At 45.8% G+C, this 144,179-nt stretch overlaps 2 protein-coding genes and 1 long non-coding RNA gene across 12 annotated transcripts; all 3 read right to left on the reverse strand.

Moving 5' to 3' along the window:
- Window positions 1–411: 411 nt before the first annotated feature.
- PIK3CB (phosphatidylinositol-4,5-bisphosphate 3-kinase catalytic subunit beta) lies at window positions 412–88,646 on the reverse strand. 10 transcript variants are annotated; one of them, XM_086844799.1, is made up of 24 exons: window positions 88,577–88,642; window positions 50,367–50,482; window positions 36,715–36,897; window positions 35,472–35,697; window positions 32,606–32,829; window positions 29,756–29,938; window positions 29,366–29,536; window positions 28,826–28,903; window positions 26,075–26,326; window positions 25,653–25,749; window positions 24,721–24,851; window positions 21,789–21,842; window positions 20,918–21,106; window positions 16,251–16,372; window positions 15,220–15,363; window positions 14,139–14,238; window positions 11,833–12,011; window positions 11,092–11,201; window positions 10,709–10,787; window positions 5,129–5,296; window positions 4,567–4,690; window positions 3,420–3,565; window positions 2,505–2,637; window positions 412–2,043 (listed from the first exon to the last, which is right to left on the reverse strand). In XM_086844799.1, the coding sequence occupies exons 3-24, from the start codon at window positions 36,865–36,867 to the stop codon at window positions 1,906–1,908; spliced, it is 3,201 nt and encodes a 1,066-aa protein (XP_086700925.1). In that variant the 5' UTR covers window positions 36,868–36,897; window positions 50,367–50,482; window positions 88,577–88,642; the 3' UTR covers window positions 412–1,905. The 10 variants fall into 10 exon arrangements, with proteins under 10 accessions (XP_086700925.1, XP_086700927.1, XP_086700922.1 ...); XM_086844801.1 differs by lacking the exon at window positions 88,577–88,642 and adding an exon at window positions 69,378–69,493; XM_086844796.1 differs by lacking the exon at window positions 88,577–88,642 and adding an exon at window positions 68,883–69,114.
- Window positions 88,647–89,854: 1,208 nt separating this feature from the next.
- LOC111943594 (uncharacterized) lies at window positions 89,855–95,809 on the reverse strand. The gene is made up of 3 exons (XR_002870969.2): window positions 95,488–95,809; window positions 94,050–94,132; window positions 89,855–93,146 (listed from the first exon to the last, which is right to left on the reverse strand). It is a non-coding gene; the product is annotated as an uncharacterized LOC111943594 (long non-coding RNA).
- Window positions 95,810–119,347: 23,538 nt separating this feature from the next.
- Window positions 119,348–122,033, reverse strand: FOXL2 (forkhead box L2). The gene has a single exon (XM_086843360.1). It carries the CDS (start codon window positions 121,588–121,590, stop codon window positions 120,670–120,672), a length of 921 nt encoding a protein of 306 aa, XP_086699486.1. The 5' UTR covers window positions 121,591–122,033; the 3' UTR covers window positions 119,348–120,669.
- Window positions 122,034–144,179: the final 22,146 nt, after the last annotated feature.

A 144,179-nucleotide genomic window follows, 5' to 3' on the forward strand; every position in this document is an offset into this window, starting at 1 on the left:
AAAAACAGAGCATTGACAGGAGCGGTTCCTTATGTGAATTACCTGTGAATTACCTAAGGATGAGATTGCTTTTGTCAGAGCCGTCACCTGCAGCAGAGTTTATTTTGAACTTGCCTGCCATCTGCTATAGAAATAATAATCAAAATAAAAAAAGGACATGGCACACTTTAAATGCTAAGGTATTGTATACAAAAAAAAACAAACCCCAAACCTAAACTCAACAAGAGCAACCCACATACCACTTGTTACCTGTAGAATATTCTAGAAGCAGAAGCCTTTTCAGACAGAAAAGCCCACAGGGTGAGGACAAGAAAATCAACACCCTACACAGAGCACCAACCTGACTCCAGGTAAGTTCCTGACCTCTAAAATAAACAAGGAAACCCCAAACCAACAAAAATAAAACTCTCAACAAAGTAAAACCAACTTTAATTAAATTCCTACATCATCCAACATTTCTATGCAGAACAAGTGTTTAGTCAAAAAGTAAATATATATGTTTAATTCTCTTTCAAATGTCCACAAGAATTAAGAGTTACCAGTGTTCCTCAGAGAACAAGCAGTAGTTAAACCTCTCTTTGCTGATGTTCAGGAACAGTTTGTCACATCTTTTAACCAGCAGTTCCCTATTGCACTTAACAAATTTGCTCTCCATTTAAGCACCTAAAAGCCTGGTACCTCACTAAATAAATTAAAACAAATCCAGTTTCTTCAGCAACCATCTTCAACATATATATCTTGGTAAAGCAACATTACTGCAAGCTTTTAATAAATACAGAGAGATCAGTGACTGCATTGGTGTTCTGTGGAATGACCTTTTCCCATAAACTCTTGCTTCTCCAACCAGCTGGGGTTTTTGGTATGTATGCTCTAAAAAAATCACTTTGTGTAGTATATTTAATGAAAACATCCCTTACACAGGTCAGTGCACTTTGCAGGGAAGGACTGATCTGAGACAGCAACTTCAGTGTAAGGCTGGAAGGAGCTTCTTGCAGGAACCAAACCAAATTGTGCCTCTCTGGGAGCTGAAGGCAAAGCCCCAGAGGCTGAGTGGGAGACTGTAATCAGTGAGGGAGTCTCAGGCACGTTTGGAATTGGCCTAACCTTCCTCATTCTGAAGGGTTTCTTTTGTGTGCCAAGTCAGAGGAACAAAATTGTGCAACCTGAACATCTGGATGCTGCATCACATCTGTAGGAGGTCTCCCCCACCCTTCCTTGGGCAGCAGCACAGACATGAAGCAGCTCCCTGCAGTACAGTGATACCATGGCTGCTATTTACAGTAAAATTAATGCATCTGTGCCAGCAGGGCAGAGGTCATAAGAAAAATATACACAATATGCTCATCTTTTAGCCAGATTAGGATATATATATATATAAAAAAAATTTACTCTTCAAGTCCTAACTTTAAACAAAGAACAGTTCTGTCAGAGGTCTTCAAACCTCCTGAGGATATGTTAGAGTACATTACCCTAATGTATAAAAACAAATATTTACACCTCCATAAAGTACCAAAGAATTTTTAAAAATGCCTAGTAGCTCTCAGCGTGCAAAGTCAGCAGGAACTGATTATCCAGGATGTTCACTAACTGTAGAGACAGTCTTGGAATCAAGCATTCAGAAGCAGAGTGCAAAAGACATGGGAGTTATCTCAGTCCGTTTGTTTTCACTGTGGCGTGACAGTGTTTCTTGTTTTGGATCAGTTCATAGAATCACAGAATGTGCTGAGTTGGAAGGAACCCATCAGGATCAGAGTCCAACTGCTGGCCCTGTGTGGGGCTCCCCCAGAACCACCCTGTGCCTGAGAGCGTTGTCCCAGCGCTTCCTGAAGTTTTGTTGGTCCGTATGAAACTCTTTACAAACACTGATCAAGGTAACCTTCAGCTTAGTGCAAATGCCACAATCTCCTAGGACCTGTAATCTTTTCTGACAGTGTGAGCCATCCAGTTCACTTTAGTAGTCCAACTTTCCCGCAGAGCTTCATCAAACTTTTGCTTGAACTGTTTTAGTGCTTCTTCCTCACTCTTCCCTAGGGCAAGGGAGTCCTGAAGCAACAGAGAAACAAGGACTGTTAGGAACTTTAAAAAGCACAGTTAAAGCCTCCTTCGCCTTTCAACACAAGTCACGGTGTGTTTTGCTCTCCTTTGATGCTTTTTTGCTTAGTATCATTGAGCAATACATCAGTTGGGTTAAATCATGCATCTTCCTGGCTTTAAAAGATAAAACTGGAAGAGAATGAAGCAAATCATTTTCACCTTTCCAGGTCTATGCTTGTGCATGAGCCAGGATGCAAAACACCCCTGAGGTGACTCCATTTAAGATGCACAGATCCTGAACTCATCCTTTGAGTGCCAAGACTGACTACAGACCTTGCTCTATAGAGCTTTGAGGATTGTGGGGAAATCTTGACAGAAACGGAAAACAACTAAAATGTATTAATCTTGGAATCAAAAATTCACATCCTGGAAAATTGCTGAGTCCTGCTGAGCTGTAGCTCCTACTTTACCTTGAGATACTGGATGTCCTTGACAGAGGTGAGCTCTGGCAGCCCTGCAGTCAGCATCAGTGCAAAGAGGGTAATAAATAGGTTGCCGTGCTTGCGCAGGATCAGGTAGGCTTCCTCACAGTACTGCCGGAACCTGCGGGAGCCGGGCAGTGCAGGGAGCACAACAGGGACAGTTACACACATGGAAATGGCTGCAACCACAATCTGTTACCTGCTCTGACAAATGCACACTGTGGAACGCTGCACAGAGGGCAGGAGCCTGCAGAACCCCCAGGGTGCTCTCACAAACACAGCCCATGTCTCCCCAGTGAGCCCTCAGTATGAAACACCACCAGCTGCTCTTCAGAAAGAACAAAAGTGCCAGAGGTCACAGTCCCACCTCCCTGAGAATTTGTCAGGTAAAATGCCCTGATGATCCTATAGGGTGAGCTACAGTGGAAAAGCCAAAGCTCTGTTGCAGCCCCTCTAATCTCTGTCATTTCTAGTTCCTTCCATGGTCAAAACTGAACCAGCTGCCAGGGCTGGCAGATCACGAGCACCTGGCTCCTCATGGCCAAGCATCCAAGCAAGGCCAGCGTGGGGCAGCACAATGAACATGCCCTGATGAACAGGAGGGAACCTGATCCTAAGGGCAGTCCTGATCTTGCTTGAACAAGAGAGCCCAGAGCTGCTGCAGGCAGAGCTGAACCTGGCAGAACCTGCCACCTCCTGCTGTGGGAGATAGAAGCAACTGCAGAGCTGCAGCTTCTAGTTCTGAAGTAATCTGTGACATCCCAGCTCAGGGAGAGCAGCAGACAGCCCTGTAAATGTGTGATGGCACACTTCCACACAAGTGCAAATGAACAAACCAACCCCAGGTATGTTGTGGTATGCTGGAAATTATCTCAATTACAAATAGATCAAAGTAACACTCACCGGCCAAATTTTTCAGTGTTCCCTGTTTTTCCTTGTTGAATAACATGAATGAAATCATAGGTGAGTATGAAAGGTACCCGTTCCCTTTTAATTCCAAACTTGGACTTAAAGTTTCCAAGAATATGCCCAAAATCTATGTGAAACAGCTAAAAAAAACAACAAAAAAACAAGTGAAAAATAATTTCTCCAGCAAGAAGTGTCACTTTTCTAATATCTCTACAGGATGATGATATCAAGAACAGTTAACTCCTAATATGACTCTTCAAAACTCTTTGGGAGTATTTGGTTCTAAAACACTTCAAGATTTAAAATAACAACCATGCACTTCTGAATGACCACTGCAGCAAAAGATTCACTCAGGTTTAAGGTGCTGCTGCCATAAGACATCTTGGTGGCAGTACCAGACAAAAATGAGCCCAAGGATGAGCCCACAAGGCTCAACATCATCACATCCAAGGCCTTCCCACACAAGGACAGAGGCAGAGGTAGCAGAGCTGGGTTAATCTGAAGGACCCTGTGGTAGTTCCCCATGTTAGAATCAAGGGTAAGGGCACTCCAGATTTCTTCCAGGAGTTACAACCTTAAGGGAATACTGCAAATGTCTGTAAAACTCTCAATTTTATAACCCTTGCTTGTTTTCTAGGCAGAATAAGTTCAATTTAATCAGACAAGTTACATTACAGAGTAACAATTAAGAAAACACATGTCTAGGAGCTCCCCCAGGTTCTGAGTGCACAGCATTGTGCACAGTTCCACTCTGAGCATTTCTGCAGGGCTGAGCTGCACAGACTCACTCCAGAGCCACACTGCTCCAAAATGGAATTAATGGATTTTTAAGGATGGTCTTTTGCAAGATACCCTAAGACCACTTTTATTCAGTGAATCTGAACCATTAAAAGGCCTCCTGGATGTTCTGTAGAAGCTCTGCAGAACAGCCTCTGTCCATACAGAACTGCTGATGGACCAGGATTTGCTCTTTGCATCACATTTCCTTTCCTTGAAGCTCTCTCTCAGTGAACCACAGACATCAGTTCTAACCATGTGTGGCTTTCCTTTCACCAAGGCACTAAAGACATTACAAGTTCTCAAGAGAACTCTTGCATAGCAAAGACACCAAAGGCATTCTGCCTACAGAAGGGATTTTTACCTGCCCATTTTTCCTGACCATGATATTGTCGCTGTGTCTGTCACCAATTCCCAGCACATATGTAGCTACACAGTAGCCAGCACAGGACAGAGTAAATTCTTCAATGGCTCGATCCAAGTCCTCTCTGCAACCACAGAGAAAGTTGTATTAGTGCATTAGTATTGGTATATTAGTATTGGAATTCATACCTTGGCCTCAAAAAAGATTTTTGCTTGTTTAAACCAGAAGTCCATCAGGATGTTGTAAAACCAGAAATACTTGAGAAACAAAACCTGCAAAGGTAGCTATGGAGAACAAGCAATATGGAAGGCAACATCAAGGCATGAGACACATGTAGTATTCTTGGGTTTGCTTGTGCTGCCAAATTGAATGTAACTTACTCAACAGCACGCAGCCAAAACGCTGCAAACACCAGGCCCAAGGGTACCATGAATCTCAGGCAGAATTTGACATGCTAGAAAAACAATTAGCAAGAAACTACACCTTCCTCAACACTGAAAGAGACATTTCAGAGGAATTTTGTAGCTTATACTGTAGCTGAGAGAATAACTGTAGAAATTACCCTAAATTGTATTCCTTCAGCCAGTTCAAGAGCGCATCCTTGTTGAAGGCAGCAGCTGCAGCAACGTTGCTGCTGTTTAACTGAATGTCAGCAATGGTTTCTGAACTAGAAACAGCCTCAATGAGGCCAGAGTGATCTCCAGTTGCTAAACAGCCATAGGGCAATATCCTGCAACGAAACACACAATCATGTCAGAACCTCAAACAGCAAAATGTTTCTCTACTGTGTACTCAATTTTTGGAGATATGGCTGAATACTCACTTGAACAGTAACATCTCAAAGGTTAACACACAGGAATTTTTTCTAAAGGTGAAAAACCAGCAATACATTTAAAACATCCATTTTTCCTATTCTGTACATAGATGTAAAAGAGAGACATTTTTAAAAGCCTAACTTTTCCTTTTTACTAGAACCCAATTTCTTGTAATTTCCCAGGACAAGCCACAGAGGGAGCCCTGTGCCTGCATTTGTGAATTCCTGCCTGCACAGACCCTGACCCACTCCAGTTCATTCCCCATAAATTATTGCTGGAAATGCAAAAGAAGATCTTATCCTTTTCCACCTTCTTCTTACTTCAAAGGAAAATGCTAGAAATCCTTCTAAATATTAACATAAAGAATGTTTTCCAGCTCTTACTAAACTGAAAGTTTAGTAAGTATTCCAATGGAACACAGGAATACATCTCTTAATTGGCTTGGTGTCTCAGAACACAGCTGTGCATTCACACACCAGTGAAAATACCTCTTACCATGTCACTGCATTGCAGTGAGACACAGTTAAAGATGGAAATCAAACAGGGATGTGTACAAATAAGTAAGTGTATTCTTTTCCAGTACATTTCCTCCCTCCAGATACTTCAAAAGCTGATCAGAATGGCAATGCCCCGTGAGATGGGAGCTCAGCATGTGCAATGGAAACTTACAGCAAACTTTTCAAAGGCAATGCATCACAAATTGAGGTGTCTGCTCTTATGCCAGGCAGCTCAGGCCAAGAATATTATCTCAGTTGTGGTCATGGTAAGAGAATGGATACCAACAAAAATCTACACTGCAGCACACAAGGTTCACATCAGCACTCACTGACTTACAGAGCTGTATAAAACAATTGCAGGACATTAAAATGGATGTGTGTGCCTTCAGACATACATACATACATACACATATAAAGGAGGAATACTGCTGGTGTAATCTTTAGTATTTATATATAAAACTATATATAAATATATATATATGTACATTTTAATGTAAGATATTAAGTTTAATATATTAAGTTTAATATAAGATATTAAGTTTGATTGCTAGAAACCGTAACCACATCTCTTAACTGACACAGCCTATTATGCCAAGCCATGGAAGAAATAAAATTCCTTACAAAATTACAGACAACTTTTTTGCCTGACAGCTATCAGGGAACTGAGCAGTTTCTCCACCAAAAGGATAACACAACTGAAGTGGTGCAAGGAGTGATGCCTTGGGATGGATCCCCAGAGCAGGGGCTGGACAGAGTTAAGAGAATAAAGTGGGTGTTTATTGAAGGCCTTCAACAGGCACACCTTGGGCAGTCAGAAACCTCCCAGAGCCTGCACCCAAGCTGGAAGATGGTCACAAGTTTCTCAGACAATTACAAGTTTGGTCCATTTCCATCTCAGGGGTTGATGCTCCAATTCCAGCTTCAGCTAATGAAGTCATTTACCCCCAGTTTGCTCCCCCAATTCACTTTTGTTTATTCTTTCAGGGCCTGAGGCTGTGGGGTGTCCTTGGCTCTCAGGCCTGGAAGGGTTGTTCTGCCTGACCAAAGTGTGAAGAGAGCTCACCAACACTCTGTGTGGAGCTCAGAGTTATGCACTAATGCACTACAGGATCTGAAAAACAGAAAAGCTAAAATCCTAAGGCAGCAGAAGCAGTAACAATATAGGCCGGGGTTCTTCCCTACTGGCAACAAAGTGCACTGAAAACCAATTCAACAGGGTATTTCAAGAGCACTCAACTTCAAAACAGCAGCAGAAATGCAGGATCACAACGTTCCTCCCGTTTCTGTGCTGAGCCCTGCCCAGCTCCAGCCCTCTCCAGGAGCAGAGGGTGGCTGGGGTTGCCCCTGGGCACAGGGAAGCTCTGCCCATGCTTATCACCACCCCACAAATGGGAGCCAAAGCTGGCCAGGTTAAAGTGCACGCTGGCCTCCTTCCACGGCGCTGCAGCCCAGCCTGCTCACGGCCGAGCCGGGCACACAGCCAACATCTTCCTCTTCAAAAGCAAGCAATGATGAAAGCCTCCAGCCCCTGGAGGGCTCTGTGCTTACAACTGCAGGAAAAAACATCCTTGTCAGAGAGACAGTTTGACAGGAGTCAAGTTAGGGACAAATCCTCTGGGCCCTTTCCATCTCATCCTGGTCTTTCTGACTTCAGCATCTGTCAGCAGGATATGCTCCCTGCTTTTTAAAGCCTGCAAAAGCCATGGACAGATCAATATTGAAATCCTGGGTAGAACAGAAAATTCTCTTCATTCCTTTAAAACTGTTCTTTATTTCAAGTGTTTAAATCACCAAAGCAGTGCCCTTCCAAACACAAAAAATACGGTGATTTATCAACACATTCTCTGTAACTTCAGGTCCAATAGTTTAAAAATGTTGACATGTTTATGAGTTGTACCAAATACATTTTTCAGTATCTGTGTGAACTCTGATTTCACTCATACACAGCCATTAACCTCAGATCTCACAGACATAAGGGAGATGAAAATGAAAACCTACTATAGACAGTCACTGAAATAAAAAAGTGTTTTGGAGAATGTCCTGCATCTGGTCAAAAAGTAACCAAATATTAAATACTTTCATGACAATTTACCACAGCAAAAGTGACCTGGCATAGATCAAACTCCTCAAATTCACGATTTTCTGTTGCTGTTATTTTACTCATTTCTCCATTAACACAACTTTGATGCTATAACAGAGGCAAAGCAGCCCAAACACTTTCTGACACAAGGATTTTCCTGAGAGGTGCAGCACCACAGACCCCACAGCATTCTTGGGAATACAGATGTTGTGCTCCTCTGCTGTGATGTGTATTTGTAATAGGCCACCTATTTCCTGCTCAGTGCTCAAGTACAAGTTTGTCTTCAAAATTAAGGTGTGGGGATTAACTAAAAAATACACTTTTTGCTTTGTTCATTTCTCTCTGCTACTTGGATGATGTTTGAGGTGAACTGACCCGAGGCAGACTCCTCTAAGTGTCAGTGTTTGTCTGGGTGCTGGTCCTGTTCTGGGGAGCAGATCCATCCTACACCCCAGGAGAACTCAGGAGGAAGGACCTACAGGAGCACATGGTGCCATCCTCCTGCACACAGGTGTCCCCTCTGCTACACCCCTGCCCTGTTTGTCACCCACAAAACAAATTAGTTGGCAATTAAACAAACAAAAGATTTCTCCTCCTTCAGCTCCCAAAAATCAATCTCTATTTGGTGTTCCTCTCTAGAGCTGAGAAATCCCACTGGGAATATCGTGCTTGCTTTAGACACAGACTGAGCTAAGGTTTCATTTTCAATCACTGCTAGAGAACTGAGTGTGGATTGCAGCTCAATTAGAAGGCAACTGATCCTGTCCCCAGCTCAGTGGTGCGTTGGCTGCATTTGATCCATGCCTCATGGAAGATGGACAATCTGCTCATGGCAAAATATGACAGATGTGGGAGGAGAGGCAGCAGCAAGAGCTGCTCTGACACTGCTGGCACGAGTGACAAGCCCTGCTTTCACTTGGATGGAGTTACCAGACTCTCTGCAGTGGAAAAAAGTTGAAAAGTGCAAAATCCACTGTGCATCCACAAATGGAAATAATTTAAGGGAAACTAAGGATGATACAGGGCAAGAAGCAAAGACTGCACTCATTGGTATGGGCACACGACAGTATTTTTCAGGAAAGCAGCCCTTTAGTACTACTTTTTCAGCTGAGACTATGCCTCTCCCCCAGGCAAAAACTAACCACTGAGTCCTGACTCATGAACATGGCAAAGAACTCACTCCACCATTGCTGGCTCACAGATTCTGGAGCTGTCTCTTCTTGAGAGATGCAGGCTATGAACACTGAGATGCCAAAGTCTCACCCTCGTGGCTGTGCCCTCATGCTCTGGGTGTTCAGAGTGCTATTTTGTCCAATTCTGCCCCCAAGGAAGGTCATTTCAGAGCCTTCTCCTGGCAAGTGCCTGATTGATCTCTTTTGACAGACACTAAACTGTAACCCTGCCTCAATTGCAGGATTTTATTTCATAATGGCAACTATGACAGAATGAATGGAAGGAAGATGCTCCCAGTTAAGCAAACAAATTGCAGAGGCCAAATATAGAACTTCAATTCTCACGAGGAACTTCCCCTTTCTACTTTTTTTTCTTTGCAGAGTTTTAAGAAAAATCTTGGACATCAGAGCTACTTTTTGGTTTTCCTTTGTTGCTTTTAAAAAAAATGCCTTAGTCAGGAAAAGCATATTTGATGACTCTAATCACTATTCCTGTTTGCTAGGCACAGTGTGTGGCCCAGGCTGGAACCACAAACAACTTATGGGAAGGCAGCTACTGAGGAATGCCTCAGCTGGGATTCCACAGCTGCCAGAGGCTGTCCTTGCCCCCAAATGCTGGATCAGCCTCCTCACAGTCAATTTATAATGACATAAATGGCCTAAGGTTTCCTCAAGTCAGTGTTCAACTTCACACACACTCAACAATCTCATTACAAATGTACCTTTTCCAGAAACAATTTGTAATTCACATTCCCACCTTTCCTTAAGCATTCTAACTGACAAGTTGATACTTTTACTCACCTGTGCTGATATTACGTGTCTTATGAGGCTCCCACTACTATACTTGAACCATAAAAAAATTTGCAAAGAACTCCAAGAATCTAAATGAAGTATTTCAGGCAATACTTAAATAGTAATACTTCTAGATTTGTGAACAACACTTAAACATGGAGAATTACAGCTCTTGCACAAGCATTCAAAATTTAGATTATGGCTAAAACCAGTTTCTAATAATGTGACACCCAGTACTTCCTTTAGGATTACTTTCCTAAACTGAAACTTGAATTTGTGAATTATATTACCTAAAACTGGTTCATAAATTTGGGTGGAAATGTTTCCCATATACTAGAGGTTTGTGTGATAACACTGAGCAATGACTGACACTGTTGCTCTTAGGAACACTCCAGTATTGGTTCAAAGAAGTCATGTTTACCTTATCAAGCATATGAAAATAAGAAAGCTGCTTTGCAAGAGACTTTGGAAGATGCAAAGGTATTTCTGGTTGGAAAAACACATTCTGGCATCCAAACAGTGTTTTACCAACAAGAGAAAGTGACTTCAGAGTTGCAGGTGTTCCCAGTGCTGGTGTGAGCAGCAATGAGAGCTCTGCTCACAGCTGGAAGGAGAGGAGGTAACGCTTCCCACAGCCTGCTCGCCCTGGCCGTGACAGCTGAAACCTCTGGGCACCCAGACAGATGTGTAGAAAGGGGACAGTGGGGAAGGTGCTAAAAACAGGAAAACTTTATTTCTAAAAGCAGACTCTCCATCCAAACAAACCAGCCCTGGGGAGATCCTTACCGGAGATCCAGGCCAGCCTCTTTCCACAGAATGTCCATCAAGCGCAGAATCTGGAGCGTCAACATGTCCTGCCGGAGATCTGCAATGAAAGGTGACACCACTGCTTCCATTCCTCACACACTTCCTCTAGCTTCCAAGGCCTTCAGAAAAAGGGATCTAAAAATACTCACCCAGCCTAAGGGTTAAAGTGGTATTAATCATAATTACATTGTCCTGACTGGCAGTGTCTGTGCTTTAAAACTCAGTCAGAAGATGCTTAATTTGTTTACTGATGTCAGAGAAACCCATGTTTATATTATGACAAAACAGAATAATACAGCTCAAGTACAAACATGCCAATGAAGAAAGAAAAGGAAAAACTGAAAGTTTCTAGCATTGCTTACCATCACCATTCTTAAAGATGATCCCTACAAGATCTCCTCCAAACATTTTATTGTTGTACACTATCCAGAGAGGCTTCATTTTAGAATCCATGTATCTACACTTCTCAACACTAGAAAAAAACATGCCAGAAGTTTTAGTCAAATAGGAATAATTCACCTGAAAAGATCTAAACATGGTTCAGAACATAAGAGAATATTTAGACTTCCAGTCTGGAAGTATTTAAATGTTCTCTCTGCTTTCTGCTGCTATGCCACGAGCATTCACCAAGCTATGAACAGATTTGTTACATGTGGAATGTATTTGATACAGACTGGTGAAATTATCTCTACTGCTTAAATCAATCACCCTCATCTTCAGAGAAAATTGTTTTCTTTATATCCTTTCCCATCAATTTTTAGACAATTTCAAGTGCTGTGAAAAGTTTCAGCAGTCTTTGTGCTTACTGCTAAAAACAGAAGCCAGGAATGCAGTCGAATTTACTTTTAGGCTTACATTTAAATATGTTTAGCCATGGTAATGCATTGACCAAGACAGTTTCATAGTGGATCACAAAAATCATATAATTTAACTGCTATCTTAACCTCAGAAGATGCCCAGCAGAGCCCCTGTCACTATAGGAGAAGTTCCCTGTGGCACTACATGCTGAATAATGCAGCCAGAGGAAGTTCAGACACCAATGTACTCCTGCTTTACTGATTCCACGCAAAGTTCCAGTGAAATTATGCTCATTCTTTACTTACTGCAGCTCTGAGAGTATAACAGAAGGGTTCAGAGGAGACTGGAGGTCAGAAAGTGCTTCTCTGTAAGCATTTTGTTTCAAACACGTATGCATTGCATCTTTGCCTTTTGCTTTGCTTTGCTTCATGGCATTCAGCTTAATTAGACTATTTAAAGTCTTCATTTTATTGAGGGCTTCCACCTGAAAGAGATATTTTATCATTAAGAGTTATTGCTCTGATTTGAGATAAAACAACGTGAAATCACATTTCATGACAAAACCAAGTATAAAATAATTCTACAACTTTTTAAAAATGGAAATTTTGGATGGAATTAAGTCACTCATGTTTCAGAAATATAATTTTCATGATCAACAGAGACACCAATGAGATGAAAGCTCCTAAACTTTAAGTCACTTTTAAAAGCATGACTTAGCATTTCCAAAAAAACTGAACGAGGCATTTTAACGGATGACACATTAACACAGATCCCTTCTTCAAAGTACAATTTTTAGTTCCCTATTTCAGCAAAGCACATAACATAGGTGCCCCTAGGCATACTGAAGGAACAGAAATACTGATTATTTCATACTCTAACAAACTGAGACATTACTGGAGATGAGCTGTGGATGTAGATACTTCAAAGAGCCAAGTCTTAGATGTGTGCCATTAAAAACCTGCTGAAGTCAGGCAGAACACAAAAGCTTTAATTGGCTAAGGTGTTTGAAACCATAGAATCTCAATTAAGCAAAGTTTTTACCTTAGAAATCTGTAAAAAGTCAAGGCAATTATTTGCAATAATACAAGTGGGTTTAACTCCTTTCCCCGCTTCTGTTTTGCAGTTTTTTACTGTTACAAAATCTCCAAGGAAACTGGTGATATAAATGTCTAACACTGACAGAGAAAAGCCCTTTGACAAACCTAGATAGCACATAGAGCAAATTCAACTTCTACATCTAAACAACTTTTACACCAAATAGTTCTTGTAACAATCAGCTGTGTTTGCAGCAGTGAGGTGCTGAGCAGTACACATGCTCTAGCAAACAGCAGCAACGTAACAATTATGAAAGCTCTTTTCTATACAAGGAAGCTTCAGCCTGACTTACAAGGTGCTGAGTCAAAACTCATCCCTCCCACAGCCTGAACCCTGCCAGGCAGGATGCTGTGGAAATTGTATGGAGTTTGATTATAAAACTGGGCAGTGGAGAGCTGCCAGGTCAGCCATCTGTCAAAACCAAAAGTGCTCTGCTTTTCCACTATTCTAGGAGCTGTACAAACATCAGTGACAAGAGAACAAAATGGAACCTGTGTTGTACAAACAGGAACTTTTTGAAGTATTTCTACTTTGAATTTCTTCCGTGTTTGCACAGTTGGGAATTTTTTTGCCCCTTCTTTGATTTTACTGACATTTGCTTCCTGTAAAGTGCACAAAAACTTCACTGACCTTACGTCTATTGCTTAAAGCATTTCACCACCTACTCTTTTCATGGTTTTGACAATGCTAACGAGCACACATGGAAGAAATGGTCTTTTCTACGTCCTGTGAGCTGCAGCAATAAAGAGCACAACAGACCATCCTTGTTCCATGTGTTCCCAAAACACAGTTTCAATGCAGACAAACACTACCATCAGTTACTCATCCACTGAGTGACTGGCCTGATAAAATAAAATACTTTAACTCCAAAGAGAGACCATTTTTCAAATATTTTTAAGATCACAATCTAAATTAACTCAATAAAACTGCATTAGAGACTTCAAACGTGATTCAAACGTGAGTGTCTCTTAATGATCTGCTGATTCAATTATTAGTGCTTTCAAAAGCAAACCTCTCATGTTTATTAGGGTATTTAAAAGCAAACATATCTCTCCTTTGTTCTTTCTCTGTGTATATGTGTACATGACAGACCTATATTAACATGACTATTTGAATGATTTGCACCTTTTAACGAAAGCCAAAGCTGCAGGAAGTAGTCCTGGAGTAATCCAGGTAAAATTCCAAACAAGCTACTGTTACAGGGAGAAAAACTTGAAATGTACAAAGCCCTTCTTCAGTTAATCCAGAGAGTCTCTGTTGTGTCCAGAATACACAGACAGTGATGAAGGTGTCTCACAGGTCTTAGAGCACTGCAAAACCAGCTCCCTGAGGCCCCACAGCCCTGGCTGCCTTCTGTGCCATGGAGGCTGCCCCATCACTCAGCCCTTTTAATTCCCTTTGTCACTCACACCGCCTACCTTTGTCAAAGCAGGCAATACCCCCTCAGGAGCAGTGGAATAAGGATGGGAGTTCCAGGCTTGGATAGGTCAGGATGACAGCAAAGGGAAGCCCCTACCTGTTTAGCCAGCACCTTCATATGAGCCACGCTCCCCCTGCAATAAGCCTCCAGAATCAAACCAAACTGCACCGACACGGCGGGGATGTGAACCTCTGACCTGCAGGGGGAAAAGCTGCTCATCACATCACAGATTTACACAACTGCATCTCTCCAGCCATTCAAAAACACAAACCAAACACAGACATCCCCAAAACAAACACTAAAACACCTCATAGTCACATCAAACACTAAAACACCTCATGGTCATGTAGGTGAAACAAAAAGCCAGATTTCTTAGAAAATGCTAGAACCCCTCTGTGCTGGAGACAATGAGGACAGGCCAGTTTGGATGCAGGACCCTTGTTTCAAGGCCCAGGACTGCTCTGGGGGCAGCAATGTTCATGCCAAGAGGTGGTGACTGCACACCTGCTTCAGGGCCTTTTATTCAGAGCAGCACTGAGAAGTCACTGAAGGGCTGACTTTAAATCTCACATTCTCCAACCTTTGTAAGGGAAAAGCCCAATTTGCCTGAAGGAGAACACTTTGAAACCACTGAACTTTGTATCAGAGCCAATTGTTCTCCAAAACATTTTCATGTAACTTGCTCCTTTTAGCTAGAAATACTAAAATTAATTGTGTTCCAAAAGACAGAATCAACCTATCCAGCCTATTCCAGTCCATTCTGCCAAGGCTTCTGCCATTCATGAAACTGCTCATCAAAAGTAGCAAGAACATACAGAACAGCTTTTATTTTCTGTTAGACTGGCAACAATAATAATTTTTCCCAACTGTGAGGTATAAATATTGTGCTTTTACTGCACCCACAGCCAAAACAAACACATGGGGTATTTACAAACCTAACTCATCAGGTAGTCAGAGCTGAATGCATTTTGGAATACTTTCATGCAAGGGTAGATTACAGACCACTCTAATTTATTTTTAATGGGAAGTCTGATTTATAGATGCCAGAGATAAAGAAACAAAGAGGAGTTGTGGGGCACTATGATAATGGCTCATTTAGAAGAATCCCCAAGAAATCATATTTGAAAGTCCAATTAGGCTCACCAGTTTCAGAAAGATGAAAAGGAAAATCTCCTACCTCAGGTGCCAGAACAACATCTGTCCTATTCTCCTGTTTCCAAGTGCTCTTTCCAAGAGAAACCTGGAGAGTGCACAATCCAGAAAAGGCTCATACTTCAGGACTTGCACAAGCTGGAGAAGATACTGAGAGAGCTCTTCATCACTAGAGTGAGGTACATAAAAGCAGTTAGTAAGACAGTAGCTAGATTAGTGATACTCCAGAAATTCAGGTGCATATGACAAACCCAACAGTGACAGGATTTGGTTCAATAATAAGAGTGTCTACCAATTTTTCCATCACACAGAGAAGGACAACACACAACTCAGTGCAACTTCCAGATGGAAATAATTCCAGATGCATTCTTGGGATAGCCCAACAGCCAAATTCCTTGTTTGGATTTGAAAGAAGTCAAAATAATTTATTTTTTTTACACTGGAAGTCTATCCTTGACCATTAAAAATTAATCACTAAACTATTCACCACAGAGAATTCAGAATTCAAGGACAGGAAATGTGCAGTAATGATAACGTTACACAAGTCCTGCCCTAGGTTACAGTGGAGAGCAAATGAAATGCAATAAGGGAAGAACTGCAGAGAAGAAAGGCTCCTGTGGATCAAAACCAAATCAGTAATTCATTATTTTTTACATGCTGCAGCTCACATTCCTATTAAATGGTACAGCCAGAGTGGAGGTGGCTGGGTGCCAGGTGTTACAGTATTTGACTCCAAGAATATTTCTCCCTTTGTTATTAAAAGGTTTCTCAGAGTTTCTTGCTCTCCTTTGCCCAAGAATGGGATGAACACCCAGTCCTCTCTGGGATAAAGGTGCACAGGTGCTCTCCTTGCAACATGGAAAGCAATCATCATTTCCTGCAAGGTGTCAGAATAAGGTGCTTTTATTTAGCTGCCAGTGAACCTATCCAGAAATCAGACTGCTTTATTTGGCCACCTATTCATGGCAGGCAGCGTGTTCAGCTCCTTCCTCTTGGGGATTTTTTGTCCTGTGAGCAAACAGAATGAAGTTTGGCACCCCAGAAACCCTCACCTACCTCATCTGCCTCAAACACCCCACTGCATATTCCCTGACGTACTGGTCAGGATAATTGAAATCCAGCAGCTCCAAAGCCTCCCTGGGCAGCAGCTTGGGCCAGATCTGCAGGAGGGCCTGAAGCTGTTCCAAAAAAAAGGTGACAGGTAAGGACACAGGTGGGTCTCACTGCTCATAAAGAAAAGAAAGAATTTGGGCTAACTGGGCCCACTTCTAATTAAGTTTCTCACACTTCAAAATGATGCAGATTACTTTTAGTCTGAAAAACCTGTTTCTCTACATGCAGACACAATGCACAGTAAACAAAAATTAGGGAACACCAGGTATGTATGGCTTGAAAAGAGACATTCAATAAAAATAAGATGTTTTTAAAGTGCTGTCATAAACATATAACCTATATGTTTATGACATAAAAAAAAGATTTTTGTTGAGAGCAAGCTTTCTTTACCAAAAATATTTGTCCACCTCCACTGATGGAGCCTTTGTGAACATTCACTGTGAATAGTAATGAGCTTAAATTTTAAAAAAACAAAAAGGTCAGGTTAGATAGTAAAACAATGTGCTGGAAAAAAAATTACAGAATACAATGATGCATAACTTTGGACTACCAAAAAGAACAACATTTAGAGGTCTCACAAAATAAACTGATTTTATTGCATTGTTATGAAGCTCACAGCTAGCTGCTGAGAGCAATATGAGTTGTATCACTGAAACAGTGCATTATAAATACAAATAAACTCTTTAATGAACTTAATATAAATGCATATTAGTATAAATGCAGTATCAACATTTAGTATCAACAGCACAAGTTGTTTCTTTCTGTAGGAACAAGTCGTGATAATAATACCCTTCCCTACAAATTAGGTAACACAGGTTATTTCATCTTTCAATAGCAACTTATAAATTCTGAATAAGATCTTGTTTTTCTCCTGATTTCATAATGACTTTACAGCAGTGAAAAATCTTTATTTCTACTCTGTCACACATCAACTCCTGCTTCCAGCAGCAGTATGACAAACATGAGTTCAAATTCTCAGCCCACATTTACCAGGCAAGTTCATAACACCATTTATACACCTTGGGGGCAGATTCTGAATTGGGTCATCATTTTTGTGAAATCCAGAAGGCAAGAAATGGGTATGGATCACGGTTCAAAGCCAGGGCTGTGCTGCAGCTCCAGAAGTGGAGGAAAGGATCAGCCAAACCGCTTCCATGGGCACATGCACAATTCATAGTGACATAAAGTAAAACTACAGGTGTTTTAAATATAGATGTCACATTCCCACAGAAAAATACACTCAAAAATACACTCCAAAATCTACTGACACAACAAGTGTCAACGATGCCAGTCCTGATGTCAAGGACTGCAGCCACCAACACTTCCATAGCAGAAATGCTGGGACTGAAACTGTGCAGGAAATACTGACCCTCGACACATATTTAATGCACAAGGCAGACACTGAAAATGTGAACAGCAGCTCTGCTTGTCAGACAGCCAGAGACTCCAGAACTATCAGAATTTCTACACAATCTACTGTAAATCAGGTGCAGAACCAGCAAAAAACAGAGACATTTTGTTAATACTGAATGATTGAAATGGAGAGCCTGAAATATTCTGAAAAGATGAGCTCAAGTGGTCCCACATGCCTCATATATCAGGCAGTGAAAGTCATGGCCCACAGTGTGTACATTAACTGAAGATGATGTGAAAATGCAGAGCTCCTCCCTTTGCTGAAATCATTGCACAGGGGGTTGCAATGAGAATGAACAATGTGTGTTTCAGAGAAAACTCAAATTTGGCCTTGGTGTATCAATATTTTCTTCTATAAAGAAATAACCACAATTTCTTCCCTAACAAGATTATATGAGACAATACAATTATGAATTGAGAGGCCAGTATTTTTATTCCAGTTATTTCAAGTATTTCAGCTGTCCTTTCTCTACTTTCAGTAATGACGGTGTCACTTCACAAAGAGCAAGTGGATTTTTTAAATTTCTTATATTTTTTTTTGTTTGCATGTTTGAATTCTGCTTTGAGATGAAATACTGTCTGTGCTTTCTCCTAACAAGTTCTGCCATCTTGCAGGTGGTTATGGCAGCAGTAAGGGCAATTCCTTCTGTGCAACCATTCTACTAAAATCCTGCAAATCCAACAAGGGCTTGGTAAATACAGGCAAATAATTTAGGAAAGCTGCTTGAATCCACTGGACATAACTACATGGACCACTGAACTAACAGATTAAAGACAGTCTACAATCAAATATGAGAGACCATTTCTGAAAGAGCCTTACTGTTTTTAAGCTGCATTAATAAAACAGGAATATAGTTATTAAGTCCAAGCAGCTGGTGCTTGATTGCTTTTTCTTATGAACAGCTGGTGTTTGCTTCTTTGGGTTTTGTTGTTTCATGTTTGGGGTTTTTTAAACCTCTTGCTTGAGGTGTCAACACTTTTACTGAAATACATCTAAAAATGGGCATCAAAACAACTTTTTGGTACGACAGTGTGCCCACTGTAGCAGGCAACAACAGCTAGTACAGCAAATATTTAATTTTAATGGGAAATAAATTATGAATCCTGATAATTTTGGAATTCCTGAAATTCAGGAGGCTGTCTTTCCTTACCTGAACAGGTAAATCAGGACTACTGATAGGTGTATGTGCTACAGAAATATTCAGCATGTTTAAAGTAAGATCTCATTTTTCAGAGAGACCCTCCACACTGGCAAAACCAATATTATGATATAAACTGCACTTTTGTCTCTAGATAATCAAACATAAATACTATATTTCTTCCAGAAAGTACACAGTAACAAGGTATCATATTTTCAGCCATTTGTTTAAATAAAAAGGTTTATGTATATATAATACTTAATGTTTACAAATGTAAAGGACTTTGAGCTGTCAGATAATATCCATCCTCCAAATAACTTTCCAAAACTGCCAGCAAGGGCCATATTTCAAAGCCCCAGCACTCAGAATGCCTTTTCCTTCACATATTTTAAGAAGCAAACAAGTGCCTGCTTTTATTTCTACAGTTTTGATTTCTAGATAGCTTTTAATAATGAACAATAAATTCAGAAGTAATGGAACTTTACTAGTAAGTAAAAGGAACTTTACTAGTAGTAAGGAACAGCATTCTTGCACATGAAAGAACACAAGTGAGCAAGGAACGTGTAGGTGTTCCATTTTGTTAGTGTAGTGTTCATGGCACAGACAAGGAGCTGGGATGAAATTCCATTTATTTTTAGAAGTCCACAGAACATATACACCTAGCTGGTAGGAAGGATGCAGCAGAAAATGAACTCTCTGCTGGAGCAAACTCAGGATCTGGCTGACTGGATAATCACAAAAATCACATCATGGATAGACAGAAGATGGATTTTCATGGGGTGGCTGCCTTCTCCTCCAAGAACATGTAGCTTGTAAGAGGTAAAGGCCAGAATACTAAGGCAAAATAGAATTTTATACCATCAGTCATAACCCTTCACAGCAAATGCTTTTTAGCTCTAAGTTCATAAAAAAATCAAAAAAACTAGTTGAAAATTTTAAAAATGAGACTCAGAGAAAGACATAAATATTATCTCAGTGTAGTGGCCTGCAAGAAGCTGAGCATCATTTGTATCAGAATTCTGTCAGGAAGACCAGAACAATGCATGGCTCCACCCCTTGCAGCGAGTGCTGTGCTTGGTAACTTTGGCCAGTCTTTTTAGTTTGGCCCAAACTTCTCTGTACACAATCTAAAACATTTCAACACCAATCCAGAAACCTGTTACTTTATCACTTTTAAAATCAGCCTATCAAGCCGTGATGGTCTTACTACAAGCTCATATAATTATTCCTGTAATAAAGTTCAATCTATTCCCAAAAAGCATCCCAAGAGTTGGATTCTATTTGGGTAAACACAGCAGCAAAAGGCACCAACTCCTTTACAGTGTAGTGAAGTAACCCTGCACATCTGTACAGCAAACAAATGAAACTATTTTACTGAAAATGCACCTTGTATCACAGCACCAGCCTCATGTCCTTACAAGTTAATTTGAAGAGGCTCTATTTGGTCAGAGAGACAGGATGTGAATGATTTGTTTTGTACATCGGTTGAGTCTCACATCTCTTTGAAAAAACAGTGAGGTTTGATTACCCAGTCTGAGATGTGGATTTTATAATATTTGAGTAGCTTAACAATTTGCACAAGAAGTTTTATTTCAGATCTTCATTTCCAGAATTGTTTTTTGCTGTGAGGGTGGCCAAGCAGTGGGCTTTGCTGCCCAGAGCCTGTGGAATCCCCACTGGTGGAGATTCTCCCACCCCAGCTGGACACAGACTAGTTCAGGCTAACCATCTTGGAGCACTGGGCTGCACTGGGTGACTGTGAAATTCTTGCTTTTAACATCAAATTTGAGCACGAGGTTTTAACATTAGGCTCTATAAATATCCACTGTGTTTTTCTCATAATTTAGAGGACCCTCGAAATGAATTTTGGTTTTGGTTTATGGGGGCTTTTTTGAGAGAGTAAGTTCTTCTTTACATGTCCAGGCTGCAGAAGTCAGACACTGAACTCCAGCTTGCACAACAGCACCATTTCAAACTGGCTCCATTTGGGAAAGAAATCCTGTTTATTGATGGTTTAACTGAAGCTTTTCCCCCCATCATTGTTGTGTTTTCCCTTACCTGAGCAACATCTTCAAGTTTGTTCCACTTTAAAGAGAGCAGCAGTTTTGGCAACGATTGTGGGAAATTTTCACGACAGTCATATCGCAAAGTCCAAATGAGATCCATTTCATTTTCACAAAGCTGAGATAAAGGATCTCTTTCCATTATATCTTTTAGCACAACATAAAACTTCTTACCACCTCGACCCTAGAAAAGGAGAGATGTAGAATGTGATAAAAATTCAGTAAGATTCTGGTATGGTAGCTCAAATACCAGCAATCCTATAGCAGAAAGAACATCAGATAAAAACTCATGAAACACAGGGAAATGGCCACTGTGCCTTTCTTTCAGCTTCCTTACTGCAGGCACTGTAAGTAACAGATTCTAAATCCAGTGTGCAGAACTTTCTGAAACAATAACTCAGCTTTGGAGTTAAGGACACTAGATGGCAATATTTCTGTTTTCCAACTCCAACACGGAGCACTCTCATTTAGGACGAATATAGTCTCTTCTTCTACTTTTCAAATGATCAAATTTAGATACATGAATAACTATTTCTTTTCATTAGAAACAAAAAAAAACAACAAACTTTTGCAACAATCAAAAGAAAACAAAGTTGCCAAGTAGAGAGACACTTATTTTGGTCTTTTAATCCTAAATTGTTTTCCAGCTCTAACATAAATTTTAACTCACAGTCCAAAGTATATGAGAAAAAGCAGTTATATATCTGAGTTTTAAAGCAGTTCATCAAAGTGAATTATGTCAGAAAAGAGAGCCACTAGAATTTCTATTTGAGCAGTTGACTCATTTATTTCTAGATCGATGCAGAAGATAAGAACTGAAAAAACCCAGAAAATTAATTTTAAAATAGTCTTTAGATGATGCTCACCGCCATTGCAGCATTGTCACTGTTTCTTGCAATCTCAGCTGCCTTTTCAAGTATCTGCAAGAAGTTGGTTTTAAATACATTAGATTTAACCCCAGATCTGACTGCATTGCTAGAACAAGCACTACAGAAATGAAGCAGATAAGGAAATGTTGCTGTCTTTTAGGCAGTTTTGTATCTCCAGCAGTATAACATGGATTTGTGTGCAGTGTCCCTTTTCTCATCTGCACTGGGGAGATCAGGAACAGCAGTGCTCATGATGATCTCAATTATTTCCTTTTTCACCACTCCTGAGCTAAATTAAACAACCTTACTGATGACATCTTGCTTTCTGTTTCTGCGTTTCCTCCTATTTTTCAGCTCAACAAACTAACTCCTCAAATCTGAGTTATCCTTTGCTTTCTTACCTCTACTGGTGCAGTTTCCAAGGGCACTCTTTTCATGCCCATGGAACCATATGCTTCTAGCCCTCAATCCCAGTAAGAATCCACAAGCCCAGTCCTTTCACCATGCTCTCAGACTGCCCATATGATCCCAATCAGTACATCCAGGTACTTCTCTTGATCTTGGATCTCCCCTCCTATTTTGTTTTGGTTTTGTTTTTTTTTTTAATTTCCTTTTGAACATTTTATTTGGTTTTTGAAGTTCAACCCATAATGGAGAATTAAGTCTAGAAGTAAATGCAGTTATTCAAAGTGCATTCTGCACTTTACTGCAACCAAGCCAGGTGTTACAATGAAGAACTGGCCCAGTATGTCTATCCACAGCTGCTTTGAGGAACAAATCATAAAATAAAATCTCAATAAAGAGAAAAGTCTAAGGAACTCCAGCATCTCCTTGCTCTGAGAGCTCTGCCTCTCCTATGACCCAGGAATACAACAGCATCCCCAGGTCCAGCAAGACTTGTGTTGTTTTCACTCAGACAACACGAGAAACAACAAAAGATTGCAATAATCAGAGTATAAATACCCAGCAGCTAAAATCCTTAGAAAGGCATCCTAACCTGTTTTATTTCTTTTCTCTGTATGAAACTCTCATTAATATCATGGATTACATCTGCTACTTGGCTACAAAGCTTATTTACATACTCTGTGTGAAAACATGCATAAACAAAACCACAGTGTCCTAATTCTATGCTTGATTCTTGCCTCCCAGTGCTTTGCAGAGTTACTCTGTTTGCAAACAAACTTTCAAAGTCTTTGCAAGTCCGGCTTTGTTTGAGTGAACCCTGAGCCCCACAGTGTGCCTGCAGCACTGGCCATGGACCAGCCCCACACATGGCTCCTGTCTCAGACAAGTTTCTTATCCCTGGTCCAGGCACTTTTGCTCCCTCAGCATCAAACAGCTCCTCACTGTGCAAGCAGGTTGATGATATGATGGAAAAGATTGATCTATTTTTGCACATTATGTTTCCCCTAACAAAAATCTGGCATCTCATTTGTTGTTTTCTTGGCAGAAACAAGCAACAACACTGGGAAAATGAGAAGCAGCCATAGAGCAAGCAAGTCTCAGCTGGAGCATTGTGAGAGACAGATCCTCAGCTGATGTAATTCCAGCAGCTGCAACGTCACTCCTCATTCAACAGAACCTGCACCAAGAGAATCTTTAGGAGATTGAGTTGAATGTAGCTGAAAGCTACAAGGGATGAAGACCATTACACCTTAATGTCACTACACTTTGTCTAAGCCAATCAAATCTACTGGCTGCATTCAGCCCAGGGTTTTAACTTCCTGAGAACATGGTATTGCAGGGACAAAGAACAGAAACATCAGAGCCAGAACAAATATGTGATTACTAAAGATAAACACTTTTACTTAGCCCCTCTGTAATATGTATGTCATTTTTTTTCTTTAGAATTAAATACATGTAAGTGCAATGAGCAAAAAATTTAAAGCATTATAAATAAGGCAATACCAAAATTGGATAAAATATGTCCACTATGAAGTGTTAACTGGTCAGACACAAATAAGGCAGCAATTGGTCAGTTCTGGTTTAGCTCTTACTGCATTTCCAATGCTGTCTGAATAAAAGAAAAAGTACTGTGTTGACAAAGAGGGGGAAACACTATCAACCCAAACTGAAACAAAAGAAACCCTATCTTGTTACTTGATTTCATTTTTATGAACCTTAAATCTCAAGTCTGCCTTTGAACAAGATGATAAAACTTGGCAATTTCAGTCTTTTTGTCCATACCACTCAAAGGTGTAAAATCCTCCAAAAAAAAAAAAAAAAAAAAAAAGAAGCAATTTCTCTGGGTTGTTATTGACTTTCCCCAAACCAAAATTCAGATTAATGTGTATATGGGTTAAGCCTGACTTTTATAATGAATTACTAGCAGTCTGTTTTAAGACTTATTTCATTACTTGTTTCCAGGTCTTAGCTTTTTTAGCTAGTTTCTGAACAACTTTTCATCTATCCTTCACACTACAGGAATAGCCACACATATTCCAAATATTCTTATCTTCATCTGTAGAAAACTGCAGGGCCACTTCAGTGGATTCAGTCCCAGAGCAGACCTTCAGAAATCCCTTTGCACACAGTATTAAGAGTCCATTTATCCTTTAAAGGACTTGAGTTCATAGGGCAGTGTCCCAAAGAGTGGGTAACACACATTTGTACCAAGAAAGGACAAATCTTTATAGATCACAGGCAAGCACAGTTTGAAGGTTTCCAGAACAGAAGATAAATTTAGCTTTTTGTAAGATCATATTTCAGGAAAGTGATTTGCTTTTGACCTTCAAAAGACCATGTACAGACCACTTTTAAAAGTGCACATCTTCAAAATAGATGCTGAAGTTAAGCACATACCAAACTGCAGTATGGTGACTAAAAGGCAGGGAAAGGGGAATTCACTGGAAAGGGCAGAGTTGAAAGGAAAGAAGGAACAGCTGTTTCCACATAAGCATTCATGACTGCTCTTTAGGTCATCCCTTACCTTATCAAAGGGAGGGTAATTAATAGGCTGTTTTGAATATTCCTGAAATCTAATGTGCAAAGCTGTTGCATTCTCAGTGTAAGGGTTGGTCTGGACGGTTCCCATGGGATTCAACATTTCTTCAAGTTCGTCTGAAACACAAACAGAACAGTTAATATTACAGGCCAGGCATGCAGTAAGAAGTCATTTCCTTGTAAAATGGACAGAGCACGTTTTGCTGCACAACTCTTTCAGTGCAATGCTCTGTATTTCCAGCATAAACCACCTCCTGCATTCCCAAATGTTGGTTTATCACCCCATGAGAAACTGATTTCCTTAAATAAACATAATAGTCAGTGAAGCTGAGCTCTCCCTACACTGAAACAAATCCTAAGACATCTAAAGCTTCTGCAAAGCAGGAGACACCCTCTGGATCAAACAGAGCAGAGCTTCAGGCCAGCCAGGCTGGGACAGCATTCCTCAGGATGGGATCAAGAGTGACACAGAGGCTCCAGGCACTCTCACTGATTGATCTCAGTATCAGGGAGAAGACAAAATTCTACTTCACAGTTTTTGCTGATGCACATAATATCACTTGCATTATAACTGATCTATTTAATTTGGGGTGCATGGCACAGGAACCAAATGAAGCTTAAACTGCACCTCAAAAGCAAGTAACATCAGATATAAACATGCATTTATTTCATGTGGTTTTCCTTCCATAGCAAATGAAACTTTTAGAACACTAGCTCCAAGCAGGCTCTTGCTCTTCCTGTTTCCTGCTAAACAATACTTTCCTGAAAGAGATTAAAATGCTGTATATTTATCCACATAAAAATTACAAGTAATAAAGAGATTATTACAAGAGAACTGAACATGCATACAGTAAATCTTCTGCTATTGGATTCCACACTCTGCCACACAAAGTCCAAATCTGAAAAGCTGAGGTTTACCAGGAAATGATGACCAGCTGTGCAGTACCAGTTCTCCAATCCTCAAGTGTCCTTTATAATCAAACACCATGGTATTTACCCAGGCTACAGGATAATGCTGCCAAAGGAAAGAATTGTCACATGGAAATGAAGATGCCAGCAAATGCTACTACACAGAAAACACTGCAATATACATACAATTGAGAGGGTGACTTGGTTTTTTTTTTTCAAATGGTGATATCTTTCAGAAAAGTAATTAAACACTGAGAAGTATCAAAAGTTTTCATACCAAGATGTGCAATTCTTAATATATATGCTGTTTTAAATACCTTTTCTTTTAATTTTGCATTCTTGAGCACTAAAATGAGGACAAGGAAAGACTTCTGGATGCTCATTTTGATATAATTAGAAGGTCAATCAAGAAAAACAAATAAAATAATTACCACTTTTCCTGCTTTCCTAATGGTTTGGTATTTGGAAGGATTCATTGCCTTGGTAGACTTTTTAGTTTTCATCTTATCCATGACAGCATAAACAGCAAAGCAGAGCCTTGCCATCCTTGGCAGATCACAGACATTGATTTCAAACTCCAGCACTTCATTCCAAATGTGGTCACTTCTCCCAGATATTTCTGTGCTTACAATTGTTTTACAAAGGAGCTCTGTGCCATGGAAAAGACCAGCCCTAACATGAACCTGCCATAAAGAAATGAGAGATTTTAAGCTTGTCACAGAACCTACAGAATTCTGCATAGAATAATATACATATGAATTTCATCAAACAAACAACTAAGCAGAATGAAGAAGTTAAGACTAATTTTCTGAATACAAATTAAAATCTCCAAGCAGAAACAATTTGTGCTTCTAAGTGAGAAAGGTTTGGGTTTGTTTTTTTTTAGCTTAAGAAAAAACTCATTTTTTATTTAAACTATTTCCAAACAGTTTAGAGGGAACACTGCTGACCCTAACAGTAGGAGTCACCTGTAATAATAATAATGACAATGTATGTGATTTCCAGTTTTTTTTTGTCTTTAGTACCCAGAAACCAACAAAACCAGGTAGCTTGAACAATGAAAATAAGGATCAGGAAAGGAGAAGGACAACTAGAGAAAGAAGCTGAAGTTATAGCACTGAAATTAAATTCAGTTTCAGGTCAATGCTAAGATGCTTTCCTGTTCTTTCTTCATCTTTTTGTTTCATTTCTACATTTCTGTTCAATAACATATATACACAGAAAACTGCACAGTGAAATGAGCCAACTTCTTTTCAAGTGGCCTTCCAAAATACCAATGTGAAAAAGAGACACAGAGCAAGAAAAACCCATAAATGTAATCTTTTGGTCAACACCAAAAAAAAATTCTCAATGTTAAATGTGTGAAAGTGCTCTGATGATTCTCCTGAATCAACATTCTCCCTACATTCCCTTTGAACTATCATTTTATTGCTGAGCACTGCAAGGGAAAGAGAGAGATACTAAATTTGATAGTGGTTTTGAGTCAAAAAAGAATTCACCTCTTTGATTCTATGGCTTCTGATCCTGTTAATGTAAGGGACTGGATCCTGTCATGCCCCTTTTACAAATTAAATTACTGATGGGGTGACCAAAGAGCAAGACAAAAGAAGAGCAATTTCCAATGCCACGTGTTTGGAAAATGGGGTGTTGGACTGCTGGGTGAGGTCACTTGTGCCCCAGGTGGATGTCCCCAGCCCAGCTCACACTGCAGCAGTGCTACCCAGCTGACAGATGTTTTGTTCCCCGCTACAAACTCTGCATTTGTGAACCTTGGTGGTGGTTTCAGCAGAAATGGATGAATATTGGCTTATCCACGGCACAGTGGGGCTAAAGGAACAATGGCAGTGAATTAAACAGCCTTAGAATAGGACTGGAAAACAAATACATTCTCAATAGTGACAATTTTGTAACACTGTAGACAGACATGGCAGGGAAACATGCACAGGTTTGCAGGGTCATTGCATTCATTCTCATTCTGGGTTACCCACTGAACTTTTAATTTTCCGAGACTAAAAAAAAACATTCAAAACAAAGATTTAGATGTTGCCCACAGATACCAATACAAAAGAACTGCACATTTTTCCTGTTTCTTCTCAAGCTGAGAGAATATTTTGATTAGTTTTCCCCTAAAAGCATACTGAAATTAACCAAAAGTCACTTTTCTAAGCATGAAAAAAACACCTTAGAAACTCCTGATAGCTACGTTGCTTGCACAATCCAATGGCTCTTTTATCTTTTGTTTTAAAAACGTAAGGGTTTACTGAATAGAGTTAAGAAGATATTGGAATTAGCTAAATAATGATTTAGACAAAGAAGAGGGAAACAGCTGGTTTTGCAGCCATCCATTTCCACAATCACACTATCTCAGGTATTAAAAGGTAACCATGGCTCATTTATCTGTAATGTAAAACTTCTTTTTGGTGTTGACCAAAATGTAGGTCAACATTGTAAATTGCTAATTTACAAGGAGGCTGTAACAACAATTTTGAATGAAAAAAATGCACCAAGTATTCTGACTAAAGCATGAGAACAGCAAATATCAATGGTTAACCACAGGAGTGGCTACACAATTTACTGATTTCTAAACCAAATAAAGGAGTTTAATGCTGTTCTACCTCACAGGCAAGTGTTTTGCAAGGCATTGAGGTAGCTGTGCAATAAATTCCCATGTGTTAACAACCTGTGGTCTATACAGCAGTCAGTAACCCAGTCATGTATATTTTTACAGGAAATGATACTCCAGCTTTCTTTCTTTGTGTTCCTTATGTGTAGAAAATAAAAGACATATTGTATAAGAAGCACACAGTCCAAGTTTAGACATACAGAATATATTCAGGACTACAAAAATACCACTTTAAAGTCTTTAACATTTAATTTACTCGTGTCAGGTGTTTATGACAATCTATTTTAAATGAGTTCATTTCACACCACTATCAGCACTTTAGAGAAACCATGTTTTAAAAAAATCAAATACCAATGAACACTTATGCCATACTGCCACAATGATTGGCACATATCCAACTTCAGGCAATAAAAGAATATTTTAGCAATAAAGCCAGATTTTGACTAATGATATTGGGAATAAATAAAAATGAAATCTGTATGATTCTGAGTTCACTTAGCATTGAAAATCATTAAAATGATGAACAGGATGTCGTCTGATACCAGACACAATTACTTACTTTGGCATTTTCTTCTGTGTTTAGTTTATTACCCTTTAATAGAATAATCTTGAATGGGTTAGAAATATCCCACACACTCTGAGAAGAGAAACAAAGATACAAGTTCATTCTTCACCACTGTAACACTGAGACCTACTTTGTAAGCTAAGCATTTTAAGCAAAAAATATCAAATACAAACCAAAAAAATGCAGTGAAAAATATAAATTTAAAATCTTCAAAGATAAATTGGTTATCACAGCTACAAGAGTAGACAAAGTAAAAACTCAGCTGGAAGAGAGCTGGGGATGAGAACATATGTCGTGTACTACATCCTGACAATTCAAAATTGATCGTTCATTCTGAATAACTCCAGAGTGTGTAATAGAGCAAAGACCTGTCCAAATTTCTGTTTCTGTTTAAATCTCCCAAGCAACAGGAGGCTCTGAGTTGACCCAGGTGGGCTACACTGGGACACAGCAGTGACAGCACAAGTCCCAGGCACTGTGATTTATGTCCCCCAAGTTCCCTTTTGGTATCAGACGTTCTCCCTATGAACTCACAGTTGTTGCTCTTGTTTTTTTTGGTGGCAGAGGAAGAGGGAGATTGGAGGATTTTCGGTTTATGGCAGCTTCTATGGCAATCATCTCCTGCTCACACATCTTCTTTATGGTGCAGCACTCCACCAGTGTCAGCTGGGGAAGGGTCCTGCTCATCACACAGTTGCGGATATACTGAAAGTCCAGGGAAAACAGCTGTTAGCAGCCAGCAGAATAGTTCTACAGCAACCTCCAAACCAAAGAAACAAAGAATTCATCACATGTGTTTTACAACTGCAGAGGGCTGCAGACACCAGGAGGGAGATGCTGCTGTTCAGTAGTGGGATGGGAGGAAACACCTTTGGCCAAGGCAGCAGAGAAATGTTACATCAAGTTCCAAAAAATTCTGTGTACCTGGAACTGAATTAATGGGTGATCACCAAAGACATATTCCAGCCTTCCACTAACTTGCAGCACATAATCAGCAGGATCAACTTCCTCATCCTCTTTTCCATGGATAGTCAAACGTTTTCGGATTGCCAGTTCATTCAGCTTGATGGGATTCATGTTAGGAGACACCTGGAAACTAAATACATCCTAACAAAACACAAACAGAAATACTGAAGGTCGAAGTTGTCATAGGCAAACACACAAGGCTAAGATTTTAGCACACATAATAAAACAGGTAGAAATAATAACCCTTAAATCCAGACTGTTTTAACATTTAAAGCCTGATTATTATGACAATCAAAATAACAGACACCCTAAAAGCTGCTAGATGTTCATTCCAAAACTTTTTATATTATCAGAAGAACTTTTTAAAACATAGGCCTTTATTTGATTTAGCAGTGATTTAAACACTTCTAGAGCAATGTATTGTTGGAATGCTGAATGAGGGAGACAATAAATTACAATGCATTTCAAAGTATTTAGCAGTACTAGATGTGTTAATTTTTCATATTTCTGGCCAGTAGCAAGTTATCCTTTTTCTAAGTATCACTGAACTCACAAGCAAAAGCTTCAAGTAAGAAAGAAGAAGAAACAGTGAATGTGATTTATGTAGAAAACCATCACCACATTGGGAAGAAAGCAGAAAAGAGGAGTAGCAGCCAATACGTGCAGGACTCTGAACACAACGTGGAAAGACTGCATTTTTAAAGAATGTTTTTAATTAAAACCCTTTGAGGCTATTGACCTATTTCCAAAGGATCTCTAATTTTGATGTGCTCTAAAAATATTGAGGTAAGAAGTTACTCTCTTATGTAAATTAAAAAGAAGGTTTAAATTAATTTCAAGTTCCTACAGTACAAGATCTTCTGTGAAATCTTTTATCTCCATCTATCACATTATGATTTATACAGGTTTATTTGCAAAGGTTGATTCAGGAGATCCTGGGGTCTTGTTGTTTTATTTTTTTCAAGGTTTTTTTGGTTTGTTGTTTTTTTTTATTTACATGCCCAGTTCTGAAGATGTGAGCACCCTAAACTCAGATATTGACAAATGTGAAGTGTTGTCTGCTTAGAGTCTTTTGACTTGTGCTTTATTTATACAGACTGGTAAGAAGCCAAGCTGCCCAAATGGAACAAGCAAACTCCACACACTCACACTAAATTAATTCTGTGTTTTCTCAGTTTCTGCCTGGCTCACAACAGCTTCCCCCTTTCAGAAAGCTGCCACAGTGTGAAGGCTTTAATCTCCTGCCATAACTGCTAGTGATAGACAGGGAATAACACCTTTTCTTCCCAGGAAGCTGGTGCTCTCTGACAGCCTTGCTCCCCACATGACCTTAACAGACATGTCACAGAGATGGGGAGCAGTGTCTCCTGATCCAGAGACAACCACAGAGCCCTTACAGCTCACCCACACCTTCCAGACAAAAAGTACTTCAATATTTTCCTTCTCTCAATCTTGCAGCTGCAAGAGTTGACAGAACAGTCCCCACACCTTCCTCTTTAATTCTCCTGGGATGACTCCAGTGCTCAGTGCAAGTAATAAAGTCTGGAACAGAGTTTACTGCTCTAAAAAGCAGCTCAGATTTGAACTGTTAATAGCTCTGAAGGTCAGAGCTGGCAGCAGAAGCATTTGAAACATTTGAAATGTCAGCAGCCTATGCTATTATAGTGGCAGGCAAATACATTCTGCACCAGCAAGAACTTTTGCACTGCTTTTGTCCTGTCAGCATATGCATATAGATGTAGTATTTAATCAAGGGCTGAAGATAATCTCACTCCTGCACAACTACAGGCTCTCTGTTAAGCTGAAGAGGACTGGAAAAGGTTTTGTCATAAAACACTTTTGCATCCAACATCAGCTTGGGTTACTGCTGACCAAATTTAGCTTTTACCTCTACATTTAATGTTTCCAGGGGCAGATGTGTGTACCATTTTAAACCTTTTAAGTTTAAAAAGATAGTGCTAGAAGTAGTTCAGCTTTGCAACTAAAATCATCTGAATCATTAGAAAATCAGCCTCTTGCACCTAAGTCAAAATGGACATCAAATCTAGCCTGATGTATTTACACACCTGTAAGTTTTTATGGTTTCCAATGCTGATCATTCATGGTTACCAAAAAGAGCAGAGTGCAAAAAAGGGTAATGGATATAGTGGACTCAGGCAGAGTCATAGCAACATCATAAAAATTCACGATAAAACATTCCAGGTTTTCCTGGTAGAAAATGAAGGGGGATTTATTTTAAAGGTTTTGCTAGCCTTAACAAATAGCTAACTCTAAGTCTCAGTGTTTTGGTTTTCTATGTGCACTTCTAGTAAAAGGAATACCGATTCTTCTTTTTTTAAAAAAAATTATTTCTCAATCTAGTTAGCAGATCAACCCCAAAGATATTCAGTGAGTCACACACAGAGACAAGTGTGTTGAATATGGTGCCTCCCAATTACCAGCAATCTCTGATGAACTGAGTTTAAAACTTAATGTAAGTGAAGCAACACAGGAACAGTTGGCCAAAAAAACTCCTGACAACTTTGAATCACATTTCACATTTAAACAAACGTGTAGTAATATAGAAGATACAGGTTGTACATTTTATCTTTAGAAGCTGAACTGTAATTAGACTTTAGAAGTTCAATTAACCATAGGGTCACATTCTCACTTTCTTTCAAGAATCAAGGATCCTGGTGAAAGACTTTGCATTTTGAAGTAAACACTATAATGTAAGTGTTCTATTTCATTTATATGCATAAGCAATCCATTCTAATTCAGACCTGGATCAAGAACAGCTCATGAAACATGATGAACAACCATTCCTACCTGGCAGTTGTCAAAATGAACAGCCACTACAAGGTTCCCACTGTAGAGTTTATCTTGGAAGCTCTCTGGGATAACAGGCTCCTGCTCTGGTGGGTAAGTGTGCTTCAACCAGTCCATCCAGGAGAGACCCACAAGAGACTGAATCTTTTCTTCACTGATTCTCCTCATTTTAGCTCGGAAGTCATTCACTTCAGGATCTTGTAAGGCATCGAACTCATGGAGACCTGAAAGAATTCAAGGAAGCAAAAGGATACACACAGCTGTACAAATGCTGCCCATCCCATTTAAACTTCTATCAGCTTTAAGTTAAGGTGACACAGGTGGTTTCCTTCAGATATCCCATCCAAAATGGGTGCTCAGAGTTGAGCTGGATTCTACACTGTCCTGGACATCAGTGGACTTCCAAAGCTACTTGCACAACTCCCATGTAACCTGGCATGAGTGTTTATTTTAAACACCATGAACCACGTTCATGGGTTCATGATGTTTAACCATGAATTTTAGGCACTATGAACTGGAAAATCCAACCTTACCCTGAGTTCAAGATAGTTTGGAAAGTTTTAAGTCTCTCCTCACAAGAGAAAATATAAAAAAGCACAGTAAATGCAGAGCAGAACTGCTTGCAAGCTATGGGGTGTTTCTAATCACTAGAAAAATGACATCATCCTTTTTAATTTTGTTTAAAAGTGAAAAAAGAAAATCTTCTACTCAAGTCAAAATGACATGACTGAAATTTCTACCAATCCAAGACCAGTAAAGTTCCTTTTCTAAGACATGTAACTGAAGAATACACAGGGCAAGTCCTGTCTGACCAACTTGGTGGCTTTCTGTGATTGAATGACATCAGTGGACAAGGGGATGGCTGTGGATGTCACCTAGGTGAATTTCTGTAAGGCCTTGGACATGGGCCCCATAAAGGCCTTGTCTAAATTGGAAAGAGATGTGTTTGGTGGACTGCTGAGTGGGTGTGAAATTGGTTGGGCAGTCACATCCAGAGGGTCACGGTCAACATCTCAGAGTCCCAGTGGACACGAGTGACAAGCAGTGTCCCTCAGGGTGTGCTAGGACCAGTGCTCTTAAATAGCTTCTCTAATGACATTGACAGAGGGATTGAGGGCACCCTCAACAGAGCTGGAGATGGCACCAAGCTGGGCAGCGTGGTGACATACCTGAAGGACGGGATGACAGCCAGAGGAACCTGGACAAGCACAAGTAGTGGGCACATGGGAATCCCACTGAGGTTCAACAAGACCAAATGCACCTGGCTCATGGCAACCCCCGGTATCAACAGGGGCTGGGGGATCAGCCCTGCCCAGGAGGATTTGGGGGTGCTGGTGGATGAACTGGACATGACCTGGCCATGAGCACTCGGAGCCCAGAAAGCCAAACATGTCCTAGGCTGCATCACAAGCACTGAGGGCAGGTGGGCAGGGGAGGGGATTCTGCCCCTCTCTTCTGCTCTGCTGAGAGCCCATCTGCAGTGCTGCACTCAGCTCTGGGGCCCCCAGCATAGCGGGGACAGGGACCTCCTGGAGAGAATCCAGAGGAGGCCACAAAGAGGCTCAGAGGGCTGGAGCACCTCTGCAACAGAGATGGGCTGAGAGAGTCTGTAGAAAAGCAAGCTCTGGGGAGTTTTTAAATTAAAAGAGGGTAGGTTTAGATTAGATTTAAAGAAGAAATTTTTTACAAGGAGGGTGGTGAGGCACTGGTACCAGGTGCCCAGAGAGGTGGTGGATGCCCCATCCTGGACACAGTCAAGGTCAGTCACAGGGCCCTGAACAATCTGGTTCAGTTTAATGTATCCCTGCCCACAGCAGGGGGGTGGAATGAGAGGACCTTTAAAAGGTTCCTTTCAACCCAAACCAGCCCATGTTCCTATGATACAATGGAAAGCTGTGATTTTTGGTACTTCAGGACATGTAGGGCCTTCAAGTGTCTTTATCTTCACTCATGAACTTTGAAGGACATTGTCCAAATCACACAAAGTACCAAGCACATTTTGAGTAAAAAGCACTAAGTTTAGAAGCTCAGACAGGAACACATTTTTTTCCCTGCTAAGGTACAGAATAGGGGCTGCATAAGGCAGGGTCTCACACAGCTCTGATATTCAAATATTCAATCACAGAATGTGAATCTCTCCAAATCCATCAGGATCTGTCTGAATGGTTAAACTGACCAACTGTTCCCATTGTCAGCTCTAACAAATAGGCAGACAGTGTACTGCTGAAATCTAAACAAAACCTGCAGTCTTTATAAGAGACCTAACAATGGCTCATTGTTTTAAAACAAGAGGTATGACCTCATATGACCCTGTCAATCTTGATTGTATAACCAAGCAGAGTAGATTTAAAAGCTGAAAATTCTGAAATAACATTAAGAATAAGTTACTGTGAAACCTTTAAAAATAGCTTCTCATTGTTTGTTGAAAATCGGTGTCACAATTGAGAGGAAAACCAAGAATCATTGTTAACCAACCCAGACACCACGTATAATAAAATCATAATTTCTAATTCCTTCTGAGTATCCAATTTGCTGGTTATTTATTATAACACTGCTCAAGAATTATGCTGTTCTTCACTTAGTAATAATAATATATATTTCCTCCTCATCTACAAAATAAAACTTGTTCCTGATTGGTATAGTAATAACACTGAAATGCAACACAGAAAGTAGCTTTAAACAACTTTTATGTGCTTCATTTTGAGTATTTAAATTCTTTCCAACTATATCAGTATTTGTTTGACAAAGGGAAATACTGAATTTTTAATATATATTTTTTAAAAATCCACTCCTACTTACCCAATTAAGACCCTCACACACAAAAAAGTTTAACCTCATTTTTAAAAAAAAAATTAAATTAAATTACCTTTGCCTATAAGGACACCTATTTTGGAATCCAACTTTTCTCCTGGATCACAGTTCCTTGTCACTAGTTTAAGGACAGGAAGAAAGGGTCTAACATCACAAAGTCTCCGTGTTTCATCCTCTAATTCTTCATGCACAGCAGTCTGATTCACACATGAGAACATGTAAGAGTCAATCTCCATGAGGAGATGAAAGAGAGGGTAGGAATGTGCCTGCTTCCATAACAGCTGCAATGAAAACAAAGAAATAAATGAAAAAAGAGACAAAACAGAAAACAGGGTCATATCTTAAGGCCCTGAAGGCAACATTCATTTCAATTTATGTTCCCAAAAAATAGAAACATGTTTGCTAACTTGTTTATTTTTTATCACTATATATCATTATATGTTTACTTTGTCTCACTTTTAGTCTCTATCTTGAGCGATTTCCAGGACAGACCTCCCTAGTTAGCATCAGTATTTCTTTCCTTTGGAAAACAGCTAAATATCAACAGTACGAGGTTATGGCAAGTCAAGTTTCCATGTCCCACAAGCAGCAAAAAAACCAGACACGGTTCAAAACCCTTACTGCTGTCACTTACACGTTTGTTTTTAAATTCTTTATCACTTGAAATCACTTATTGTATTAGAAGTAGGTTAGTCTGTGCTGTAATTCATTCATTGGCTAATTGCTCAGTGACTTTTCCCAATGTCCTCACATGGCCATTATCTGATCAAAGGTCAGTAAATTGCTTTTTAGTATCTGTGGTCACTTCCTTACATTCTCTCCTTCCTTTCACTTGGACATTCCCTCACGCTTTAAGTGATGCCCCAATTTGTACAAAACCTTTAATAAGTAGCAGACACAGTTTTTAAAGCAATTATCTTTGGTGCCAGTCAACAGAAGCAGGAGCCCAATTTGTGACTTCTGCACTAAAAATCTAATCAGAGAAACGTTAGATCAGCAAACAATGGATTACCAACATCTTAGAAAAAGCTTTGAAGTATCAATACAGTATAACATAGAGCTATTAGAATAATCTCTGCTGAAGCAAGAAGTCACTTTCCAAACCTTGCCATCTGCCCAAACCCAGTGCTAACCCCCCACCCACACACTTCTTTATCAATCAATCTGCTGGGCACGTGCCTTCAGTACCTCATTTCCTCATTCTCTGTCAAAAATCATGACTTGATTTGCCAGAGGGTACATCAAAATCAGAACCAGGCCTCATTCCAAACATCAGTTAACTGCCCATTTGGTGTTACCTGTTTAATCTGAGATATGGTGGCATCTCGAGGGACGTCCAGGTTGATGTAGATTCCAGTGGGCAACAGGAAGTCCACAGATATTGAGCCATCAGCACCAATCTGTGAATCCACTGCCCAGATGTCAAGGCTGTCTGTCACGGCAGGAGGCATTATGGAATCTCAATATCATAACCACATGGCCTTAGGGGAAAAAAAACCTTAAAATTCAGTATATTTAACCTTCTATAATTAGACACACATTTTAAAGTCTTTGGAAGGTTTACATAAGCCTGCTTTGTGCAGCTCAGCTTACAACTCTGAGGTCTCAAATGCCAGTATTGCAAATACATAAGCATAGTTTTACTCATTAATGTTATTTAACAAAATAAAAGTATTTGCCTGGCAAAGCATTATTGTTGAGATGTTTATATCATTAAAACTAAGTAATAAGAGAAAAATCTAATTAGAGGTTAGCTGAAACAAAGTTAGAAATTCATTTCAAGCTGTCTTTAAAACTTTACCTGTGTAAAACACAATCAAACTAAACTTCTTGGATGAGGCAATATTTCATATGAAACCTCATGATCAGTTTCACTGTTTTATTTTTTTGCAAATTTCCTGTTAGTTGTTCATGAATGCAGCCAGTGACATTCAACTTGAAAATCTGTATCAACAGCAGGAAAAATTTCTTCAACTCTACTAGAAAGTGCCATTTTCCTCTACAGACACTTATCTCAATTTCACCCTTAGAGAAGGATCACTGAACTCCACCAACTGTGGGAACTGCATCCACGGCAGGGCAGGAGGAAACCCTGCCCATGATCTCCCCCAGCTCATTCCTCTGCCTTCCTGACTGCCTGTCCTTTGTATTTCAGCACATTTTCATTTACTCCTAATGCTACCACCAGTTTTTCTGACCTTCCAAGTCTTCTTTTGTGATTACCACTCTCTAAAGCTGAGTTTTCTCTTCAGCCATGGCTCACTGAATGATTTACCCTTCTCCTCATCCAGGCAATGCTCCTCAGCTGTCAAAGGGATGGGGAGCATTGGAAAACACTATTATAAAGCACTTCAATAGACAAGTTACCCCTACATCTTTTGAATTTCTGTTGGACAGCACAAGATGTGGGAAATCACCCTTTGTAACAGAAGATGGCAGAATATTCAACTCCACTTGCAGCTTTCCAATATTTCAATTAGTCCTTCCCCACAATGGATAATAGAGGATGCCAGCAGTACAAAAACCCACTTGCCAGTTCAAAGCTGCCTCAGGTATTTGACAACACACTCCATCCCACCTCTAAGTGCCATGTAAATACACTGAATAACAGGACCCAAATCATTCCAACACCTTCCCATCTGGTCTTAGCAAAGCTGTGAGGACCAGCACAAGCTGCAAAACATCATGTAACCACACCAATGCATGGATCACTCCATATTTTGTTTGTACTAGATAGAAATAAAGCAGAGTTTTCATTAACGCCGAACAAAAGACCTCTAAATTTCAGGAAGTCTAAGTACATAAGGAAAACCATTTTTTTCTCAACAGAAGCAATAATTAGGGAGCTCCTACCATCATCATCAAAGAATAGTTTTACCACCATCATGTCCACATTTTCCTCCAAAAAAGTCCACTACACTGAGCAGATTGAATTAAAGCAAAAATAATTGGAGGTTGTGATGTGGTAAAAACAACAAATCAGATAAGAAGGTATTTTATATGAACTACTACAGTCTACAAATCCATCCATTCATCATTGGATGTGTGAAGTTAAGCATGGTATGTGAGCTCTGAGCTGTCTAAAGGAAAGAAATAAAATGTTACCCCATCATTACACCCAGCACAGACTACATTATTGGAATAACACAGCATCTGCCCAAAAAACACACCCAGACAAAATGTGAAATTCCTCATTACCAATCAGTGTATTTTCCACAAGTTACTATTTTAATGGGATACTATTTGTTTTCCTCCATTCAATTACTTGTACTCATAAAATGCTGGCTGCAATTCTGTTGTAACTGAAATTAACAATCAGCAAAAAATAATAGTAATATACTTTTTCATATTTGGATACACGTATTTGCAGTTATTTTCTGTGGTCATGAGGGTAAAATAAAGAGGTATTTCCATTACAAAGCGTTACTTGGACAGGTACAGCAGTAAGGAAATCTGTTTTATATAGTTATTTTGTATATTGTTCATCCCTGCTTTAATTCAGCGTATCTTTTTTATTTTCATGTTCTTTCAGATGTTTTTCACAGTTGCAGTTGTTGAAACCACTTCAATGCATTAACAAGAGTTTAAAATGTTCAAAGAAACAAGACTTAAAAATGCTGCTCCATATCCTGGAGCCCAAACACCACAACACAGTCCTTGTAAGATTTGTTTATCATTACAGATTTCCAGCACAGACACCAGAATCTTTTAAAATCCCATCTGCATTTTCAATTAAAAAGGGAAGAGAAGCCATGTTGCCAATCTGAGCATGCTGAGGAGTTATTCTTGCTCTCAGGCACTTAGTTAATATTTCCTTCCTCACGGAAGCGGGTCAGTGTGTTTTGCAGCCAGCACCCTGTTCCTGCCCCGAGATCTGACATCACAGGGGCCAAGAGAGAACCGGTTTTTATCCTGAGAAACACAAGATTGCCAACCCACAGCAGCTCTGGGGTTGAGTCACAGCCCCATCTGGGACATGTGTGGTGGCACTGGTAACTAACTAACAATATCACATCTAGGAACTGAAACAAAGGCAAAAAGCCATCTGGACTGGGGGCAACTGCACCAGAGACATTTTAAACAACTTCCAGCTAAAGGAAAAAAAAACCCAACAATTCAAATAATAATAAAAAGCTATTTCAGGCTGTTAACCTCATAGCTATTCCTGCTCACTGTCACAGTAACAACAACCTCACTTACAAAAGAAGGAAGTAATTAAACCAGCACTTAACCTTGGCTCCTCAAGTGTCTAATCAATGACTTTGAATTTCACAGGAGCAAAGCCCAATATAAAATATTTTCTAAAGCACAGGTAGTACTGACAGCATTCAAACCTTCCCATGTAAAGTGTAAATTTTCTCTAAGCTTTGGCCTGCAAATTTCAGATTCATATATGTGTGTGTGTGCCCACACACTCACTCTCCTAATCAATTTGTATTTTAATACAATGTATTTTAATGTATTTAATACAATAATTTTAAGAACAGCTTATACTAATGGAAAGAAATGGAAAACAGATGAGTAGAACACCTGCAGAAGAAGGAAATTATCACTCATCTTGGTATTTATTTATATAATGTACACAAGAAGAAGACCTGAAACAGGATTTCTCAGTTGGGTGTTGCTGTTGTGGTTTTTAAAGGACTTGCCATCTCTAGGCAGACAAAAGAATTTGCTCTGGTGCTAAACAGCCTCATTCCAGAAGCCAGGAGACCTTATAGCTTTCCCCTCACCTCCCAACCAAAGTGCATCTCATCATTTAACCAACAAGACAGCTTGGAAAGGAAAAAAAGGGAAAAAAACAAAGAAAAAAAATGTGCTACCAGAAGCAGGCTACTTCTTCACTGATTTCTAAAACAGTTTAAAGACAGACACAGTCAAAAGTAAGCTGCACATTATTTTTATGTGAATTGCAGCCCATTCATGTTTTCAAAACAGAACAAATCAAAACAGAACTAAAATAATATGTGTCCTGGGTTATGCAGAGCAGGTACAAGACTAGTTTGGGAAAAAAAATGTAGGCAACACTTCCATCAGGTGGTCTGCCACCAGCAGAACCACTGGAATATTGCACAGATCCAGTTAACAAAACACAGGTATTCAGAACATCCCCAGGAGTCCCACACTTATTCTTTAGACTAAAGGATCAGTATGATTTCAGAAGCTGTGCTTACACGTTAGGGCTGTGTTCTCTTCCTAAACCACCCACACATTTTCCTGAAGGCAGGCAAGACTATCCTGTGCCAAGCTCAAATCCATCGTGACTCCTTCAGGATATTGCTGAGAGCCCAGGAGCATCCAGCTGCAAAGGCTTCCCACCACTGCTGCCAGAGCTGGAGAAATCCATTGTGTCTGTGCTGGGCAGTTAACTTGAACATGTACAGGAATTAAACCCAGAGGGTGCAAATATCTGACATCAAACAGTGCAAGGGACGCCAAGGATAAGCATGGGAGGGAGTCTGTAAGGTTATCCTGAAATGAAGATCTGCCCAAAATCATGCTCACAGAGAGCCTGTCTGGAGCACTGCAAAAACTGAGACACGGAACAACAATGCAATGAACTCTCCTTTGAAAATAATTTATCATATCAGCAGAAGACTTAGACATCAAAAAGTACCAAATCCACTTGAATTGACATCAATACTCAACATTTATCTGTGCCAGGTAAGTTATTCTAAAACTTTTAGAAGAATGTAGCAATTATGAAAACTCACACTGTGCCATTAAATCCTTTACTTCTGAATTCACCACAAATCCTCTACCACTCATCCTTTGAGATCTGTTTTTCTGTTGTTAAAAGAACACCAGCATAAAATCCAGTGTAGCCTTCAATGTTTTATCTTGAACTGTAATCCAGAAGAATACTAATAAAACACAAGTAAAAGTAGCTGCAAAGAAGGTAGTAATCATAAACACACACACAATTCAGTGTCAGAGGAAAATTTTGATGTCCCATTATCTCTCATAGCATTTATTCTCCTGAGCACCTAGTCTTTGGAAAAGCCTTTAGAAGAGCTATCTTACATCTGAAATGATGTCACCCACCCCTGAAATGTGGTCAGTTCTCTCAGGATGAAATCAGCATGCTATCATCCCAAACAAAAAGTGATGGCAAAAAGTTGGAGGGGAGGATAATTACTATACTAAAAAGTAATTTTCCTTAAGAAGTAAGTTTCTTGTACACCATCTCTTCTAAACATAGGTGTGTTTTAAGGGCACATAAATATCTACAGCTCTTCAAGTTAAATATAAAGCTGGATTTACCTTTCACTAAGCCCATGAATATTTACATAAAGGACAAATATCAGAAGCTGATTTGTTTTAGATATGCAAAAACTAAGGGCCCTCTGCTTATCCAGACTTTTGCTTTATGTAATAAGTTTTTACAACTGTTGAGCACAACATCCAAGACAATCATCACTGTGATCAATACAGTTCTTCTCTTCTTGCTCTGTCATGTGGCAGCCAAGGGGCTAAAAAAACCCCAAAAGTCTTGCAGTAGTGAAAAGGGCCACCCCATCCGGACACACAAGAAGAGTGTTTAAACAGTATCTTACTGTCCAGAACAGAGGAGATGACAATCTGACCACAGTCATTTTCTATGAAACAGCAGCAGCACATCACGTAGTCTAAGCAGGAGAAACACTAAGCACTTGCACAATACAATCATTGTAATCGTTCCTCTAGCCACGTAAACATCTAGTACTATAAAAAGATGAGCAAGCTATAAATGAAATATTTGAGAAGAAACAAGGGAAAAGAACTTAGTAAAAAGATGGAAAAGGAGTCTGAAAATGCAGGAAGACTTATGTCCTGTGAAACTTAGAAAGCCTTTAGAAAAATGTTTCTTAAAAAAATTGAAAATGTCTGATTTTTTCTGAAGACACTAAAGATAAATATATGCATTAGATCAGGGTCTGTTCACAGCTCTGTAGAACTATTTCCTCTTTTATTTGTCAATCTGTACCAAATTCCCAGGAGCTGTTCTGCAGCCCAGGGCAGTGTCTGAGAGCTGCCCAGGACTGCACAGGCAGTAACAGGGGCACTTTGGGCACCACCTAGACCCTCTCCCCTCATCAGTCCCATTCCATGTTACTGCTCCTGTTCCCTCCCAACCCATCCCCTCATCACTCCCATTCCCTCTCCTCCTCAGCCCTATTCCATCCCCTCCCTGCATCCGTCCCGTTCCAGCCCCTCATGGTTCCGTTCTCTTCCCCTCACGGCTCCCGTTCCAGCCCCTCACGGCTCCCGTTCCAGCCCCTCACGGCTCCCGTTCCAGCCCCTCACGGCTCCCGTTCCAGCCCCTCACGGCTCCCGTTCTCTTCCCCTCATGGCTCCCGTTCTCTTCCCCTCATGGCTCCCGTTCCATCCCCTCATGGCTCCCGTTCCCTTCCCCTCACGGCTCCTGTTCCATCCCCTCATGGCTCCCGTTCTCTTCCCCTCATGGCTCCCCTTCCCTTCCCCTCACGGCTCCCCTTCCCTTCCCCTCACGGCTCCCCTTCCCTTCCCCTCATGGCTCCCGTTCTCTTCCCCTCATGGCTCCCGTTCTCTTCCCCTCATGGCTCCCCTTCCCTTCCCCTCATGGCTCCCCTTCCCTTCCCCTCACGGCTCCCGTTCCATTCTCCCCAGGATGAGGGCAGCTCTCTGAGGGCAGCGCTGTTCAGCTTTTCCCCTCCATGGCCGTTCCCTCCCATCCCCCCGCAGCCACACAGGGAAAGCACCAGGAACAAACACCTCCAGTTTTCCATGGGCCCGGGAGCAGCCTGGCCCCGGAAGCAGCAGCCGGTGAGGAGGAGGAGGATGAGGTGAGAACATGGCCCTCACCCTATGGAACAGGCACAGGGTGACACTGGGGTTAACGAGGAATCACAGAACCACTGGGCTGGAAGAGACCTTTAACATCATCCAGTCCAACCCAGCCCTAACACCTCAATAAACCCTGGCACCGAGTGCCACATCCAGTCTGTTTTTAACACCTCCAGGGATGGTGACTCCACCACCTCCCCAGGCAGATGATTCCAGTACTTGATCAGTCTTTCAGTAAAAAACCTTTTCCTAACATCCAACCCAAATTTCCCTCGGTGCAGTTTAAGGCTGTGTCCTCTCATTCTGACCGACCCTCACCTGAGCACAGCCACCTTTCAGGGAGCTCCAGAGAGTGAACTGCAGCCGAAGTCTGGGTTAATGTTAAAGGTTTAATGTTACAGGAGCAAGCACCACCTATTCCAACAGTGCATGAGCTACTAAGAGCTGTGTTTTCTGTTCACCCCTCCCCAGTCACACAGGATCAATAATGACCCTTTGAAAACCAGAAGCCCATGCACTGGTAACTCAAATGTGGACTGTGTGCCACTGCAGACCTGGAAACCCCTGCAGACCATGCCATGGGAATTCTCATTTAGCCCTAGAGAACCTACTTAAGGTTTGGTCTTCTACAGCTGCACAGGTGAATTTCCATCCAAACTGCTTCCAATTCTAAAAATAAAATACAATCAACTTGATGATAAATACAAGTGCCTAAATCAGCAAAGCAGAGATCCTTCCACTCCACGAATGTCATGGGTATCTATATACAATAGCAAAGATTTTAAGAATTCAAGACATCTACAAAGTAGACTGGAAAGTTATTTTTAAAGATCATGTGGTACTATAAATATTTCCCAGCAGTTTAGGTCAACTGCCACATGAGCTGGCCCTATGGAATGGAAAATTAAATGTCCATTTAGTCAGGGTTCCTCTAGAAATCAGAATAAAAATAACACCATTTACTTTTCTAAAAATATCTATGTATAGAAAACATGAAAGGCCGTTTTCAAAGGCCTCCTTCCCTCACAGTACTCCTTACTGGTACCAAAAGTGGTCGCTCAGCCATCAAGTCTAGATTCTCTCATTGTCCTCATGAAATACAGCTAATTTTCCACAAACAATGATAATTTCATTATGGCTTTTTATTCTAGATCCCTGATTATTTTGCGTGTTCATCTCTTGTAGCTTTATTCCTCTGGCATACCCACAGCATTATGCACCAAGTTTTAAAAATTGAACTCAGGATTTCAAACCTGCAATGAATGCAGTTTCTACTCAGATATTAAAAACAAATAAAAGTGGCCCAGTTTTCAAGAAATGCTGAGCACATGCATTTGCAATTGTCTACCACAGGACTCAGAGATATGAAAAAAATGCAGACATGTTAACTGGTTACAAATTAAAATTTAATTTAAGTAACTTCATTGTAACAGATGGTTAGGTTATATTAACTCTAGTCATCCCTTTTTATGAACATTATTCTACAATTCAATGAAAGTATAGTTTAAAAACTAGCTGTGAATGAGACTGTCTTCAGATTTTTTTTTTCCTGGAAAACAAGTCTACATGTAGAAAACAACACTACTGAAATGGTATTCCAGACTCAGAAGAACTTACAGACTTGGCTTGAACAATGAGGATAGAAGGAAAATCCTACTTCCTGTTACTTTATACTCAGGCAAATGCACACATCTGCTGCTCCCTCTGAAGAATAGCCATGATGAGCTGAACAAGTGAAAAAAACTCAAGTTTCAGGCTTCTGATAGACTTCTGACAATTCATAGGCAGCACGTTATTCATGATGAACACAAAACCAGCTTCTCCTAGCTAATTCACAGCCATCTTCTGCTCTACCTTAAAATCACTGCATAGATACATTAAAATATAAATAAAGACTTTCAGGCCATCCTTTTGAATTGTGCAAATAGAATGAGTTGCAGGAAGAAGAAAAACTCCTTTCACATTTCGATATTGCTGTGTCAAATTGTCTTTAGAAGTATCCAATCACTGGATCACACTGAAGCTGGGGACAGTATGAGAAAACATTCCCTTTCAGCTGGCTGGAACGCAGTTCTGCATGGTTGAGACGGAAGGAGTATAAAGGAATGTAAAAAAGCATTAGATTTTTAGATTTAGCAGCAGATTAGGAAAGCGCTGTCATATGAGTAACAGTTCATTTGATGCCTTGACCAACAAAGTCAGGGAGAGAAGAAGGAGAGAAGCTCAGAGCTAAAAAGCCCAGGTCAGTTATTCAGTACTCTATATCAACTGAGCTGTGAGAAAACATCTGCTAGAATCACCTTTAGAAGTATTTCTAAACAGCTCTCTTTGATATTTTGGAAAGTTTTCAATAGCAGCAGGCAGAGTGGGCCCTGACACGAGGGGCAATGCATTTGTGTAGCCTGATCCAGGACAGAAAGGTGAGACTGAAGATTGGGGGAAAGATTAGAGCTGGTGATTTCACAACCCAGGTAACTCCCTTTTGATCCTGCTGTAGATACCTCATGAACTAGAGAGAGAGCTGCCTTCTTCCCAGCCTGGAGATGAAACTCGAGATAATTTTATTAAGGAGGTAATATAAGAGCAGATCTTTATTTGAAGGCCTTCAGGGACATTTATGGAAAGATCATGTAAAAAATAATGTAAAGAAAAGATAAAAAGGCAAAAACCAAATAGCATCAGGAAGCCAGCATGAAACATCAGGGTATGTTGAGTTCCAAGAATAGACTAAACATTGCAATGATGGCACTGCTCACTTGGATATTTTAAACAAACTAAGCCAAGCTTAACAAAACAGGTGAATGGAGGGGGCACAATAGAAGGAGGAGGACTGAACAGTCAGACTGAATGGGAAAGGAGAAGGAGCTGAACCAGAACAAAGATGTCATTTGAAGCCAGATGAGTCAGGTGTTTCCATAAAGCTGCAGCAGTGCTTGTGCCAGCACAGTGAGGGTGCAGAGAGAAGCAGGAGTGGCACAGTGACAGTTCCTCGCAGCCTCAGGGCTGCCTGGCCACTTGACAGCTCTTAAAATCATTTCAAAAAAACCCAGGCAAAACTACAGCCTAAAGGCCTGGCTTTCTAACAGCCCAAGCTATTATTAGAACTACTATACAATGTCTCTGTCTGAATCTGAAAAGATGTATTCATGATCTGTGTTTTACTGATTTATTGTACTAAGTAAACTGTAGGGGCCTTGTCCTCCAATTGCTAAACAAGAATTCTACCTGGCTTCTTAACAGTCTGACAACAAAACTAGGAAATAATAAACCAGGATTAGATCTGCTCTCTGTAATTCCCTTGCCTGTTCTACCACTTAAGTAATTTTTTATTCCACTGTAAACACAAAGGAAACATTCCACTTACAAGACATTTAAATATATAAACAGTTAATATTTCCTCTCCTTTGGAATTGTACAAATGGACCTAGACCATCAAATCTCACTGGCAGCTGACTGTTAAGATCTCACATCTAGATAACATTCTACTATAAAAAAAGTTAGAAACTGGGGTTTTCCTATAAGTAGATACCTCTTCACACAGGGACTACAAGATTTACCTTTTAATTATTTCTACTACTCTGATCAAAACCTCTAGGAAAGCAGATTGCTGGAGACAGATTGCATGCATCTACAGAGGGAGGTGAAACAGTAAAATAATTAAAACCTGATGAATATCAATCAAGAGTGAAATTTTCACCTACAAGCAGGGCACACAGACCAAAACACACAAGCAGACTGTGTTTAAGCCTCATACAGAGATGCCATGGATCCTGCAAGGGAGAAAGATGCCCTTTAATGGAAAAAACCATAAATTTTACATATTTCATCAGGCCAGCCATTCTTCCTGGGGGTCTGTTTCTTACATAAGCTGGTATTGGGAAAGATGAAAGTTTGGCAAGAAAGTTTCACAGATACATATGTTGGCAGAAAGCTCTCTGAATGCAGAGCCTGAAAGTGGAATAGAGATAGAAGCAAGTTTTGATATAGAAGAATAACAGATTTCTAAAGTTCTAAAGTTCGACTTGCTGAGCCGATCATTACTGGACAACTAAGAAAGCAAAGGTTGAGCTGGAAGGAGGTTTCATGGCTAGAACAAAGGATATGTTAATCACACCCAAAAAAGGTGTTTATACCAAGCAGAAATGGGTCTTAGGAAAAGCAGAAGATGCCATAGGCAAACAAACATTCCTATGTAGCAAGTAGAAAAAAGGTCTAAGAATTTTCCACTGCAAGCAAACAGAAAAACAACTTTAAGCTTGAGCTGTAACATACTAACTCATGTGGTTGGATAGTAATGACCATAAGATGATAATGATAGTAGTTATGACAGGCTATAGGCAATAGTAAAGGTGATGCTGAATGGTTGTTATGCATTAAGATGCTCAGCAAAGAGAAATAGATAATGCATTGTACCCAGAACTAAAGGGGCTTCAGGCTTGCCTCTAAGCTGGAGCTGGCAGCTTTAGGTGAGGCTCTGTTACCCCAGCAATGCTGTAAAATCATCCAGACAATAAACAGCATTTGGAAGAGCCGCTTGATGTCCCACATCTCTCGTCTCAGCCTCTTACAATCTAGTCTGGATTCTTGCAGTTATTCTTCTTCCAACACCAGCTTCAATGCCCCCATCACACAGACTCAGAGGTGACTGCTCACAGCCACATGTTACATGGACAGAATTGGTCAAGGACTGACTAAGCACTGAAGGAAATCCAACAATTCAACTCTAATGTAAAGATTTACATGTATTTTATACACCTTTTTTATGAAACTTATTTATGAAGACAAGTTGAAATACAATGCCATTTGATAGAAAAACACAGTCCTAAAAACCCCTTTTGTCTCGAAGTTAAAGGTAACAGAGCCAAAAATAGCTCTGGCCATTCATCACACAGATCAAAAATATTTAAGATTATGTAATATTTAAGATTAAGAAATTCCAGACTATTTTGCCTAAAAAGGCCCTCTGGGAGTCAGCTTGTCCCAAGCTCAGCTCCAACACTGAAGTTAAAGCATGTTGCTAAGGAGTCTGCACACATAATTTTGCAGGTCTCCATGGATGGAGGCTCCACAGTCCCAGAAATGCAGCAACCCTTGGAGCCTTCACCATCCCTTCAGCAGTGCCTCACTGCTCCTGGGGTTACTTTTCCCCAGCTTTGAGATTCAGCATCTGCTTCTAAGACTTCACAAGAACTCCACCTGGCTTTTTAACTGTGGACAGAGATGCTGATTAGATTTTATTTTAATGCTCGTAGTACTTTAATTTAAAATTTCCAATTGCAAAATACCTTGTGATGCTGGAAAGGCACACAAGGACACACAAATGTCCATCTAAAAATAAACAGGTTGCAAAACATTTCCCCAAAAAGGAAAAATTGGAATTAATTTTAAATTGTAACAATGGAATTATCTGAGTTCCCTAAAGAAAAAGGTGGGGGGAGGGTAAAAACATAAGTTTACTGACTACTGAACACCTTGAGCAAGTTTTGTGTCTGGCATAAGCCTAAATACAAGGATTATAAACCACTAAAGCTGTCTCCAGTGGACATTCTTCATTTTATTTATTTGAGGAGCTCAGTTGCAACTTTACTGTTTATCTGTTTTAGTAACTTGATCACCAGGGTCAAGAATTAACTTGTCAAATTAAGCATGCAGGCAGAAAACAGGTTGGATTTTATTTGTACACTGTGTGTACACTGTGAACAGGTGCCTGTATTTCTCCTGTGTAACCTAATAAGGCAGAAAAAGACAAATAACTCCACGTAACACAGCTCCTGAAAACTTCCAGGGTGGGGGCAGAATTCAGAATCAGGTGCCACAAGAATGTTGCACTTGAGAATTTACCAGTTACTTGACATTTGGCCTAGATCAGGAACTGATGTAAATTCAAAAGTGCTGACTAAAAATTGTAACATTTCTTTCAAGTACTTAGAGAAAGGGAACTAGCACGCATCAACTTCTTTAAATCCACATTGAATTGAAAATTTTGTGGTAATTTTATGGCAGAAAATAATTTCATCTAAACATATTATTCTGCAGTTAAAAAAACCACTTTGCTAAAAATACCAAGTATGAAAAGCTTTTCATGTCTGATTAGGTTCCACAGACATTTTCCTACCCAAATTATTACACCCTCTACACATCCGTGTTTAAAGAAGAAGCTAAAAGGAGTCATTTCCTCTTGGTAATAAAGCAACATGCCAAAATACACTTCTTGCAAACTAAAGTGACTTCTCACCCCTTTCAGTTCTAATGGCCAGACCTTCTTAATTCCTAACCAGGCATTCAGGAGTATTTCCAGTGACTCCTGCAGAATTACATTCACACAATCACACAGCATGAGTAAAATGCATCAGACACAGGCAGTTTTTTCCCAGTTTCTAAGGAGAGTATGTTTAAACATTGACAAGCTGATGCAAAGTGGCAGAAAAATGGTTACGTTTCTCATCTCAAGCACATGAAGCATACAGAAATTAAGAATTACACTATATGAGGATTTAAATGTTCATTTATCTGGTAGCAAAAGGTGCAATCCACAGTCCCTGCATTAGGTAGAGAGGCTTCTTTTATCAGAAATGAGACACGCATGTGCCAGCCCAGAATTCACAGAAGCTGGAAGTGAACTACAAACAGTGAAGGAAAGATGTATCTGACATCCATAAACTGAAAACCTAAGCAAGTTTGATGAATGATGGAACTAGAACAGAGGACAAATAATAGTGACAACAGAAACAATAAAGTCACTCGGAAGAGCCGTGACTGGAGAGTTACAGACCCCAAAAAATGCGTATTTTCAAATTCCTTGGAAATACAGGCAGTGCTTTAACTGTTTCCAGCAAATAGGGGCTTATATGTGATCACATCTATACCAGACAACTCCCTGCTCAAAACCATAGCCAGTGTACACAGAGAAAAACCTGAAACCCGTCTCAATTTCACAAGATACATCTACTTCTAAGAGGGAAGAGGGTTCAGTGAGAATTCATGAGTCCATTACCAGCTGATCAACTGAAATGAGTGCAGAGTCACCCATTTATATTTTTAATATAATGTAACAAAGTTAACTACACTAAAAGCCTAATAACCATGCTGACTTTACAAGCAAAAGATAATAGAAAACAACCCCAAAAACCCCTGTAATACTTACTCCAATGAACCTTTCCTGTTTCAGCTTGACTGCGTAGCGAAGATATTTTTATTAAACATTTTCTTCCTATTACTCTTATTTTTTCAGAAGATTCCACGAGATGACCTCAATGTGATCTAAAAAAAGCCAAACACAAGGTAATGTAATCGATCAAATGAGAAAATCAACAATTTGTATTTGGCTCAAAAGCTGCACCATCTTTCTCTGCATAAATACCTAAATAATCACACTATTTTTTACTGCCTTCAAATACTACAGCACCACATTCTCATTACACAGTGTGATTAATCTAACAATTAAATGAATGTCAAATCCACAAACACCCTGCTACCAGAAAGCAAATAAAGGAAGCGGCAATTTGAATATGTCATTTGTTCTAATAAGTTTTATGATCATGAATTAGTAAAAAGCATTCTTAGCTGCTACAAATATTTTCAAATTATTCTGCACTCAATTTGGCTCAGAGCAGCAGATGTCCACTGCAGTTAAAGTCAAAAAAGAGGAAGACAGAGATGCCTTCATTATCTTAAGCAAATTTTCTCTTTTTCCTCTGGGCTGTAAGCTGATTTCAGTGGAGGTTTTCTGTTGGTTTTGGGGGATTTTGGTGGTTTGGGGGTTTTTTAAGAGTGCATCATCTGTAGTTCTACTATGGAGAAGCTGAGTTGATGACACAAGTGATCCCATATTCCTATTCATAGTTCAGTGAATGAAAGGTTCAGAAGGTCTCTGACCAGCAAACACCCTGCAGAGGTACAGGGCAAAACATCTCCACAGAGCCAAGACATCTTCCTCCTTAGCTCTACCCTGCAAATGGAGCTCCCAGGAAAGAGAAATAAACAAGAACTACTTCAATCCCCCAAGCACAAAGCAGGGCTGTTTGCACTGATGCTGCCTCCAGGTTTGTAGGCCAAGCCACACGACACAAGACACGTAACTACACCATAATCTTCCCAGAAACGATTATTTTTCTAAACCACACCAAGAAGGTCCCACTGTGCTCGTGAGAGCTCAACACAGTACAGTGACCAGGAGGGAGGCAGGGCTGTCACTGTCAGAGCAAAATTTCTCTGGGAATTACCATGCAGAGCCCTTTGAAGCAACTCACACTCTTCAGTGGCTTTGAGGGATAAATACTTATTTCCCCACCTGCTTAAGTCTGAAAAAAAAGTTACTGCTCCATGCACAAACTTTTGATGCATAAAGGTGTTGTCCCAAAATGGGTTTTCACATGGTGTGCAAGAAGCCAACCCACACACATCGAGTTATTTATTTACAGAGGCATGAGCTACTCCAGAAACTTTTCATAATTAATGACTAGGAGCCTTCAGCAGGGAACACACACAAGAAAAAGAAAAAAAGACTAGAGAAAAATGAAGACAGTATTATGTGATTTGGAAATTGCAAGGACAAAGCAACAGTGAGAATCTCACAGAAGCAAGGCTGAACTACCAGCCTGGAATTCATGTTTTACAGCCATGTCAGTATTTGTGCTCGTGAAATCAGAGAAATCCAAATCAAAAGCTACTGGCCAGCAGGCAGAATCCTAGGAGGGGGTGTGAAATACATCCTACTATAGCTAACAGGCATGACAACAGAACTTCCACGCAAGGAAAAAGTCCTGCATGACTTGTGGCCCCTCCAACAAGGGGCACAGTGTGTGACTGAACCATATTCTGTGGCAGGAGCAGGATACTCTTTGACTAGAAGTTGGATATCCCAAATTTTAGAGGTCAGTGGCTAATTAGACACATGATGACAAATCAGATGGTGCCCAGAAATTACCCAGGGTCTATAAATTGTACGGCTTAAACAAACCAGTGCATTGTGAATAGCTCCTGTCACAGTTCCTGCATTCACCCCAGTCTCTCGCTCCCCCACAGCTCCCTGCCCTGTTTCCCCTCTTTTCTCACAGCACTTTGAATCTCTGCAGCTCAGACATGACATTGACAACAGGCTGGTCCTCTACAACGAACTGTGAGGGATCAGCCAGCCCTCGAGACCTTAAACCATTTCTAAAGTACACAAATAAAGCACCCATCCAGTCTGTTTGCCATCCCTGCACACCCTCAGCAGCCCTGCCACCCAAATCCAGCTTTACACATCCTAAAACAGGCTGCAAGCAACAATAAAGTATTTGCTTCTGCATGGATTTTCATTACATCTAAAGCAGTATTTGAGGACAGCATAAGAAACAAACCCTTCATTAGAGGATGAGAGTGTGCAGCCTTATTCTTCCCACCAAGCAACCTTTCCCATTTTCAGAGCAGCAGAGCAGGGGTTAGGAGAGGTGGTGTCGATGGGCTGCAGATCACACCATGGGCAGCCAGGACACTTTCCACCTCCACACCACGAGTGGAGAACTTTCCAAAGCTGGTTACACCCAACAGACGTGGTACAAGCTCTGCTGGCCTTTTACAGACCATGAACAGCCACTGAGGACTCCAACCACGTAAGAAACACAACAGCATCATCTTTGGGAACTCCATAAAGATCAGAAAGACTGGAAGGAACTGTCTCACAGACTGGACTCTCTAGTGAGGACATCTCTTTTCCCCACTGCACATCTCTGGGGAACAGGGGAAAACTAGAACTGGCAGCTGGACATTACAAACAGAGTCTCTCTTCTGGGTCTCTTGGGTGTGAACTCAGCCAAAAACACACCACCAAACCACCCATGTGACATCTTCTGACAGAACCCACCAGGGACCCTACAGAAATCCTTTTCCATTCCAGCTTGCAACTTCTGTGTGAGAAATTGCATTTGGCAATTTACTTTAATTACACCCTCATTACACAGATACTGATTTTATGTAAATTGTAACTTGGTTTTTCTAAAATATTAACAATCTTATGAGGCAATTCAGCAATCGTAAAACTGTGTGGTGGCAATCAAAATGCCTGTGACAATACAGTAAAGCTTTCTACAGTTCTCCACCTATACTCCCTACATCCAAAGAAACGCTTATGAATATATGACCAAAAAAAATTATATCACAAGGAAAGAAAGCGGGGAGAGCTACAAGAAACTTTTGCCTATAACTCCTCTGTGGCATAATGTTCAAGATAAACAATTACAAGCCAGGGAAATAGGCCACTCACAAAGACAGAGAAAAGGAAAAACAGAAGAGAAAAAAAAGTAAAAATCATGAGCAATGCAAGATGCCAGCTAGAAATTACTGGGTTAATTGTGGCTCTATTGTTTTCTTCTCTAAAACAATTTCTAGGCCCATCAGATAGGCTGCTCTGTCAATACTTCCACAGTCCACAAAAAATCCATTTGCTGGAGGGAATGCTCCAGGTTTACTTAAGGATAAGGACCTATGAGTGGGTTGAATGACACAATATAGCAGTTTCTTGGGTGTCTTTCCTGTAATTAAACCTCTTACTCTGGAAGAAAGCACTGAGGCAGACATCAGGACAGCACCAGCAGATGTTTAGGACAGCAATACACAGCTGGGGCATTTTAAAGCTTTTGGTTTGGTCACCTCAAAGTTGTCTTGAGCATTTCTCATGCTCTCAGTAGTGCTGAAGATTGGACAAGTGAATATCAAACTGAATTAGCTGCTGTAGCAATGAAGAAACTCACCATTTCACCAAGTCAGAGACAAAAAAGTAAATATGAAGCATCAGTAAATACACCATATATCTCCAACTTTAAAAAATATTGAAATATATAAAGCAACCCAGTCTTTCTCAGTCTTAAGTTCCAGCAATAACAGACACAAAATTCTTAATGAATGTTCACTGCCGGTAATTAAGCCATCACAACTCAAGTCCAGGAACTAAAACAGTGAGCAAAAGAGAAGCTCACAGCAGTGCACATCTGCCTAAATGACTGCAACTTCCAGCTTTTACATGCTGCACACCCGAGTGCACGGGCTGAAAATACAGGTTAAAGCCTGGATCTGAAAGAAGCATTTCATATCTATTACCTGGTGTTGTGTGACAGCTGATCCAGACAGCAGAGTGCAGGGAGCACACTCTGCCTCGTGCTGGGAAACACAGCCTCTGCACAAGCACTGTCCTAACAGTGCAGTGCCCAGAGCCTCTTCAGCAGCACAAACCAGTTCTGACCTTCTAAAGGTGCCATTGATTTCTGCAGTAACATCAAGAGGCAGAATACCTTACTGACAATGGACAGCACACTGTTACACACAGGACAGCACTCTTCTTTGTGTTCTAATTTCCCAGCTGCTGGTGCTTGGTCAGAAAACAATATCCTTTTAAAAGCCTCAGACTTCTCTGAAATGTGAAACCCACCTATCTTGTACGAAAATCTTTAAACCAAAACTGAACAGGCAAACTGCGAGTTCCCATTGCACAAGAACAGCCACAGAAAAAGAAAAAAAAGGCAGAGACAGAAATTGCAGAACACCAAAGGAGCTCAAAACAGACATCTATGTCAGAACTGTAAGTTAGCTTACATCCTTTCTTATTCCTGAAGATGGGCAAAACAGAGACCACTTAAGCATTTTCCAGTATTATTCTTTAAGTTAAACAGATAATAGTTAAAAACACGATTTGAAGCCGGATTCAGTTATCTCATCATCAAGAACTCAATACCATAATTATGTTTATCCAGTGGGTGACTGAGGGCAGGAGCCCTGTGTCCCACACGATGAATCATGGTGTGAGGAGGCCTTGCTCACTCTTCCCGAGTGCTGCCCCACTGAGCCCTGGCTCACCTCTGTGAAATCCCCTTCTGTGCCCAACAGGCTTCCTTAAAACAAATTTATGCTCCTACAAGCACAGACTAATACGCTTTACAATGAATCATTTTTTACTTGGTTACACATGCTGCTGAGTTCCCTTTCAGTTTAGAGCTGCAAGACAATATCAAAAAGATCTTGCAAGTTTTCACCATGTCTTTATTTCAAACATAGTGATTTTTTAACAGGGTGTCAGTTACTGACATCTGAATTTTTCGGGGAGGGGGTAGGGTGTGTCCCTCCTTCACAGTGATGTGTCCTGCCTGATGATGCTCAAGGTTCAGTAACCCTCCTACTAATTGTACCTTAGAACTCAATCTGACTGGAGTTTTGAGGCAAATAATCTTTTTTCCTTACAATGAAGTCAAATCTAAGAGCAAAATTTATGTCAGCACTTACTGGCACTGGAAAATGAAAGACTTTTCCAGCACAGAACAGATAGTTCCAGATGGGAAGGAATCATCTGCACTATTTTGGATGAACAAACATAAAATAATTTATTTCTATTTTCCCAGAATGCTTCAATTGTTTTTTTCTGCTCTGTCACCTTCAAAAGAAACACCTCTGGGCAAAGCAGAAGGGAAACACATCACTGTTAAGGAAGCTTAACAAGAAGAGGCTCCTAGACAGCAAATTTTCCTCTCTCACTCTGCCAGGCAGGCAGTGATTCCCTGAGCTGAGGGCAGGGCTGAGATGGAGACTGGCAAAGTCTCTGCTAAGGGAGAGCCTGCAATGCCCTTGGCACTGGAGGCTGCCAGTGCTGATCACTTCTTCTGACAGGTGCAGAATAATAAAACATCCTAGCAGAGGCTCTGGGCTGGAGGATGCTGTCTGGACTCCACGGTTCAAAAAGCACAAAGCTCAAGGCTGCATTTGACCGTGTTACACACACAGCAGTTTCTATGATTTCAGATGACTCACAAACAAGTGCTCAGATTTGCTTTATATCGCTCCACAAACAGAGTGAAGTGGGCAAGGCTTTCCAGCTCTTTCCCAGCTGTGATCCAGCACAGGGCACAAGTGATCTTCTGAAGCTCAGGAGCTCCAGGGCTGGAGACACAGAACTGAAGGGTTCTGACTGAACAGGCTCAGCAGTGTGAGGATGGGACTCCTCCCAGGGCCTCACCTGCACCTCCACACCAGTGCTGCAGCTCCTGACCCCACTGCACTCCATGTGCCTGCCAGCAGGGAAGAGCTGCATGCCGTGCTCACAGAGAGCTCCTCTCCCCAAAAATCCTCACCTACACGTGAGGTGTGAGGCCCAAGGCTTGAGCTGAGCCAGCCTGACCCCTGACAGCAGCTTAGGCAGGTGCAGACAAACCCAGCACCCTGCACAAGCCCTTGTGACACCTACAGAGATGTTTGTAGGTGTCAATGAACCCCCAGCCAGCCTGTCTGCCATCCCTGCACACCCTCAGCAGCCCTGACACCCAAATCCAGCTTTCTACATCCCAAAATTTATAAAAAAATATTTGATTCTGCATGGATTTTAATTATATCTAAAGCAGTATTTGAGGACAGAAGTTTCAGGGGCAAGGGCAGGGGAATTAATTGCCAGCAGCACAGCAATTCCTGTACCTGTTCCTTTGGTCTTCTATCACAACACAATTACATCCCATACTTTTGTTTTTTAAGCTGTTCCTGAATCCATAGTTAATTACTGAGCAGAACACAAGGACTTGCTCTCAAACAAAATTACCCCCACACCATCATTTTTAATAAAGAAATCTTATATTAGTTTAATGAGACATTTTCAGCCATTCTAAAGTTTATGATGTCCTTTTTCATTATTTTTCCCTGATTACCTTTAACTCTAAAAGGCCCAAGGTGCATAAGGGCTGATGAAGCTTTTCCTCCCAATTCAGGAACACCTCAACATGGCCCTTATTGCTGATGCATTTTCAACTCACTAGCTTGTCATAGATATAAAATCACTGAAAAACCCCAGCTGGTTCCACCAAAAAGTTACTACATGAATAAATATTTACCTGCACTTTAATCAGAGAAGTAAAGCAGTGAGTCTTCATCCTGTTCCTGTGAAGACCCCATCATGGATTACTGAGTTACTTGAGATGTTATTAGCAGCACTACTTGTGATTTCTGTTTCTTGTGATCTGCACAGTCTATTTTCTTCACTGCTTTCATGTCCCCACGTTTCACTTCCCAATTACATTCCGTGAAATGCCTAATATGGTGAAACTATGCAAATTTATTTCAGTTTTAGTTCCAAAATTCTGCTTTTAGTTGTGCTCATATTTGAATCTATATAAATGAGAACACAGAGTTTAAAAGCAAGACTGAACAATTTTTCAGTAATTAATTATTATGAGCCATTTTTTGAAGGTACTGCCCACCCTGCTCCAGGTATCACTTGAAAGGCTTTGTTCTTTATGATTAAAATAAACTCCCAGGTGTGGATTGCAAGAACCAACACAGAAATGCCTAAAGTGCATTTTACAGACATGCTGCTGCAGTCCAGCTTGCTGTCTGATTCCAAATATTACCACATAATAAATAATAAGAGAATTCCATCCCTAATAACATGTATGCAGTAAATACTAATTGAAACTAGAAGTAATCACTAAGAATAGTTCCTGTGCTGAAAAAGTTAAAATACAAGCATCTAATAAATGCAGTTTACCTCCAGTTATGTCCAACACTCAAAAGCAAGTCTATTAAGCTCCTTTAGATAATAGAAGTGTACATTTTAATCTGCTCTTGTTCCCCACTCCCCTCCTCTTTCAGGTAGTAAGGTGTCATAGAAAAAATATTTAAAATATGAAGCATAATTTCAGCATGACAATTTAGAATTTATAATATATAAGTATAATTTATTATATATTATATCATGTGTTATCTATTATATTTATTATATAATTGCAATTTATAATTATATATTTATAATTATAATTTAAGAACTCCAAATCTGAACTAATCCCAGGCTAGAAGCAAGGGAGTGCTTGGTTTCAAAAACAAAAACAAAACAAAATCAAACAAACAATCGAAACCCTAAATGCACCAAAACCAACAACATACCACAAAAAAACTCCAACAAACAAACAAAAAAGACAATCCTCCTGTCATCAAACTAACAGATCTGAATTTGGATCCCAAAGTCAGATTTGAATATTGTTCACATATGTTACACCGCCTTTGGACATAGCACCTAAAATATAGAATATTTGATGTAAGAACCAACAGACCAACCCAAACCCTTCTGTTTCCCTCAGCTGCAGTGCTCAGCTCAGTAATTCAGACTACACAGCATTTTCTGCCTTCCTTCATTAATGAAAGCTTTCAGTCCATTCACCAGCTACCTGTTCCACCTCAGGCTTATTCCCAAGAGAAGCAAAAGCGTTTTGTGGTGTCAGGAGCCCTTCAGAGAGAAACCCCTTGCAGGTTCTGAGCAGGAGCAGAGCCTGAGCAGTGCTGGAGCTGACTCAGCCCAGGGAAACACACGTTCTCTGACACTGTCAGATGCAAGGTGTGCAGGGATGGAGGAGAGGCAGCAGCTCCATCATGGTCAATGTGTTTATCCTCCTGCTGCCACTCAGTGATGACACCAGTATTTACAGCACTTTCTGGCAACAGACATCCAAAACCCATCCTCTCCCTGAGAAATGAACATGAGCTCCTTCTTTTCACTGGAGGCTTCCTTTTAACAACTTCACTGCATTCTGCACCCCAGCCTGGTGCTTCACCTCCCAGCCACAGAAGCAGTAGGACACAAGGGATGCAAACCTGGGCACACAAAAGAGCAGCAGCACCTGTATTTAGGAAAGCAATTATTAAAATATGGCAAAATCAGACACCAAAAAAGTGACTCTTGCAACTGAAAGTAAAGGCTTTTCAGTTCTCACACAAACAATGATGGCTTGACCAAGACAGAAATTTCTCAACACCACACTTGACAGCAGAAGAGTGATTTTACAGGATAAATCTCACAAAATATTTACCTAAACTCCTTTCAAATTTTCTCCCATGATAAATGAGAAAGAAAACAAAGCCCCTCTCAAATTTTATTTTACTTCTCACCAACACATTGCAAGAAAAAAGTACATCACAAAAACCAGAAAGTTTAACAACAAATCATTTCATTTGCCACCACACCCCAATAAGCTAAGCTCTTCATCTTAACTAGGGCTGGTAATCACCAAAATGTAGATGCTTGAGCCAAAGATTTCAGGAATGCTGTTATTTCTGAAGAACCCTTCTTGTATAAGGATCTAACCACAGCCTCTTTTGCAAAAAATTGTCATTACATAGGTGGAAACCCTTTATTACTGCACAAATAAAGCTAAAAGCCACCCAAAGAGTCGTGTGCTACTAGCCAACAAGCCCCAGTCAAATCAATAATGAGGAAGCAACTTAGGGCATCAAGAGAATGGAAAACTTTCACAGAAATCGGTATATATTGTCTGGTTCTTTCAAGCTTTATCAGCTCAGCACACAGAGCCTGAGTCTCTCATTCTCCTGAGGTAATAACCCCAGGAATTCACCCCTAAGCAGTGATGTACCAGGATTTTAACAACTGGCAAGTAGTGATGGGAAGGGGAAAGGAGGCACCAAACGCTACAGGCCTCTATAAATCTTGCAGCTGCACACAATAAAAGTTGACAAGTTATCAAACTACAAATAAATCTGAAAATTCAGTCATGGTTTCTGAAATTTGCATAAAAAGAAAGTATCTTGAGGATACTAAAATGATGAGCTGCAGAGATAGACTAAGGCAAGAATTGCTCTGCCTTCTTATAAAATTTACCTAGAAGTTAACTGGAACAGAAATAACTCAGAGAAAACAGCTATAAATAGAAAGGGGTTAATCATTCAAATTTCTATTCCCATGACAAGAATACACTAAAGATTCTAACTTTTTAATCTTATGATAAGATGTTTTAAAAATACTTTAGCTGCTGTATTACAATATGCCTCTACCTATTTTTTATGAATAATTTCTCCTCTATTTTTTAAAATGCAATAAAGGAGATTTTCTTTTGATGAAAACATTTTCACCAACAGTCATCAAAGCAAGCCTGTGCATCAGCTGGAACAATTGTGGTCACTTAAATGGATCTTTTTTTTAATGGGGCCACTTAAAAATACATTTACCTTTTCTCCATCCTAATATAAAGCATGTAAAACTTATTTGTCATTGATTTCAACTACCAGAGCTGCTATGAAGAATTTTTCAATTAAGTGTTTGCATTTATCCTAAAGCAGCAGAGAAATTTAGAATCATTAAGGTTGGAAGAGGCCTGTAAGATGATCAAGTCCAACTGTTCTCCCAAGCCCATCACTAAGCATCACATCCATTATATTTGTTCAAGGACACAAACTCAAGTTTACCATGCAAAGACACCAAAGAAACAAACTGCCTCACCCTCCATGCACAGATAAAAACACACCAATGTCTCTGAACTCTGTGTGTCTGTGACACACTTGGAAATAGAATCTAATTATTACAAATCCCCAGCCAGTGCTTTGCTCACAGTATTTCTCACCCAAGTAAATTAATGTTGAAGCTTTTAAGTTAAACCAAATGGAGTATGGGAAATAAGACACAGAGAGAAGTTCTTTATTTTCAAAATGTAGAAACAGATAAGGATTTTGTCATTTGGTGGGGCCCAACAAGTTGATTATAAAGTGAGTTGTGGTACAGCATATTTGCAAAGGCAGAAATTAGGACAGCACCCAATAGATGCACTCAGCTTCAAAAGATACAGAGCTGCTGCAAATCTCCATTGATTACTCATTACAAGAAATTGTGAGCTAAAGACTTGATTGTGGTCTTAACACTACGTCCAGCTTTTTAAGTGACATCTTCACATTCTTGCCAAACTTGCTTTTATTGAAGACCTCTACTAAACAGCCTTTCCTTTTTATGCAGAACTTTTCTGCTCTTCCCTCTCAACTCTTCATGCAACAGATTTATTTATAGCACCCAGAGGAAACAGAAGTTCCCAGTTATCAAAACAGACTGCAGAATGCAAATAAACAATTGTTACGTATTTATGTTAGCTGGACTCTAATTCGTGCAGAATGACGCCAAGTATTAAAAAAAATGGTATCCTAACAGTTAAATCAACAATTCTGTAAGCAAAATGTTTCTGTTGGTATTATTACTCAGATAAAAAAAGAGTTTGGTCATTGTTCTGAGCTTACTAAGATTTTCAACATAGCTAGAGGTCACCTAATCCAAGTGTAAATGAACAATTTTATTAAAAAAATATTATCTCCCTCCATCAGTACCACTAGTAGCAGATGTAAAAGAGAACCTCTGAAGTGCTGGGGAAGTAAAACCAGCCAAGCATGAAGACTCTCAGTATTCTACACATCTGAAGAGTGACATCTCTATATTTAAACACATGGGAAATTTTGCACATGGCTTGTAAAAGTTCATAAACGTAATGAAATTATTTCAAGTTAGATATGCAATCAGATGCTGATTAACAGTATATTATAAAGTGGTTTTTTATTTTTAATAAAATATAGAAGGACTTTCGTCAAAAGCTTTGTATCTGGCTTACATGGGCACTAAAAAGAAGCAGAACAATATTAGATACCAAGCACAGATAATCAGTCCCTCCTTATTTTTATTATTAACAACGGAAAGAAAAGTCTCTTTTTTTGCTAGCAAGTTTTGTGCCAGAAATTAATGTACCATTTGCTGCTGACAGTCTGCCAGACTAATGATGTTTTTCTTCACTCCAGAGGGTTCAGAAACTACTACTCACTTTCCAGTCAGCATTCATCATAGATTCCTCCCATGGAAAGAAAAACAAGACAGCTCTTCTACAGACACACACAACCTCAGTCATTACTACAAGTAAATAATTTAAAACACTTCAGCAGAAGAACACAAGTGTTCTTCACCTCCTGCTATTGTGGCTCAATCCACAATTCCTCAATTTCACTTCTGGCAGAAGACAGAATAAAATCATAGAACTATTTAGGTTGGAAAAGACCCTTAACAGAAAGTTCAACCTTAAACCCAGTGCTGCCAAGCCCAGCCATGCCTTGAGTCCACATCTGCACATCTTTTAATACATCCAGGGTTGGTGAGTGCACCACTTCCCTGGGCAGCCCGTTTCAATGCTACATTACGCTTTTGGTGAAGAAATCTTTCCTAATATCCCAACCTAAACCTCCCCTGGTGCAGTTGAGGCAGTTTCCTCTCATCCTGCTACTTGGTGCTTGGGAAAAGGCTCCCTTCACCTGGCTGTAACCTCCCTTCATGTTGCTGTAAAGCTACACTGCTGCAAAATTGCAAAGTGAGCAGTGGCTGCCCCTGGATCCCTGGAAATGTCCCAGGCCAGGCTGGATGGGGCTTGGAACAACCTGGGAGAGTGGAAGGTGTCCCTGCCCACGGCTGGGAGTGCAGCTGGGTGATCTTTAACCTTCCCACACAAATCATCAGGATTCTACATCACAAATTTTATTTCCTACTGGGTCTGGACTTCTTGTTGGGGATTCAGTCTTGTCCATCTCCATTAATCAGAAATAGGACTAACACTCTACTGTGTCTGCTCCTATTCTGCAGCTGCCATTGCCTGTGCCCATAAGGACAGCACACACACACACATGCACTGTCTCTCTCTACACCAAACACTAACTCTTTTTTGTTCAGAGGATCCCTGCTTAGGACTTGAACAATCCTCCTTAAATATCTTATGTCTTGAACTGCATCCTTAGCAGGGCATACAGATAACCAAATAGTACATCCAGAAAGTCTTTCCCTATATCAGAAACAAAGTAAGATGCTCAGCACTAAAGGTCAGAAATACAAACACTCCAAGTCCATCTGATTTTCAAACCCCAATACACAATGTGCGTGGTGGTGTGAAAATCCCAAAGGCCTTCCCTTCCTCAGCAACACCTATTTATGTCAAAAGGGGAACTGGAAAAACAAAAAAAAACAAACCACAAAAAACCCCAAATGCAAAAAACGCCCCAACATTGGCAGAGAGTGAATAACATTGTCACGTACGATTAACACACTTAAATTCTTTGGGGGTTGGGAGGGAAATAATGGGGAATCTGGGGAGAAGGAGTAGTAAACTTAGTGCCAGACTGTACAAAGGGGAAAAAAAAGTAAAAACTGGGAATCTTGAAAGGTAGATGAAGTGGGAAAAAGTACAGACAAAAGGACAAAAGTACTCTCCAAAGCCAGAAAAGGAATCTGAGACTTGAATCCAGGCAGGAAGGGGATTCAGTGCCCAGTACAATTTTCAAATAGCATTTTATAGTAATAGTGCTTCTTTCTACCAGGTCAACTTTGTACTTAGCTTTTTGAGTTTCTGCTAGCAATACTAATCTTTGTTTACCTGGTTCTGCCCTATAGCTGTGTCTGTACCAATGGTTTGTACACACAGACTACAGACCAGCCTGCAGCCTTCTGGAGGACTAGAGAGCAGTGCTCACACCACTGGCTCAAAAACATCCTTCTGCAGGACTCAAAAGCAGGTTTTTTGGCTGTTATTTGTAGTGACACAAATGTAATCAGTTTTTAAAATCACACAGACGTTGTGAACATTCTATATTCATAAACATCAAATTGTTCACTGGAAATAAGAACACTTCTAAATGTTACCTTTGCTTATTAGAAAATAAAATGATGCAACAGTATCAAAATGCATCTCTCAAGCACTGCATTTACCAAAGATAAAAAAGGTACTGTTCAAGAGATAGCTCTCATAAGAACTTCAAGCACTAAAATATGTTAACAATTATTCTGTTTTCTAGAGATGTTATGGTTCTCCAAACCACCTACCTACTCTGATTTTTAAACTCCTTCTGGTACTCTGTAGCTGCATGCAAGCACAAATCTTCCACATTAAATCTATCACAAAGCCACTTGACAGCAGGACTCTGAGCCTCTTACAGTGTCAGGTTAATGGTACAGACCACCAGCTATTGCACACAACAGTTTCCACAGACAACTGGCCACTCTTCTGCTTATTCTTAAACTTTTTCATTGCCCTGATACCTTCTGTGCACACAAAGGACTTTCAGAAACGTCAAGAATTAGCAAACACCTCATGTGTTTGCTAAAAAACATGGCAGCACTGTACTATGTAACTAAAGGCACAACAATTTTTTACAAATTCTAATTAACAGACAACTTTCACCACAGAGTCTCACATGACTTCCACAAAACTCTTTATCTATCATGCCACACGAGCTCGTGCCCACATTCTGCCAGCTGATGCCAGCTCCAACCTTACATCTTCCAACTGATCTCTGAATTCTCTCACAGAGTGTTTTTTTTTTAAATCCAGTGGATATATGGTGCCTGGGGGCAAGGATAGGAAAGGAATGACCTGAAGTGAGAGCAAGCAGTGCAAGTCTCTACACTTCACTTAAAACTGTCCATCAGTTCCAAATCAATGCCTCTGCTTTCTGCTTTGCATACAAGAACTATGGGGGGGAAAGCCCCAGAAGAGCACAGTGAAAAGAAAATTAAAATCAACCTAAACCTTTAGTAGCCTCTAAAAGTGAACCCAAAGAAACAGAAATGAGAACACACTGATTACTTGTGTTTCATAAAAAGAAATCAGAAATAACAGTGCTGACACTGTTCCCTTACAAATAAATTTATGCAAAGACAAAATATAACATCACATACCAGCACAAAAATTAAACCCCCCAACACAGACTTTAGTCCAAATCATCACAGTTTCTGGAAAACAGGAACAAAAAATTGTATTTATACAGCCAGTAGTGAAGTACTAAAAGATTATTTATCAACCTAATAAGGGAAGTAAAACTGTTCAGCTTTACAGCAGCATATAAAGCTGAGCTACACAAGCATAAAACTAGACATCAATACCTCTGATGGAGTTCCCTTAAGATATTTTGATGGGGCTATTTTGATGAATTCACAAAGCTGTTCTAAAAAAATCTGAGTAACTACTTTTGCAAACAAAAGCAAGATATTCTAGAAACAGAAAAGCACCCTTTACAATTCAATTTCATAGCAAAAATTTAATGCAACACTACTTATGAAAAATGCACATGTTTAACAAGCTTGAAAAAAACAAAAATAAGCTGTGAGTAGCAAATATACATATTTTGTGTCAGGAGGAAGTTATAGTACTCCTAATTCTTATGCTCTTTTAAAAGTAAATAATAAACATACTTCTATGGACTTAGATGTAGCTCCAACGACACAAAATTACAAAATTACTCCTGAGTAATCCACAAGTTTAATTCAAGAGCACCTAAGGTAAGAAGTTGATACAACTGCTCTTCTCCCTTTTTAATGGCATGAAAAGGTTTGGCCAAAAGCCAAAGCAGGGAAGTAGCAAAGGTAGGAGAGGACAGCCCGGATGCTCTGTTTGTGTCAGAGCAGTTTCTGAAACTTTGTGCCCTGTAGCAGGCTGGAATTACACTTTGGCTGCCTAAAAAAAGCCAAAATCTAACCGAGTAACAATGCACACACACACAAATTATCAGTGGGGAAGTAGAACTGCCCCAATCCCACTTCTCAAAGGAAGCTGGTTTTGACACCTCGGTGTTACTCTTTGTTTCTTTAATCTTCTGAAGCCGGTATGTAAATTCAATTATGTTGGAACCTACATATCCACAAGCATTTGCACATGAGGGCCTCCTCTGCAGCTCCTAATGTATGTAAATAAAACCACATTCCTGAATTTCTTTCCACCAAAGGCTGAGATAAAAAGATTTACCCATGTAAATTTTATAGACTAACACAGACTGGTCGATGCTGCTTACAAAGTACCTGATATTTCAGGCATTATCCAGATCCATGTAACCTTCACCTTGAAGGCTCTCCAAATGGTGATTATTTAAAGGTTACCTGCTGTTAATTCTGGATTGTAAGTACACACATTACCAACCCGAAATAAAACTGCTTGCTAACTAAAATAAATTACAAAAAAAAAAAAAAGAAGTTAAATTTCTAACACAAGATTATCTTTGCCCCCAGACGTGATTTAATGATCAAAACAAAACACATGGAAACTTTCACACACGAGTGGCTGGAAGGACAGGCAGCACTGCCACAAAACAAATTGTTTCATGCACTCAAGAATTAGTACTAAATTTCTGGTCTCCACAATTTCAAATTCTCCTGCTTTGAGGCAAACAATTTGAGAGTGTAACACCGTGTGTGTCAGCCCAAGAGAATTGGTCTGAGAAAAACACACATTCACTACAAAACAAACAAACAAAAAAACCCCACCAAAACAAGCAAGCCAGCTTTTCTATGCAACTGTGTGAATGATGCTTATTTCAGATTTTTTTGTCCTGGACTGCTTCCACAGAAAGTGCCAGCTGGGAAAAGGGACAAACTTCCTACGTTAGTGCTCTGCTGCTCCCAAAAGTGGCAGGTCAGAAAGTCCAGCTAAACCAAAACAGCCCCGTGGCCTTTGGATAAACACAGCATCACATTTTACAGCCCAACAAGCCCTGCATTTATTTTCAGGTAAGCTAACTGATGGCAACCTTTGAAGAACCAAGGGCAACACTTCCACTTGTATCTTTAGATCTGTGAAAAAGCACTTAAACTGCTTGACCTGCGTGCCCTGGTCACTGAAACACAACAGCAGCTTCCTAGCTAAACAGCCAAAACAGCAGCCTGCATTTCCAAATAACAACATTCCTTCCTCTGCACCCTCCTCGCATATACAGCTTGGATTTTTACTGGATTTGGGGTTTAAGTTATTTGCAAAATAGAGCATATAACAGACATATGCAAACCTTAAAGGGAAAGAAGCAGTGGAACAGGAGATGTTCTCACTTCACTACATCACAAAAGTCAAAGAAAGATTTTGTTTTTTAAGAAGGCTTTCCTACACTAGAATTTGGAGTTCTGCCAAAAGTCCATAGACAATTGGAGAACCGGTGAATTCATGACATCAGATATTCTAAGGAAGTGAAACCTGGCTGAACGGAAGTGATTTTTACTCAAGAAAAATAGACACTTAAATAGACGAACAACAAAAATATTTTCAGACCACGTATAGAAGGGGTCTCTTTTATTTAAAGAAAAAAAAACCAGAAAAAAAAAATAAAAACAAACCCCACAAAACATTTAATCGATGTTAAAAACCCCACTGAGCACGTTTCCAAGGCAATACACATCAAAACATTCTTGATGTTACCAATATCCCTGATATTATTTCTAAAAATGCCAGTAAGCCAGTTACCAAAGACTTTTTGTTCAGGAATCCTTTCCTAAATCCCCACTCTCCTGAGAAGCATTGCTTGCTGCCCTGAAACTCCCAAAGCCTGGAAACCACCAGCAGCCTGCACTGAAGCTTCCAGATCAAAGTTTCCAGGTGACCTGGTCATTGATTCCCCAGCCACCTTCAGGCATTCCACTAAAGCTCACAACTCCTTGCCAAGCATAGGGGTGTTTAATATTCCTTTATATGCAATTTCCCTAAAAGTAAGCATGCTCTGAAGTTTTATTCCACCTTTCAGTCAATCTTTGAAGGGGTACAGCTGTGGAAGTCTCTATCGAATATTGCAAAACACAGGCCAATCAAATTTCTTTGACATCCTTCATGCATTCATCTCACTTCAAACCCTGAACTATAGTCCTGAAAACACAACATCATGCTGCGGGTTTCCAGGAACTTCAGGAACTTGCTGAGCCTGAATGAAGTTCAATATTAACCAAATAATGGCAGCACAGACTTAGTCAGTACCTAATATTTACAGTTATGGCTACACTTGTCAATTCCAAATGAGCAAAACTTGTCAGTGTATCCAGTGACAAGAAAAGACTATAAGCGCACAAAAACAAACAGCAAAACATACAAAAAACCCCTCCCTACACCCCAGTAAAAACTCAGCTTTCCGGGTTTTGGAAAGCGTCCAGCATGAGTCTAAGCACACATGTGCTGGAGCTAGACAAACCAGTAAGTCTGGCATGAAAGGTTTCCGTTTCTCTTTCAGGAACTCTTTGGGACTAATGAAGATTTATTTCCCCCTTGCACAGAAGCAGCCCGTCGTCTGTGGCAGCCTGGCTGTCTGCTCGGAGAGCACCCGATGACAGCAGTGCCAAAGCCATCGCTCCGTGCGCCGCCCTGCAAACACACTTCCCAAACACTGCTTTGCCATACAAATTCCTGCGGTTCCGAAGGAAAACAACTCTCAGAAACCTCAGCTGAAAACGACCGGGAGTATCGAGTAATAGAAACGCCACTTAAAATTCACAGAGCAATCACCCGCAGTTCTCAGCTGGGGGGAAAAAAAATAGGAAGCGAGCAGCAGGCAGAGCGCAAAGCTCGTCCGGGGACCGCCCGCCGGAGCAGGCAGGGACCGCGCAGGCTGTGCCGAGCCCGGGCCAGCACGGGAAGGAGCCGAGGCAGCGCCGCTCGCCCCGCTCTGCCGGCCCGCACCGGGCACTTGTTGCGGGGCCGCCGCCCCGAGCCCGGCCCTGCCCCGGGCCCCTTTGCGCTGCCCCGAGCCCGGCCCTGCCCCGGGCCCCTTTGCGCTGCCCCGAGCCCCTGTGCGCTGCCCCGAGCCCCTGTGCGCTGCCCCGAGCCCCTTTGCGCTGTCCCGAGCCCGGCCCTGCCCCGGGCCCTTTTCCGCTGCCCCACGGCCGCCGAAACCTCCCCCGCGCGGGCTTGAGCAACCGCGGTGTCGCAAGCGGAGCGCTGCCCCCTTCCTGCGCAGCTCGGCTCCCGGGCCGGACGGGCACCGCCAGCAGCGAGCCGGAGGCCGAGAGCAGCCCCGCCGCAGCCGCCCCGACACCGAGCGGGTTCCGCCGGCCCGTCCGGTCCCGCTCGGAGCGAGGGCACGGCCCAGCCCCTCATACCCAGCCCCTCACACCCACCTGCCCGGGCAGCGGCCCCGCCGTGTCCGCGCCGCCCCAGCCAGCGCGGCGGCGCCAGCGGGGAGCGCTCCCTCAGCCAGCCCCGGGCCCGGCGCTGCGCTCCGCCGGGGTTACCAAGGCGATGGCTTCGCCCTCGGGCCGCCGCCGCCAACCCGGGCCGGGCTTTCGCTATCCGAGCGCGGGGGGCGGCCAATGGCGCGGAGTGCCCGCCCCTGAGGGCGCTCCCTGCCCCGGCGGGCCGCGCCCCCGGCTCCTGAGGGCTGCCGGCTCTCCCCGGCCCCTGCTGAGAGCCCGCTGGAGCTCCGGAGCGCTCCCCCCGCTCCCTCGGGGGCTCGCTGGAAAGGCTCAGCCTAGAGCACCTTTCCCGATTGTAAAATCAGCAGGGAAGAAGAGCTCGTTTTAGCAGCTTCTTGACTCGCCAAGGAATTCCCTGATACATCCTCACTTCAGGACTCTTGGCGCTGAGCTGTCAAACAATCGTGCGGAAACTAGTACCTATAAAAGGGGCTTTTCTAAGGCTAGAAAGTAGCAATCCAAGGAAGGCAAGGCAGAATGTAACCGGTAGCGAAACAACTTTGCATGCAGCGGGCCCGTCCCCACCCACTGCAATCAGCAGCAACATTCCTGCCGCCCTTAATGAACACAGGGCGAGGCGGAGCACATCCTTGTCCGCAAAGAGCATGATCGTACTACATCCAAAGTAATGCATATTTTAACATCCCTATGTTAATAATCACGCTGTATCATTAAGCTCGTCTATTTTAGTCTGTTCATTTTTCCAGTTATTCCAGTTTTGCAAATGGATGGATGGATTTATTTCCTCAACTTCCCTTGCCGATTCTCAAGGCACTGAAAATCCATTACATTTGGATTAGAACGTATCTAGGAAATGCTTTGTTGTTTTTTCCAAACCACCCAACCAACCACAACACGGATTAACTGGAAATCTCTGGGAAGGACAATGATCTCCCTTATTACTTCAGCAAATGGGATTTTTGCACGAACGGTGATCATGCAATACTACCTCTAGGCAAATCTCAATGGAAGGGCAGACGTTAATGAGAAATCTTGCCTACCGTGTGTCATGTATCAATTAACAGTTCCCCTTCCTGCTTTTTTAACCAGTTCCATAAGTCTGCTCAGTGCCACAGGCATTGCTCCTGATCATGCTGCTGCTTCACACCACAGAATGTAATAATGTCACTTGACTGCCCTTCTTCCTGGGGGGAAAAAATAAAAAAGCCAGTAGAGTTCAAATGAAACTGGCTTATCAGGGAGATGTGCAACTCATACAAATGGATGGTGTAAAACGAAGTTTAGTTTGGCGTGTTGAAACACTTGTTTCTTCTGTTGAAAGTTTACATTGCAACTGAAATATATTTCTGAAGAAAGAAGGTATTAATGAAATTCAGTAGCGTAAAAAGTCCAAGATGTGCAGTTTTCCAAATCATTCTGATACTTTTGGTTTTGACATTAAATATTCCAGATAGTCTTGGCTTAGACACGGAAACCTTGGCTCAGTAGTTGGCCTCGCTGATGACAAATGGGTTTGTGACTGGAAAGGCTCGATAACGTTGTTTTAAAAAGAGCTATTTACTCTTACACCACACAGGTGCTTGTTCTACAGGATCCAGTGCAGTCTTTGCAAAGCATAAGCCAAGTACGATGTCAGTGGTTAACTGGACTGAGCAGAGGGCTACAATCCAGAGTCTTAAAAATCTGTTTACTGTACTGCCATCCTTTCAAGTGAATAATGATGCCTTGAAGTGTGTATCATACATAAATCCCCAGGCACTTTCAAGCTGTCTTGTATAGACAATTTCTGTGAATAGACTTCAAAAAAACCTGACCACACGGAGTTTTTCTCCAGGATTTTAATCCCTGATTTCAAATTTTCTTTCCATTTTTTTTTGATTTATGCCTCCAAATACAATCTCAGTATTTAGCAGGGGGAAATAAAGAGATTTCAATCGGTAGTTATTAACATATTTCAGATTATAGTTGATCAGCTTGCATGATATTCATGTCCTTGTCACACATGGAGTTGTTACAGACAGTGTGTCCAATGTGGATAAGGAACTTGCCTTGAAACATCTTAAAGAAACATTTTTATATCCTATGTGGCATGTAAAAAAAAACCACAAAAAAACAACCTACCAGACTTCAAATATCATTTTAATTTTCAATTTCCTTATCTTTAGATTCCTTTCCCACCCCCCTTCACAAAACAACAAATGTTCTATTATTCTGCCCCCCAGGCTATTGTTATATGTTTTCTCAGTACAACGAAAGGGGTTTGTCTAAAAAGGCTGGATCTGACTTATGTCTTTGCATGTGAAACAGCTGTGCACTTAGGGCACATTCCTGGTTGCTTCAAAATGCATCATTTTCAGTTTTTTGGGTTTACACTCTTTAAATCCTGTGTCACTGCAGTGATCAGAAGAAAGGAACTAAGTTTTCTCTGTATTTGCAAACATCACAGAACCATGAGACATTAGAAGAAGGCAAATGGAAATGCCATGTAAGGATGTTTGGCCTGAAGCAGAAAAAGCCATTCTGAAAAAAATTAAGTTATTAAATCTAAGGGACAATGATCCAGACCACAGTAAAATACTGGGCAGGAGATGCTTAGAAATAATTCATTAGAAAATTTAAACGGAGCAACTTGCTACTGTCCGGTACTGTGATACAATGGCAACATCTACAAACCAAATGAGCTCTGCTCAGTTAATGCACAGGAATGTTTCCTGGTGAATACAGAATGACACGAGAACCTCTCATCAGTAATTCTTTACTTTAAAAAAAATAAAAAGTGATATTCAAAACTGTGTGAGCAATAGCAGAGAGAATAATGGTCACTTTACACTGCATGGTCATCCCTTTGTCAGCTTGCTGCCGACTGCTGTCCAAATAAAAGGCTTTAGAACATCTTGTGTATGACAAATAACAAGTCACCCTCCTCAGCAGTCACTAGAGGAAAGCCAGTTTGCTTTATAAAATACAAAATATAGTTTATCTGTTAATAAAAGTTTCATCTCCTGTCTAAAGGCCCTCTATATAGACTAGAAAAAATATGTCCCCTGTTGCCTAAAGTAGTGGGTTATTACTGTTTGGAAGATAGAATCATTAGTCACTGAAATTTAAGAAGTGTTAATAAACAAGTGGATAATACTGGCTGTGACTATTTCAAACCGTGGGTTTAGCACAATAAATCCCAAGAATCAGGTTTAACTGTCAAAGTCTATATTTAACATCCTGTAGGAAAGCACTAAGGGATTCCTAATTCATGATTTCATGCCCTAGGTTAAAGTACTGCAGCACATATACATGATATGACAGAGGGGATGAGGTATGTGGGTAGCATGGTCTTGTACCAGTCTCAGCTGATAAATAAAAGTTGGCCTCCTTGACCTTCCCCATCCCTGCAGTTTTTAGACAGCCCAGTCTGTGAAATCCAAGCTGGCCACTGCCACCAGGGCCTCTCTGGTGCAGGGAGAAGTGCTGATGGCACAGTGAGGGATGTGGTGTGACGTGCCACCCCAGTGCTGGGAGCAGGACAGTCCCCAGAGGTGCCTTGGGCAGCACTTTGGTCCCTGAGCCTTGCTCCAGGCTGGGTGTCCATAAGAGCTCCCGTTTGTGTCTCAGGCTGGCTCTGGTGCAGGGGAGGCAGCAGCAAACAGCCCGAGTGATGTTCGGTACCAGACTGCAAATGCTCTCCTCGGACAGAACACATTTGGGTTTGGCTAATGAAGCAGCAGCCTGCAGAGGGAACGAGCAGCTTTTAGGAGTGCTTTGCTAAACAGATTGATTTAACATGAGCAGAATTCAGTAGAAAAGTTCTCAGAGAGCCTAGAGTGTACGTACAGGAGCCAGAGAGGTGAACCCCTCTGCCAGCTGCAGCAGCCCCTCAAATCCAGCTGCAGCGTCCCATCCTGGCACTTCACTGTTCTGTTCCCCACACTGAATTCCTTCACTGAGGCCTCTCATTTTAAAATTTTAAGCCTAACTTAACAGGGAGCCACCTGAAACACAGGGCCTCTTTCTCAACCTCCCTGCCCTGGCAGGCTGCTGTGCAGAATCAGCAGCACATCAGCTGCTGCAGCATCAGGGCAGACACAGCCCTGCCGTGAGCTGCTGGCCTCAGCTCTTTCCCCACTCAGACAAGCTGTGGGAGCTGCTGAGCTGCAGCAGACCCGAGCTGGAGGGAGGCCTGGCCCCCTAGGCTGTCCTTCTGGAGCACTGCTGATCCCACAGAGCTTCCCTGGGGCTCTGCAAACCTGGGCAGCTGCAGAGCCCCTCTGCACTGAGGCTGCAGCTGTGCTGGGAAGGGGGAGCTGAACCCCACCATGGAAACCCACAGCCAGAAGGCACACGGTCCTATTGCTTCCACAGCACAGGAACCCCGTGGGCAGGAGATCCTGAACAGGCATTTCTCAATTATGATCAGTTTATGCAAATTCTATTGTAATAAAGCAGCAAATTTTTAATTGCACTAATCTGTAGCCAAACTGACTGAAAATACTTCCTGTCACTAATTTCATAGCCAATGTATCTTTTCCTGTGTCTGTTCTGGTTTCTGAGTATGGTCACACTTTACAAGGCAGCTTTCTCATCAGGTATATGGACCTGCATCTGTATCAGCAAGTGAAGATAAAAAAACTACTCAGAATTAGGAAGAGTAAGGCCTTTACAAAAATCAGCAGCTTCCTGAAGGGTCTGACTGACCCTTTTCTCTATATAAAAATTCTCCCTTTATATACAAATAACTCTACGTAGTCTTTCATTTTTCCAGTTTCCTAACACAGATTTTGTTCCATCAATAGAAAACAAATTCTTTCATCCAAAAGGCCAGTGCCTACTAGAACAGGACTTCTGTCCACATGTAACCTCACATCCCACACAGACAAGTCTCCCACCACCTATCATTTCCTCTGCCTACTTTATGGGCCTGAACTCATAACCAATCTTAACATTTTATTAACATAACTGGATTGTTGGAAATGCCAGTTTTGAGGCAAGGCACTGAGTTCCCTTGTGTTATTTCTACCGACTTTTCTAATCAAATACAAAAATCCCATGACACATTTTGACAAAAAGTAGGGCACAGCCAGCTTATTTATTCTTTTACTAAAAATAGGCTTCAGTGTCCAGCAGGTTGTGATGTGTGAGACAGCACTTCAAGTGTAACAGCTGCTCTACCTGCCTCAATACATCTGTGTTACCAGCCTCTCTTTGCAATCTGCTAATCACCAAAACCAAACATCAGCTTTCACAAGGGGTTCCCTTTTGCTGAAATTCTTACTATCATTAGGCTAACCAACAACTGGAAAAGCAATAAAATATGTTCTCATCCTTACAAGAGGAATTTCTGACACCCTTCCAAGCACAGCACAGCATGTTTTACATCTCTTAGGTTAATGGCATATTACTATTCTCAGCCAGAGGCAAGGACTAGAAAGAGATTCATTACAGGAAATCTGTCTCTCTCTCTCAGCCTCTTTGCATATTTATTTTCTAGCTGGCCTTTTTGTTAAGGCAATTCTGATAACAGAGCAGATGTGACAACTGTGAAAACCAGTAATGATCAGGAGTATTATTGAGGCTGTCACACTTTTAAATGACTGTGGGTATGAAAGACTGTATTATTTCAGAATTTCACCTTGAGGAGACTTTCAACTGATGTTTTGTCAAGTTTTCTAAGAGGAGATCACTGCCCAGCCACAATGGTGTAAGTCATGGTTAGCAAGACTTTGTTTTGTCAGAACTGCCACAAGAGAGAAAACATCCCTCCAAGTACACTGATATAATTCTCTTTTGGATCAAAGACATTTACTGACCTGCAGTGCATCACCCCAAAACTTGGCCATGAGACTCTGCAAACCATGAAGGACTTGTCCAACCCAAATCTTTCTTTACCTCACACAAGTTACACGTGATGTGCAAACCAAAGAAAGAGATAAGAGCAAATGTGATATATTGCTGCATAAGACACAGGTACTTCATTAACATCTCTTTAGCCCATGGAAAACCAATAATTTAATTGCTTATCACCGCTATAAATACCTACATAGCAGGGAAAACTAAAAAAGTTGTTGTGAAATAGAAAAAATCCCTAAGCACTAGAAAAATGACAAATACTACATGGATCACGATTCCTCAAAAATACCAGTTCTAACTACAAATGGACTATTATTTTGAATATCTATCTAAAAATCTCAGATTCTAAATGCTTCCCTCTGGTGACTGTGTTGTAATTTTAATACTACTGCTGTGCTTCTATTTTTAAAAGGACTACCAAAAATACATATATATCCAGCAGATAGGCTTTCAAAAGGCATTTGCTGATGTCTTATTAATGATGTTTCAAGTCTAATACTAATTAATGTACAATTAAGTTCAATGTTTATTTTTCTGTAAAAATGTCCTACAGTAAATCAGTGCAGAGTCACAAGCACACACTGAAACTTGTAAGAAGCAAGAATGTTCAGTTCCTTGCTTCATTAGACAGAAATAATTTCATCTCACAGTTCTACTAAATTTCTGACAATCCAGAGCCATGAGTCCCATCCAAAGCAGCAAAAAGCAGCACTCTGACACATTTCAGAGCAGTGTTACTAAGAGGCACTGCACAACCAATGCAGGAGAGATTCCTGGAATACTCCTAAAATGCCAGTACATTTTTTGAAGCATTGCTCTGACAGCCTTTTGTTGCTAGATGATCCAGACATCCTCAATCAGGAAGACTCATGCTATTTCTAGGAATTAGGTTTTAGACAGTTTCTTTGACCTACAGACACATCATCATCATTTTTAGTCTGTAAGAGCTAAAATTACTAAGTCTGGCAAGATGCCATCACAAAAAAAAAATTAGAAATTGTTGCAGTGTAAGAATACATGTATATTATTATTATTATTATTATTATTATTATTATTATTATTATTATTCCTTTAAAAACTAGAAATGTAGCCTGCCTTACTATTTTGGAAACTCCAGGCTTTGTGCTGAATCACTTTTCCAAGGTTTCCAGGTATTGATTAACCAAATCAAAACCAGTGTTTCACCCACTCTGCCCGGCAGTCTATCACAACAAGTCGAGAGTTTCATTTATGTGACTCACACACCTTTAGATTAAACAACTATGCAAATGATGCCAAGTCTTTGTTTATCGCAGCTTTGTCAGCAAAACAAAATCTCCCAGCAGGTGAATCATGAAATTACTGCGTGGATGAGGGAAGCAGAGATGCCAGCTGAACTTCACATTTCCCAACCTATTTCTCCTTCCCCCGTCCTTCACTGTGTGACTGCAGCCCTGTTGGTGTGAGCAGAACTCTCCCTGCCTTTTCCTCAGCACAGCTCACTTGGCTGCAGATCAGAAAGTCCTTTAGGCACATCAGAATTGCAGCTTAAGTGTTTTGCTCAGGAGACTGCACTTGCTGCCTCCCTCTGTGAGGGAAACTGGGGTTTGTTTCCAGAATGAGAAGTGCATCCATTTCAATGGCTCCAGCGTTCAGAGTGATGCTCCCCTGCCTGGAGAGGGCTCAAGGGGGCTTTTCTTGCAATTCTGTTCCACTCTGGAGCAAGACTGACAGGGTGGCAGTGCTCAGGGAAGGAGCTGTTATCTGGACAAGGTTAGGTCGCCTTCACAAGAGAGCACATTCCAGCAGCTCACAAAAATGTGGCTCAAGAACACTTCTGTTCTATTCCTGGAATGTATCTCATTGCCAAAGAAGGTAGCTATGACCAGGAAAATATTCCATGGGGAGCAAACAAATTCTCCTGCCAAAGCCATTCCTCCCTGCTCCACCCCAGCCGATACTACACAAGCTGAATAATGCATGTCAAGGTATTAAGTAACATGTAAACACTTCCAGTAAATGTTTCTGCTGCAAGCCTTGCCTTAACTGGTATTGCTTCCCCCACTTTGATAATGGAAAAACGTCTTCCTCAGTTCTCCTGCACCTAAAGCCCATTATTAATGGGGCAATTCCCACCAAACACTGGCTGGTAATCTTCCTCTTGCCCCATCTCCAAGGCAGATTTTAAACCTCTTGAAAACTTGGCTGGTTCAGAAGTGGCCTTCTCTGAAAGCCTCTGAGCCCAGGCAGTGGGGAAAGCTGATGTCTCAGGAGTAATGCAGTTCTGGTAATCCTCTGACAAACAGATGACAAACTCCAGTGGAAGCAAGTTGGGGATTTTCTCTTCCCACCAAGGATGTTTTGTATCAGCCTTGTCTTCCCGTCGTGCATTGCCCAACGGTGTTCTCCACCCCAATTTTGAGAATATGTGTTTTCACATCTTTTCCCAAGGGGAGCTACAGTTCTTCTCAATTTGGTAGAGGAAATCTCCTTGGAATTTAGTGTCACTCTAGGCATGCCCACTGCTTGCACAGCATGTGCCTGTAATTCCTTCTGTTTTACTGTGTGGGACACTCCACAACAGGGCAAAGGCTGTTCTGAGCCAACTGACCAGAAGGGAACATGGTTAATCACATCACTAGGATGAAGGTAGGCTCTTGAATCACCTCCATGAGACTGAGAATCATTAGTCCCAAGGAAGAACTGCCCAAGGAAATTTCTGGGATTTTCCACTGGCATTTGTACTTTCATGAGGGCTTTCTGTAGGAGAGACTGACTTAGGGCTGAGTATCCAAGGAACTCCCAGGGAACAACACCAAATTCCACTCTGAAAAATGCCTGGGCAGTAAGTTTGAGCAGAACTGTTAAGTAAGAAGAAAACCTCATGCATTTTCTATAACTTTTTCCAAGTATAAATTATTTCATTTAATGTCTGTTAACTGCACAGGGCTGAGAGCTGTGGATTGAGTTGTATTGTTTCCTTTTCATAATTGCTTTCCTGGCAATTGAACTTTCAGCCCAGCTAAGGATGTGACACCAGCAGCACTAAACATTACCTAGATCCAAGGGTCTAAGTCACTGCCATTGGTAAGAAATATGCTCCTGTTTGGGCAATAAATGGAAAGCAGAAATACCAGTGAACAGCCTCTTCCAAGCCTTCTCTGCCCCCTGCTTACTGCAGCAGCCTTTTGTGCCTGTTTTCCCACATCTGGAAAAGAAGTAATGGGAATATCACAGCTGCCAGCAGCAAGGCCTCCCACCTCTGTCTGCCAGCTCCAACATCAGCACCAGTCACTGCTCAGGGGAACTGAAATAACACCCACCATGCCAAAATCAGCTCACAATTACATGACAAGTGTTGTGCACATCTCAGGAGCTGATATGGGCTTATTTGTCTGGGCTGACCAGGACAGGCACAAAGCAAAACCCAGAGGAGCCTGTCCTGCTGAGAAGATTGTTCAGGAGATGGTCAATGACCGCATTACGGCTCTCACAGAAATGCCAGTGCTCAGTAAGGAGAGTTCTGAAGAAGGGTTTCCAAATTCTGCTCCCTGCTGCTTTTAGTTCTCCCACAGAAGAACTATTGGAAAGACCAAACCATCCACAAATACCTTTGGAGGAAGCTTTGGCCAGCCACTGCTGCTTTCCTAAGAAAGGGTAACTTACTGTAGCCTTAACTCTTCTTTATGCTGGGAAATAACCTTTTTTGATGAAAGACTAAAAAAACTACTGTATTTCAGACTTCTAAATATGTTAGGGCTAAGTGGACACTCAGAAGGATCAGTGGTGTCTAGACTTCTCAAGACCTGAAGAGTTCACCTGAAAAGCTGTTTATTTTTCAGCCAGGGCACTGAGGGCACTAAAGCTCAGGTATAAACTCCTGGTTCAGAGAGGAATGTGATGACAGCAAAGGAAATGCATCTGCACTGTCCCTTTTCCCCTCCACCCACCCACCCACCCACCAACTGCAAAGCAGAGCTGTGCTGCCCAGCTCCTGCCTGGATCCCTCTCCACAGGCACAGGGGAAGAAGGACAGGGACAGGGGAGCCTCTCACAGCCTCCACAGCAGCAGCACGTGGGACAAAGCAGGACACACAGAGCCAGGAGGGGCTCCTTGGTGTGCACAGTGCACACAGTACAGGTGTATATAACCCACTCTTCCTGCAACTTCACAGCAGTTTGGCTTCCCAGCTCTCAACTCGTGCAAGGGATGTCAGACCTCAGCCTGTCACACACCCTAAGTTTGTGGTTATGAAGCAGTGTCTGGCAGCAGCAGCCTCCCAGCCCTCTCTGCAGATGCCCCAGACCCCAGCAGGGAGCTGGGAGCACACCCACCCAGCAGGAAGGCCAAGAGTGGATGGAATGACAGCCTGTACACATTTAGCATATGGAAATGTTTACATACCTGGCTGCACACAGGTCTGTATCCTTATTGCTGTGTGCTCACTCCCAGAGCTTGCAGCAGAGCACTCTGGCAAACCTGCTCCAGCTGCAGTGATGCATGCAGACCTCACTCACACTGCAGAGAGCTGCTGAAGCAGGGCTGTGATGGAAGGCCATTGCAGGAGAGCATCCCACACAAATCCTTTCTAGTGCCCCCACACAATGGACACCAACAATGAATCACTGAAACTGAAACTTCAAGTACATCCTTACCATGTCATTAAACTATATTTAGAATTCCTTTTGTCAAGTGCAATTTTCAGTTACGGTGACTCAGTGAGGACCAGACACGTGTTCCAAAACAGCAAAAAAAAGTATCAAGTATCAGCTCTCAAGCACCTTTTTTCTCAAGCACCATTAACAACAGAGCAAATACCTGGAACAGTCACAATACAGGAAAAGAAATCTCCACATCCCAGTGAAAAAAGTCCCAATTCATGAAATAGCACCTGTAAACTTCCAAACTATCCTGTGCTAATTTCTTCATATAATAGATGCAAAATAACCTCTTAAAACACTGTTGTTAAACATTAGTCTTTTCCTTTAATAATTTAACTTAGAGATGCTTATTTAACCTTTAAACCTTGACTCTTATGCTAAATATTCCTCTGAGAAATAGTCTGGATAAAATATTAGAGAGAGGCATACTTCATCTCTTTTAATGTTAGTCACATCTGAAACTACCATTATCACAGATCCATGTTAAAAAGAAATGCACACAGATGTGAAAAACAAGATCCTGTTACAGCAAGTCAGGTTTTCTATCAAAGAACATGCCATTACACTTTGAGGCTTAATCATTTTCAAACCTAAGAACTGATCATGCTCAGCTAAATTATCCATAAAATAAGCCTTGAAAAACATCATGATTTTGTTTTGCTGTTTCCTCTCCTTCCCCTACAACAGCTGGGGGAACAGTTGTGCAGTTCTATAGTGGCTTGGCCATATGAACTCTATTAAAAAACTGATTATTTCAAGTTGTTAAAGATCAGGTGATAACTTCCCTCAAAAGATGGAAAATGAGAGCAGACTCTAATTAGTATCTGATAGAAGTGGGGCTGTTGCACTGTGGAAATGCTGAATTAGAAAGATGATGCAGGGAGACTCAACAAGAGCAGCTTTATGTTTCTCCCTGCAGGGGCTGTCCCTTCCAGCGTGCAGAACGCTGCAGGAGTGGAACACTGAGGTTCCCACACCCTGCTCAGGTGTGCCTGGCAAGTGCTCCCCGTGTCCTGTGCTGCACATCTTGTCTGGGACAAAGAGGTTTGAAATAAATCCTTCTGGGCTGACTGACTCAGCCCAAGGTAAGGTAACTCTGACCTCTCCAACTCACCTACCTGCTGCTCCTGTGGCCCTGCCTGCAGACACCTCAGCTGGCCCAGCACTGCTCCTCCCTGCCTTTACCCCAAAATGGGCTCTGGCCCTGCATTTCAGGCTGATGGACCGTGTGCAGGTGACACAAAACAGCAAACAGCTGCTCTGCACATCAGGGATGGGCTCTGCCTTCAGCAGGGCTGGCACCCCGAACACAGCGGGGTCACCCTTGAGGCTGCTGAAGGCACAAGGCTGCGGTGAGTGACTGCATGGCAGCTTCACTGCCAGCTCTGAGTGGCTCTGCTTGCCCCACTCGGGTTCTCTGACTGACACTGAGTGTCTTGATTAGCAACCTGCCCTTTTAATGCCCAGAAAATCACTCTGTGTTTGGTACTCTGGGTCTGCAGTGGCTGATCCACATGCTCACACCTGTAACCTCACATGAGAAGTCCTGCTGAGTCCAATGCTCTTTCCAAGCCAGTCTGCCCCCTGCATATGTCAGCTTCTGTACATTTTGCCTTTTTCCAATCCATCCTACCTGTTTATGTTCTTTCCATCTAGTTAAATACGATTTTCCAAGGTTTCCAACTCATCTTTTTCCTTTTTCTTTTTTTTTTTTTCTATCTTATGTCCAGGTAATGATATTAAAGGGAAATTTATTTAAGAACTACCTTAGCTCCATTATTTTCCATATTTTTTCTCTCAACTGGCTGAGTGTGACCTTTGTAAAGGTATTTAGCACAAGCTTGTCATTTGTTAAATTATTTTTCCAATTTTTGTCAGCATGAATTTTGAAATCATTATCAGATTATTTTTGTTACATCAAATTAAAAAAAAAGTAGTTCTCTAGCTAAGCTGACATGTTTTAGTCTAATTCCTTAAAACTGCATGAGATGAAGTATGCAGTGGAAAAAACCAGCAAAAGTCTGGTTTGTGGCCAAAATTCCACCTTGACATAAAACAGAAGGGGGACAAAAATTAAATCTCTTGGCTAGTAGTTCCCAAGTACTTCTTAAGAATTGCTTTTTTTTTGTAGTCTCAAATCCACAGTAGTCTCAAGTCAACGATGCCATGTCTGGGTTTGATGAGGTCTGTTGAAAACCTGTTGGGACAACCCCTGATTCTGCTGCCCTGCTGTCACCAGTGGGTTCTGCAGCCCAAAATGTTTATTTCCCACAGCTCCCATTAATCTCTGACTGCTGTGTTAGCTCTGGGTGCCAGGGAGGAATCAGGAGACCAACCCAAATATCTTCTTACAGCTGCTGCTAAATCGTGACTGTTGGAAAAGATTAAGTGTGGCAGGTCAGAGAGAGGAACAAAGAGTTTTATTCATGGAGAATCTTACTAGCCTTCAAAGCAAGTCATATGAGAAATATATGAATACATAAGTTTTTATAGCTCGTGCCTAAATTAGAAACAAGATCAGAAATCTCAACATCCCTCATGAACTCCTTCCTGTTTCCCCATGTTCTCCTATTCACTTTGGATCATACACTGTCCCCTTTATTCCTCTTCCTCCTCTCATCCCTCCTTGTCCCTTGTCACCCCTCTTTGCTCGTGACTCTGGGAAGCGTGTGCTGCACTCAGAGATGCAACACCTATCATCTGCCACTCTGGAAATCTGGGAATTTCCAGCTGGGAATTTCCCATCTTGCCTCCACCACAGAAGCCAAGTGAGTATGAAGCCAGACTCTAGTCCTGCTTAACAGGTGATGTTCAAACACACTTCACAGCAAGGTAAGAAACAAGGAATTTAATGTGGTATGTGACAGAAAAACTGCAAAAGCAAAATTCCTGAGGCAAAAGGCCATTTCCTCACCCTCTGTCTTTGGAATTAGACCAGGATAAGCTGAGTGGCTGAGGCAGAAGTTCTGGCCATTTGACCACCTCAGCAGCAGGAAAGAAAAAAGGGGGGGAAAAAAAGAGAAAAAAAATGAAGGGAACAAGTGAAAGCTGTTAGCACATGGATCCTTAGGGCCATCCAAACTGGAATGTTAGAAACCACTTCTGCTTGTGGGATTAAGGTTTGGAAGTCAACCAGGGCCATCATTGTTGGAGATATAGTAAAATACAGACAGAGCCTTTTAACTGAGAGAAGAGAGCAAGAGGAAAACCTCTGGTTGGACAAAAAACTCTTCCTGCAAGAACAACCACCTCTAAAAGAGGTAAAGAGAGCAACAGCAGCTGCTGAGATTTACACTGATGTCACAGAATAGAATTGAAACCAGCCAGAATCTCTAACTGGTACCAATTGCTACTTTGGTGGGTCTAAACAAGTTTACAGCCTCAGATGACTGCAATCTCCCCTCCACACAGGAAAAGAAAATTGTTTCTTTCAGAGGAACTCAGAATTGCTCAACTCTAATTCATCTTCTAAACCAGGAAATCCCTGCCAGCACAGGTGGAACTGTAACACACTGGCTGTGCAGCTGGGGAACATAAAAAATGGGATTTCCGTGTTCCCATCTCAGCCACCAAAAACAAAGTAAAACAAGCAGCTGAAAAATCTGAAAAGAAGAATGCAAGTAAAACAACTGAGAGGGGAATTTAGGAAGCCACTAGGTCATTCCTAAGAAAATTCCCTACAGTGTCAAGGATGGTTTGAGCCCTTCTGAGGAAGCTGCCATCACTGAGAGCCGAGTTTTAGGGCAAAGGAAACTCATCTGAATCTGTATTTTAGGAACCAAAGTGGAGAGGACACTGCTGCCTTCTGAAAGAGCCCTGTAATGTGCATGGACAAGTCCAGCTTCCCTCAGCCATCCCTTTGTTCTCTGTAATTGCTATGTTTAAATACAGTTTACACTATTGCTCACTGGACCACATCACAAAAGATGAATGTCAGGATAGACATTTCTTTGCCATTGAAATGTTACTTGATTTGAAAGTCAAGAAACAGACATTTCTTTTTGATATTTACTTGTCTGCAGCATTATAATTGTGGAGGCATGTAGAAAAGAGGGATAGAAGCAATTATTTACATTGCTACACATTTCTGTCTGTCTAATTGAAGCCAAAATTCAGGGGCAGGTGGAAATGACACAGGTGCTTGTAGGGTATGCACTGGACTCTGCTCTGAGCACTAGGGCTGTGCTTAAGTTCAGCTTAGGATGAGCAGTATTTTCCATGACAGATTTTATTTATTTTATTTTATTTTATTTTATTTTCAACCTGGTCTAGTGGAAGCTGTCCCTGCCCATAGCTGGGGGGTTGGAACTAGACGATCTCAAAGTTTCTATAGATTCCTTCCATCCCAGACTATCCTGTGATGCTGTGATTGGATGACATCAAGCACCACAAAATCATCTGTATCAGAAGAAAGAGCAGATTGCAGAGAAACTAAATAAAATTGTGCCTCATACAAAAACAACTAACACAAATAGTAGCACCAAAGCTTTGTTTAGACTGGGGGAAGTTCAGCAGGGGCTGTCAGGGTGGGGTGCTGAAAGGTGTGCATCCCCCAGAAGAGCAGCGCTCTCAGTGTGAAACAGCCTGAGTGCTCCCAGCCATAGGAAGTGACACTCATCTGATGTGCCAGACCAAGTGGGTAACAACCAAAAACAGATTAATGTCATTTAACTACAAGTACAGCCTCAACACTGACTCACTGGGGGGAAAGATAAATATACTTGCTGTTAATGAAAATAACACTGGAGGAGCACGTCCTACAAACACTCCCAGGTTCTCTCTGTTTAGACTATTAGAAGGGTAACTTTCCTCACACATCAATTTCAGTCAATATAACAGGTATTTGCACTGTTCTGTTACTTTTTAATGAATTTCAGTTTCATTCCTCCATTTCCAAAGGCCACTGAGTCCACAGGACACTGTTGCAGTCAATGTGGTTTTGCACTCTGCAGCAAAGGAAATGACCCAAACACATGCAATGGAGGCAGTAAAATGAGCAAGGTGCTCATTTCAGCCTGGATGCTGTGTTCCAGCAAGAAAGCAACTCATATTCTCCAGAACAGATGTAACCAGAGCCACAGAACCTGGGTGGCTCACAATTCAATGTTTTCCTGTGTGTTGCCATGTCAGAGCTGTGAGTAACCTGACACAGCAGGTTGCAGGTAGATCAGAAGTACAAGCTGGTCCAAAATGAGCACGTGGCCTTCAGCAGCCTTACAGCCATTCTCAGTCTGACCTCTGTGGTTCAGGGTGCTACACTCAGTATTGAAGGGAAATGTATAGGAGCAACTAAAAACTGTTTTCCTCCTGGCCTATCAGTAAAGTGCTTCACTGGAGAAGACAAAGATTCAACAGACATCTTGTAGCTCTTAAGATGGATTGGTAAAACACAGAATTTAACATCAGGTAACTACAGAACTGAGATAATGTCACCATGTTTTGCTTTCTATAAGATAAAAGGAAAACCCTGGTTGCTATATTAAGGGGGAAAATGATTTTAAATAAATATTTTAGCTTCCTGGCAAATTACAAGGTTTAGGTCAGCTCTAAAAGGAATTTGTGTCAGCTGGAATAAGGCATCTATGTGAAAGATTAATAATAATGAAAACCAACCTCTTAAAAAAAGTAGAAATAATGCTTGTTGAATTTATCATCACCTGCAAGACTGGTTATGTTAATAATCCTTCATGTTATGCCAAGTAGACTGAAAATAATTAATAGTTCACAACCTTCCCACAGAAGTTTCAGTGCCAATGATGTTTTGACTGTTGAGAATAAATACAAAGTATTTCAATACAAATATTTCGGCCTTTGACATTAATTCCTTATATCTGAGCAACTTCCATGAAAAGTAATAAGAAATCTACCAGTCCAGAAATCTAACAGCTCCCTGTGAGCTCCTGGATCGCAGACTCCAGGGGGAATTGCAGCCTCGCTGCTCCCAGCTCTTCAGTGAAGTGCACTCTGGCTCTGCTGAGCCACCACAGATGCCCAGGAGTCAGAGATGAGAAGCAGGGCACTGCCAAAGCCTGGCTGATTGTGCTGCTCAGGGGGTGCTGTTAAACCCTGAGGTCTCTTTGTCTCATGTGAAGGCTCTTCCCTCCCGGTCTGAGGTAGCTGTGGAACAATGTTCACCTCAAACCAGCAATAAGGAATGTCTGCAAGGACACAGCACCGTGAGAGGATGGAGAAGAAGAGAAGGAAATGGAGAATAAAGCAAAAGAAGGAAGGGAGGAAGGTCAGAAGGTTGTTTATACGCTCACAAAATCTCTAAAATAAAGTCACACCCCAGAAAGATGCAGGTGGCAAACTGATCTCATCAGAAAAACCACAATGCTTCAGAGACAGGGTTTGTTTCTGCCGGGATCCTGTTTCCAGCACTGCTCATACCCAGATGTGGCAGAGGAAGGTTCCCAGCCACACTGTTTGACAGACTTCAATGTGATTCCTGAAGGACGAGCCAGAAATATTTGGCTAAAATTCATTGCCAAGTTAGAGAAACACAACACAAGGAAGAAATAGAATCCACAATTTAGAACAGGATACCCATGGTTATCAAGTTCAGAGCCTGCTCATGGCATTTTTCCTTGGAAACAGCACTTGGAGCAGCACACAGCATCCCTACAGAACTTCCACAGCCAAAAAACTCTGATACGGGCCTTGAAAGTGTGAGAAATAAACCTGGCTGCTCACTGCTCTGTTAGCCTAGGAACTGGTATGCAAACAGCACCAAATCCCCCAAGCTATGAAAGGACTGCAATATCCACCTGCACCATGCAGACTTTTGGGGCAAAGCAGAAAGATTTACACATCCACCTACTCTTAGGGAAGACACTGTGCCACCAGGACAACGTGGAAGCGTTTCACTCATGGATGCTGTCAAGGCAATAAATGGACAAGAGTGACTGCATTCATTCCTCATCCCACCATTAATACTGGATCTTAGGAACTGCTGCCATGGGCTAGTCAAAAAACTCCCTTCATCATGTTTTTCTATTGAAAATGGTGTCTTTCTCCTAGGGAGAAAAACAAAAACAAAAAAAAGCTTTCCATTAAAGGCCCTCACTCTGTCTAGTATTTAATTTCTAAAAACACCAAGACCTACTATGTTTTTGTTTTCAACAAAAACTTGTTTTTGAAGTGGTGCCTCACCGGAGCTGCGGTTCAGTTGCCGGAGCACACCTCCCACGAGGTGTGAGATCACTCAGTGATCACTCACTGTGATGACACCTCTGGGGAGATGCAGCCTGGCCAGGGAAGCCAGGCTGCAGCTGAGTCAAAGCTGTCAATCAAAAGGCATTCACGATTTTAAAAAGTCTACCGCAAAGATTGACGAAAGTAATGTGCTTCACTTTGAATTTTTCTGCAAAATAATATATTTGGTGATTGTGTCTGTTCCTCACCATTTCTGGGCACTCCTGAAGCTGCCACTCCTAGAAGTGGAGTGATCAGGACACCACTGCCAGGCTCCTTCCTTCCATGCTTGGGAATTGCAAGGGACTCCTTCCCCTCCTCAAACATCTCAGCTCCAGCATCTGGCCAAAGGGGACTGAGCTCCCAGGGAATGCTCTGACAATGGCAAAGATTAACTCACTGATCCTCATGTTTAATGTACAAAAACTCTCACTGGAACACTGAATGCAAGCCTTTAATACAGACTCTGATCCGAGGGCAATGGACAATCCTCATAGCAAGACTCGGTGCCCCGGCAGCTGAGCTCTCTGAAGGGATGTGAAGCCTCTGGGAAGCAGCCCAAGAGCACACAGGCAATCAAGGCTCTGCTCTTATCCGACCCCTCCCAGTCTGCTCGAGCTTTAGCAGATCTCTGACCTCCCTCGTGTTAAATTGCCAGGAAAGCACAATCGCCCGAAACTGAAAACACCTCCGGTCTACCAAGAACCTGCTCCGAAGGACGGACTCGCTGATAATGCTGAGCCCAGCTCGCAGGATGAGCCGCTGATGGTCTCAGTGCTCTAAGTGAGCAGCTTCATTGGAACAGAAAAACAGGGTGATGAATCACAGCTAAGGAAAGCACCTTGCTGAGGAGGACAGACAACATCAGTGCTTTACATCATTACAAAAATTGGAGGTTACTCTTTAGACAGCACACGTGGAAAACATTTCAGGGGAAAAAAAAATAAACGAAATGTTGTTTAATTGGTGAATTCTTGCCATTAACACCCTAAACGATCTGACACATGCTGGCGGGCAGGAGGCGTCAGCCGCTGCCAGCCACACTTCCCCAGCCCCAGCAGCTGCCAGACCTCGCTGAGGTTTCAAAGTTTCCCAACTGGAGGCCCTGTTTCCTTTGCTTTCTGGTAAATTAGCCACTGTAGTCACATCTCCTTGGTGTGTTTGCTTTTATTTTCTTTTCTTTCTTCTGCTTTCTTTTCCCCCCCCCCGGTTTCTTTTCGATGCAGTAGCATCTGATCTTATCCAATCCTTACCCCTCTTCTCATCTCCTCCCCCCGAGAAGGGAAAGAGACCCCAGAAGCACCCTAGGGAGGGGATTCTCGCAGGACTGGGAAGCTGCCACTGCAGTGGGACTGGGGAGGTTTTCTCAGCACGGAAAGCTCCAGCAGCGAGAGGAAGGGAACACGCCCGAATCCCCGCACCAGGAGCCGGCGAGGAGCGCAGCAGGAGCGGGAGGGGCTCGTCCTCACCCCGCAGCCCAGGGCAGAGCTCCAGGGCTGCCGGACCCTCGGCCTGGACACAGCTCGGCGGGGACATCCCGGGCCGGGCAGAGCTCAGCGGGGACATCCCGGGCCGGGCAGAGCTCAGCGGGGACATCCCGGGCCGGGACAGAACCGGGAGAGCTCAGCGGGGACATCCCGGGCCGGGCAGAGCTCAGCGGGGACATCCCGGGCCGGGCAGAGCTCAGCGGGGACATCCCGGGCCGGGACAGAACCGGGAGAGCTCAGCGGGGACATCCCGGGCCGGACACAGCTCAGCGGGGACATCCCGGGCCGGGACAGAACCGGGAGAGCTCAGCGGGGACATCCCGGGCCGGACACAGCTCGGCGGGGACATCCCGGGCCGGACAGAACCGGGAGAGCTCAGCGGGGACATCCCGGGCCGGGACAGAACCGGGAGAGCTCGGCCAGGCTCTCGCTCCCGGGAAGGGCTCGGGGGAGCTCAGCAAAGAAGCAAAGCCATAACGCGATCCGCGCTCCTACCCGGCCGTGCCTCCCGCAGCCTCGCACCGCAGCGCGTCCCCGGCACCGGCCGGCCCGGCCCGCCCCGCCCCGGGCCGCCCGCCGCCTCTGCCTCCTCCTGTCCCCCGGGCCGGCCCCGAGCGGGGCTCAGGGACAGCCGCGGGGTGCTCGGGCTGCCCTGGGGCTCACACACCCCGCTCCCCTCCCGGGACTGCTCCTCTTGTCCCCGGGCATTGGCACTTCCCGGGGCTCCGCTGTGCACCGCCGGCACCACGGGCACAGCCGGCCTGGCAGTGCCCCAGAGCCACCCTGTACCTTCGGCCCAGGCAGAGGAGCAGCCAGCCCCTCGCTTCACAGGTGTAATCTTTCCAGCCGTGGCTTTGCACTTATACTGAGTCACGCCAAATGTTACCCAGCTGTTCCTTTATCTCCTTCTCTGAGGAAAGGTGATTACTGCAATAAACTCTGCTGCTTTGTTTCATGCCAGCCTCTGTTCCCTCGGAGGAGCTGCCTGGAAAGCAGCAGGTGAGGAGGGCACACAGGGCCCGGGTCTGCCCCAGCCATCTGAGGGCACCGTGTCCTTGCCATCCCTCTCCTCCTCCTCCTCCTCCTCCCAGGCAGCTCCCAGCATGGCCTTCAGCCAGCCCCGGGCCATCCTTCCTCCCAGACATCACACCTACCACAGAAAGTGCTGTGGGCAGCCCTGCCGGCCCCTCCGGGTGACACGGGGCATCCCACGGGCACACCCTGCAGCACCGGGGCATGCTCTGCCCAGGCTGATGCACAGCAGAAAGCAGTTCCCACAGGTGTCTGCCTGACCTCCAGCCACAAAAGCCTCAGAGCCTTCAGTCTCCTCTTCAGCACCGCCTTGTGCCAGCCTTCCCTGAGGATCAGGCCACTGCCTGGGAGATGGTGTTCTGCTAAATCAAAAGCTGTAAATTCAGGTGTAGTGCTGACAGATGTGCAAATCCATTCACCACATCTGGCAACGTGTCAGGTGGTGAAGCACAAAGCTCTGCTCCCGAGGGCTGCAGCTTGGATTTGGTGAGAAGGCCAGGGCATCTGCCAGCAGACATGAGGCAACTAGAAAGCTAAAAGGAGGACAGTGAGCAGACACCACAGAAAGAGTGGCCTCAACTGCTGAGCCAAAGGCAAGCACAGTCTCTAAGAAAAGTCTGAACCCAAAGAATGCCCGAGTAGGTGGCCTGGAAACATCCAACGGGGCAAGCTGAACCTCGTATTCCTGTTTTATTGCCTGCCATAAACTGCAAGAATGGTGTTCATCAGCAGAGGAACTTGAGTTAATGATCTCTTGTAAATTTTACTACTTGCACAAAAGGTTTAATAAGAATTTTCAAACCTGCAAATTTGAAATGTATGCTAAAAGCATGGCAACATTTTCTTTTTGAAGCCTGACATTCTTCTAATGCATGGTATGGGCAATAGTAAACAATAGCAACTCCAGACCCTCTCCTACAGCTGTGCTAGCCACAACTGAGGTTCTGAGCAGGGCAGAAAAGCCAGTGCCACAGAACAAAGGAACCTGAAGCGCTTTCCACCTGGAATTCCCTTTTCCAAGCTCCTCTCCGTGCACATGGGTATGCTTTGGGGATCCTCAGTACCAGATCTCTTCCCTGCCCTGTCCTGCAGAATGAGCAGAGCTGTCCCTCCCCAGTGGCACAGAACAAAGCCCAGGTAGCAGCAGTTCCTTGCCATTTCTTGCAGGGTGCTGGTTCCCCTCCCCTCGGACAAGCCACGGTTACATCAGCATATTGCAACATCACCCTCGCCTGCAGAGGAGTCCTGGGGCAGCCTGTGCACACAGCTTCCACCTGGAGTCACAGAAACTGCAAAGTCAGAGTTCAGTCACAGCTTTACCTGGCACAAACCCAGAGCCAGCAAGACAGCCCCTTCACTCCTGGTGCTCTCTGCATCGCCCCTGCCTTCACACCATGCCAGCTTCTTTCCCACTGGACATGTGGGATGGGGGAAATCCTCCAGGCTAAACAGTGGTTGGCTTCTTTTCCCAATGTACTTGTGACTCCTTAACAACTGCCTTCCTCTAGGAAAAATGATATGTTAGGTTGATTTTTTTCCTAAACAGAAGAACTTCTTCCTTCTCTCTGTATCTAGAAGTAGTAGTTGAATGCCCAGTCTAAACTGAGGCATCTATCCAGATACCTATCCTAACACCTGAATCACCCAATGGCAGATGTGATGAAAATCCAAGCAGCTGAGAAGGAGCAAGGAAAAACAACCAGGACCTTAGCAAGTGTTTTGCACTGGTAACTCTTGGTGACTGCTGGTGCTTTTATCTGCATCAGAACTGGCAGGTTTGGAGGCACAGTTCTCCACAACTGACTTTTTCCAGCACTTTATCGGTAACTTTCATGGCATGTGTGGGTTAAACCCTGCTTTGAAAGGACTCTACTTCTTTTGGACATTCTGGTATGGTATGGCCATCTATGTCAAGGGAGTTAATGTGTCAAATTTCAGAGAACAATGAGCAGCAAGGCACTGCTGGCTCTAATTCTTCACTGAGTGTTCCTGAGATAGTTCCTGAATCCAAATTTCCAATTTTCTCCCACAGAGCACAGCTAATACTTCACTTTTTCCACCCTCCACCAGCCATCCCTGGACATGGGATGCTGTCCAAGTAAGGCTGTTCCCCATGCACTGAACACAACTGTGGCACCTAAGCAACTGAAGGGGTAAAAATAGGTGCTGAGGTACTGCAGAGACAAATCCCACTTGCTCAATTTCTTGCCCTTGCCATGAAGGAATCTTGTTTTGTATGTCCACTGCCACAGTTGGATTTTTCAGCCTGCAGACAGCTTGTCTGCCCAGCCTAATTTACAGACTCCTGGCCAAGGTTTCATCTCACCTTATCAGTGTATTCAGCATTCTTCAGATCCTGACAACCCACACCCCTCCCTCGCTGCTTCCCGGGATCCCTTTGTATTCTTGTCTTTATCTAGTGCTGCCTTTTATCCTTCTTGCTTTTTCTTTTTACTATCATTTCTCACCACACACCTTGAGAAGGGTGAGTTTCCTGGAAGAAGGCTTTTGGAAAAGATATCTGAGCAAGCAAGGGAGCCAGGAGCTATTTACATATTTTCTGATAAGCAGTGAGAATGTCCTGATGGTCCTGTGAAGTCCACAAGAATTGGCTTTGTGCTGTTCTGCATTTTCTGCTTGTCTATGCTTGCCCAATTTAATGAACTAACAGTATTAAACATATTTTACATATTGTTATAGCATTCTTTAGAGGAGAAAGCAGTATCCCCGTCTTGAATTTAGTTATTAAAGAGATGATATTGGCAACATTATCAATTTAAATATTAAAATAGCATTTAAAATCATGAAAATAACTTTCAAATAATGATTTTTAAAAATTATTATTATTAATTATCAGTTAATTCCTGCCTGATAGTGTTAGGTTACAGCTGCATCTAAATTCTAATTTTTTTCATGCACCCATTAGGCGAAAATAAGACAGGCTGGGCTAGGAGGTAACTGACTGCCAGGAGAGACCTGTTAGCATGACCACTTCTAAGAACACAGCTGAAGCTCTCCTGGGGGCAGATCCTGAGATTGTAACTGTTTTCACTCTGACCATATTGAAATCAGCCTGTACTGACAACAAGCAGAGTGAAAGCTAAGCCAAGCCACAGTCTGGGGAGGAGAGGAGACACAAGCAGCTGTGAGGGGCTGCCTGCTGCTCTCAGGGAATGTTTGTTGCTCTGCTGGGAACTCTCCTGTTCCCACTAATTTAGTTCTTTCATTTTTCATTAGATACTCAACCTGTAATGACTTTCAAAGCGGTTGATTCAAAGTTTCATCTTACTCACAGCACTTACCAAGCCCTAGCACTTGGCAAATACCTCAAAGACACCTGCTTTGAACCTGGCCTTAGATTACAGTATGAAAACTACCCATTTGGTCAACTAAAGTTGGTTGGTCAGCTGTCAGCCCCTGACAGCCACACCTATCCTGTCTCTGACAGTCACCTGTTGCAGCATCTGCTGCAAGCAGAATAAAGGAACATCTATTAATTTTCACTTCTCTTAATGGTTACAACCAAATCCTGTGATGGTCAAAATTCCTGACTTTTGAAAAGGCTTTTCTATAGGTGCAGTTTGGCACAACACTGACTTTCAAGCAATACAGACATTTGCAAAAAAACCCAAAACATCCAGAAAGGGAGAAATCAGGCAGCAGGCTTCCTTCTAAAGAGCAAATTCCACCACCCCAATCTAGATGAGCTTGACCCTAACACAGCACCTTGAAAACACAAGTGGAGGCCTGAAACACTCGACTCCACACATCCATTTGCTGCCAGGCCAGATCTCAGCCAAAGGCTTACATGTGAAAATCCCGCTTGACTCGGTTTTTGAACAGTTGTTCTCATTCTCATTCTGGTGATCTGCTGCTGGCAACAGTGCAAGTTGTGCGTGTGATGCTTTATTCAGCTAAACATTACGGAGCTGTTCCTTCACTTTGCTGTGCCTGATGCTGGGGGACAGGCAGCACGGCTGACAGATGCACTGAAGTCACATGAACTGTGCAGCTGGCAGGCAGGAGGAGCAAGCTGTGGGGAAAACAACCTCTCAGTGCTCCAGGTACTGCACCAGCATCTCGGAAATAATCACTCTGCGCCATCCGAGGGGCAGCGCTGCGCTCAGAGCGCTCCTGACAGCCTTGACCTTGAAATGGTCCCGAGAGCAGCGCTGAGGAGCAGGAGGCAGCAGCATGTTTGCAAGGAGCTGCACTCAGGCAGAAGGACAAGCCCGAGGCACGTCTGCCACAGCATCGCTGCGGCTGCACAATTCCACAGCTCAGCCAAGCGCAAACCCCCCGCGAGCCGCTCACCGGGGCTGGCTGGAGTGGTCACTCAGCCCCCCAGGACCCAGGGCTGGCTGGAGTGGTCACTCAGCCCCCCAGGACCCAGGGCTGGCTGGAGTGGTCACTCAGCCCCCCAGGACCCAGGGCTGGCTGGAGTGGTCACTCAGCCCCCCAGGACCCAGGGCTGGCTGGAGTGGTCACTCAGCCCCCCAGGACCCAGGGCTGGCTGGAGTGGTCACTCAGCCCCCCAGGACCCAGGGCTGGCTGGAGTGGTCACTCAGCTCCCCACTCACCAGGGCTGGCTGGAGTGGTCACTCAGCTCCCCAGGACCCAGGGCTGGCTGCAGTGGTCACTCACTGGGGCTGGCTGCAGTGGTCACTCCCTGGGGCTGGCTGCAGTGGTCACTCACTGGGGCTGGCTGCAGTGGTCACTCCCTGGGGCTGGCTGCAGTGGTCACTCCCTGGGGCTGGCTGCAGTGGTCACTCACTGGGGCTGGCTGCAGTGGTCACTCCCTGGGGCTGGCTGCAGTGGTCACTCCCTGGGGCTGGCTGCAGTGGTCACTCAGCCCCCCAGGAGCAGCAGCCCAGCCGAGCAGCCCTGGCTCTGTTCTCTCTGCCCTCGCTGCACACAGCTCCTGCCTGGCTCTTACCTGCCAGCCTTCACCCAGCCTGCATCAGCGTTTTCTTGAGGCAGGATGGCATTCATCCTGATGGATGCTAACGAGGTGTTTCCCTGGAAAAAAGCGAGGATGCTTGTGGAGTTCTACTTTAAGAGGATCATTGTCTGAAAAGTCACTGCAAAGCTTTCCAGAGTCCCTGGGATATTTTTATACTCATTCATTATAAGATCTACCAACTGCTACAAAATGGCAAGGGCTGCAATAAGAGCATTACACATTAATGATGGCTTTAATTATGTACACAATATCTATGCAAATGCAAGATAGCATCTTCTGTAAGAAAGGGTTGGTTTGTTTGCTTCTTATCATCACAGTCTGGAATCTTAGTACTTCTTATGATGCAATATTAATTTGGTTAGACTTAATTGAATTACTTTGGTTGGTAATTAAATTAACATGTCTTAAATTAAAATAACCAGTATCATCATGAAGTATTTCTGTCACAGTGGCTCCTAAAATATTACAGTGAAGACTAGATCCCTATTGTTCAAGAGGCTGTGAAAAAAAAATGCGTAAGAAAACGGGGCCAGACAAACCCATCTGCCTCTTGATGTGAGGAGGCCACTGCTGAATGGCAGGCACCTGCACAGTACAGGTACCTCTCCAGCACCAAAAGCAACATTTTTCTCAATCTCATCCTAGTTTAAATACCTTGACCTGAGTGTCATGTCCAACATTATACCATAAACCACTAAAGCAGTGCTGGTTTCACTGCTTTTCTTTAGCTGTTTCAGTGTGTTTGGTTAAGTCCACGAGCACCAGAGGGCAAGTTCATAGTGATGATTTTCCTGTACACCCCAAGCCACTGAGAGATAAAGTAACTTGACCAAGACAGTGGTTAACTCAGTGGCTTGCCCTTATTTGTGGTGCTGCTGTAGCTGGGCTCCTGTTTGAGCAGGATTAAACAGATCAGTGACTTTTTGAGTCACTGGCACAATCAGGAGAACTCCAACATCCTGCCACTGGCAATGATGCTTAAGGCACAGCACACCAGGCAATGGGGGTCTTTGGCTTTTCTGCAGGAGCAGCTTCCCCTGTCTGGCCAGCCAGGCTTTTGAGACAAAAAGCAAGCATTTCCTCCAGATTAACACAACACTCGTGGAACTACACTGTTTGCTGAACAATGACTATTACAGAGTATCATGAACAAGGTGCAGCGTTACACCTACACTGAAGAAACAGAACCAACCCCTCAGATTGCCAGGACAAAGGTTACCAATACAACTCCAGCTCAGCCCTCTGCAGGCTGTGTGTCACAGTCTTGATTCCTTATTTCTCCTGCATTAATTCATCAGTGAAGCTCGAGCCCACTCTCTCCCTGCAGCTCTCAGGAAGAGGTTGCTTGCAGTCTCTCTCTTTCAGCTGGATGACAAGGGAAACATTCAGCGTGGGCCAGGAGAACACATACCCAACAGTGAGTTACACAAGCTGTTGTGAGACAGTACTGGAATGTCAGCAAACAGGATCTTTGGGTCTAGCTCCAGCTCTGGAGGCAGACAGTAGTCTAAGTCATCACAAACATGAGGCCCCACCACACTAGCAGGTAGCTTTCCTTTGAAAGGTGATATGGCAAAGCAGATGAGCCCTGCTGCTCTCCAGGCCAGGGCTTCATTCCCAGCTCTGTACACGGCCTGCACACTGCAGCTCATCTGCAGAACAGGTGCAGGACCTCTGCCTCCCACCAGCAGGGATAAATGCCCTGTGTGAGTGCCTGTGCCAACAGCAGCGGTGGAGCATGTGGGATCAGACATCACGGCCCTCTGGGCAGCAACAAACAGCATTGTGACTGTGTCTAACTTCTCCCCCTGCACTCGCCCTTCCCCTGCCATTGTGTGGGGTGGCAGGCTTGCCAAATGTGTCAGAGCCACATGAAATGCATGACACTTGTGACCTTGCCCTCGTGGGCCCCAGGCTGACAGTCAAGTCTAAGACACAGACCAGCCCAAAAGGAAATGAGGAAGATCCCGCCCATAACATAAACGACTACAGCACCAGTCTCAATGTGTTTGTTTATTCTGCAGATTTTAAGATGGGAAAAACCCCTGTAACAACAACCAATCTTGTGAATTCTGTTCTATGTATATCAATTCTCTTATACGTGAACTCTGCATGTGCTTGTTGATGTCAATGCCCTGTAACCAAGAGCCACTGCTGCCTATCACACACAAATCCTCATTATGTTGCATAACAAATTACCTTTGTTGCCTCGCAGAATGGCACAGTAGATTTTGTTGTTGCCTCGTGTAAACTTTAGTCTTGCGAATTCCATTTTGCACTGACACACTGCTGCTGCCTGACAAGTGCTTTATTTCTGGGCTCCACGATGCGCAGGCGGCCACAGAGCCTGAAAAACAAGTTCAGAAATACATAAATACGCCACCACTATGTCTGCAAAACAATCAGCCACGTGGATCCTGGCTGCTGGAACACTGGGCTTAGAGGCTGCAGCTACACATGCTGGGAGGCAGCACCGCTGCACATTCATCCCTCGTGGTCATCTGATCTTTCCAGTTACAAGGAAGAAAACAGAGCATAAAGAAACAAAGAAAGTGGCAGAACAGCAAAGGAATTTCAAACCGACAAAGAATTCATGGTGTTGGCATTTTAATGCTATACTACTGCCTTTTAAATGGATTTATCCAACACTGTCTCCCGTTTTTAGTGTTTTAAGTACTGTTTCTAACTAAAAACCCTTAGTTACGATGTTCATCTATTAAAGAACAAAGTGTGAAAATGTTAACAAATTCATCCATATGATTGCAAAATGTTAAGCCTCACTAGACACCGAGTCTTCCTTCTTTATACATGTTCAGCACATATTTCAGGAGAAGGAAAACATTTACTGCCAGGCTTCAAACAGTGTTTCCTTTCTTAAATCGTTTTAGTTGGCAGCTTTTTCTGTTGGCATATGACCAATATTCTGGAAAAGTGGGAAAATAGCGGTGATATCTACAGGCCAGATTTTGCCACTTCTTAAAATGAGTAATGCTATCGTATTTTCATATGTCCTGGCCATTCCCTCTACTCAGAGCACTACTGGAAACTCACTGATAGCTGCTCCCTACTTTCCTTGGACAGAATCCAAGCAGGAAGAAAATCTAGGCATTGCAAGGGCAGATGTCAATAAAGTCTGAGAGCTGGCCTGTTGGGATAACCCTAAATAAGGATAATAAAATCTGGATGCTAGTTTATTTAAAACCACACATTTTGCCGTCCCCTCCTAGTCCTCTGAGAAATGTATGTTCCAATCTCCCTCACACACTCATCTCCCATGCACTCTCCAAATTCTTTAGCTGCTTTTTAGTTGAACCTGCCCTTTCATCAGTGCTCCTGTCACCCCACTGCTCACCCCATCTCCTCCATGGCCAAGCAGCAGTCATCAAATAAATCACTGGAGACATTGCTGGACAATGGGTGAATGAATTACTGCTGAGGGATTGGGTTTTGCCTCTGTTTACTGGCTGTAGTTAGAAACACTTGAAGCCAAATTTCAATTACAGGGATAAAATAAAGGCCAGCCCAGTCTGGGCATTTTAAGAGATAATTGTATTTCAGTAAAGCACTAAGGCACGGCTGTTTCCAGACATTGCTGCTCACAGCTAATGGTGCTGGTACAAAATCCACCTCCATATGACAGCTTTGGAGAGCTGTCATGGGAATGAGTGTGGTCAATGGAGGCAGCAGGGTGCCTGGATGCTTGAGGTACAGGACAGAGAAACAAAAAAATCTTTGTGGGAACCTCAGGTATGTGAGCACTGTAATTACATTGCTGTTATAACAACTGCTCCTTAGCTCGTAGCAAAATATCGTGAGCAGTGTTAAGAGAGAGGGAGGGAGGGAGGGAGGGAGGGAGGGAGGGAGGGAGGGAGGGAGGGAGGGAGGGAGGGAGGGAGGGAGGGAGGGAGGGAGGGAGGGAGATTACAGCCCTGCCTGCTCCAGAGTAAAACACCAGCCCTGAAGCTGTCAGCTCCTTCACCTGTGCTGATGACACAGGGCCTGGGAAATTTCAAATTTCAAATGGCTGAAAGAGCAGGATTTCCCAGGAGAGAGAACACGTGAGTCAAAGGCTTGGTAGAAGCATTCAATACAGGAGATAGGAGCTTGGCTCTTTCTTGTCCTGGTGTTTGAACACGGGGATATGGAAGGAATTGGAAAGGGTAGAAAACTCAGATGTGAAGAAAAGAAATACCTTTTCACAGCAAAATTTTAAGTGAGTCTAGAGGAAGTCTGGACGTTAACAAGAGCAGGCAGTAACCCAAGTCCTGTTCATACACTAACACGTATTGTTTAAGTCCTGCTGTCAGCTGGGGGCTGACTGGTTCCCCTCTTTTAATAATACAAGAACAACATGACTTCAATGCAATTTGAAAGGCAATATTTTAAATTATAAAATCCTTTTCTACTCAGCACGTAATTAACCTATGGAACTTATTCCCACAGGATTTCAATTGAGCCGAGACTCCTCGAAAAACGATTTATTAGCTGGTGGATTTATTAGCTGGCCTGATTCCATCTCGGGCAAGGGTAGTAAACATTCAGTTGGGTATTTGTAAATGATCCTTTTTAAGTCCCCGTGGAGAACGTGCCAGCAGCCCCACGGACCTCGGCTGTGGGAATGACACACTCAGGGCAGGAATTCTCCAGGGCTCAACTCTGACACCTGATTTCTCCTCAACAACAGACGGAGCTGAAAGTTCAGCTGGGAACAGCACCCTGGGGACATGAGCTGCAGCCCTGGCAGTGGGTGTGAGCAGGTAATGGTGACAGTGGGTGTACACAGGTGACAGTGGGTGTGCACAGGTGACAATGGGTGTGCACAGGTGACAGTGACAGTGGGTGCACACAGGTGACAATGACAATGGGTGTGTACAGGTGACAGTGACAGGGGTGTGCACAGGTGACAATGGGTGTGTACAGGTGACAGTGACAGGGGTGTGCACAGGTGACAATGGGTGTGTACAGGTGACAGTGACAATGGGTGTGCACAGGTGACAGTGGGTGTGCACAGGTGACAGTGGGTGCACACAGGTGACAATGACAATGGGTGTGCACAGGTGACAATGGGTGTGCACAGGTGACAGTGACAGGGGTGTGCACAGGTGACAGTGGGTGCGCACAGGTGACAATGACAATGGGTGTGCACAGGTGACAGTGGGTGCGCACAGGTGACAATGACAATGGTTGTACACAGGTTACACACAGTGACTGCACACCTGCAGTGACACTGGCAGCACACCTGTCCATTGCTGAGCCTCAGCCCGGCTCAGCGGGCGCTGCTTCGCAGTGTTTTTGTCGCTCATCCCTCCAGCCGAGCCAGGGCTCCTGCACACCGACAGCTCCCAAAGCCCGATCTGCCGGGCCCTGAGCGCGCCGCTCCTGATTTCCGTGAGGGCAGAGCCAGCGCTCCGCTCCGCCCGCCTGAGGGGCGGCCGAGGGGCATCGGGCCGCCTGAGGGGGCAGCCCGGGCCGGGCCCGGCGGGGCTCCGAGGGGCTTCCACGGGCTCCTCCGGGACCCTCGGGGCTGCTCCGGGCTCCGAGGGGCTCCGAGGGGCTGCTCCGGGCTCCGAGGGGCTTCCACGGGGCCGCTCCGGGCTCCTCCGAGCCCCTCGGGCTCCGGCCCTGCCGCCCTCCCCCGGCCCAGCGCCGGCGCCGCCCTCAGGGTCCCGCCGCGCCCCACGGCGACACCTGGCGGCAGCGGCCGGGATGGGCTGGGGACACCGGGATGGGCTGGGGACACACCGGGATGGGCTGGGGACAGCGGGATGGGATGGGGACACACCGGGATGGGCTGGGGACACACCGGGATGGGCTGAGAACACACCGGGATGGGCTGGGGACACACCGGGATGGGCTGGGGACACACCGGGATGGGCTGGGGACACACCGGGATGGGCTGGGGACACCGGGATGGGCTGAGAACACACCGGGATGGGCTGGGGACACACCGGGATGGGATGGGGACACACCGGGATGGGCTGAGAACACACCGGGATGGGCTGGGGACACACCGGGATGGGCTGAGAACACACCGGGATGGGCTGGGGACACACCGGGATGGGCTGAGACACACCAGGATGGGATGGGGACACACCGGGATGGGCTGGGGACACACCGGGATGGGCTGGGGACACACCGGGATGGGATGGGAACACACCGGGATGGGCTGGGGACACACCGGGATGGGCTGGGGACACACCGGGATGGGATGGGAACACACCGGGATGGGATGGGGACACACCGGGATGGGCTGGGAACACACCGGGATGGGCTGGGGACACACTGGGATGGGCTGGGGACACACCGGGATGGGCTGGGGACACCGGGATGGGCTGGGGACACACCGGGATGGGCTGGGACACACCGGGATGGGCTGGGACACACCGGGATGGGCTGGGAATACACCGGGATGGGATGGGGACACACCGGGATGGGCTGGGGACACCGGGATGGGCTGGGGACACACCGGGATGGGCTGGGGACACACCGGGATGGGATGGGGACACACCGGGATGGGATGGGACACACCGGGATGGGATGGGGACACACCAGGATGGGCTCATGACACATGAGGGACACACACCTATACCATCCAAAGGCTTGTGGTGACTCCAGGGACCTCACTGCATGGGCAAGGAGGGATCTAACAGCAAACTGCTGAAAACATGGGGAGAGATCGTGCTGATGTGCAGTGGCAAGCCAGGGATGTCCCAGGGCCCTGCCAGGTCTCAGCAGGAAAACCTGGTTTCCCTAAAAATATCCCTTCTGAAGCCACCAGCCAGAGGGACATCACCCACAGCTGAGGAGGCAAGAGGAAGGAACAAGGTATTTTCAGAATAACTGCAAAAATCAAACACATCGTTTCAGTATTTTACAATGGTGTCTGTGATCCCACAATTAAATAGGGTTTGGAGAAGCAGCTACGAGTTTCTACAGTTTTCAGATCCATTTCAAAACAGCCTGAAGTTTCAAGACAGCTCAAGGTTCACTGTGCTGGGTTTCCTCAGCCTGAACCCCTCTGGAAAACATTCCATGTGCACATTGCATCTCTACAGATTTTATTCTCATTCCAAATCTGCGAGTACAAATATAGTAACATTCCGTTCTCCTAATGCACACATACAAGATGTGCTGAAATGTCAGATGCTAAACGATATAAAAAAGCACTTTAGCACGTTCCTGTTGATGTGCAGTGTAAGAGAGAAGGGAGAAATTACTTTAACATCTGTTGATTTATTAGATCTGAATGCTCCCCTCCTTTCATCTGGCAGCAGCAGAGCCACTAACACTGCAGCAGCTTCTTCAGAGCTTGCAGAAACGGTCCCGTTTCTGTGGGATTTCACTCACGGCTCGCTCTATCCCAGCCTGAGCTGCCGGAGCAGGGCACTCCAGGAAGGTGTCCCAGCAGAGAGGAGTGGGCAGGTAATGCCCCTGCTGAGGGAGGAAGCAGGGGTGAGGCTGGAAAGCTTCCTACCGCTGGAGCTATTGTGTGCCTGCTTCCTCTGGATGCTTTCCTCGGGGAAAGAATCTCTGGGGCAGGGATGGAGAGCACAGCCCAGCACTGTGGGGCTCTCCTGCCCCATCACAGCCTGCTCCTGATGAGGAGCACTGCTGATACAGGGTCCTGCCTCCTGCTTGGTGTTGTTTCTCATGCTGCTAAAAACAGCCAGCTGGCAATATTCCTCCTGCGCGTTTGGATTTACCCAGAAAACTCGGCTCGGCCAAAAATGTTGAGATAACATGATTTTTTCCTGCTTCTGGATGGGAAGCTGAATATTTTAACAGATTAAGAGACTTCAAAATGAAAAAAAAAAAAATAAAAATCCAGGTTTTGTTCTGGTATTTTTGCATTTTCTCAGGAGTGGAGGGCCAGGGAATCACTTTGTTAAAATTTCCCAGTCAGCTTGAAGAATAAGGATGTGACCTTGTAAAAGTGACCTGTGACAAGAAGATTTTCTCATAACAGGAGACACAAGCACTACTTTACTGTGGGTCAAGCAATATGGCTGGTCTGTCTAGCAGAAAGGAGAAAATGTGTGCTCAAATGGGAGCATCTTGTCCAAACCCAAAGCTCCACGTAAAGGTGGGAGCTCCGTGTCCTTCTCCCACCTCTGGTCCTGCCCTGACCTTCCAAGAGGAGAGTTGGAGCTTTCTGTGAATTAGGGACACAGCCTGCCTCCTCTTGGAGGGAATTTAAGAGAGGAATTGTTAGCCCAGCTGCTTGGTGTGCTGGCTTTTGTCAAACATCCTCCAAACTGGCCGCTGCTCCCTTCCCTTCCAAGGCCCTGGGTACCAATCCCCTCTGAGCATCGATCCAGCAGCTACAGCAGCTCTCTAAACCCTCAGGTCAAAAAGGTGCGAGGACAAATTTGCTTGGAATCAAATCAGAACTTCACCGTGGGATAAGCATCAGGTTAAGCTGAACCACCTCAGGAGCATCCTTTAAACAAGCAGTCCTCAGTTCTCCTTTGCTGCTGGCAGGAAGCCTCCTGACTTCAGCATATTACTTTACCCAAATACGCTCATATTTTCCTAATACTGAAATTATAAACTGCCAGAGAAGATAAATAACAAAATTAACTGCAGGAAGAAAAAAAAATAGTTTATTTTTTGTCTTTTTTGTTTTTGTTAGTAATATTTCTTTCCTTTTTCTAGAGTACCTTGCTGAGATGGAAAGAAAAAAAAATCCTAGCTGCCAAATCTGTATTTAATCTGATATTCCTTTCTATACACTTGTTATGAATTTTTTCCTTTTTTTCAGTCAAGGTTCCTGTGTAAATGCAAGTTCTCCACAGTGTCCTAGTCAAAATACCTGCTGTATTAGTGGGAACCAATCTCTTTGGTACTCAAGGAGCAAATCTCAAGGGATTTTTCTTCAGCAGAAGCTCTGCCATACCATGAGCACCAATACTGCAATTCACATCTCCATGCTTGGTGTATAAAATTTAAACTTCTCACAGCTGCATTTCTGGCTGTGATCTCCATGGAGATGTCACTGACAATTCCCACCCCCTGAAGAGGGGAAAGGTGCAGCCACAGCTGGGACCTGCCTGGCTCTGGGGAGCTGCAGCCTCTGTTTCTGCCCTGAGCTGCATCTCTGCAGGGCTGGAGCTGCAGTGCCTGACTCCAAAAACCCACTTAGGCCAGGATCAATGCCTCCAGCTGCAGCATTAAACCTCTGGTGACCTGAAACTGTGGCACACAGCCCTGAAACATTTGCCTCCCTCTGCCTTTGTTAAGTCCAGCTAACTTTTGCCATCTTCTGGAGGAAGGGAATAAAATGAGGGTTCTCAGTTATATTTGTGCCTCATCAAACTTCAGACATTAAATAATCTGGGTTTTTTGCTGTTCTTACGAAGATCACTAAACTTGTAGAATTCTTAAGGAGGTTTTAACTGTTTCATCCCCAGTTCTCCAGTGTAGTTCTGATTCTGCCTCAGACTCTCGAGGCCTTGTGTTCTTCAGAAACACTCCCAAGGTACACATACCTGGGGTTTCCTGACAAGTTCTTTCCAGCATTGCAGCCTGCTGAAAAGAACTGCTCAGTACCAGACCAGTGGTGCATTTCCCCTCGAGTGAAACAAAAATCTCCTTCACAGGAGAGCTGTGCTTTCCCATGGACAGTGAACTCACTTCCTCCTGTTTTGTTTATAGCCCTATGTCAGGTTTTTCTTCTTCCATTCCCTTTTCCAAAAGCAGTAAGAAGATAAGACATTGATAAGTGCTAAACATCCATGTTTCTGTTTCTTGTCTTCATACTGGGTCATTAGAATGGGAAATGAAAAGGTGGATGATAAGGGAGAATGGCAAAATTGAGCTCAGATTTTTATACAAAGCAGCAGCAAAGACATCCAGAATTGGTCCAGCAATGGCCAGAGGCCTTTTTTTGGTTTAGAAAAATTACAGATTAACCACGTGCTGTTAATGAACCTGGGGTCCATGCTTGAGCTAGAACACTTTGTACCCTGGAAAAGTTGAACAGTGCCAGCTGTGACAGGGCATGGGAATGAAGCGTACAGGTCGCTAACAAAATGTTGAGATGCCACTTCCAACAGCACCAGGAAATAAAGTATCCATCACTGAACTACAAAATCCTGGAACTCCTCAAAAAGGGGCCCTCCCTGGAGAGATGAGAGATAAACACAATCATGGGAGGACCTGAGGATACCTAAGGAGAAGAGGAAACTCTCCAGGGTGTGGGAGAAAACTAAAGGAGTCTGACCTTCCTCATACCATGGGGTGAATATCAAATAGATAATTTCAGTATCACTCAATAACTCTTTTAGCCCTAAAAAGCATGAAAATTATCCTATTTTACTAGCAGCTTGCATGCACAGGAACAAACAAGACAAAACCAATGACATTAATTCAATTAATAACTAATTCAACAATAAAACGTTTGATATATTTTGCATCAGTCAGTACAAAATGACAATGTTGCCATGAGTATCAACAGGAGGAAACAGCAATTGCAAACAACTGTGATGCCTCAGTGGACAGCCCTGGAGTTAGGGGCTGCAGGACAGGGCAGCCAGAACCCCCATTTCCATCTCTCAGAGGGCAAAGCAGAAACAAAGAGCAAACTGAAACAGAAAGCCCTGGCTCACAGCATGGCATGGAGAAGGGCATTACTGCTGCTGGACAGGCTGGGAACACTGATAGTGTGGGGAACAGTGGGAGATCCCCAGCAAGACTGAAATTCCTGGGTCATTTTGTGTGTATAATTACATGGACACACACACAGACACACACACGTGTGTGTGTATATATATGTGTGTGTATATGTGTGTATGTATATGTATGTATGTATGTATATATAACCATGAAAAAACCCAAATCCCTCCCACATACTTTCAATATGTGAGCAACAACCTTTGTGCTCCAGGCTTAGTTCTCCTAAAGTAAAACCTGACAGATTGCACAATAAAGTGTTATGATTGATTCTCTCTTTCTCTTTCCTATCTCATACCCCCTTCATATTTTTTGTTCTCTTTAATTTCACTTCTTTCTTCCCCCCCTTCGCTCTCCCTACCCCCCCACATTAGCATTTCATCCCTCCAGTCATTCTTGCTCTTTTCCTGCTCCTTCTGCTCTTCTGTCTTCTTCCCAGTCATTCATTTCTTTCATACTGAATTAACTCTACCCCTGCTCTATGAATCCTGACAATCTATCTGGTTTTAATTGTTGCATTAAACTTTGCTGGACATTTCAGAGAGCCGTGTACATTTAAACTGAGGACCTTTCAAAGTTTTCATAATTCAAGTTGATTCCATGCATTGGATACAAGAGCCATCTGTTTTTGTGGATCACGTATTGCTTCGCACATGTGAACACTTAGGGAGCAGACCTGGATTGGGGTATCCAGTGCTTTTGCTTTCTGAGCTGTCAGGTAATTTTGGGCTATGTAATAGCATTGATACTTTGAAACATGCAGAGATTTTCTCCACACTCCTAAAAATGCTCTTTGAAGGCACCAAATGAGAGCTCACAGCGCTGGCTGGGCTGTGCTTTCACGGGTGGAAAGGGAGCCCTCCCACGCAGCTGCTGCTCAGGGCTGGCAGGGTGCTTCTTCACGATGCTTCTTCGTCACCATCAGCCTCGGTAACTCCTGTCACAGGTGCTGCCACTGCTTTGAAGGTTTTCTGATTCATCCCAACAAACTCTCCAGAAATGATCAGTTCATCTGTTGCATCCTCAGAGCAGACCTAGTAGCCTTTACTCATTCAAAACTCCTGTGCCTCACCCTGGTGTTAAGTCTATAAAGAAGGGAAGAGGAGAGGGGGAATATCATAATGGATTCTGGCAAAGGCATGTGAGAATTGACATTTCCTTCTCCACATCTAACTCAGTAAACTGAACATTAAATCCTACCCTCGGTGTGGGTGTCCCTGGCACATCTTTGTATCAAATGTGTGCATCTCCAGGGAAAAGTGGACAGAGACTAGGAATGATCTAAATGGAGGGGAAAAGTTCTCACACTGATTCAATTAGAACAGTAGATGTTGTAATATAGCTTCAAGGGATAACCGAAACTTTTGGAGAGTGCTTCCACTTTTTTCTTTCCCTCTTTCTTTCCTTTGGCTGCTGCCACATGGAGCTCATTTCACATTTCAACCGTAATGTAAGTGATACAGAAAAGCAGTTCTCACATTGTGTCAGATCCACTGGTGCCCAATCCACAGGCACCCTCCTCCAAGGAGTCTGAGAACACAGCCGTGCTCTGAGGTTTGCCTTTTCCACCCTGCTCCTGCCACACCCGGGCTTTTTAAGTGGATGAGTTTTATTTCTGACTGACAGGCAGAAAATACTGAGTGACCACCAGAAAGCAATCCATCTCACTCAGTTCTCTGGGAAACAGCACAGAAGTGAAATCATGACAGGTGTTCTGTGCTACAGTGACGTGAGGCACAGGACAAAGGACAAAGTGCCATTAACTGACTGTGTCACTAGAAATCCATAGTGACAGCAGGAGGGTGCACTGAGCTCATCACTGCTGTGCTGATCTGCACCAGGGGAACACTGGTCCTGGCAAGTTCTCTGGGCGCCCTTCGGTCTGTGATAGCCAACAGTCTGCAAACATCACACGAGTATTTTGTCTGGGGGCTCTCAGGAGCTGGGGCTGCTTTGTGTGCTGTGGTATTGCAGAAAAGCCTCAATCTTGCATGAACAGTAAACAAATATAACCATAGCTACAAAGACAAACCACAAAAAAATTTCCCACTCCTGGAACTCCCAACACAAGGTGAGCACCTTCCTCCCAGAAACAGCCAGCACCTCATTTTCCCACTGCTGGCTCAAGCTGTGGGTGCTCAGCCAGTCCAAAATTCAGCTGTGCTCTAGTCTTTGTCAGAAGCTGAAAGATTAGAGAAAAAACAACCCTGGAAATTGAGGCAGGTAGGTTTGTTCACTGAGGAGAACTGTGCTAGCACAGTCCTTGCCACTCAAACTCTCATCCTGCCATCAGATCTGGCACTCTGACACTGCAGCCAGGCTGGGCAGCCAAAGGGGGGATTCACCTGCAGCCTGAATTTCTGTGCTGACAGTGGATATCAGCTCATCCTCCAGCTGGGCTGGCTGCTGGGACACCAGGGCCAGAGAAATCTTTGTGATTCTCCTTGGCCACCTCAGCCCAGGGACTGTGGGGAATCCCTTGCACAAATCCCCGTGCCCAGCCCCTGTGCAGAGCAGGAACAGGGCAGGACCACTGGCAGGCTCCAGCCAGGGAGCTCCCAGCAGCACAGGGAATCCAGGGCTTCCTTCTGCTGCAGCATCATTTCACTGCTCCTTACATTTCTCCAGGATCTGCCACACTTGGGTCTCCTCAGCAAACCCTGTTTCTCCTCACGCATTTTATATACAGTTCCTTTTCAAACAAAGGGCAAGAGCTGATCATATAAAGAATATTAGAATTCATGTAGGATCTAATAAACTGTGAACCCTTTAAACTCTGTGACATTGGGAGCTACAGAACTTGGTGATTTTGTTGCATAAATTACAAACTTGCTATAATCTAGCAACAATCCTGTGTCCGTGCATTAACAGATGCAAGTCATGAATGGAAAGGGATATTTCCTTGGCCCATACCCTTTCCTTTTTTTCTCATTTCACATTTTGCAATTACAAATGTCCTTTTGCTCAAGGTCAATGGACTACACAGTGATTCTTTGGGGTCTGAGTAATAGGAAATGAAGGTTTACTACCAAAAATGTCATTAAGTGTGTACACAAGAATTTTCTGTATTTGTAAAGTCTCAATTGCCAAAGAAGGATTATATCCTGCGTGTATTTACATGAAAATTTGGCTATGAAAATGACTTGACACCTTCTAGTTCTGCTAACCAAGTGCTGCTTTCCATAACACCTTATTAAAATTTGTACGGGGCCACACTCCAAGACACAAGAACTCAGAACAATTTGTTTGTTACATGAAGGAAATTTTCCTAAAAGGAGAGCTCAGCGGTTAAACACATGGAACAGCAGAGCCATGGTAAATCCTGCTGTCAGGAATGAGGGCGAGAGAGGGAGAGCAGCAGCGCAGGGGAACGGAGCCGGCAAAAGCAGAAATGTAGAGCAGGAATTCCCCAGACTGAGCGAGCACACGGAGAACATCCCACAGCTGGGAAACACCTCCCACCCCCCAGGCTTTGCTGCCTTTGCTGCCTTTGCTGCCGCACAGAGCGGCTGCGGTGAGACCCACAGAGCCCCCCCAGACAGGGGGACAGGGAGCTGGGACAGGGAACTGGGACATGGAGCTGGGACAGGGAACTGGGACAGGGAGCTGGGACAGGGAGCTGGGACAGGGAACTGGGACAGGGAGCTGGGACAGGGAGCTGGGACACAGAACTGGGACATGGAGCTGGGACATGGAGCTGGGACTCAGAGCTGGGACATGGAGCTGGGACATGGAGCTGGGACAGGGAACTGGGACATGGAGCTAGGACAGGGAACTGGGACATGGAGCTAGGACAGGGAACTGGGACATGGAGCTGGGACAGGGAGATGGGACAGGGAACTGGGACATGGAGCTGGGACAGGGAACTGGGACATGGAGCTGGGACAGGGAGCTGGGACAGGGAACTGGGACAGGGAACTGGGACATGGAGCTGGGACAGGGAGCTGGGACAGGGAACTGGGACAGGGAACTGGGACATGGAGCTGGGACACAGAACTGGGACATGGAGCTGGGACATGGAGCTGGGACATGGAGCTGGGACTCAGAGCTGGGACACAGAGCTGGGACATGGAGCTGGGACAGGGAACTGGGACATGGAGCTGGGACAGGGAACTGGGACATGGAGCTGGGACCCAGAGCTGGGACATGGAGCTGGGACAGGGAGCTGGGACACAGAGATGGGACACAGAGCTGGGACATGGAGCTGCTTCCGGCGTTGTGGGGCCAGTAGAGGGCAGCGCCGGGCCGGGCTCGGGCACTGCCCTGGACACTGGCCCGGACACTGGACTGGACACTGCCCTGGACACTGGACAGGACACTGGACCGGACACTGGACAGGACACTGGACTGGACACTGGCTCGGACACTGGACCGGACACTGGACAGGACACTGGCTCGGACACTGGACCGGACACTGGACTGGACACTGGGTTGGACACTGGACAGGACACTGGACCGGACACTGGACAGGACACTGGACTGGACACTGCCCTGGACACTGGCCCGGACACTGGACCGGACACTGGACAGGACACTGGACAGGACACTGGCTCGGACACTGGACCGGACACTGGACTGGACACTGGGTTGGACACTGGACCGGACACTGGACTGGACACTGGGTTGGACACTGGACAGGACACTGGACAGGACACTGGACCGGACACTGGACCGGACACTGGCTCGGACACTGGCTCGGACACTGGACTGGACACTGGGTTGGACACTGGACAGGACACTGGACTGGACACTGGACAGGACACTGGACAGGACACTGGACCGGACACTGGACTGGACACTGGGTTGGACACTGGACAGGACACTGGACAGGACACTGCACCGGACACTGGACTGGACACTGGACAGGACACTGGACTGGACACTGGACAGGACACTGGACAGGACACTGGACAGGACACTGCCCCCACCGGCCCAAGTGCTCAGGGCGTGCTCCTGCCTCAAATCCCGAACTGTGTCATGTGCAACATCGGAAACGCACACTGGTGAACTCCCCGCCTCTAATGGGAAACATTTGAGAGTTCTACCAAATCTGTCACTTTTTAAATGAAAACATGAAAAAGGGCCGAGATAAAACAAAATAACAGGGAAAAAAAAAAAGAAAAAGTTGGAATCATGCACTTTGATTCAGATACTGAAAAATGTTCCTCAAGGAATGGAAAAACTGATGGAAGGAAGGAAAAAAAAGGCAAACCAAAATCTTCTGGTGCTTGCAGCAGCCGGAGCAGACATTCTTCCCTATAATCCCCTCACTCCCTTCTCGCTTCGGGAAGGGAAAATAAAACCCCAAACCATTCTGTGATGGCTCTTAGAGATTTTGGGACCTTAAGATGTTTAAACAAGTGGTTCCTATTTCTGTTCCAAGGCAACTGGTGACTGTCCCAGACACCACTGCCTGCTGTGGGCTGAACTGAGCTGTGGTTTATCGAAAAAGGCGAACCAAGAGGCTTCCAAAGCAAACTCGTTGATTCTGGGGAAGAGCAGGTTAAGAGGACTGTTCCCCGGGAATGGAACAACAGGCCGGGCAGGAGGCTGCTCTACAGAAGATATCATCACTGATGTGTATTGTAAAAAGCGTTACTGCTAACTTTTAAAATCTCCAGCTTCTTATTTATTTATTTATTTGTTTATTTATTTAATTTTTATTTATTTATTTATTTATTTATTTATCTATTTATTTATTTATTTTCCCTGAAAACATCAATATCTCGGACGCTTCTTAGGAAGCAGAAAAGCAGCTTGTAAGGCCGGGGACTGAGAGGCCGCCCCTGCCCTCGTCCTTGCCCTGGCTGCCCGGCAGGGTGGCCGCTGCCCCGCCGTCCCCTGGGAACATCAGATCCATGGCAGGGTCCAACGGGGCCGTGGATTGAAGCCTCGGGAGCCTCTCTCCCCCTGGTACCAGCGGGGATCCCGGGGCCGCTCCCGGCCGCCCGGTGCGAGTCCCTCCTGCCCCACCTGGGGCAGCTCTGAAAGCAGAAGAGGCTGGCAGCAGCTTTGCCCGGTGGGTATGGCCCCAAATCCTTGGGGAAAAAGCATCAGGACAGAACGCCGGCTGCCCAAACCCCAGGGTGCCCAAACCCCAGGCTCCTGCAACCCGCTCCCCCCCGAAACCCGTCCCGGCCTCACCCCGCTCCGGGCAGCCAGCGGGTGAACATCTCTGGGGATTTCGTTATCTGGGCTGTGCGAGCCATTACCGGCACCGCTTCTGACTCTCTGCTGGGGCTGCCAGCAGCTCGGAGGAGGGGATGGATGAGGGGTTGGATGCGGGGTTGGATGGGGGGTTGGATGCAGGGTTAGGGGGGGTTGGATGGGGAGGTTAGATACAGGGCTGGATGCAGGGCTGGATGCAAGGCTGGATGCAGGGTTGGATGCAGGGCTGGATGCAGGGTTGGATGCAGAGCTGGATGCAGGGTTGGATGCAGGGCTGGATGCAGGGTTGGATGCAGGGCTGGATGGGGAGGTTGGATGCAGGGTTAGGGGGGGTTGGATGGGGAGGTTAGATACAGGGCTGGATGCAGGGTTGGATGCAGGGCTGCATGGGGGGTTGGATGCAGGGTTGGATGCAGGGCTGGATGCAGGGCTGGATGGGGAGGTTGGATGCAGGGTTAGGGGGGGTTGGATGGGGAGGTTAGATACAGGGCTGGATGCAGGGCTGGATGCAAGGCTGGATGCAGGGTTGGATGCAGGGCTGGATGCAGGGCTGGATGCAGGGTTGGATGCAGGGCTGGATGCAGGGTTGGATGCAGGGCTGGATGGGGAGGTTGGATGCAGGGTTAGGGGGGGTTGGATGGGGAGGTTGGATGCAGGGCTGGACGTAGGGCTGGATGCGGGGCAGCCTTTGTGTCACAAGAACCACTCGTACCCGAGAGCAGGGAACAGTCAGGAGCCACGTACAAGATGCCTTAAAGGTTGTGGCTGATAAGCGACATCACCGCCAAAGCCGGGAGCAGAAGAGGAGCAGGTCATCATGTGCCTGATATAATTTTTTTCTGAACATCTTAAACGCAGCACCTGAAAAAAAAAAGGAAAAAAAAAAAAAAAAGAAACAAAAGAAAAAAAAAAGAAAAAGAAAAAAAAAGAGAGATCAGTAGCGACTGACTTTTTTGTTTCTTCCCCCTTTTGATAACTTAGAACATTACGCCTCGTGTTGTGTTCAGCTTCGTCCTGCACTTTATTGATTGTTTGGGTTTTCGAGGAACAAAACGATAGTAAGGAAAAGCATCACAGTTATCACTGGGGAAAAACGGGGAAACGGGCGACATATCTTTAACAATACTAATAATAATACTAATAATAAATACTAATAATAAAATTTAACAATTTTAATAAAGTCAGTGACTCTTCTCTGCTGCGGCGCCGGCAGCGTGCCTCCAAACCTGCTCTGCTTGCCCGAAGAAGTGGAGGCGACCCCGACAGCCCAAAAACCACGAACCTTCTCCTCTCCCAGAGCCCGTCTGCTGAAGCCCCGCGGTTTTCTTCAGACGCCTCTGCCCCGGGCAGATTCCCACCAGTGACATCTCCTCGGGGCCACCCCGTGCCCGAATTCACCCCGTGCTGCCTCATGCCATGGGAAATGGTCACTGTGAACGAGAAAGGTGAAATTCCCGTTATTTCGTATTCTCTCCGAATTGTTACTCTCGTAGGGTGGGGGAGAAGTTCCTTTTGGAGAGAGAAAGAAATTAAACGAAAGTAGGAGAACAATTAATCTGCCAACAAACCCGTAGGGCTCACAGGACCTCGTGGGAAGCCAGGAGCTTTCCAGCGGTGTCAGGAGCCGCCTGTGTGCCCGCACCCACACGTGTCCTCAGGGAAAACCGAGTTTGGCACCTCCGGCACGGCAGGGCAGGGTGCCTTTCTTCCTGCCCGCATTTCATAACGGGAAAAGGCCTCACACAGCTCGCAAACCCTCTCTCGGAGGCAGAGCAGGGAGAGCCGGTGTTTCACTTTAAAATCGCACCTGATGAGATTTCCTAGGGTATTTGTTCACTGCGCAGCTTGAGGCAGAGGAAGGCTCTCCTTCCCTGCCCGGTGTGTGCTCCTCGGCCGCCTCTTTGGGGCCGGCGGGGGCAGGGGGGGTCCCCGGGGCTCAGCCCTGCCCGCTGCCCGGCGCCGTGTGCCTGCGGCCGCAACAAGAACGAGCTTTTGTCCAAAGCCCAATTCTTCTTCAGAAAACATGCAGCTGATTTTCAACGAATTCCCACCAGCCCACCAAATCCTGCAGCTGCTTGTTTGGCCAACAAAACCCCGTGTGGTTTCTAAACTTACGGAAAGAAAAAGGAAAAAGATGTCCATCCAAATAAACTCTAAGTGAAAACTCATTGATTACCTCCGCCTTCCTGTCTCTGATTTGATTAACCATATACCATCGTGCTTTCCGAGTCCCTTCTGTGCTGCTTTCCCTCTGCCTGGATCCCGTAAGACTTTTCCAGAAGGGCGGCTGTGATGTTGAGACCAACATACTGTAAACAACCACAAGAAGCAGAGCGAATGTTTTCAATACAGCTCGAGGACTAAAATAAACTCATTGGATTAGGCCAGCGCGAGCGATTGTTTTGGTGAACGCTTCCCAGGCCCGCTGCTGAGCACATCCCCGAGGGTTACCTGGGCAGGGCTCCGAGCCCCCTGCCCTCCCGCCTGGCCTGCGCTGGGGCAGATGTTACCCTGCCCCAGGGCAGAACGATGCCCGGCAGACCCAGGGATGGGCTTTTGGTGGATTTCTCATGGGTGGATGGAAGAGCCGCAGGGGAACAGCTGAGGCCACTCTCCCTGCACCCCTCCGGGGCTGCCGGCGCCTCCCCGGGGCTCAGCGCTGGCTTCTGCAGCGCTTCCCGGGGCTCTCCAGCCCGGTTATCCCGCTCCTGCCCGAGTCAGCCACGGCGTCGAGCTTTTTAGCCCTCGCAATAGCTTTTTTTCGCCGTATTGAGCGAAGCACCGCGCCGGCTGTCCGTGCCCTCCTGCACGGAGCAAACCTGGCGTTGGAGGCCGGCCGGTCCCTGCTGCCTCCGCGGGGAGGGGGAACGGGGGGTCCCGGGGCCTGCCCGCCGCCCGCCCCACCGGGGCCGCACGGGCCGAGCCACCACTCGCCGCGCTCCCGACCGTCACACACGCAGAGAGGAGATTTTTTTTAAGTAACAAACGTACTTTTTTTATTTTTGAAACAAAAATATCGTTTTCGGTTTAACAATAGCCGGATCTCGCTGAATGAAGCCTTTGCATATTTTCCTGTTTTAATTGGTTGTATAATAAACAGTCCTGACCCCGCACTCTCTTTTCAATGAGTTCAGGGTGAAACGCGGACCATGGGACTGGAAATGACTTTTTCACCACTTAAAACACTGACAAGAATACCAGGAATCAGGCGGTATTAAACAGCCTCTCCGGCCGGGGCGAGAGGGAGGGCTCAAGGTAAGAGCTCTGTGTGTGTGTCCTCACGGAGCCTGGCTCTGCCCTGCCCGGGCCCGGCACGACGGGCGAGGCCGGGACAGAGCCCTCGGTTCAGCACCCGCGCTCCCGCCGGCCCGCAGGCAGAGGGCAGCCGAGCCGTGCCGTGCCGAGCCTTGTCCTGCCGTGCCGAGCCGTGCTGAGCCGTGTCCTGCCGTGCTGTGTCCTTCCGTGCCGTGCCGAGCCGTGCTGAGCCGTGCCGAGCCGTGTCCTGCCGTGCTGTGTCCTGCCGTGCCGTGCCGTGCCGTGCCGAGCCGAGCCGAGCCGCCGGGGATCGCTCCCGGCCCCCAGGGCTCTGCCACCCTCCGAGCCCGGCCAAGCTCAAAGGACCTTTGCGGCCTAGGCAAAGGACCGGAGAGGAAGAGAAAGCTGCTGTGGCAAAGCATCCCCCGGAGCTGGCGCTGCCCCGGGGGCTGGAGCAGCAGAGGGGCGCTGGAGTCCGCTCAGCCTCGGGGATCAAACTCTGTCCTTCCCCGACAGGGGCAGGCTGCTTCCACACCCGCTCCGGCCAGGGAGGAAACACCCCTCGCCCTTCTGCTTTCATCTCTCGCCAGCGTTGCATAAAGCCGGGGCCGCTCCGAGAGGGCAGCGGCTCAGCAGCCCCGAGCCCCCTTCCCTGGCTCTGGCCCCGGCCCCGGGGGAGGCTCCGCGCCTGGGCGCTGTCCCGGGGAGCTCGTCCCGCTCCGTGCGCCTTCCTCCTGCCGTCATTTCTGTAACGGGGAAAGAGCTTGCACAAGGCGCAGAGCCAGCGCTTGCCGGGAGTGCTGCGCTCGCCGCTGCATTGTGCCAGGGGCCCGCGGGGCTCGGTGAGGTGTCAGGAGCCGCGGGAGGAGGTGACGACCCGGGCCGAGGGAATGCTGAGCCACCGCGGGTACCGCTTCGTCCTACGGTGGTGTTCGTGCCCACGGAGCTGGCTGCAGAGGGCTCTGCACAGCCCCTGATCCCGCTCGGCCCCTGCCGTCCCAAGTGCCTCTGTCCCGGGTTCGGCCCATCCTGCACATCAGCCGGGCTGTCCCGGGTTCGGCCCATCCCGCACATCAGCCGGGCTGTCCCGGGTTCGGCCCATCCCGCACATCAGCCGGGCTGTCCCGGGTTCGGCCCATCCCGCACATCAGCCGGGCTGTCCCTCGGGCTGGCTGCGGCCCGAGGGGAGGCAGAGCTCAGCCGGGCCTCTCGGTCCCTGCGTGCCCGGCTGCTCGGTAGCTCTCAGCACGGTTCGTGCCGGCTCCCCAGGGCCGTGCCCGCTGCCGAGGCAAGCAGCGGCGTGCGGGGAGATGAGATGATGGGCAATCCCCTCCCCAGGCCCGCGGCACTGAACCGAGGCCCGGCTGCTGCCGGCAGCACCAGCCCCGCCTCGGGCCGCTCGCCCGGCGAGCACGGCCACGGCCGGCCGCCTGCCTCTTCCAGTGTTTTCCCTGCGAGTTTGTGTTCAGTGCAGGCTCTGTTTGCAAAATACAGAAAACGATTGTGAAAATATCCTAGAGGCGCGACGGCCACGGCTGCCCGGGAGCGGCGCGGGGAGCCCGGGCAGAGGGAGAGCAGAGCCCCGGTCGGGCACAGGGGGAGCCCGACAGACGGACAGACAGACCCCGGCCGGGCAGGGAGAACGGGCACGGGGAGAGCTCGGCAGACGGACAGACAGACCCCGGCCGGGCAGGGAGAACGGGCACGGGGAGAGCTCGGCAGACGGACAGACAGACCCCGGCCGGGCAGGGAGAACGGGCACGGGGAGAGCCCGGCAGACGGACAGACAGACCCCGGCCGGGCAGGGAGAACAGGATCACGGCCCTGTCGGCCCCTTCTCTCCCAACGCGCGGCTCCTGCCTCTCGCTATGGGCTCAAGCACAGCGAGAGCTTGGTGGAGACACCTCGGTTATTGGAATAGCTCCCGGTCCCGGCGTGCCGCCTCCTCTCTCTGCAGCTGGCACGGTCAGGTATCGCTCCACTCGGAGCTGCTGAGCCCCAGCTGCTCCCGGAGTGCGCCAAGGACGGCCCAGCTCAGGAAGGAGCCCGGGGAGGGGCCGTGGGTCTGTGAGGGTCCAGGGAGGTGCTCTCACCCTCCCTTCACCCCGTGCCCACCTCCGGTGGCGGGGGTTTCTCTTTTGGCCTCAGCATACCCAGGAGGAAAGTAGCGGTATTGGCGGTACCTCTCTAGTAAGGAGAAAGCAGCCAAAGCCCTGAGCCTTCCGGTGCAAAGCCGCGGTCCTGGGTGCGTGTGAGCGGTGCTACCTCTCCCCTCCACCGCCCGCTCCCCGCCAGGGCCCCGGGCAGGCCGGAGGCGCAGAGGAGCGCGCTGGTCCCGCAGAGCCTCCGCCGGGCACGGCCCGACACCCTGGCACACCCCGCGCCTCTGGCATCGGCCTTCGGCCTTCGGCCTCGCCTTCCCCCGCTGCACGGAGCAGTGGCGGCTCCACTCGCAGCGACCCCGCTTTCTGTGGAGCCCCTCGGCCGCATCACGGCTCGCAGCGCCCTCCCCGCCTGGGGAGCAGGGCCGGGGGCTCAGCAGGGCCGGGGGGCTCAGCAGGGCCCCAGCATGGGCCGGGGGGCTCAGCAGGGCCCCAGCATGGGCCGGGGGCTCAGCAGGGCCCCAGCATGGGCCGGGGGATCAGCAGGGCCCCAGGATGGGCCGGGGGGATCAGCAGGGCCCCAGGACGGGCCGGGGGATCAGCAGGGCCCCAGGATGGGCCGGGGGCTCAGCAGGGCCCCAGGATGGGCCGGGGGGATCAGCAGGGCCCCAGGATGGGCCGGGGGGCTCAGCAGGGCCCCAGGACGGGCCGGGGGGCTCAGCAGGGCCCCAGCATGGGCCGGGGGGTTCCCCAGAGCCCTTCTGCCCTTCTGTCCCCGCCGAGCGGCGGAGATGCCACCAGTCCCCACGTGTCGCATTGCTTTCTGTGAGGGGGCAGGAGGCTCCCGCTTCCTGCCGTGCAGGGAAGCAGCCCCTGGTAGAAGGAAGAGCGCCGGGCCCCCGGGCAAGTGCCAGGCCCCTGGCTGCGGAGCGGAGTGCCAGCCCCTTTAGCGGATTTCACCCCCGGCAGCCCTGTCCGATCCCCGCTGCTGCCGCAGGCCCGGTCCAGGCCGGAGCGGAGCCGCTGGAGCCGGGCCGCAGCGGGCGGGGGCCGCCCCGCATGGCCCATCCCGAGCCCCGGGCCCTCAGGGCTCGCTGCCGGCCAGGACGGGCAGGGTCGGAAGCGAGGCCCAGGCCGCTCCCGCAGGCACCGGCCCGGCGAGGGGAGAGAGATCCGCCTGCGGCTCCCGGGCCCGATGGGGCTCAGGCCCCTTCGCAGCGTGGCCGGGCCGGGCTCGGGGCGTCACGGTACCGCTCTTTTCCTTCCAGGACCACGGCTCCGAAACGAAAACGGAGCCAGGGTCCGGCACAGCCCCAGGCGCTGCCCCGCGGCCTTCGCCGCCGGCGTCCCGGGCCGGGCACACGGGAGAGGTGCCGGCAGCTGCCGGGCCCGCGGAACCAACGCAACGGGCCCGAATGCCCCGGACACCAGGAGCTCTCCGCCGGTGCCTGGCGGGGCCGGTGGAGCGCCCAGCAGGGTTCCCGCAGGCCAACCCCGTGCGGAGCACCGGGGACCGGTGCCGGCAGCCCCGGGCAGGAGCGGTGCTCACAGGCCGGGAGTGATGCTCACAGCCCCGGGCAGGAGCGGTGCCCAGAGCCCCGGGCAGGAGCGGTGCTCACAGCCCCGGGCAGGAGCGGTGCTAACAGGCCGGGAGCGATGCTCACAGCCCCGGGCAGGAGCGGTGCCCAGAGCCCCGGGCAGGAGCGGTGCAGCCCAGGCCGGGAGCGGTGCTCAGAGCCCCGGGCAGGAGCGGTGCTCACAGCCCCGGGCAGGAGCGGTGCTCACAGCCCCGGGCAGGAGCGGTGCTCACTGCCCCGGGCAGGAGCGATGCTCACAGGCCGGGAGCGGTGCTCAGAGCCCCGGGCAGGAGCGATGCTCACAGCCCCGGGCAGGAGCGGTGCTCACAGCCCCGGGCAGGAGCGGTGCTCACAGGCCGGGAGCGGTGCTCACTGCCCCGGGCAGGAGCGGTGCTCACAGGCCGGGAGCGATGCTCACAGCCCCGGGCAGGAGCGGTGCTCACAGCCCCGGGCAGGAGCGGTGCTCACAGCCCCGGGCAGGAGCGGTGCTCACTGCCCCGGGCAGGAGCGATGCTCACAGGCCGGGAGCGGTGCTCAGAGCCCCGGGCAGGAGCGATGCTCACAGCCCCGGGCAGGAGCGGTGCTCACAGCCCCGGGCAGGAGCGGTGCTCACAGGCCGGGAGCGGTGCTCACTGCCCCGGGCAGGAGCGGTGCTCACAGGCCGGGAGCGATGCTCACAGCCCCGGGCAGGAGCGGTGCTAACAGGCCGGGAGCGATGCTCACAGCCCCGGGCAGGAGCGGTGCCCAGAGCCCCGGGCAGGAGCGGTGCAGCCCAGGCCGGGAGCGGTGCTCAGAGCCCCGGGCAGGAGCGGTGCTCACAGCCCCGGGCAGGAGCGGTGCTCACAGCCCCGGGCAGGAGCGGTGCTCACTGCCCCGGGCAGGAGCGATGCTCACAGGCCGGGAGCGGTGCTCAGAGCCCCGGGCAGGAGCGATGCTCACAGCCCCGGGCAGGAGCGGTGCTCACAGCCCCGGGCAGGAGCGGTGCTCACAGGCCGGGAGCGGTGCTCACTGCCCCGGGCAGGAGCGGTGCTCACAGGCCGGGAGCGATGCTCACAGCCCCGGGCAGGAGCGGTGCCCAGAGCCCCGGGCAGGAGCGGTGCAGCCCCGGGCAGGAGCGGTGCTCACAGCCCCGGGCAGGAGCGGTGCTCACAGGCCGGGAGCGATGCTCACTGCCCCGGGCAGGAGCGGTGCCCAGAGCCCCGGGCAGGAGCGGTGCTCACAGGCCGGGAGCGGTGCTCACTGCCCCGGGCAGGAGCGGTGCTCACAGCCCCGGGCAGGAGCGGTGCTCACAGCCCCGGGCAGGAGCGGTGCTCACAGGCCGGGAGCGGTGCTCACAGCCCCGGGCAGGAGCGGTGCCCAGAGCCCCGGGCAGGAGCGATGCTCACAGGCCGGGAGCGATGCTCACTGCCCCGGGCAGCCACAGCGCACAGCGCCCGCCCCGCTCCCCGCGCCGCTTTCCCATTCCCAACGCGGAGGAGCGGAGTGAAATAAAACGATATGGAAAGAAGGAAAGGCATTTTATTGGAGACTTTACAATGCTAGAAAGTACAATGAAAGTGCTAGTTCATTCTAGAAAAGTTGGTCCCAAAATGGTACTATGCCACAGCATCTATCTATTTGTTTACACAAACATTTACAAAATCGCTACTAACTGGCCCCTATTTTGAAATCGCTATTTTTTTCCACATTAATCTATGTAAAATTGAAGGATCGAAACCTTTTAAGAAAAAGGGTGAACATTCAAAAGCAGAACCTACCGGAAAAATCCATTTTGGGCCAGGTTTGGGGGCAAAAAACCTGAAGATAGTTTAAACTTTCATTATTAATAATAATATGCTCACGGAAAAATATCCCAATTTACAGGAAAGCGTCTCTCTTTTTTTTTTCTTTTAATAACATCAAAATAATTTTTTTAGACCTGTATAAAATTACGTTTAAGACCTCAGAGGACATTGTCTCCTTTAAAAAATATATTTATCGCAGCTGAAACGTGCCACGAGTGACCCTGGCGGGTTCTGTTTGTCGGTTTCTATTAACCAGCAATATCGCACATCTGCTGTTACAGCAGTCCCCACGTAAAGTACTTTTTTAACGACAAGCCACATCTCGGAAGAAGCGCAGTGCTTTGCAGAGCGAGGAAGAAGACAGAGGGATGAAGAGAAGGAGGAAGACGAGCAACACGGGCACACGGTGGTGTTTAGGCCCCGCCAGCCCCGCACCGCACGCGTGAAAATGCCTCCGCTATTTACAAATCTCCGCTTTACTCTCCCCACGGCTGAGCCCGAAAAGATTTCGGCCGAATTACAAAGGAGCATAATTTCGAGGGCCGAACAGTCAATTTTTGATTAGATGCATTCCCCCTCGCCACCAAAAAAAAAAAAACAAAACAAAAACCCCAAAACAAAACACACAAAAAAAAAAACCCCATACAGAAAACAACAAAAAAAAACATCCAAAACAGAACAGAACAAAACAAAACAAAAAAACAACCAAAGCAAACAAACCGAAACCAAAAAAATCTCCCACCAAACCCAGCAACTCACGAAGGCACACAGACGAGCGGAGAAGCTGCCGGTGAATCCCCGCTCGGCCGGAGCCAGGCGGCCGGAGCTGCCCCACACTTACACTGCCTTCTTCTCACGGAGGGACGGCTCCTACACTGACACTACACGCGGGGAAAGGCTGCTGTTTCCCCACGGCGAGAGTTTGGGCACAGAGAGAGGGAAGTCCGTGGCTAGAGAAGAGGAGGAGAGCCACGGAGCGCAGGGGTAGGAGAGGGGCAGCGGTGCATTTCTGTGACGGCGGCTGGCCGGAGCCTCGCTAGATGTCTATGCGGGAGTGCAGGGCGCTGTGTTTGCTGTCATGCTCCCAGTACGAACAGTGCATCATGGACAGCTCGGCGGGCTGGCGGGCGCAGGCAAACTGGAGGCCGGCTCCGTTTGCCGCCGGGGCCGCGGGCGGCGCAGGGCTGGCCGGGCTCAGCTGCTGGGGGTGGTGGGCGTGCGGGTGGTGGTGGTGGTGGCCCATGCCGTTGTAGGAGTTCACCATGCTGGGCAGCGCCATGCTCTGCACCCTCGAGTAGGGGCTGTAGGACGCCGGGCCCGAGAGTCCTTTCACATTGACGGGGCTGACGTTCCCACCAGACATCTGGCAGGACGTGTAGGGCATGGGCGCGGGGGGCTGCGCCAGCGGCCACGAGTTGTTCATGAAGGTGGACTGCAAGTACTTGGGCGGGGACAGGTAGCCGTAGCTGTCGGGGCCGAAGAGAGTCTTGCCAGGCTGGAAGTGGGTCGGAGGAGGTCGGAAAGGCCGTTTCATCCTTCGTCTCCTGCGGTAGTTGCCCTTCTCGAACATGTCCTCGCAGGCGGGGTCCAGGGTCCAGTAGTTGCCCTTGCGCTCGCCGCCGCCCTCCCGGGGCACCTTGATGAAGCACTCGTTGAGGCTGAGGTTGTGGCGGATGCTGTTCTGCCAGCCTTTCTTGTTCTTCTCGTAGAAAGGGAACTTGCTGATGATGTACTGGTAGATCCCGGACAGCGTGAGCCTCTTCTCCGCGCTCTCCCGAATGGCCATGGCGATCAGGGCCACGTAGGAATAGGGGGGCTTCTGCGACGGGTCCGGCTTCTCGGGGCCCTTGTCCGAGCTCAGCTCCTCTTTGCCCCGATCCGGCTCCTTGCTGCCGCCGGTGTCGTGAGCCAGCAGCGCCACCGTGTCCTCCTCTCCGTCCGGGTAGTTGCTCATCATGGTGCCCCGCGCCCGCCGCCCGTGGCGCCCAGCGCCGCGCGGTGCGGAGCGCTGCCCGCTGCACGGAGCCCGCTGCCCGCTGCACGGAGCCCGCTGCACGGAGCCCGCTGCACGGAGCCCGCTGCCCGCTGCACGGAGCCCGCTGCACGGAGCCCGCTGCCCGCTGCACGGAGCCCGCTGCACGGAGCCCGCTGCCGGCGGCCGTCCCGCTCCGCTCCGCTCCGCTCCGCGCTGGCCGGGACGGGGCCGAAGCCGGAGTGGAAGCCGGGAGCCGGACGGAGATCGGGAGGAGCCTCTGGCGGCGCCGCTGCTCCGTGCAGCGCGGCGGCGGCGGCGGCGTCCCTGCCCCCGCGGGCTCCGCTCCCCTCTGCCGCGGCGGCCGGGCTCTTTTCTGATTTGTATGGGCCCGGCCGAGTTCCGCTTTCGTCAGGAGCCCGCTCCCCTATCGCGGCCGAGCCGCTGGGCACGGCCGAGTTCAGCCCGCAGTCACGGCGCCGCGCTCAGCCCCGCGCACACGCGGCCCCGCCGAGCGGAGCGGAACCGCCCCGGCCCGGCCGCGCCGCCGGGGGCGGGGGGAGGCGGGGGCGGTGGCGGGGGGCGCTGGGGGAGCCTCCGCCGCCCACCCCGGAGCCCGGCGCTGGGTGCGAAGGGGTGTGCCCGCGGCGCTCGCCCTGCCACGGCGGCTTGTCACACGTCCAGCCGCACACGCGGTCGCGTTTATATGTCTTGGCCGCGGGCCCCGCCAACCGATCGCGCCCGGGGAGCGCAAGGAGGGCTCTTGCCGCTCCCTGCAAGTCGCTTCTTGCGGCTCTTATTTGCGGAAGGCAGAAAGCGAAAGGTGTCGGGTCCCTCCCCGCAGAGTACACGCGGGTCCCTGCGCGGCTGCGGGGCTGACAGGAACCTCGACAGCCGGGGCAGGGTGGCGACACGGGGGATGACAAACCGGGGAGCTTTCCTGCTCTTTCCCCTGGAGGGCTTCGGCTTATTTCACACGGTTCCTGGAGTAGAATAGGTGGCACTGACATTCCCCTCTCCTTCCCCTCTCCTGCCTTCAGGCAGAGCCTCCCCGAGCAGCAGAGAGGCAGCGTCAGCTGGCCCGAGAGCAAGAGATGTCGCTGTGACAAACCGGTGTCCCGGGCTGTGACAAACCGGTGCCCCGGGCTGTGACAAACCGGTGTCCCAGGCTGTGACAAACCGGCGTCCCGGGGTGTGACAAACCGGTGCCCCGGGCTGTGACAAACCGGTGTCCCAGGCTGTGACAAACCGGTGTCCCGGGCTGTGACAAACCGGTGTCCCGGGCTGTGACAAACCGGTGTCCCGGGCTGCTGAGGCACGGGTACAGCGGCAGGATTTCCCACCGGTTTATAGCGGACTCCTCGGTCCTGTCCCGCCAGCGGGGCACACCGGCCCCGTTTGACCCCTGAGCCTTTCCAGCAGACGAGGCTCCCACCGGCAGCAGCAGGAGCCGGGCCCACCTGAGCAGGAACCTCCCCGGCCGTGCCAGGAGCATCTGGGGCTGCCCAAATCCGCCCTGGGAGCAGCTGCACGCTCACAGCCCTCGGACTCGCTCCTGCCTTTCTGGCACCCGAATGTGCTCTGTCCCGACGATTTTAAACGCGACGTCGATTTTCGTAACCAAGCGTGAGCCCGGGGGCCTGGCAGCTCCCGGGGAAGCCGGCCTCTCCCGTCGGGGCACCCAGGGCTTCGGTGGCCCAGGAGCGGATTTCTCCTTCCCCTGCCCGCCTACGGGTCCCTGCTCCCCTACCCGGGACAGTCTAATTGCGGAAAAAGGCAGTCGAAGATGTAGAAACGTATTTTAACCGAGAAATAAATTCGCTCTTCGAGGAACTATTATATATATATATATATAAATTATATATTTCTATATGTCCCAGTTAGAACACGTTTCTGCATCTTCGCCTAGAGCCATATAACAAATCTCTTATCTCCCGTCGTGTGCCCCAGAAGCCGCGCTGTGATTTCGGTCCCAGAAAGGAGGCCCGTTTATTCCCGCACGCCGCCCCCGGGCACAAACGAAACGGGGAAGGGATGAGGACCAGAGGAGAGCCCCTCTCCAGGGTTCCCCTCCCCGGGCAGCCCCCGGCCGCTCCCCTGCGGTTCGATCCGAGCAGGGCGACGCAGCAGCCGGAGCCAGCTGTGCCTCGCCGTCGGGGCCGGGGCTGCCGGGCTCCCCAGGGCCGGGGAGAGCTTCTTTCTGCCGGCCACCCATGCTGCTCCCGGCGCTCCCCTCGCAGGCATTTCCGCGGCGAGGGCCGCTGCAGGTGTAGCAGCACGGCCGCGTGTGTCATCACCTCCCCAAATGGCACATTCCTCCCTTCTCGCTCCTAAACCGGCCGCGGGGCTCCTTGGCGGGGCTCGCTCGCTCCAAAGAACATTTGACATCCGAGGGTCTTGTTTGGGTTTTTTTGACAGCCCCACCAAGGGCGATTTGGGATGAACACCGGGGCAGAAGCTCAGGCAGCGCTGGGAGCGGCGGTCGGGCCGAGCAGCAAAGGTGAGCGCGCAGCCCCGTGTGCGGCTTCTTGAACGCTTGACACAAGGGCAGGCAGGGGCTGTCGGGCTCTCCCCTCTCCCCTTTCCTAATTAAGCCCTTTTTGGGACATGAAACAACTACCTGAAAGCGCAGGAACACGCCCCTGGCAGCCGTCCGCCGTAGCAGCGGTAAGCAGAGAGCCCAGGGTTTATCGGCACCCGCGGAAATGTCGCGGCGAGGGGAATGCAAACAACGGGGACGGGCAGCGAGCAGAGCAGCGCGGAGAGCCCTTTCGGGAGAAGGAGCGGGATCCCGGCACGGCCCGCTCCTCCCGTGACCCGGCTGAGCCCGCCCTGCCCGGGGCCGCTCTCGGGGCCGGGAGCGGCCGCACGAACCCGGCCAGGGCGAGAGCAGCAGGAGCCAGCGGAGCCGCTCCCGACCCGGTCCTGCAGCCGCTCGGGAACGGGAAGCAGGAGGGGAATTAGCAATGGAGAGGCTCACAGCGCCGTGCCCGTGTCCCGGCCTGCTGAGGCGGGGAAAGGGCTCTCGCCTTCTGCACACGAGGGCAGAGCAGCCCCGGCCGGGCCCGGCTCCGTGCGGAGAAGCCGGGAGGGAGGCGGGCAGAGCGGGGCTCGATCCCGGCCATCAGCCCCGCTGAGAGAGGCGACCCGAGAGACTCTACAAACTGGGGCTTCGCCGCTAGCGATCCGGACCGGGCTCCTGTTCCCGAAGGGAGCTCAGAGCCCCCGGCACGGCCCCGGGGCGACATCCCTGCAGCGCTCAGCCCGGTGGCGGGGCACAGCGCGGGGCGGAGGGGACACGGGACACGGGGCCAGCCCGGACGAAGATTCCCTCGAAAGCCGTGCTGAAGCGCCGATAAGACCCGAGCAGCGCGAGTGCTTCGGGTTTTCGTTTCTACTCACCCTCCTCAGGCAGCAGAACCTACAAGGTCTGGGGTCGGTTTGCTTGAAAATGCGGCAGCCTTCCTCTCCCAAAGGTTGTTTTTTTTCCCCTCCTTTTCTCTTGGCGAGGAAACGTGTCTCGGGCGGGGAGCGCCGGTCCGCCCCTGGCTCGGAGAGCCCCGCTCCCGTTCTGCTCCTGCCGGCACCGGGGCAGGGCTGTCTCCCCCAGCACCGCCGGGGACCGGCCGGTCAGCCCTGCTCCTGCTGCTGCTCCTGCTCCTGCTCCTGCTCCTGCTCCTGCTCCTGCTGCTGCTCCTGCTCCTGCTCCTCTCCTGCTCCTGCTCCTGCTCCTGCCCCTGCTCCTGCTGCTGCTCCTGCTCCTGCTCCTGCTCCTGCTCCTGCTCCTGCTCCTGCTCCTGCTCCTGCTCCTGCTCCTGCTCCTGCTCCTGCTCCTCTCCTGCTCCTGCTCCTGCTCCTGCTCCTGCTCCTGCTCCTGCTCCTGCTCCTGCTCCTCTCCTGCTCCTGCTCCTGCTCCTGCTCCTGCTCCTGCTCCTGCTCCTCTCCTGCTCCTCTCCTGCTCCTGCTCCTGCTCCTGCTCCTCTCCTGCTCCTGCTCCTGCTCCTCTCCTGCTCCTGCTCCTGCTCCTCTCCTGCTCCTGCTCCTGCTCCTCTCCTGCTCCGCTCCTGCTCCTGCTCCTGCTCCTGCTCCTGCTCCTGCTGCTGCTCCTGCTCCTGCTCCTCTCCTGCTCCTGCTCCTGCTCCTGCTCCTCTCCTGCTCCTGCTCCTGCTCCTGCTCCTCTCCTGCTCCTGCTCCTGCTCCTGCTCCTCTCCTGCTCCTCTCCTCTCCTCTCCTGCTCCTCTCCTGCTCCTCTCCTCTCCTCTCCTGCTCCTCTCCTCTCCTGCTCCTCTCCTCTCCTGCTCCTGCTCCTGCTCCTGCTCCTCTCCTGCTCCTGCTCCTGCTCCTGCTCCTCTCCTGCTCCTCTCCTCTCCTCTCCTGCTCCTCTCCTGCTCCTCTCCTCTCCTCTCCTCTCCTCTCCTGCTCCTGCTCCTCTCCTGCTCCTGCTCCTCTCCTCTCCTGCTCCTGCTCCTCTCCTGCTCCTCTCCTGCTCCTCTCCTGCTCCTCTCCTGCTCCTGCTCCTGCTCCTCTCCTGCTCCTGCTCCTCTCCTCTCCTCTCCTCTCCTCTCCTCTCCTCTCCTCTCCTGCTCCTGCTCCTCTCCTGCTCCTCTCCTGCTCCTGCTCCTGCTCCTCTCCTGCTCCTGCTCCTCTCCTCTCCTGCTCCTCTCCTGCTCCTCTCCTGCTCCGTTCCGCTGCCCGGCTCCCGGGGCCCGACACGCGGCTGGAGCCCCGCAAGGAATCACCTCTGGGGACTGTGGAGCCCGCTGGGGCCGTGCCGGCACTGCCCGCGTTCATTCGGCTCCAGACGATGTGAAATCCGCCCCAGGCGTGCCTTGTTCCCGTTCTCCTGGGGAACGGACCCGCTGCGGAGCGGGGCTCCGGGAGCCGGGCAGGGCCGGGCGCTCTCGGTCCCCTCTCCGTGCCCCCAGCGCTTCTCCTTCCCTCGGCACAGCCCGCAGAGCGCTCACCATTTCAACTATTCCTAGTTTTTCTCTCTCTCTATATTTATTTTAATGTTGTTTTCCCAGGTACTACCGGTCTTTAAGATCGTGGAGTATTTTTCCCCATAACAAAGCCAGAAAAATTCGGGTTCGTGTTAAACGCGGCGTGCGCGGATCTGTCTCCCACCACGGCGCTCATGAGAGTTAACGAAATGTACTGCGGGAAATAAAATATTCTGGCCTCAAGGAGAATTGATCCGATTTAATCTGTTCAAAGGCTGCGAGGAGGGCATTTTCCCGAGGTGCGGGCGCGGGAGCTCCGTGGCCGCTCGGGCGGAGGGAGCGGAGCTGCCCCGGTGCCCGCAGCTCGCACCGGGCCGGCCCCGCTCCCTCTCCCGAGCCCTTTTCTCTCCCTTTCTAAACCACAGCAAGAGGCAGGGCTCGAACCTGGAGGTGCTTTTGTCGGCACAGCACGGATGACAAGGAATAAAAACTTTGCGACCTCAAGGCAACAATTATGTGAGACGGAACTGCGTGCGTGTCGCTGCCCTTAGACCCCAAACTCTCCCTCGGAAAAACTGGCTTTTCCAAAACCTCACCTCTCACTTGGTCTGCAAATCACCTCGCTCATCTAGGGGCACCACAAACACAGCTCCGCTTTCCCCTCTGCTCGGGATTCCCAGCAGCACAGTCCCCAGCATTTCATAAACGCTCTTTAATTCCATTACTCAGGGTGTGATGCCAGCACAAGGAATTATTCACCTGGAAAGTGTCTTCTTCTGTGTGAATGAGTCTCATTGTCAAAACCTCCAGCATATTTAGGTGCCTATATGTTTTGCAGCGGAGAATTTAGTTTCTCATTTATACTGTACAGCTAAAAATTTTGGTAGCTTCAGGCTTGTTTTTACAAGCTCCCAGCTGTACAAGGATTTCTGTTTTTACAGGAAAAACTAAGCAATCCGTAGACCATGATGGCTGTACATCCATAATGTGAGCTTCATGAGGAACACAACAACTTTTTTATGATCTGGACTGAAATCACATTGAATAAAAGCCCATCTAACAGAGCCTGAGGGGCAGAGTTACAAATGGGCTCAATTCTCTACCAAATCCAACGGGAGTGAAAGGTTTTAGCATCCAGAGAGTAGATTTCCCCCTTTCAGCTGATACTCTGAAGATATTTTCACGATCCCATTTAATTTTGAGCCTGGTCCTGCTGTCTCAATATCAAAGAAATCTATCTCACGAGAAAAGACAGCCCCAGCCCTTTCCCCTCATCTGTCCCTGAAAGATGGGAAATCTTTCCTCTTCTCAGCTTCTCTTCTGTAGCCTGAGCCCGAGCCTTCACTCCAGTATATTTGTTTATGCTTAGAGAACAGGCCTACAGGAAAACAAACTCTGTATTTCACCCCACCATTTGGAAGTTCCTTTCTTTCATCTGGAAGCACAGCCTGATCCAGGGAAGGTTCCTGAATTCACACAACCGGTTCCATGATGAAATGCAAACAGTTTCTTGCGGTATTAAATGGCAGCCCGCAGCAGAGTTCAGGTTGCCTGTTATGGATTCAGCAGTCAGGGCTCTGCAGGATAATCCTGTGCTGCTGCCATCCTGCAGCTCGTGGCCTACAGCAACGCTGCTGAATGCTGCAAATAAAAACAAACAAGGCAGCCTCTGCTTTTTAGACAGAGTAGAAATTATGTCTCTTTAGGAAGCTCGAAGCAAAGATCGTTTGTATCAGTCTGACAGCCTCAAAAGCAAGCTGCTCTTCCTAGCACTTCAAAATTGATGCTTATTTTTCTACAAAGCATGGGGAAGGGAAAAGAAAAAGGATAAAAAACCCAAACCATAAATACAAGTCCACTCATGTCCAGATCACCCCGAAGTTGCAAATTAATAACATTGTACAACAAAATTAGAGCCAAAGCAGGCGTCTCCCATTGTCGCTGTAGAGATACACAGCTTATCAGATCATTTTTAGGTAATAAAAAATTCTGTGTGCTTGTTTAGACCATTTGAAAATTGCTTAGCTAAATATGGAAGCAAGGAAAATTATATAAATTTCAGCTTTTTTGAAAAAAAAGAAACTTCAAGGAAAAAAAAAAAAAATCTTCCAACCAACCTACAGACATCAACAAAAATTTGTTTTCTATTACTTCTCTGAGAATGTGGGTCCCAAACTGCAGCCATGATGAATCAACATAATCTTTCTGAATTTATTTAATCTACCCACTTTGCTGTGGGAGTTTTTGGGGATACTCCTGCTCTCTCTGCTGTCGGAGGGCTGGCCAGCTGGGGACATGCTTGCACACGTTTGCAGCTCTGCTGATTTCACTTTCAGCTCCTGCTGACTCACTCACACCGCTGAGTTTGGGCAGAGTCTGAGGACTGAGAATTCGAGTTTTGTCTTTAGCAGCTCCCTGAGAATTTGTGTGAGGCATGGTCAGTGCTCTGTGTCCTCTCTCTGCAGGCTCCTGCAGGGGTGCTGCCCTGGGAGAAAGCCAGCCAGACACAGCCAACACGGATTTACGTGCTGTAAAATCCGTGTGCACACTCAGACTTTGCCATCTACATTGGGACCAGCAATTTCTGAGCGATGCAGAAGGGGTTGAACTCGGTTAAAGCTGAGTAGTCATGTCCCAGAGTCTTCCAGAACTCGCAGAAGGGGCTGTATCAGCCAGGAACAGGGTGCTTTTGTTTTAAATAGCCTGTCCACACCTGGAATGTGTGTGGATATTACCCACCTGAACAATTTGTGAATAACTCTCTGTGCGCACACGCCGCTTGCTGAGCAGAAGCCCTGGCTGCAGCACCCAGAGAACGCCCTGCCAGATCCAGGGGGCACAGTTATGGTGAGGGAGGGCTGCCAGGAGCTCCTTCCCTCTCTTACAAACCTGAAGGGTTCAGGAGGAGCACACCAACTGCACCTGTAAAGCTGTTCCTTTTTCCTTCTTCCCAGTCAGGGTGGTGCACTTGACAAAGCATTCCCTCCTAACTCTAGCTGTACCTCTCCCAACTACAGGCTGCACTTTAAAACAATTAGGAGCACAAGTTTGTTTCCTTTTAAATGTAACTAATGTGCTTCTACACAGATTATAAGATTGCAAGGTAAATAAGTAGGTTTGATCTGACAACAAATCTGTTTTGCTGGACCAAACCACATGCCATATCTAGATAATCAGGTTAAAAGTGATGTGATAGAAGTAATTCTCTTCCTTCTGGAGGAAAGGAGTGAGGCTTTAGCCTCAGACTCCCCCCAGAACTCGAAAGCATAACCTGAAAGCACACACTGACTGGAGATAGAGGTGGCAGTGCCAGTGGAAGGTGGGTCTGACCCTCAGACACCTCTTAGGTCCCTGCATTGTCCCAGTCAGACAGTGGGCTTGGAAGCACAATGCAAACCCAAAAACACTGAATTTCCCTTCGTGGCAAGAACAGAAACTTTGAAGAAGTTGAATATTTCAGTTTAAGCTTGGCCACCTAAATTCTGGTTGATTTTTGTCTGTACAATCACCTTGAGGTCTTTTAGTTTATCTCCATCTCATTCCAGCCTTCTGAGCATGAAAATCTGAACTGGGGATCTACCAAGCATGGGAATTTGCATGACATTTCCAGCCTGTCCTACTTTTGACCTGGCCAGAAACAGCAGATCAGAGCTGCTCCCAGTTTTCTCCTCTTGGTCACAATGAGAGCAAGGAAATGCAGAGCAGACCAAACAAAAAAAAAAATAATTAACCAAACTTTCTTAGACTCTCAGAAGGGACTTGGTTCAAATCCAGTTGAAATGTAGATGAAAGTTCAGCCTGCTCATTTTATTACAGTTTGTTTACTTACATATAATTTAATTTCAATTTGTTTTCATTTTTTCATCCAGTTTGTAGCTATCCCTTGCAACAAATAAAATAGAGGCTCATTATGAGAATAGCTGTCAGGAGAAGTTAAGCTCTGTATCAGTCTTCATCTGCCTGGTGCCATCATACAAAGCATGGAAGAGCATTTATTTGCACAGAAAAACATGTGCTACATGCCTGAATATTGTATTGAGCCAGCTCTGTTTGATGGCTTGGTGTGGGGCTGAACTCTGGCACTGCTCACTGGATATGGAAGCAGGTATTGCACCAAATGCATGTTGAAGTCTCCACCAGATATTGGGAACAACAGCTCAAAAAATTAAAATTTATTATTCTCCCATGGTTCATTTTTAGTGGGCAGGGTGCAACAGTTGGGTGTTTAATTCTGATTGTAGCTGAATTAAATCAGTGGCAGGGGATATGAGGGGGTTTGGCTGCTTCATTCTCAGAAGGGTTTTGCCTTGAGGGATGTGTCAGCTTTTGTGTGTCCCTGCCCCCTTCCAGAGAGAGCTCTGAGGATGTGAGCTGGGCTCAGCTTCACCTGATAAGTTCATTAATTAGCAATTACAACTTTTCTTGCACTTGATGTCATGACTGGAATATTTTACAGCATGTCACCCACCTCGTGGGCAATTCAGGTGTTTTACAAACAGCATCATTGCTGGAAGGCATAAAACAAAGCTCTGCTTGCTGCTGGACCCTCCATCAGTCATCCCACGTCACATTTTTGTACATGTGGTTTCTCATGAGTTAGGGTCTCATGAATTTAATCCTCACAAATTAATACTCAGGGTCTTTAAATGCATCTGGGAACCCACGTTCTAAACCCTGACTGTGACTGTGTCAGACACCTCCCTTTGAAAAGGTGGTGGGGCTTGGCAATAAGAAATATTAAAAACGATGAGTGAAGGGTGCTTCAGCACAGATTTTCCAGGGAGGCATTGTCCCATTGAAACAACAACAAAAACCCTACACAGAAAGAGAGAGGCAGCAGTCCCTTCATGCTACAGGTGCTGAAGGAATGCTCCTGAGCAGGCTCTGCACTGCCCTGGAACCCCAACACCAGGCTGGAAAGAGCTGCTTTTCCTGACTGTGGGACCACTGCAAAGGGATGGAAATGCCAGGGCTTTTAAACAGCCTCTCAGAATAATGCAGAGCTACATTTTGGTTCTTTTGAAGCTGAAAAGGAATTTCCCTCCTGATCTCGAGGGGAGCAGGATTTCCCCTACTGTTTAAAACTCCTCATAATGAAAAGGTACTTTTCTGTTTCAGTTCTTGCTGTTGGTGAGGTGTTAATCCAGCACTGTCATGGCCTTGCAGCTATTTTGCACATTTGCTGGGAATGAGGAAAAGGAGAAACTACGGTTTATCACCTATTTAAACCCTAGTTTTTCTAGTAAAACATACATTTGCAAAACAAGATTTTACAGCCGCTTTGGGGATAGAAAATGGGGGAAAAAAACCCCCACATCCCCTTTCTTGCTCAATGCATAGAGTCTTGCCTGCCTCAGAGGCTTATTACCTTAAAAAATACCTATATGGAGGGACTAATGTGGGGGATAACCTCATAACTCATTGATTCATGAAGCTGGTAAAAATATATATTTTGAAAAACCATTTGTTAGGAGGCTCCCCCCTTTCCAGAGAGGCTGTTAAATTTTCCTGAAACCAGCAAAGAACTTTTTTTTGTAAGAAAAAAAAGTGTGGTTTTATAAGCTATTATTTTCTGCTGAACAACATATCAAAAAAAAAAAATCCCAGCCTGGCTTCAGTTTTTCATTAGAAATACTGTCAATTTTTTTGTAAAAATCAAAACCACCTATTGGTAAAAATTGCCTATTGCCTTTAGCACAGCTCGGTTTCTTGTTTCAAACTGTTCTGATGGAAGATTTCTGATTAGTTTTGCACTGGGTCTCTGAAATGTCCAGCTGAAATGTAGCTGGGGCAGGAGCTGGGGCTGCTTTGGAGTGAGGCAGAGGAGGTTTGGTTGTCCCACAGTGCCAGGGAGAGCCTCTGCTGCTTCACATCCCTGCCACAAACCAACCTCCACCAAAAATGTTCCAGGGGAGCTTTCCATCAGCAGCAAGTTTTGCTGCTATTGAACTGAGAGAGTGTTTTCAGAAGCTGGTTTAGTGTTTTGAAAGTGATGCTGTCGTGCAGCAGCTCCTGCTGTGGTACCTACAATTATTTGCTGGAGGGCTGGAGGCTGCTCCTGCCTTACAGGATTTGTAAATGTGCATGATGGGGTGCTCATGGTGCAGGTAGTGGCATCATTCACCTACACTGCTTCCTCTCCATCTCAGTGTGTCCAAGAACGGGCACAAAAGCCATTTATCAGGATCTTATGCCCACTGCATGATGCCCACCACATCACCACAACTCTGATTAGATAAAAAAAGGAAGGAAAAATGGAGCTAAAGTAGATTTTTCTACACGTTGATAACTACAGTCCATGCATACAGCTGCTGTTTGTGTGACTGAAATTGGCTTACTTTGTGCACCTCTTCCATAAAACCATTATGATTCCTAAGGGCAGGGAGGTTGGTTCCCTCTTACCTCCTGGAGCTGCCAGGTTCTCCCACCCTCCTTCCCCTTTCTCTCAGGTCTGATTTCTCAAGCTCTGCCCGGGCTGCAAGGCCTGGTTCAGCTCTTTGCTGCCTGTGTTAGTCAAACACACAGCAGATGTCAGTGCGTTACAAAACTTGGTCTGAGACTGAAAAAAGAACTTAGAGAAAGTAAAATGGGAAAGCAAAACTTCAGGGAACTGCAAAGCTCTGAAGCCATGGAGGAGGAGGAGGAGGTCACCCCACCATGGCTGAGGTGTCTCGTTAACCACCGACACTCGCAGCATTACTGCAATTTTCCAGCCTCTCCTGATTAACCCTTCTGAAGCTCTTCAACCTCTCACCCACCCAGGTTTCCTGGCACCTACAGCACAAGCTTCCCAGCTGCCTGGGAAAGTGATGCCTGGGTATTCTTTCCCCTTCTGCACAATTCAGGCCGTGGAACAAACCGCAAGCACCTCTGCTGCTCACCACTCCTGTAACCACAGCCCCTCTCCCTGCTTCAGCAAAGCCATCCCTAAGCAGAATATTTCCCTGGCCAGGGTGCCAGGGTGCCAGGGCTGAAGCAGAGGTGGGTTCATTGGAAGCCAAGCCAAGCACACCCTGGAGCAAACCTCGGTGCTCCTGGTTTCTCTGGAGCCCAGGAACAGAGGAGAGATCCAAGTAAAGGCCTCCCAGAACGGGGAGAAAAATAAACAGCAGCTCCCCTGGCCCGCAGAGAGCTCTGCAGGAGTGTGGAGGGACCCTTGGGCGATAAGGACATTGTCAGGAAGCCCAGCACAGCCAGCTGAGCCCAGAGGTTTCCTTGCTTTGTGCGGGGAGCTTCCCTGCAGGACACGGAGCATTGTGCAGCCGGGAGAGCCGCAGCTCCCGCGGGCCAGGAAACCGCGCAGCGCTCCTGCAGAAATAAACCACAGTGTTTATCTGGCTTATCTCACATAGGAAACCTATGGGAAACGCTATGCCATACTCTCCTGTCATATAATTATAATGCATGACACCGAGCAAGATCTTGTGGAAAATCAGCAGAGAAGACAATCCCTCGTGACAGGGAACTTTTCTTTCCACATTCTGCAGGGCTGGTGTGAGTAGCCATCGGTTTAAAAACAAAAGATGAGCTAAATGTTTATGTCAGGAAAACACAACGCACCCGGAGTGTCTCATGGCATTAGGAGAATAATCGTTACACAAGGCAAATCTCTTTTCCCCAAATAAAGAACCTAGGCCAGATTTTTTTTTCAGACTTCAAAGGGAGAACACAGGCAGTGGCCTTTCCACTGCCAAATGGCTAAGTGGAATAAAAAAAAAATTGTGATTTTGCCATTAAATACTTGGTATAAATTCAAGAGGATTTTTTTTTTTTTAAATTTTATTTTTTTTTAACAGTGATGCTATTACATTCTATACTGGAAAAGGATAAATTAGAATTTCAAAGGCTGTAAATGGTCACTGGAAGAGGAACTGTGCACACAAGGCTGCTGCAGCACAATGCAAAGTTTGCAGCATTTCCAATCCCAAACCCTGCTAGGATATGTTCTGTGTGTTAGTGAGGTCAGCACAGATTATTCTGAACCAGCACCTAATGCCTCCCACCCTGCCAACAGAATTTTCCCTGGAAGATTTACTACCAAGCTCACAGTATTCCTCTAAACTCCACTGCTATAGATTTAAAAAAGGCTCTGAAATAGTTGGGAAGGCTGACATGAACAGCATGTCTAAGGAACCTTCATTTTCTTAATGGAAATGTTTAATTAAAATTTGATGAAGAGGACACTGAGACTATGCAAGATGTTGGTAACAATCCCAAGTCTCCAACAACACAGTCACTAAAAAACTTCAGATTTTGAGGAACAGCCACCAGACCTAGACAGGAACCAAAGTATTTTGGAGGAGAGTAAAATCCTCACTGGCTTCCATTTCTGCAGCGTGCATTCCTCAGAGCTGCCTACAGACAGGAAATTATACTGAATTTAAAGTGGATTAATTAATTACCCTCAGCCCTCAACTTATTCACTACCAAGAGCTTTTGGGTTAACTAAGTTACACAAAGTACAGTAAGTCTGCACAGGACTTTTAGTTATAGTTGGACTATTAGGACTTTTAGTTGTTTAGGACAACTGCTAAAGCAATTTGTTTTAAATTCACATCTTCACTTGATTTGTTGAGTTTTTTTTAAGCCTTCCTATGTAAATGGGTGCTACAGCAACACAAAAAAAAAAAAAAAAAAAAAAGGAGTTTGGATAAGTAAATTTGTAATTTTTAAAGCAAACAAGGAAAATGTTTAATCTCAGCAGATGTTCCAGGATCATTTCACGAGCAAGCTCTGAGGATGTGCTGCTTATTGAAGGAAATGTCAGCACTGCAGCAATAATCTCCTGACATCAGAGTGTCCTCTGAAGGTCTTTGGCCCCAGTTTAACACCTGAAATTGTTTGCAGGTATTCCAGGCTTTTCTGTAGTTTTAAGTGAAACTGAATGATGTCACCCAAAGAATGACAGTGATAATAAAGTAATACAAGATAAAAATAATGAGGATAAAGTAAAAAAGTAAAGGGGAGCAGGGCTTAGCCCTGGTGCTGTCTCCACAGGGGCCATGACGTGGACATTTCCCTCCTGGCTGGCTGCAGCCAGATCTGCAGGGAAAGAGCCTTGTGGGGAGCTCATTTCCCACTTTCCCCCAGAGAGTGAGGATGCAGTGCCCTTCACCAGCTGTCACAGAGTGCTGGGGGATCCTTTCTCTCACACACCTGGCCAGAACCTGGCCAAAAGCAGGACTTAGCCCCCTACTCCCACTGGGGAAAAATAGACTCCTCTAAAAGATGCACAATTTTCCTGTGAGTTTCTAACTTCATTGTTTATTACTTTTCAATGGTTAAAAGAGGAGACAATCCAGATTTACATTCTGTGGGAACAGGCACAGGAAAAGGCAGGCAGCCCATCAGTGATACCATGCTGCCACTGCATTCCCCTGCATGCACAGCACAACTCAGGGAGCTGCAAAAGAACAACCTCCACATTATTATTTGATTTCATCTACATATGAATTTTCCTCTGCTTGTTCCTTGTTTGAGAACAGGACTACACACAGACACCCCAGCCCTGGAATAAACAATGGCAATGATTTATTCCAGATAAACAGAGCCCAGAACCTGCACTCAGAAGAGTTGTAGTCACTACAGGGTTTAGTAGATGAGGGAGGAACTTGACACACAGAAAGGCATCTTTAACTGGCTGTGTTCTCCAGCTGGATTAGCTTTTTTAAAAAGAAAAAGCCTGGAGAAAAGGTATGCCACATCTCCTGGATATTCAGTACTCCAAAGAAAGATTTCACTGGAGCCTTTAAAGCAGGATTAGGACAAACAAAAAACAAACAAGAGTTTCTGTGGGTTAAACATCAACATTGGTTTTATCTCAAATAAATATATCCTGGTTAAAAAATCTCTTTAGAATGCAATGGAAATACAATGGAAATGTTATTTGTTACTTATGTTACAACAAAAATAGTATTTGCTGCTTTTCAGTGCTGTGTATTCAACCTGGGATGAGGAGCAGGGAAACAGAAGCACTGAGTTTCCTCACTGCCAGCTGCACTCCTACTCCAACCAGGGACTCATTACAAAGCTGTGTTTTGTGGCTGTTAAAATGTGTGAAGGGAAGCAAGCAAATACTCTTATTTGTGTTTGACACTCAGAGTGCAAGACAGAACAGCACAAGGGGGGAAAGGCTGGGGAGCCTCAGAAAACCCCCAGAGGAGTCTGAGTTCCATGGGCTCTGTGTAAGATGGGTTTGAGGCTCTGTAAGGTGGGTTTGGGGCTCTGTGAGGTGAGTTTGGGGCTCTGTGAGGTGGGTTTGGTGCTCTGTGAGGTGGGTTTGGGGTTCTGTGAGGTGAGTTTGGGGCTCTGTAAGATGGGTTTGGGGCTCTGTAGTGAACACAACTCTGTGTAAGGTGGGTTTGGGGCTCTGTGAGGTGAGTTTGGGGCTCTGTGAGGTGGGTTTGGGGCTCTGTAAGGTGGGTTTGGGGCTCTGTGAGGTGGGTTTGGGGCTCTGTGAGGTGGGTTTGAGGCTCTGTGAGGTGAGTTTGGGGCTCTGTAGGGTGGGTTTGGGGCTCTGTAGTGAACACAACTCTGTGTAAGGTGGGTTATTGTCAGAGGGAGAAACGAATCACTTTGTTCTCCATTTTCAAGTGAAAACTTTACCCTGTCACAGGTTTTAGGAAGCCACACAGAAAGGGCCATGTGCAAACAGGCAGGAGCTGCCTGTGGCTAATGCAGCTCCATTGGGGTGAGACAGAATATTGCTGCAGCTTCATAAAATCTTAAATCCTGGCATGGTTTTGGGTTTCCTCACACACCATCTCCAGCTGCCTTCTCCTGCTCTGGTGTTTCCCAAAATGACCCAATCATCATCACCCAATTAGTGCTGGGGGGAAAAAAGGGGCTTCTGTCAAACAGAACTCCTTAAACAAATTAGCACAGCTTTTGAGCTGGGCTTTACAAACTATTGCAAAGATTCATGCATCAAATACATTCAAATTCGTGAGACAACAGGAGTGGAAAATGAATTAACTTTATTTACCCCTGAAAAAAGTGAGGCTTGTGAAAATATTGGCAGGAGAAGTGTATAGTAGAGATCCTTATCACAGCAGTTCAATTGCAGGTGTTTCCCCATATTACTAGATTATCCTTATCCAGAATAAATATTTAATGTTAGTATTAACAAAGAAAAGCTGTAGCTCCAACAACAAGCTCTGTGTATTTAAAGCTCAGTGATGATTATCCACTTTAAAATCAATTGAATCGTGAATATTAAAGCATTTTTCACAACACGGCTTTTCAAACTGCGAGGAAAAGCTTCCAGAGGCACCACTTCAGGAGCCAGGGCTGCAGCCAGTCCTCCCTGCTGGCATCCAGAAGGTTCAGAACCATGTTCCTGGCTGGTTTTTCTCCCCCACAGATGTGTCCCCACGCGCGAGGGATGAGCTCCTGTAGCACATCCACCCTGTGCAGGAGAGGCTCTGACAGCAGCTGGGCTCTGAGCCTCTCTCAGGGGGCTGCACTTCGCCTCTCAGCCCTGCTGAGCCAAAATGCAGCTCTGGCTGGGTGCTGGGGTGGTCTCACAGGAATCCCCTCCTGTTCTGGCACTGATCCGTGCCCAGGGAGCTGGGAGCTGAGGTTTGATCCCAGCACAGCAGGAGCTGGGAAGGCTCAGGAGAGCCCAGCTCAACAGAGCCTGTGGCACCCTGCTGCCTGTGACAGCCTCAGGTTCCTGCAGGGGCTGCCCAAGAATCCTTCTCATTATGTTATAAATTCCCCAAAGTCCACCTAAACACAAATCCAGCTCCCACACAAAGTTCCACATTTTTTCCTAATTCTCTGAAGAAAAGCAGCAAAAATACAAGGCAGCAGGCACATGGGCTTCTCCTGCAAAACAGCTCCACTTTTCCTGAAATTCTAACTTTCAAAGCTCTCAATAGCCTTCTCATTTTCCTCACTTTGACATCTTTCTCATGAGTTTCTCCTGACAAGTCTTTTGTCAGCAGTATATTCAAGCTTGCTGTTCCACCTGTGCTTGGCCCCTTTGCAGGTTCTGCTCACCTCCAGCCTTTTCTTCATTCTTCTTCTTGCACCATTCTTGTTCAAAATGTTGTGACTGGTTTGGAGAGGATGAAAATTACCCCTCCAGCTGGGACAACTCTGTTAGAGAGCTTGGGGCAGTGGAAGATGAGAGAACTCAACCTGTGAGGCTCATGAAGTGCCCTTGGGTCTCCAAGTGCCTCTGTCCACCCTTGCTGTGCCTCTCCTATTCTTCCAAAGTCCCTTTTCCTGCTTTATTCTCTCACTGTTTCTTCTTCTCTCCTAATAATTCCCATAATTTTTTTTTTTTTTTTGTTTGTTTGTTTCTCTTTTCCCTAACCAACAGCCTGGCTGTGAGGGCACCGTGGTGCTGCTCGTTTCAGCCCCAGCTGCCTCCAGCTGCTGCCCTGTCCTTGCCACATCTGCATCCCCCACTGCCCTCAGTGCTGCTCAGGGGCTTGGCACCACGGGGGGAGGATGAGCACATCACCATGATGATGCCTTAAGAATTTAGCTTTTCTATGTTTTAGATCCTATACTGCATTAGTGCATAGCTCTAAACTGGGTATAAAGTGTTAGTTACTGTCATCATGCTTTGGTCAGATAAAACAATTCCTCTGGGCCTGGAACCCAAGGACACCCCACAGCCTCAGGCCCTGAAAGAATAAACAAAAGTGAATTGGGGGGAGCAAACTGGGGGTAAATGACTTCATTAGCTGAAGCTGGAATTGGAGCATCAACCCCTGAGATGGAAATGGACCAAACTTGTAATTGTCTGAGAAACTTGTGACCATCTTCCAGCTTGGGTGCAGCCTCTGGGAGGCTTCTGACTGCCCTTAACATACCTGAAAGCCCTTCATTAAATAAATCTGCTGTGATTCTTTCAGCTTTGTCTGGCCTCTGTTGCCAGGTGAGCCCAAACAGGCTCCAGTGGGGCTGTTCTGTTCTGGAACCCATCTGTGAACAGCGCTGTGCTCTGGAGGGGCTGCAGCACCCTCAGTGCTCCCAAGGCAGCTGAGGTTGTCACCCATGCTCAGCATGATGGCAGCAGCAGGATTGTCCCCAGGAAACCCAGCCCTGCTCCCTCTCTCTGCCCTGCACATGAGTGCCCAGAGCCAGGCCAGGCTTCCATCCTCAGCCTGGCCAGAGCTGCTTATTTGGCATTATTGACAAATGCATCGGATTTTTTATTCTCTTGTTTTAGTCTCCATGAGCTATGGACTGGGTTAAAAAAAAATGGAATGCTGGGGGTTTTTTGATTGGGGGTTGGATCTCTTTTTTTGGGTAGGAAAACGGGGAGATTAAAAGCATCTCCAAGCTTTCTGTTTGCTCATGGGAAGGGTAATATCCATTAACACAATCAGGATAATTGCCTTATGGCATCAAAATTGTTTATACAAGGCACAGTTAGAGGATGGTTAAAGATGGAAATAAGTGGTGCTAAACTCAGCCTTCTTTAGAGGATGATGCACAGCACTGTATCATTTTCTGATGTCACTTAAGATGCAGAATCCACTTTGTCTTCATCTAAGGCATAACCCTGTTGTATTAAAAGCGTCAGGGAAACAGTGCTTTTCCCTATTGCCTCACTCTACCTAGGCTGGAGGGTTCCATAAGAGTCTCTTTTCAAGCCTTGCACAAGTAAGGCTGTAAAGCTGTGCTTTATTTGTGCTGAGGAATGCAGCATTAAAACCAGGCTTCTCTGTGTGACATCTCTGGGGCACCCAGAGGAAGCCCTGTGCAAAGTGCTTCCTGCCTTCTGCCTCTCCTCCCGGGAGGGGACTGAGATTAGGGCCCTAATTCCAGTGAACATCCTGGGTTTTTTTAGCTGCCCACAGAACTGGCTTCCTGCAAAGAGCCTCCTGTAATTCCCTTTCCCCCCGTGTTATGCGTGCTGTGTTATGAAATATCGATCTGCCGGCTGTTTTCGTTCTGCATAGCTGAGCTGGCTCTCCCCGCCGTGCCATCAGGATGGCACTGGGAGCAAAATGTGTGATATGTGTTATACAGGCACGCTGCCAGCAAATAGAGATGTTTCCTGTCCCTTCAGGGCTCCCTCACAATGTCTTCTCTAAAGGACTGAACCTATTCCGCAGCTCTAATAACAAACACTGTAACCTTGCAAATAGCCACGCTTGGAGTTTTCTTTTAATATTTATACTTTTTTGACCCCAAAAGGGGAAAGAATTTACCATACTTAGGCTGGAAAAACAGCTTGCTAATTCTGCTTATCAAAGGCGTTCAGACCAAAGAGCCTGCCACTAATAACACTACGGTAAAAAAATATTCTGGGGCGCATCATGTGTTACTGCGCTTTAGCACATGCTGGTACCTAGCTCGAAATGTCAGCATTTTCACAGCGTAATTCATGTCAGCTCCCAGCTCTTATGACATCAGAGGACGAGTTCAAAGGGACAGTTTTCTGCTTTATAAAAACAGTTTAAAGATAAAAGCCAGTTTCAACAAAAAAAAAAAAAAAAAAAAGAAGAAGAAAAGAAAAAGAGAAAATGAAAGTATTAAGCTGTGCATTAGCCAAACAATTCTCTGAGAGGCAAATGCCAATCAGAAGAAGATGACAGTATCCTATAGTGAAACCATATTAGCAGAAGTGATCAACTGCTGCTGTTTAATGCCTTGCACAACCCTCAGTGTCTCTCCTTCTTAACACAGCTGAGGAGCAGGTAAGAATCCTATCAGCTATTGAGCAGAGAAGATGAAAACAGAATATTCTCCCTTGCATCCCTGGCAGTTTTTAATACACGTAATGTAACTACTTTCCATGAAACAGCTTCTCTGTCAGTGTGAATGGGCAGAGCAGAGAAAGTGACAGAGTATTATTTTCTATATTCATCATTAAAACAAACAAATATCAATCACATGGCTTTAAGCATTTGGTTTTCTGCAGATCTTTCAAAACTTTTTTGACGCAGCACCCGGTGCTCTGGAGCTTATCAATGACACCAGGGGTCAAAAGTGTTAGTGCGACTAAAATTACTTGGACAAAGGCAGGACCAGGTCATTTCGCCATGGGATAGTCCCACAAGGCCTCCTGGAGGCTGCTGCCACCAAGGAGTTCTAAGGGAAAGAAAGGAAAGGCCATGAATCAAACATCCCAGAAAATTCACAAGCAAATGTGTTATTAATCAAGGAAAATAAAAACAAAGTTTATTAAAATGCCTTGTAATAGGACATTTCAAAACAACACAAAGACATCTTATGTGATGACCATTTTATCACCGAGGCTCATTCCAATTGAGTTACATTCTTCAAGCCCAAAGAGCCATAAGTGTGCCAGGAAAGAAAATAAACACTGGAACGATGTGTGCAGTCACACATCTAATTTGACGATTGATCTCACAATTTAAATAGACACTTTCCACCCCAAATAAATGCAGGAGTCTGTATCAATGGCACTCCTGCAAACTGAAACTAATGGTAGGACTGGTACAATTTACACTTTTCTTTCCATATTTAGCTGAGAAATTCAAAGTAGGACCTGAATGAAGCCAGAGGGTAAGAAAACAAAGCAGAAGGGGTCTACTATGTTCTGCATGGTTGGGAACGCCGCATTAAAATATTTTTAAATTACTCCAATTTTCTCATTTTTTGCGTAAATATTTAGGAAGGGGATGGATCCTCATATGGTGCAAACAGTCCCAGATTCATTGGTTTCAGTGATACCAGTACAGCCAAGGAAGTTACAACAATTTCCATCAAGCATGAATTTGCCCCAGCGTGTTTACACAGGAATTTCAAATTGAATTCTCTGTTTCTCCGGCTCCGGGGAATCGATGGAACTGTTGCAGCACAAGATTTAGTCTTTTACGCTCTAAATGGACATCAAAAGATGGATCCTGTTTCTCCCCTCCCACCAGCTCTTGTTTACCCGAATTTTGTCTGTGAAGTGGCTCCTGGGAGCAGGGGTTGGAGTGCTGGGCCTGCCTTTGAGCCTCATACACAGGGATGTTTGAACTGGACTGAGTTTTTGAGCTGAAGATGGAGGTCAAAGTTACAATTTTATCAGTTACATTTTGGAGCCCTTCACTTGATCACGACAATGCCATGTTCATAACACAATTATTGTAATCATATTTCCAGTGTTGCTCTCCTTCAGTGGAAACAGATTGCGTTAGGCTCCTGAGTGGAATGTGCATTTCAAAGTCACGCAGAGGTTATGGAACAGCACCTCTCAATTCATCTGCACACTGCAATCAGGGCTGGATCACTGCAGATGCTTTTGTGAATTCAGCAATTCATGTAAAAATAGTGTTCTGTGAGGAGGGGCAGAGTGGTTGTCAGGTACTGACCAGCTCAGTGATTGCACAGGTCTCAGCCAGGCTGTGGCCGGAGCTGGGGTGCTGTTAGGATTTATTCATGAACGCAATTTATTTGTTTGAAATTTGTACCAGGCAGCAGCTCGTGTCCCTGCTGCTGCAGCAGGGGTCTCCCCAAATCCCCAAAATCCCCAGCCAGGGTCAGTGGATCCCAGCTGCAGCCAGTGCCCACTGCTGCCAAGACAGAGCTGCAGTTCCTGTCTGAATTTCTGTTTTAGTAACATTTATTAACGAAAGCTCTTGAAAAAAAATTTTAAAAAATAAATCTATTTTGTGTACTCCTTCTATCCTTGCTTTCTGAAGGGCTCTCCTTTTTAGCCTGTGCTGTTGTGCATGATCTCCAGTGGAGTGGTATTACAACAAATAATTACATTATAATTAATTACCCCCAGTCTTATCAATTCTGAAATAGCATTATGTTAAAGTGGAGCTATCATATTACCAGGAAATGTAATATACAGAAAATATGTCTTAATTATTTGAAGGGAAGCTGGACAAAGATTCATCACCTCACTAACTCCAGAGATCTGAATGTCCAGAACAAAAGTTTTCTTCACTGACTAAACCAGAGGTTTAAGAATGGATTTTTCACTTTTTTTTTTCCCCAGCTCTTAGAAATTAATTTCTATTTCTAGAGTTGGTTTTTAAATTTTTTTTTTTCCTGGTTTAAATAAATCCTTTTGGCTGACCCAAAATGAAATCTTGAATGAATTTCGCTGGTTTTCCCAGTCTATAGAATTATCTAAAGTAACATTAGGGATTTCTAAATAAAAATATAATTTGAAATATGAAATGTAAACTTCATTTAAATACCACAATAGTTGGTTTTGTGTTTGCCTTTTTTTTTTATTTATTTTTTTAAAAATAGATTCACTTATTGAATTTAGTAAAGTATTTTAGAACTTGCATTTTTTGTGAGTAACAACAGAGAGCTGCAAAGCATCACCCAGCTCTGGTTATAGCACTGCCCACAAACAGGGGAGAAATCCCAGACATCTCTAGAAGTGCAGAATGAGCACTGAAGTGAGACCAAATATTGAGTTTGTATGGAGGATAATTTGCTATATTAGAAGCTTGGGATTTGGGGTTTTTCCCTGATTTTTTTTATGTATTAGCTTTTTGTTCTTCTGAATGAAAAATTAGCCAGCTTCAGGGACAGCTCAGGAAGCAAAACTTTGGAAATGAAAGCAAAGGCTTGGAAATAGAAGCAAAATCCTCATGTCCCCTGTTGTGAGGAGCTTCCCAGGGATTGTCCCCGCAGTGTCCCCACAGTGTCCCCTCCCTGCCCTGTGTCCCACCCCAGGGCTGACACCAAATC

Source organism: Cyanistes caeruleus, chromosome 10 (assembly GCF_971803275.1).
Source record: "Cyanistes caeruleus chromosome 10, bCyaCae1.hap1.1, whole genome shotgun sequence".
NCBI classification, from domain to species: Eukaryota; Metazoa; Chordata; class Aves; order Passeriformes; family Paridae; genus Cyanistes; species Cyanistes caeruleus.

What these genes read in the sequence shown, in the direction of transcription:
- PIK3CB (XM_086844802.1), bottom strand. Translation starts at nt 36,867, where the DNA reads ATGCCTCCTGCCGTGACAGACAGCCTTGACATCTGGGCAGTGGATTCA. An exon ending in AACTTGAAGATGTTGCTCAG is followed by an intron (nt 16,373 to 20,917) that starts GTAAGGGAAAAC and finishes TTTTTGGAACAG; the next exon opens with CTTCAGGCCCTCCTGCAGAT. An exon ending in GGGTGTTTGAGGCAGATGAG is followed by an intron (nt 15,364 to 16,250) that starts GTAGGTGAGGGT and finishes ACCTCACTCTAG; the next exon opens with TGATGAAGAGCTCTCTCAGT.
- FOXL2 (XM_086843360.1), bottom strand. Translation starts at nt 121,590, where the DNA reads ATGATGAGCAACTACCCGGACGGAGAGGAGGACACGGTGGCGCTGCTG.